The sequence below is a fragment of the Diabrotica virgifera genome, chromosome 1, assembly GCF_917563875.1.
Source record: "Diabrotica virgifera virgifera chromosome 1, PGI_DIABVI_V3a".
In the NCBI taxonomy this organism is placed as follows: Eukaryota; Metazoa; Arthropoda; class Insecta; order Coleoptera; family Chrysomelidae; genus Diabrotica; species Diabrotica virgifera.
This window is the reverse complement of record NC_065443.1, coordinates 318,024,901-318,153,585: the sequence shown is the minus strand read 5'-3', so window position 1 is coordinate 318,153,585 and position 128,685 is coordinate 318,024,901. Positions and strand designations below refer to the sequence as shown.

The 128,685-nt window shown below is 32.6% G+C and overlaps 4 protein-coding genes across 14 annotated transcripts; 1 reads left to right on the top strand and 3 right to left on the bottom strand.

Moving 5' to 3' along the window:
* Window positions 1–11,195: 11,195 nt before the first annotated feature.
* On the bottom strand, window positions 11,196–22,564 carry LOC126886485 (cytochrome P450 9e2-like). 7 transcript variants are annotated; one of them, XM_050653458.1, is made up of 7 exons: window positions 22,417–22,564; window positions 20,081–20,302; window positions 19,472–19,635; window positions 19,055–19,386; window positions 15,375–15,579; window positions 14,194–14,442; window positions 11,196–11,748 (listed from the first exon to the last, which is right to left on the bottom strand). In XM_050653458.1, exons 2-7 carry the CDS (start codon window positions 20,275–20,277, stop codon window positions 11,309–11,311), a joined length of 1,587 nt encoding a protein of 528 aa, XP_050509415.1. In that variant the 5' UTR covers window positions 20,278–20,302; window positions 22,417–22,564; the 3' UTR covers window positions 11,196–11,308. The 7 variants fall into 7 exon arrangements, with proteins under 7 accessions (XP_050509415.1, XP_050509405.1, XP_050509403.1 ...); XM_050653448.1 differs by lacking the exon at window positions 22,417–22,564 and adding an exon at window positions 21,926–22,191; XM_050653446.1 differs by lacking the exon at window positions 22,417–22,564 and adding an exon at window positions 21,930–22,151.
* A 10,987-nt stretch (window positions 22,565–33,551) lies between these two features.
* LOC126886564 (gem-associated protein 2-like) lies at window positions 33,552–50,563 on the bottom strand. Its single transcript, XM_050653515.1, has 2 exons — window positions 49,681–50,563; window positions 33,552–33,798 (listed from the first exon to the last, which is right to left on the bottom strand). Exon 1 carries the CDS (start codon window positions 50,455–50,457, stop codon window positions 49,690–49,692), a length of 768 nt encoding a protein of 255 aa, XP_050509472.1. The 5' UTR covers window positions 50,458–50,563; the 3' UTR covers window positions 33,552–33,798; window positions 49,681–49,689.
* A 1,828-nt stretch (window positions 50,564–52,391) lies between these two features.
* Window positions 52,392–106,132, top strand: LOC126886443 (uncharacterized). Of its 4 annotated transcripts, XM_050653385.1 has the most exons (16): window positions 52,392–52,785; window positions 52,867–53,019; window positions 57,471–57,720; window positions 60,539–60,665; window positions 62,067–62,192; window positions 64,657–64,788; window positions 69,812–69,946; window positions 70,085–70,149; window positions 82,951–83,085; window positions 83,905–84,186; window positions 84,252–84,365; window positions 95,481–95,604; window positions 96,132–96,234; window positions 96,368–96,507; window positions 104,739–104,916; window positions 105,912–106,132. In XM_050653385.1, exons 1-16 carry the CDS (start codon window positions 52,609–52,611, stop codon window positions 106,035–106,037), a joined length of 2,367 nt encoding a protein of 788 aa, XP_050509342.1. In that variant the 5' UTR covers window positions 52,392–52,608; the 3' UTR covers window positions 106,038–106,132. The 4 variants fall into 4 exon arrangements, with proteins under 4 accessions (XP_050509342.1, XP_050509346.1, XP_050509352.1 ...); XM_050653389.1 differs by lacking the exon at window positions 62,067–62,192; XM_050653395.1 differs by lacking the exons at window positions 104,739–104,916; window positions 105,912–106,132 and having other exon boundaries at window positions 96,362–96,507.
* LOC126886568 (uncharacterized) lies at window positions 105,823–122,462 on the bottom strand. 2 transcript variants are annotated; one of them, XM_050653519.1, is made up of 5 exons: window positions 122,329–122,462; window positions 116,952–117,201; window positions 113,750–113,864; window positions 113,252–113,364; window positions 105,823–106,051 (listed from the first exon to the last, which is right to left on the bottom strand). In XM_050653519.1, the coding sequence occupies exons 1-4, from the start codon at window positions 122,423–122,425 to the stop codon at window positions 113,254–113,256; spliced, it is 573 nt and encodes a 190-aa protein (XP_050509476.1). In that variant the 5' UTR covers window positions 122,426–122,462; the 3' UTR covers window positions 105,823–106,051; window positions 113,252–113,253. The 2 variants fall into 2 exon arrangements, with proteins under 2 accessions (XP_050509476.1, XP_050509475.1); XM_050653518.1 differs by lacking the exon at window positions 105,823–106,051 and having other exon boundaries at window positions 113,151–113,364.
* Window positions 122,463–128,685: the final 6,223 nt, after the last annotated feature.

Genomic DNA, 128,685 nt, shown 5'->3' with positions numbered 1-128,685 from the left:
ATAAATAATTATGTAATAAATAGAGAATTGAATAATGTTTCAAATAAGCTAGCATACGACCCACATTTTCGTTTAAAAAAATCATAGATTACGTCATCACACCCAGATGGATGACGTTAGTAGTATGATAGATATCCCAAAAATTATAATTTAAATATAAAAATCGACCTGTTTAGGGATTTATCTCCAGAGTTGCCCATTCTCGAGAAAATGAATTTATTCCAACTCAAACGTCTTCACTATATTTGTTTATAAGCAAAAAAATTGTTTATATACTTAATAACAGTGCTGAGGCCGCTTAAATAATCCGATTTTAATTTTGTAAAGTGTATTGGATTGGTAAAGTACCTCTCGATATGTAAAAAAATTTGCAAACTTCTAACAGGTCTACTTTTTGTTCAGAAAGGTTTTAAAAAATTTGAACTTTTCTAAAAAAATTTAGATTGCAAAATTATTATGCAAAATCTATTATGTCGATTTTAATAAAATTTGGTGGACGGATTGAGTATGTTGTAAGAACTTTCTAAGTAAAATACGAAGGTTCTAAGTGCAACCAAAGTGGTTGAAAAACATTGAATAAGAAGAGGCTTATTTTGCCCTCTTATTTTGTATTTATTGCTATTTTGCAGAAAGGATAATCATTTAAGATATTTTATAGCAGTCGTGTCGTATATCATACAAAATTCAATTATCTTTATTTTATTTCCCTATGACTTTGTTCCAAAATGAATCGTTTTTAAGTTACAAGCAATGAAAGTTGAAAAAAATCGATGTTTTTCGAAATTTTTAAATATTTAAATTTTTTTAATAATGTTCCAAACATATTTGAGAAGGAGCGTGAGTCAATTATAATTACTGAAGTTGTCACCTAATTTTATCTGCAAAAATCGGAATGCCACCTCTCACATCCACCTCAAAACAGATCCGCCCTGGTCTATACAGCGATAATTCCATAGTAGAAATCGAAAATTGCAATGTCATTGTTTATTTAATAGGTCAGTTTGGCATTTAATATACTTGCAAATATTTTTCTATAAAAATGTCTCGTTTTGGCACTGAATCTGTAGAGTCAATTAACACGTTGACGGACAGTGCGTCAAATGTATAAGCAAGTTTTTGACACTATATTTATTTTACAAATAATGAAATACCTACGGAAATTCTGAATCTTATTGCAGTCATAAATGAACAATACAAACCTTTCTAGAAAACAAATTGCCAGAACATAGCAGCTGCAATTATTGTTATCTGGTCTCTGACATTAGATGGTAAGAAAGATATTGATTGTGGGAACTTTTCATTTAATGTTCCAAATACATATTTTTAATAATTTTCGATTCCAATGAATTCTGCCGTATGTATGTTTCAGTTAATCAGTTATCCAGAGAGGTTGAAATTGTACAACGAAGAGTGCATTTCGGAATACGCCGCATAAGATCTTTGATAATCATATCGATAGCGTCTGAAACTGTAAAATTTATTGAGGGGATGGATAAATTTCTTCCTAGTAGGAAAAGACAAGGTCGCTGCTCTGATTTCTGATTGAAAATGATGTTCAAAATATCTCCAACAAATACATGTACCATTTTTCAAATTTCCATTCCCCGTGGAGAGTGGCTTGTAAGCCTGTTTTTCAGTTTCAAAATTTAATTCGTTTCATTTTTGACGAATTTACCAAATTTTACACCCACGGTGTTACTATGTGCAATGTTTGGCTGATTTTGTGTCCTTACTCCTAGCACTAATCCTTCTCTGTTTTAAATGTAGAAGGGTAGGGGTAGTACAAACAAAATAAGGGCGGTACAATCCAGTACTAACGCAGTACAAACGAAATAGCCTATTTTTGACATTCAGATGGCAAAGAATGCATAGTAGAGGGGTAGCATGTCACTGGCCCCTCAGGCCAATCTAGACGGGTGGGGGCGGTACAAACAAAATAAGGGCGATACAATCCGGTACTAACGTAGTACAAACGAACATACCCATCCCGGACCCCCACATCGAAAAAGGGGGGGATGGCATGTCACCAGCCCCTCCAGGCAGATTTAAAAGGGTGGAGGCAGTACAAACGAATGAAGGGTGATACAATCCAGTACTAACGCAGTACAAACGAAATAGCCTATTTTCGACATTTAGAAGGCAAAAAGTGCAGAGTACAGGGTAGCATGTCACTGGCCCCCCCAGGCCAATCTAGACGGGTGGGGGCAGTACAAACAAAATAAGGGCGATACAATCCGATACTAACGCAGTACAAACGAACATACCCATCCCGGACCCCCAGATCGAAAAAGGGGGGGATGGCATGTCACCAGCCCCTCCAGGCAGATTTAAAAGGGTGGGGGCAGTACAAACGAATGAAGGGTGATACAATCCAGTACTAACGCAATACAAACCAATGAGCTTTTTTTTGACCCTTAAATCGAAAGGGGGGATGGCATGTCACCAGCCCCTCCAGGCAGATTTAAAAGGGTGGGGGCAGTACAAACGAATGAAGGGTGATACAATCCAGTACTAACGCAATACAAACGAATGAGCTTTTTTTTAACCCTCAAATCGAAAAAGGGGGGGGCTGGTGACATGGACCTCAAAAGATCTGATATGGATATTACGTGGCGCGAAAATGTATTTTCATTTTAATGCAAAACAAAATTCTAGTTTTATTTTAAAAGATTTTTTCATAATATTTGCTAAATTTGAAGTAAACGCGCCACAAGAGTTTCAAAATTCAAACTGTATCAAAGTTACTCTTTTGTGACGCGTTTTACTTCAAATTGGGCAAATATCATGAAAAAAATCTTTTAAAATAAAACTAGAATTTTGTTTTTGTATCAAAATGAAAATACATTTTCGCGCCACATAATATCCATATCAGTTTTTTTGTAGCGGGGGATATTGTATGCGCCACTCATTTTTACGGCGTTTAGCGGTTTTTTATTCTTGTCCAAAATACGATAGAAAACTATGTAGCTAGAAGAAGAGATGTTAAGAGAATTTGCAGAAAGAAGAAAAAAACAGCTAGAAAAAAGTAATTGAAGAACATAGAGGAAGCCTACGTAAGCAAATATGTAAAAAATAATTACCAAGAAGTTAAGAAACTCAGAGAAACTAAAATGAATAATACAAAATATTGCAAAAACAGCAAAGGTTTGCTTCTAGGAGAAACAACAGAAAAAATTAAAGAGATGGGCGGAATACTTCGATCTGTTAAATACAGACCAACAAAAGGAAATAGAGGGAAATGAGAATTGGCAAGAAGATAAAGAGACGTGCGAGCAACCAACTTTGAATGAAACCGAAGAAATAAAAAATACCTAAGTATACAGGGTGAGTCATAAGGAACTGTACATACTCCTACCTCGTATAGAGGCCTCTATGGGGAATAACAAATGACCATTAAAAAGTGTCTGCTCCCATTGTTTAATAATATACAGGGCGAGTTTCGCATTTTGACATAAATTTATATTAGTTATAATTTTTAAACGGTCAGATCGATGTGTCTCTTATTTGGGCCAATCGTTACAATATTACCACCTAATCAACTGATTTATTCAAATTAAAAAAAAATCAGGTCCGGCTTTAAAAAATTAGTTCGTTTGGGTCTTAGAAAAAATTTCACCCTGTATACGCTTTTTGAAAACTCTAATATTAATTTTACAAATTAGACAAACAAGCAATTAAAATGACATATTTATTTTTTTCCCCACACGATTACTTATTTTTTTTTTAAATAAAATTTGACTATGAATTAAATATTTGGTAAAGTGAACCATAGATTAAAAAAAATTAACTTTTATTACAAAAATTAATTTTTTTAAATAAATATTTGATTTATGTTACCACCCAATCAACTGATTTATTCAAAATAGAAAAAAATCTGGCCGGCTTTAAAAAATTAGTTCGTTTGGGTCTTAGAAAAAACTTCACCCTGTATACGCTTTTTGAAAACTCTAATATACAAATTAGACAAATAGGCAATTAAAATGGCATATTTATTTTTCCCCCACACGATTACTTAATTTTTTATTAAAAAATCAAATTTGTCAAAATCGCAATTTTACCATAAAAATAAAAAAAATTAAGCAACGTTTTTCTTAAAATTAAAAGTTTCACCATTTTTTTTTCTATAACACGTCTAGATCTAAAACCCCCCATAACACTTCTCTTTGGACTCTATAGTTTAACATAGACGTGATTAAATAGATAAATTTTAAATTTTTGCGATTTAACTTTGCAATTCACGAATCTGCACCTTTTATTTTTAAAAATTCATAACTTTTACGAGAAGAAGACTGAAAGTCTACAACAATTGTCATAGTCTTCACAATGGTAAGAGATATGTGCTGTAAAAATTTCAGAAAAAAAAAATTAAATGGAACGTTGTTGCGAGTTAAACCGTGATCTCATCTTTTTTTTTTTTTCATTTTTAGGTTTAAATTCCGATTTTGACAAAGATTTTTAATAAAAATTTGTAGCAACACTATAGTGTCGATTCATAGAATGGTGAGATTTCACTCAAATAAAATGATAAAAAAAATGAGAAACACACTGGAGGAAGCTAACACATATAAATACCACGGTAGCTCTAGTCTCTAGAGATTATAGGGATGGATTCTTATGGATGTTATTAGAGATGTGATGCTGTTTATCAGATCAAATTATGAAAATCAAATAAAAAAAAATATTTTAGTACAACGATCGGTGTCAGGTCTTATTTTCCAATCTTCAGCGGGCGCCACCATATCTTTCAGCTAACCTAGAAGAAACATGGAAACCACACAAAACAAACATGGTATACATAGTCAGATTACACAAAAAAAAAATATATGAAATATTTATTAGGAGGTTAACTACCTTTACTATATCATCTAGATACACCTCATCATCTGGAATAGAATTAAGTATAAAAAAACTAGGAATAGTGAACAACGGTAATAACGTTAGAGTATGGTATATTTATCGTTCAATTAAATAACAAAAAAATTATAATTTTATCAAAACGAAAAAGAAGATATTATTATTATTTACTATGTAATTAACTTATTTTTGGACGCCGGAAAGCTTTCTTAGTCTTCACAAATAAGAAATAATATAATATTATGTAGCAGAGTATTCTAACAAAATTCTTTAGAAACTAAATATTCAATTTTCAAAAAAAAAAACAGGAAATAAGCTGGATTCTGTCGTCACATTCCGAATCGATGAGAAATATTAATAAAATTTATTACTTTAGTTTTTCAAATGGGTATATAGTGGAAATTCAGCAACAGGATAAACAATTGTAAAACAATCAAAATATGGTTGACTTTATTCGTACAGGCCTCAAACTAGACGGTCTTAAATTGAATTGGTCTCAAATTAACGGCATATCAAAACGAGAGCGTCCTAACAATATACGCTACCTCGCAAAATCTGGCCAAAAAGTCAGGACTTTTTGTGACTTTTTCACATTCCAAAACCTGTAACAATTTATACCGTAAGACAAACGTTTTCTTTTATCGATGGACAGCCATTATTAAACCGAAAGGAAAGGAAATATTTAATGAACACTTACCAAAATTATTGTGTGAAACCAGATTGTATGCACAAGTAAATTTTAAAATGATTTATTAGACAGTGACAGTTAGTCGGTGGATTATCAGAAAAATGACTTTCGTTATGGAATTTGTTGCGTTTGAAAATTGAATTTAAAAAGTTTTCTCGCGGTGACCACTTATTATTATGATTACGTCATGCAAGTAATCGGTGTGAATTAAAAGAGAAATAAATATTATTAAATTAAAGGTATACTTATTTCGGATCGTTACAAATTTAAGTAATCGTGTGGGGAAAAATAAATATGCCATTTTAATTGCCTATATGTCTAATTTGTAAAATTCATATTAGAGTTTTCAAAAAGCGTATACAGGGTGAAATTTTTTCTAAGACCAAACCGAAATAATTTTTTAAATCCGGGCCTGATTTTTTTCTAGTTTGAATAAATCAGTTGATTGGGTGGTAAAATAAATTAAATATTTGTTCAAAAAAATTAATTTTTGTAATAAAAGTAAATTTTTTAAAATCTATGGTTTACTTTACCAAACTTTTAATTATTATTCATAGTCAAGTTTGATTTTTTTATAAATAATTAAGTTATCATGTGGGAAAAAAATATGTCATTTTTATTGCCTATTTGTCTAATTTGTAAAATTCATATTAGAGTTTTCAAAAGCGTATACAGGGTGACATTTTTGCGAAGACACAAACGAACTAATTTTTTATAGCCGGACCTGATTTTTTTCTAGTTTGAATAAATCAGTTGATTGGATGGTAACATAAATCAAATATTTGTTAAGAAAAATTAATTTTTGTAATAAAAGGTAATTTCTTTAAATCAATGGTTTACTTTACCACACTTTTAATTCATAGTCAAATTTGATTTTTTTATAAATAATTAAGTTATCATGTGGGAAAAAAATATGTCATTTTTATTGCCTATTTGTCTAATTTGTAAATTTCATATTAGAGTTTTCAAAAGCGTATACAGGGTGACATTTTTGCGAAGACACAAACGAACTAATTTTTTATAGCCGGACCTGATTTTGTTCTAGTTTGAATAAATCAGTTGATTGGATGGTAACATAAATCAAATATTTGTTAAGAAAAATTAATTTTTGTAATAAAAGGTAATTTCTTTAAATCAATGGTTTACTTTACCACACTTTTAATTCATAGTCAAATTTGATTTTTTTATAAAAATTAAGTAATCGCGTGGGGAAAAAAATAAATATGCCATTTTAATTGCCTATTTGTCTAATTTGTAAAATTCATATTAGAGTTTTCAAAAAGCGTATACAGGGTGAAGTTTTTTCTAAGACCCAAACGAACAAATTTTTTAAAGCCGGACCTGATTTTTTCTAGTTTGAATAAATCAGTTGATTAAGTGGTAATAATGCAACGATTGACAAAAATAAGACACATCGATCTGACCAACAAAAATTATGACGAATATAAATTTCTGTCAAAATGCGAAACTCGCCCTGTATATTATTAAACAAGGGGAGCAGACACTTTTTAATGGTCATTTGTAATTCCCCATAGGAGCCTCTATACGAGGTAGGAGTATGTACAGTTCCTCATGACTCACCCTGTATAATAGTAAAAGTACCCCAGTGGTACCCCAGCTGAAATTTTTAAGGAAGACCGTGAAAGACTAAAAGAAAGAATATTTCACTTGACAAAGGCAACCTGACATTAGCAGTTTGGCAAAAGAAAGAGATGCCAAAACAATTGCCCTATCTATAAAAATGGCGACATATAGCACTATTCGAAGTAGTTTCCATTACTTTATATTATATTTCCAACTAATTTGCCATGATTTTTATATAAAACTCTTCTTTTATTCATTGTACATTATCGAGACACTCCTAAGCCTTTTTCCTCGTGTTATCTATTTGTCTACCATTTCTTGTCGATTGGTTTGTAAACTTCTGGCATTTACTCTCCATGTATTTTTATCTATTACTTCTTCAGTATTAAGTGCCGTCTGTCAATCGGAGGTTGGATATCATCATCACTATCTTTACTCTATCTACCGCTGCTCTGAAGAGTTCTATAGAACTGTATTTAAACCAGTCCCTTAAATTCTTCAACCATGATACTCTCCTTGTTCCTGTACTCCTTCCGCCTCTTATCTTTCCCTGTATTATCAGTCTTAGCATTTCATATCGCAGTCCTCTCATTAGTCGAGGAACTGCAGCATTTTGGCTCGCAATTTTTTCGTCCAGCATGGATTTACTTGAAATTTTCACACAAGGTAGGGAATACTCCAAGGATCATTTTCTATATCATGCCGCTGTACGCTAAAACCTTTGGGGTAGTTGCCACCCCATCTCGGGGGTGGGAATTTTTTATTACATTTTAACCATGTAAACTGATGTAAAAAGTAATTCTAAGAAAAAAATGTTTTTTACATTTTCTTTGTAAAACTAATATTTTTCGAGTTATTCGCGCTTGAAAGTAACAGTTTTTCGATGAAGAAATCGACTTTTTTAGAGGGTTTTTTGAGAATACCTCGAAAAATATGCGTTTAATAAAAAAACTGCAGATACCAAACTTGTATCTGTTAGTAACACAAACCAAATTCTTTTTCTGTAATATCTTTAAGACCAATACAAACCGAGATACGGCATGTTAAAAGTTAGCTTTTTTCGTCAAATGCATAATTTGAAATATTAAAAGTAAAATAACGGAAAAACTTTGCATTTTTCGAGGAAAACTTAAATAATCTTTTTTCAAGTACAGTTAGATCTTTCAAAAAAAAAAATAATAAAAATTTTTAGTCTGAAAATTAAGCGACTTATGATCAAAAAAGGTCGGTACCTGCTTTTCTCTATGAAAAAATCAGTGAAAACAACCCCCTAACTACCCTACTAATTAAAAATTGGTGTTCACCTTTCTGTAGTTCATTTTATATTTGTATTATCAATACATCCAAGAAGTTGGACCTATTTAAAAGACCTAATTTTAGAAAAATTGCAGTTTAAAGAAAAATTAATTTTTTGGAATTTTCCATTTTTTACCTTTTACTTCAAAATATCTCCGAAAATACTGGAGAGACGATTACTAAATTGTAGCTTCTTTAATTATTAAAATTCCCTTGTCCATAGATTTTCATTGCAGGGAAAAGTTAGCGAGATATAGCTGTTTAAAACCTCTATTTACGAGCAAACACCCTCTTATTCGAGCCCTTTAAACGCACCCTAATTAAAAACTAAGGGATCTCATGGAATCTTATAAGTCTTCAAAAATCCTACCAAGTTATTTTTGAAAAAGCTTTTTATTGCCAAAAATGAAGGAGCTATGTTTATAAAACGAATTTTTTTTTTCTAAAAATTCGGATAGTCCTCTTATGGATAATTTTCAATGTATGTATAATATCACAGAACTGGTTCGTATACTGGAAGATGACTAAAAAACTATTTGTATTTGTACATATTTGTAAATTCGTATTTTTGTGTAAATAAATGTTTTTGTAATTCTTTAATTCCACTTTTTTTCTGTATAGATCTATTAAAATATCTACCTATAAAAACTGTAAATTAAGGGTGGTCTTTAAGGGTTGAAATATTATGATATTATATTCTAAAGTATAAAAGAATCATTATTTAACCAATCAAAACCAAATTTTACCCATATTAAAATTTAAAATATTTTTATATAATTTTTGACAATAAGGGGTAGTTTACACCCCCTAAAAATAATCAACGCCCTTAAGCATGATATAGAATATGAAGTACAGGGTGAGATGATCCTAATCCCAAATTTTTATGTAAATCGATGCAAGCCGAAATTATTGTTTTAGGATAAGTAAATTTTTTATATATAGCTCCAACAAGGGTGGTTTTAAGGGTTGAAATATTATGATAGTATATCTTAAAGCATAGAACAATCATTATGTAACTAATAAGAATCATATGTTGAAAATATTACAGTTTAAAATGTTATTTTATAATTTTTTACAATTAGGGGTATTTTCACCCTTAAAAGACCAAAAGCGTACAACGACTCAATATAGAAAATTAACTAGAGGGTGTATTGAGCCTAATCCCAAATTTTTGTACAAATCGATGCTGGACGAAAAAATTGCGAGGTTTTGCTATTTTTTCAGCTTCATTTCCTCGACTACATTAGGTGTCCCAGATATTGTAACTTTCTTATTTTTACTATGTTTATTATTTCATATTCTTTGCCCATTTCTCGCAATACTTCTGTGTTCGTTTTCTTCTGTGTCCATGCTTTTCTAAGGATCTTTCTTTAACACTACATTTAAATTGACTGTAGCTTACTTGTATTCATATTGTTTATATTGCTTCAATGTCCAGCTTTAAAATCCATATTGCGGTATCGAGAACTCGTAGCATCTCAAAGCTTACTCTCAGCTCTAATCTAAGGTCTTTGTTGCAGATAATTGTTTTCATTTTTACAAACACATTTCTTGTTATTTCCATCTTGGGCCTTATTTCTGTTGTTTGATCATTATTGTCTGAAATCCAGTTTCCTAGGTATTTGTATTTATCAACCCTTTATTTCGGTACATTTCCCAACTATATACTTGTTTGTATGTTTGTTTTCATAGTTATTATTATGTATTTGATCTTTTTATATTCATCTTTAGTCCATATTTTTCACAGGAATTGTTGTTGTTTAGTAATAATTCTGGTTGTTCAGCAGAGCTTGCCATAATCACGGTATCATCTCATGTTGTTAATAGATCTTCCGTTAATTATAATTCCTTCACTTTGCGATAGTAATGCTTCTTCAAAAATGGCTTCACTCTATACATACATTAAATAGTAATGGAGACATAATACCTCCCTGCCTATACATCTCCTAATTTCAATTTCTGGACGGAGTTCGTTATCTATTAGAATTTGTGCTCTTTGATTCCAGTAAAGGTTTTTAATTATTCGTAAGTTACTTTTGTCTACGACTTTTCTCTTTAGAATTTGGACTATAGGTATAATTTTTCAAGTCTTATTTTGTCAAAGGCTTTTTAAAAATCAACGTAACAAACATGCACATGCATATCCACATTCATGTATCTTTGAGCTATCACATTTAAGGCAAATAACGCCTCCCTGGTTCCAAATCCGTTTTTGAACCCAAACTGGCTATCATCTATCCCTTCTTCTAGTTTTTTTATTTATACGGTCATGTATTATTTTCAAGATAATTTGAGGACACGACTTATTAGTGATGTTGTTCTGTATTCATTATTCATAAATATCTATTACTGGTCATCAACAAACTGGAGTATATACAGATTTTCTTCGGCTTATTCTTCTTCTGCTTCTTCCTTAAACAAGCAATTTTGCTTATTCATTAGCGGGTTGTTTCCTCTATGAAAAATCGTCACTCTATCTCTAGTGCAGTCGCCCGATATTTCTTCTACTATTTAATTTAACTGTCTCCGCTCAATTCTTCTGTCGTTATTATTGGTCTTATACTGGCCTTATAGATTGTTTTCACTCCTGTTTTGACCCAAATAACTCATGTTTCCACAAAAGATGAGGTTGTAATGTACGAAATTCATAAATTGTGTTTTGATTTATAGATTTATGTATAGATATCGTTTTCTTTATTACGCCATATTACCACGTAATTATCAAAAACTTATGGTATACAAATTTGTAGTAAATAAACAAAAACACAAAAAATAATGTGAAAATTTTAAAAAAAAATGTATTTTTTTGTTAACAATACAAAATAAGTATAACTATCCCCTAAAAGAAGTTTGTCATTAACTATTAATAAATCAAAATGCAATAATCTAGCGATTCTTGATTTTCTTAAGTCCTAATATCATACCGTCTTCAGCAGCAAGGTTGAAGTTTTTCTTGGACAACACCACCGGTATAGTTGAATTTTTCGTCGGAACGATTTCAAAGCTGTGTAGTAAATACGCGAACAATGCTTTAGTTTCGAGCATAGCAAACCTGGACCCTATACAATTCCTGGGCCCTAAGCCGAAGGGCAGAAACGTGTAGGGATCGATGGTATCCTTGTTCTCGTCACTGAACCTTTCAGGGTCAAATTTGTCTGGGTTCGGGTAGTATTTGGGGTCACGTTGGATCGACATTATGGGAAATACTAATATTGTACCTTTTTCTATTACTAGGCGAGGTTCGTTTGGTTGTTCGGGTTCTATGACGTATTCCTTGTTGCAAACTCTGTCCACTCCTGCGAAATTGGGCCATTTTCTTAAAGATTCTGTAACAGTAAAATTCATTATTAAAAAGTCCAACATGGAACAAAACAATTAAATTGAAAAACATATTTAGCTATGCTCTGCGAAACATGTACATGGACTATTCGAACAGCAGATAGGACCACAACCGATTCGTTTGAGATATGGTGTTGGACAAGAATGCTTTGAATTTCGTAGACAACTAGAAGTAGTTACGCAGTTCCAAATATTCAAAAATATTTCTAATTTTTTGGACTTAGAATATGCAATAAGTAAAATATCGTCTGAGCTGACTGGTGGATTTGCGAACCCAATCCAATCCACCCACCACTCATACTGAATTGGTAACTCGAGGATAAAAACTCTTGTTGGCCTTTGCTGATGATCTAGATGCAGTCTCTCATTCTACAAGAGACATGAGACATGGGCGCCTATGCTGATGGGCAGGTGTGAGCCGTGCCCCCTAGCTTTTCGAGTGCTTTAAACTATATATGGGTATCCAAGGTATACAAAATATAATGTGCAACATCTTCACGTCTGCGCCCCCCTAAAAATTTTTATATGGGCGCCCGTGACATGAGAGCGGTGTTTTCATAACTCGAGGAGAAAACAGGTTGTCTGGGTCTTCGAATAAATGAAGAGAAGACGAAATACATGTTAGTAACCAAAAATCCAAGACCAAGTGTTAGGCAGAATATAATTATTAATGAATAGGTACAACTTCGAAGTAGTAAAATAGTTTAAATATCTGGGGGCGGTAATCATAGATGACAACCACATAGAAATAGAGGTCTCAACAACGATAGCTGCGGCGAATAGAGCATTATACTCCCTATCATAATTATTAAGATCTAAGTTGTTAAAAAAACAATCTAAATTAAGACTGCACGTGTCAATTATTCGCTCAGTTGTTACATATGGAAGTGAAACATGGACTCTACATCAGCGGGAAATAAATAGGCTGCTGTTATTTGAAAGGAACATTTAAGGAATGATATTTGGCCCCCAAAGAGATGAATTGACAGGAGAGTGGAGAAGGTGCCTCAATGCTGAAATTGGTGACTGTATGTTACTGAAAACATCGTCAGATATATAAAAGCTAACCGGATAAGATGAGCAAGTCATATGGGAAGATCAGAGGAACACAGTGTTTTTAGTAAGGCAGTGTAGGAGATCACTAGGCTGTCCCAGATAAAGATGGAAGGAAGATGTTGATATCGATTTATCTAGGATTGAGGTACAACAATGGGAAATGGAAGAGCAAGATCATAGAAGATGGGGGGCCATAGTGGATGCGTCGAAGACATACTACGGGTTGTAACGCCAGTCAAGAAGAAGAAAAAGAAATAGTCCAAGGAAAACCGGAGGGAAGAATAAATCGAGGATGATTTCCAACCCGATGGACAGGGATAAGCATAGATATACAGATATCGTAAAAAGAGCTTGATGTCTGGAAGAAATGTACCATGAATATGATTACGCATCTATTAAGATGTACAGATTGGAAAGCAGGATATATAGTGCATCTTACGAAGAAAACCCAGTAGTTATATGGAATCAGGAAAAAATGGGGAAATAAAATAAGTGTAATTAAGAAAAAGAATACAAATATTGGATTGAATACAAAAATTGATTTATAAGTAAAAGATGGAAGAAAAAGAACACATGAAAAATATGCCGACTCAAGAACAGACTAAATGTATTTTGGTTATACCAGCTGTCCACTTATATTTCCCCCTATTTATACTGCCCATAACTTCTAAACGGCTCAAGATAGAAATATGTGGTTTTCGCTGAAATACTTTATTTTAGTAAAATTTTTGTTTGAATGGATCAAATTTTTTATATCGCTTTAAATTACGAAAAAAAAATGGCAGATTTTTGAAAAAAAGTGTTGTTGACTTTTTTTTTATGGAACATCCAGTATATTTTTTTGTAAATTAAAAGAACGGTCATTCACCTATACAGCGATATAAAGTTTTGTAAAATCGGTTGTCAAATGACTTAGTTATTAATTTTTAAAATGAGAGATGCAACGTGGAAATTAAATAACTAAATAACATTTTTGGTTAAAATAACTAAGCAAATTGATATTCTGTTAATGTGATTTCCACATTGCTTCTCTCATTTTAAAAATGAATTACTCAGTCATTTGACAACCAATTTGAAAACACTTTATATCGCTGGATAGGTGAATGACCGTTCTTTCAATTTACAAAAAAATATACTGGGTGTTTCATTAAACAACAGTTTTTTCCAAAAATCCGCCATTTTTTTTAAAAGCGATATAAAAAATTCAATTCATTCAAACAAAACTTTTACTAAAATAAAACATTTTAGCGAAAACCACATATTCCTATCTTGAGCCGTTTAGCAGTTCTAGGCAGTTAAAATGGGGAAAATATAAGTGGACACCCGGTATTTTCATATAGACAATAATATTAATAGATAGAATATAAAAAAATTACCAGAGGTAACCATATCCAAATACTTCATCTTCATAATTGTCTCGTAGTTCAATTTTCCATTACACTCTTGGAAACCTTCATCAATTTCTTCTCTTAGTCTGGTCTGAACATCTGGATTTACAGCCAGTTCGTATGACATAAACGACATCAAACTGGATACTGAATCGAAACCAGCGAAGAAGAAGATAAGTGCTTGGGCGGTGATGTCTTCGTTAGTTATTTCGTTTGCAACTGTAGTAGGCGCTTTTCCTAAAACAAAGAAAGGCTATGTTCGAAATTCTCACAAAATTAGACACCAAATATTTATTCCTCAAATGATTTTATAAGCTTACTTTCACACGGGACAAACCCAGCCGGCTAATTTAGGGAACTATGCTGACCATTCTATTGTTTATTTAAATTAAAGTATTACTCTATTGTAAATAGCTTACGTAGGTATAATATAGCTTAAATAGGTACGGACTTTACAATCGTCAATTCCATTATCTGCTGACGTCAGGAGCGAACTTTTTTTCGTACCTCAAGTTACGTAAAATCAAAACATAAAGCCAATCGCAAAATAGTCCTCGTAGTAGATACATCTCATCCCTCGTAGTACAAGTACTTACTTAATAATTGTATCTCGACGTAGAAAGTTGAAAGCTATCTCAATCCTCTAGTACCAATAACACTCTTGAATCTTAAATTGTACGTTTAATTTGTCTGTAGTTCTTAGCAACATTAGCGGAAGCTGTAATTGGAGTCATAAGTTTTCGGCATATCTAGGCAAGAGATACCCAAAAAACAGCAGATAAGGTAAGGGCATATGTAATTTATTATGAGCTCATAAGACATATGCTGTATATAAAATTTTAACCATAGCTATGAAGATGGCTTTGTAAGGCGTTCAGCTAGGAATTAAATGTTTTACACACTTTTAAAACATTAGGTTTGTTCTAGCAAATAGTCAAACTAGTCAGAAACCGTCAGCAAACAGTTGGTCAGTGAGAAAACATAATACAGTCACCAGTGCTATCCCATCTACTCGCGCTGGTCCACTATTCGCTGATGGTTTCAAACCGTTTGAAACTGATGCTAGAACAAACCTAATATTCTTTCTCTATTCATTAATTTGGAAATTGCATAAAAATAGTTTGTATTTTTTAAGCATTACTTTATATTAAACTCTTTGTCATGCATACCCAAATGTTCATCTTTAACAATGGCAAATCCTGTATCCGTAACATTATGATCATCTTTGTGATGGTTTCCTTTTTTAGCTTCCAGTAACAAGTGGATCATGTCTGGTCGTACAATGTGTTGTTCTTCTCTTGCTTTTATAGTTTTATCTATGAGATTAATGAAAAAGTTTCGTGATGCACCACTGAACAGCTTAACATCGAATAACTAAAAAAGAATTCTCTATTAAAACAGAGGGGTAGGAAATAGGTATTAAAGCGCGCTATAGCTACTGCTAAGAAAAAATCCTCTGCACAGCTGCATGAAGAGATGGAAATAACCGAAGAGATGAAAAGGTTAGACAGCATTGCTAGAGTAAAGGACGGGTGATCAAAGGACTTGATTGCTGTGCGGCACATTAAGAGTGCAGATGAAATAGTGTTAAGATCCGATGTTCAAATAAAGCAAAGATGGTATGAGTACTTTAGAAAGTTGCTAAATGAAGAACATCAAAGGAGAGACCGAGAATGCGAGACTTCAAATGAGATAATCGAGGATAACAAGAGATACGTTTGTCGAGGCTTTAAATAGGATAAAGAATAGTAAAGTAGTAGCACCTGATGGAATACCTGTAGAGATTTGGAAGGCTCTAGGAGAGAAAAGACTGTAGAAGCGATCATCAACTGTTATTGAACGTTCGACTTCGTTTTAAAGTCCCCAAAAGAAGACCCCACAGAAAAGTCATGTCTCTAAATCCATCAAAAATCAGTGACTTCTAACAAAACCTAGAAGAAGCTCTTTCTTTAGACCAAGTAGTTAGTGACCCTGAGAGCACTTGGATCTATCTCAAAGATAAGGTAATCGAGGCTGCAAAAGACTGTGAGGCAGCGGTGTCCACTGGCTGTAAGCCAAGGATATCCGATAATACGTGGACTGTGATTCAACGCGGAAAAGAACATAAAACTAGATACGGAACAAACGATGAATATAGAGCGTCATCGAAAGAAATTAGAAAACAGTGCCGCAAAGACAAAGCTGATTATATCTCTCAAATATGCAGAAAGATAGAGGACCATGGCTGTCGAAATGAACCGAGGGATTTATTCCAGAAAATCAAACTCTTTACCAGAGAATTTAAACCTCAAACGTGGTCTGTAATAGATAAGGAAGGTAATCTAAAGACCGATACTGACGAAATATTGGAAACATGGCGAAACTACTGTAGCGAACTATATAGAAATAACGAGGTATCAGCAGAAAATCAGTAACCTCTGACTACCCTAGAGAACCTACGGTCTTACTCTAAATCACTAAAGAGAAATAGATCCCCAGAAATTGATTCAATACCATGTGAAATACTACAGTTACTAGGTGACAAAGGATTACACATCATCCATTCTATCTGTGTCGCTGTTTGGAATTCAGGGAAATGGCCATCTGATTGGTATACCTCAATTTATATCCCACTACACAAAAAAGGAACTACTACCAGATGTGAAAACTACCGCACACTGTCACTAATAACGCATGCTAGTAAAATCTTGTTACACATCATCAAAAACAGATTAAAAACCTATCTACATTACCAAATACCTCAGGAACAAGCGGGGTTTGTAAAGGCTAAAGGTACAAGGAAACAAATCCTGAACCTGAGACAACTCATTGAAAAGTCTAGAGAATTTTAAGTACCTATGATTATATGCTTCGTTGACTACCAAAAGGCATTTGATTGTGTAAGATGGATAAATCTGTGGTCAATTTTAATAGAAATGGGCGCACCAATGCACCTGGTGACACTTATTAAAAATCTGTACCAGTCCAATATAGCGACAGTACGACTAGATCATAAGTTCTCAAACCAATTCAAGACCGAGAGAGGTGTTAGGCAAGGATGCGTGTTGTCACCTGACTTATTTAACATTTATGGTGAACATGTCATGAGGATGGTTTTAGAAGGATGGGCCGGTGGAGTAACAGTAGCTGGTAGGAAAATCTCCAATTTAAGATTTGCTGATGACACTACACTTATAGCAGCAAATGAGCAAGAAATGTTTGATCTCCTGCGAAGAGTTGAGTACGAAAGCTATAAAGTTGGTCTAAAAATCAATAAAGCTAAGACAACAATAATGGTGGTCGACAGATTCGACACTATTCAACTGACTAACAGGTTACAAGAATACCAGATAGTAAACACCTTTGTCTATCTCGGGTCTAGTATAATTACAGTTGAGTCCGCGAATCTTTACCCGTGCGTCATCATTTAAAGCATACGAAATAAGTCGATGAGAAGTTGGAAATTGAAATTTACTAAACGCAACAGCAAGTCACTTATTGGCACTTGCGTTTAGTAAATTTAAATTTCCGACTTATTATCGACTTATTTCGTATGCTTTAAATGATGACGCACGGGTAAAGATTCGCGGACTCAACTGTAAAGATGGTAACTGTGAAGTAAAAGTTCGGGGACGTATTGGTATGGCAAAAAATGCGATGAGTCGCCTAACTAAAGTTTGGAAAGACAGATCTATCTCTCAAAATATCAAGATGAGACTGGTGAATGCCCTTGTATTCTCAATATTCTCTACGGAGCAGAGACTTGGACTCTTCGCGCATGCGAGCGCCAAAAAATTGATGCCTTTGAGATGTGGTGCTGGAGAAGAATGCTACGCATACCTTGGACAGCTCATAGGACAAACGTTTCCATTCTAAACCAACTCAAGATTAAAAAAAGACTGTCCACAATATGTCTGCAACGAATACTGCAATTCTTTGGTCACGGGATTCGCAGAGGTGACGACAGTTTGGAGAGATTAATTGTTTCTGGAAACGTTCCGGGGAGAAGATCAAGAGGACGATCACCAACTAGATGGTCCGACCAAATAAAGAATTCAGCTGGAAACTCATTCTGCGAAGCTCTTAGAGCAGCTGAAGATAGAGACCAATGGAGAAACATTGTTAGGAATATTGGAAGAAATCACGATCCTCAGTAATGGGGAAACGACAAGAGATAGAGGAGAGAAAAGGGTTGATATGTTGTGGCAAATGATGAGTACGATATATGAGGAAGAAAGAATGCCCAATGTATGGAGGCACAACGTGATTGTATCACTGTATAAAGATCTGAGCCATTCAGGACTGCAAGAACTATGGATAAACAAAGTTAATGTAACAAACGATAAAAAGTTGGAAGAGAACTGTAGTTCGAAGGTTAAGGAGGGAGACATTGATATGAGAACAGTTGGAGTTTACACCAAAGAGAACAACGATGTCTTGTAAGCTCTGAGACAGTTGATACAGTAAGAAGAAAAGAGAGCTACGTTTTGGTATTTATAGTTTTTGAGAAGGCGTACACAGTTCCTAGACAAGAACTGTGGAGATGTATGAGAGAGACACGGGTTCCTGTGAGAAGTACGTAAGAGGTCAAACAGAGACCGAGAAAATAGAGAAGGACAGGAAAGACCGGTAGAAAGAATACAATAGAAGAGGATGCGCTGATCTAACCAATCAGCCATCTTTCAATTTTAGCTAAGAAACGCAACAGCGCCCCCAATACTTCATAAGGAGGAAAGAAAGTAAAGGAACTGTTCATCGACACAGAGAGAGAGAGAGAGATTATTCCTATAGTAAAACAAACAAAGTTGCTCATTGATTCGATCAGATTGTAATATGCTTATATTATTGATGTTTATTAAAAAATTCTAACCTTAAGTATCCTAGGAATAAACAAAAACCCTAAAATTCGTGAAACCGAACTAACAGAAGTAAAATCCGTAATTTCTTTGCCCATCAAATAGAATTCATTGTCTTTATTCTTCAAAGAATCTGTATGTAATCCAAAAGCAGTCGTAGCGATAATATCGTTGGCGAAACGAGTAGATACGTCCTTGAATGAAACTTCTGCAACTTCTTCGTTTATTTTGGAGAAGTGGTCTACTAAATTTTGGGCACAATCGGCCATGAGCTGGTACATCATCTTCATTTTACTGCTGGTGAAAGATGGACTTAGGACGGGTCTCATATCTCTCCATTTTTGATCTGAAACACATTTACATTGTCTAATTTTGATACTAGAGCCCTTATAAATGGGATTTAAATTTCAAGAATCTACATCCGGACCTACCTGTGAGAGCAAAGAGATTTTTAGACCATAAAGGATCACCTCCTTCTGGAATTAAGGGTCTGTGATTTACAAAATGATCAAAATCTTTTACGGCAATTTGCTTCAGAAGTCCTGGGTCCTTAATTATTAAAGTTGGTATATTAAATTGGTACATTCCTGCATATCTACAACATTGGTTATATTCAAAAGATAGTTAAATATATGTCAATAATGACATCTCTCCAAGAAATTAACGCACCACCTTATAAAAACGGGTGATTTTTGATATCTCGAATTTACTAAACCTGTTGTCCGATTTAAGTGATTTTTTTATATGTTATAGCCTTACTCTTTAAAAATATCACTGTAGTATTCCACAGGGTGTGATGAACTTGAGAAAATAAAACACAGTTTGATTGATACACCCGGTCTACAGTGACAATGTACCTATCTAGCAACAATATTATTACAGCCATATTGTTAAAGAATAAGATTAAAAAATATCACTTAAAACGGACAACAGGCTTAGGAAATTCGAGACATCAAAAGACCACGTTTTAAGGTGGTGCGTTAATTTCTTGGAGAAGTGTATATGTCAATAATTATTAATAATTTTACTTATTGTATTACCTTCCATCTGTCAACTTGTAGCCTCTTTCGAAAAACTCGTATATATTTTCTAGTCTGAATATTTGTTTCCATTGATCTCCAAAAAACCATACTGGTTTTGACTGTACTACTCCTCTGTCTTTCCAGTAGCTCATAGGCTTGATAGCAAAATAGTAGAAGAGGACTACTGCTGTGAATATTAAGACGAGTTGCAACATTTCGCCTCTGAGAATTGACAACTAACTGCAAAATAGGAATACATACACACATTAAGTATCATCACAACAAAATTACACAATATACCTAGTTATGAAACTATCTTATGACATTTTTATGTTATTTACTCGTAATGTATTTAATGGGAATTAACAATATTCTTCTTCTTAAGGTGATTTTGACTCAGCCAGGCATCTGAAATTTTTTTTGAGTTTATGGACCTCGATAACCAAATCTGTATGTTTTTCTGCATTGAGTTCGGTGAACTGTTTCAATTATTAACAATATAAGGCCAAATATTCGTGTTTGCCATTTTAAAGCTACAGTTAATTTAACTCTATTCCTATGTCTTGTCAACAAAAATCGTCCTAAAAATATCGTAAATATGTTTTTTCCCATAAATTGTTTAAACAGTTTACACGGTCAATTTAACATTCAATTTATTAACAAACGGCGTATTCGTAATGTACGCAAAACGTAGGCACATACAAATTATATAAAAAAAACGTTAAAATATATCAGCAAGAACCTGAGATATTTTATAATTCGAATTTGAAGTTCATATTTCACTTGTTGATGCTTCCGATTTAAAAAAGGAAGTAACTTCGTCCAGAATAATCGTAGGACAACTTTTTTTATACTTGCAAGCTTTTCGAATAAAAAAAATTCCCAGGAGAGTGCGAGTAGCAAAAAAGTTACACAAATTATTTATTAGCAAAAAAATGCAATATCAAGTTTTGCAATGTTAAAAATGGTTTTTTATAACTTTTTTTGTATTGCTGGATATAATAACTCCGTCTTTTGCTTATCCTACCCGTACAGTCATTGTTTTTTTCTTATTTGTTTAAAATTTATTTAAGTTTATTTTTTTAGTTATGTTATTGTGAAAAAGTTGTTTGAGATAAAATAATTAAATAGCTTTTAAATTAATTGATGACTCACTCTAAGCTGTGATTTTAACCACATTTTTAACAGTATAAGGCAGGTCGCACATCAAAGAAACATGAAACGTAAATTACGTTTCATGGAAATAAACCACTGCTAAACAAATATATGTCCGGCCATTTATGAAACTCTCCGAAAATAAAAATGTGTCATGAGCATGAATCACACTCGTTTCATTAGTAGGCGGACTTTGAGATTTGTTTAGCAGTGTTTTCTTTTCATGAAACATGTTTTTCGTTTCATGTTTCTTTGGTGTGCGGCTTGGCTAAGACTTAACTTTTCACCGAATACAAGGTTGTAGGTTCATTTTTTACAATGATTATTAACATTTATTGAAAATTGAGAATTCTTAGGTTCTTAAAGTTTTCTAAGAAACACAAGTAAATCAACAAAACAAAGTAAATCAACATTCAAAAATCGCCAATTTGAAGCTTTTAAACTTTTTGTATCAAATAATTAATTTCAAATTCGTTAAAAATACTTTACTTTTTATTAGAAGACGAAAGCTGTGCACTTTAGCTCAAATAAGAGGTCCATAAAACTCGGTCAAAATCAAAATCCACAACAGGGTATCTACCTACTTTTTTTATATTATTGCTCTGAACTATAAATGCTACCTATGTATTTACTTCTTAATTTGTAACATCCTCGTTAATATCAACATCACTAACCTATAAATCGATTTTAATGATAGCAAAGACTTACCTACCTTTTGATGTTGCTTATCACTTTTGATTTCAAAATATCTTACAATGATCAATAAACACTATTAACATCAGATAATTTATATTATTAGAAATAGATAAAAACAATCAAATTCAAAATAAACGAGTTTACATGACCTTCAAGGAGATCGCGGTCCCCCAGGTGTGTGTGTTCTAAAAGATTAGACACTGATGATGATGATCGTTGAAGATACTAACTTAATAAAAAACGTGAGTCAAAGCGAATACAGGTTGATGATTACTACTAGACTAATTAGTCTACTTTTGACAAAATTTCAACGTTAAAATTTCTGATTATATTTCTCTGAATTGCAATGAAAAATGTTCATCATTGGAAAAAAAATCCAAAACCACAAAAACCAAAACAGTTGATTTACCAATAGTGTGCACTCTCTTCTTTTACATGACTATGTGCGGCGGAAATTTACAAGATTCGTTTAACGAGATATTAATTTAATAGAAAAAACTTACATTAAGGACAAAACAATTGAAATCGGGGTTGGTGATGTAATTATTGATAAAATTCAAAAGCAAACACTGTGTGTTTGCCACTTTTTAAACCATATAGGTATTCATTTAGAAATACAATATTGCGCAACTTCACATAACAAGTAAAACTTTGATCGGAAATTAATAGTAGTCATGGAACAAAATTGTTATAATTTAAATCAATCAAATTCCAAGCAAACAGGTTTACAGGATCTTCAACCAGTTTGCAGTCACCAAGGTCTATTATAAACGATTAAATTAAAAAAAAAATAAAAAAAAGTCTAGCATACCTATACCTAAAAGCTTTCCAAACTAACGAAAAACCCAAGAGTTGCATTATTAAGAATTTGCAGTCATTTCTTTGATTTTTCCCAATAAGTAAATAAAAACATATAATCAACCATTCTTTTACTGATTTTCCTGTACTGAAAGTGTTTTTTATAAGTTATTTAGTTTTTATAAGTATAAAAACAGACAAACCACTTTGCAGCGCTACTCTGTGAATCCACGAAGTGGCTTAAACAGGTGATTTTGTAGCCAATGATTTTGTAATGGACGCCATACAGTCTTTACTTTACTTTATCGTGTCCGGACATGTCATTTATAAAATTTCGGCCCAGTATCGGACTAACGTCGGTTCCATGATCGTTGGCGAGCCACAAATCTTCGAGGGTACATCGATAAGGACAGTTTCTGCATGTAAATATATAGCTATTTCCACCTACCTCTACCGAAAGTATACTTTTCCGGACCTGATTGTAGGGAGCAAAGTTGTACTTTTCCTCCCTAGGGAGGAAAATATTTTTCCTCCCTAAGGAGGAAAAGTAAAAGTGACCTCATGGTATTTCATTCATGAAATATAACTTATTGATGCCCTGTACAATATCTATTTTCTATTACGTAAGTATCTATACATTTTAACGTTTATTTAAAAACACTCTGTATTTTGCAGAATGGTCAAAAACAGTAAATTGTTACTCTGATTTAACAATGTTTACATTAATAATTTGACTTATAGTTGACAGTTATATTGTACACTTCGCGGCATATAAAACTGGTACACTTTTTTTTTCCCAACGTAAACCTGTGTTCAGACTGACAATTATTGTTCATGAATCACTTCGTTGTTGCCATCACAGATAACGGAATTGCACTAAATCTAAATACAAAAAAATAACGTTTAAAATGTAGATTTCGAATTGTAATACATATATTTAAATTCCACACTTGTTCACTGTAAAAGTTATTCATTTTGTTTAATTTCAAATTAAATTTTTAATTTTTCCAGTGTGTTTTATTTAGTCTACACAACTTAATGCAGTTTTGTCCTACAATTTACGAGAAATCAATCACACCTCTCGATTTGACATTAAACATAATAATTTAAAGTCATGTCAAGATGTATTATCTATCATTATTTTTGAATTGAAATATTTTCATAAATTATAATAAAACACGATTCAATGTATGGATACTTAATTGAGATGACGGAAAATTACAATTGTTTTAGTTTTTAGTATATTAAAAAATGCGGTCTGTCGCACAGCCCCGTTTTTACCTAGTTTGATATAATATTTTCGTTGAACTGGCAACGTTGCCCTAGAAATTAGAATGACACTTGTGACAACATCGACTTACACAACTTGAAAAACACGATTTTCGGTTATAAGAGTTGTACCAGTTTTTTTTGACGCGAAGTGTACCTACTTGTTAGTTTTGGTTCTAATAAATTTTGTTGGTTAGTTACATAAATAAATTAAGTAAAAGTGAAAAAATGACTTGTTATTTGAGGAAGGTGGAAAAACCATATGTATAACATGGGAGTAAAGTGCCTTTTCCTCCCTTGAATGATTACTGCCCTCCGCTACGCGTCGGTCAGTAAACTTCATTCTCGGGAGGAAAAGTAGCACTTTCCTCTCTTGTTATACAAATAGCATTTGTATAACAAGGGAGGAAAGTGCTACTTTTCCTCCCGAGAATGAAGTTTACTGTAATACAGTAATGATTACAGCATTAATGAATACAAAAAAAAAATGATTTTATTAACGTTTCGAAGCCCGAATCGGGGTTCGTTGTCAAAATACAAAATACTACTTACTAAAATAAACAAAAATGTTGTTGCTAAGTAAAAAAATTCTTCTAATAATTTATTTAATCTGACTCATTTATATTGGCAATGCAGACATAGGTATATTATACATTTTAAAGTAGAAGACTTTAAAATGATATTGGCAATATTTATGAGTTGCGTTCCTGGGACGACTTTACTGATAGATAGTTCATTCGATTACATGAAATCAACCTCAACTCAAGAATATCCGTCACATAAAAATCATAGCATGTGATCTGTCTTTAAAAAGACAACCAAATGCAACGATGACGGTAAAATCTCGCGTTAGAGATTCCATAGTAAATCACGAGGGAAAACCAGGAAAAAACCTCGTGATACTATCCCGACATCGTAAGTATTTGGTTTTACATTTAATTTATATACTATCAAAAAACTAATACCAAATTCTGGCTTTAATATGTTTAATAAATTATAAATAATATTAATAATGCATAGATATACAATAAGTAATACTAAAATATAAAATTTGTACTAACTCGATATGTTATTGACTTACTAATCGTGGTATTTTCTTTCTATTGACTTCCTCTTTCAGTATGGGTAACCAAATCCTACTGCATTCTACCGAGGAATTTGCGACACAATTGGTTTCATTTAGCATAATTAGAGCCGCTTCTTTGATTTTTCTCATTTTATTATCTGATTCTTTCAGGACTATACTTGAATCTCTCCACTGAACTCTATGTTCATTATCCCATGCGTGTTGACATATTTGAGATCTACCAAATTCTCTATTTTTAATATAAGACTGATGTTCACTTATTCTAACGTTTAATGGTCTTGATGTTTCACCTAAATAAAATTGTTCGCATTCACAAGGTATTTTATAAATGCAATTCTTTGTTCTTTCTTGTTCATTATTAGGTTTGGTTTTAGATAGAATAGATCTCAGTGTTTGTTGTTTTGAATGTTGTTGAAATGTTTAATTTATTTCCTATTGTTTTAAGTTTCTCGGATAGTCCTTTTATATATGGTATTGATATTTTCCTCGTATTATTTCTTGTGAATGTTGTAGGATCCCGTTTTAAGTTGTTCTGTTCCATTCGATCCAATCTTGAAAAGCATTGGTGCTAAAACACTTCCCTGTGGGAGGCCCTTCTTTTGGACTCTCCACCTACTTACTGTGCCCTCCAGCACAACGAAAAAACGTCTCTTTTGCAGTAATCAATATACGACCTTACCCAGATGGTGGTCATTGAGAGTGTCGTATAATTTGCGGAGCAATGTTTTGTGCCTTACTGTGTCATAGGCTGCTATCAAATCTACGAAAGCAGCCCTGTTATAAATTTTTCTTCAAAGCCCTCTTCAATGTGTTCTGTTAGTACGAGGACTTGACCGGTGCAAGATTTGTCGGGTCTGAATCCTCCTTGTTGTGGGATGAGGTGCTTGACATTTTTTTCTATTCTGGCGAGGATGAGCCTCTCATATAGTTTGAAAAAGTGACACAACAGCGAAATAGGTCTGTAGCTACTGGGATTTTCTGGGTACTTTCCTGGTTTTAACAAGGCTATTCTCCATGATTTTGAAATTTTGCAGTCTTTGCAGCACGTGTTGTAAAGTTGCAAGATCCAGTTTTTTGCTCCTTGGCCTAGATGCTTTATTTGTTCACTGCTTATATCATCCACACCTGCAGCTTTCCCGTTTTTTAACCTGTCCATACCGTCGTGGAGTTCTTTTAGTGTAAAAGGAGTTCCTAGGTGGTTTGTCTCCTGATTCAATCCTCTTCTATATGGGTCTTTATATGTGTTCTTAGTTCTTCCATTCATAAGGAGTTGAGTAGCAACTTGGTTTGCTTTAACCTTGCAAGGTGGTTTATGTTCTTTTGCACACAGTGGCGAGGATCGGCGACAGTGGCCCACCACTAAAAATGTTTGATTAAGTTTGACAATTTAATTATAACTTTATTATTTGTACTCCGATTTTCAAGATTCTTGCATCAGAGTGTAGGTTCAATCAGGAGTATCGAAGATGGCGGCGCGTGATACAACCACGTTAACGACTGAGTTAAATAAATTAAAGAAAAATTAACTAATCGACATAATTGTGACGTTAAAAGTACCAGTGAATGTTGCAAATCCACAAGTGATTACCTATATAAATAAAATTGGTGAATTTATAAACAGCAAGAGCGACAATAAATCTTATGATTTGGTAGATAACATAACCTGTTCTCACTGTGACACATTATCAGACAGGACCATTACCATTAAAAAGGAACTTGACGCTGTAAGTAAACTTACATATCATCTAGAAAAAAGATGCCAAGAACAAGAAGATCTAATTTTTCTCCTAAAACAATTAAAAGTGAATTCAGATTCACCAAAGATACATACAACGCCATCTACTAGTACTATTGCAAACTCCAAAACACATTATAAGACCAATTTAAATATTGCCGAAAAAAAGAAAGAAGAACATAAACAAAACTTTATGGGCAGAGCAGCAAAAAGTGAACTGGTAATTACTCAGAAAAAACCTGACGTAAATAAACAAGGGAATTCCCAAACAATAAGAAAAACAGATGTTTCTAAAGGACTGCTTTTTGAACAAAGCAGATTAAAAATGGATCAGTTCATTAATTTAGTAGAGGACGAAAAACCTACTAACGATGAAATACCTATAAATGAAGCAGAAAATGATCAAGAATGGAAAACTATTAGGCCTAGGCGACATCAGTTTAACGGACGAAGAAAAATTATAGTAGGTAGCAATAGAAATAGCGAAGAAGTTAAGGGTGTTCCAAAAATTTCAACTCTACATGTTACAAGAATTAATAAAGAAACTACAACTGACTCTCTAACCGAGTTAATTAAAGTGAATTTTCCTGAAGCAACATGTGAAATGATTCAATCGAAACATCCAACAATTTACTCATCGTTCAAAGTAAATATATGTTCAGGAACTTCAACAAGGCCATGAATCCCGAAGTTTGGCCTCACGGAGCTGTTGTAAGCCGTTTTTTTTTATCACAAGAAAAAACAGATAGAAGAAGCTTAGTTTTTGATCCAGATATTACAGTATTAAATATCCCAAGTGTTAGTCAGAAGACTGGTTTTAAATTGGATAAGTTAGAAGTATTCAATTCTCCTAATTTTGACACAGTTGGTAAAAATGCTTCAACTATCAGTCAAAAAAGTTTTGGCTTACTTCATCAAAATATACAATGTGTGTCAACAATCATTGAAAAACTAGAGTTCTTCCTGCAGTGTGAAGGTCTACATAATGTATGTGTCTGCTTAACTGAGCACTGGAAATCTAAAGAACAACTAGAACTACACCATATAAATGGATTTTCTCTGGCTTCATCTTTCTGCCGTGACCAAGGGGAACATGGAGGGTCTTCAATCTATGTGAAAGAGGGTGTGGTTTGGAAGGAACATTCTAATATATGTTCTCAATCTGAGAAATATAATTTTGAAGTGAGTGCTGTTGAAATAGACTATTGTGATTTTAATTGTGTTGTGTTGTGTATTTATCTGCCTGGACGTGGCTCTATTGATGTTTTTATGTCAAAACTGGATCTAATACTTGATGTACTAGTCTCCGAAGGTAAGGCTATAATATTAACAGGTGATTTTAATATAGATTTCAAATCAAATTCAGTAAGTAAGCAGAACTTGGTAAATGTTTTAGATTCTTATGGCTTAACCGTAACTGTGAATGATTATACAAGAGTAACTGCAACTAGTAAAACTCAAATTGATTATATTGCTACAAACATAAATCACCAACAAAAAACAATGGTTGTGGAAGGTTTTATCTCTGGTCATCGTGCGCAATTGTTCCAATGTAGCATTAACACAGACAATGATACCTATATATTCATCCGTTCATATAGTGAAAGGAACATAAATCGTTTTGTTCAAACCCTTGAGTCAACAAATTGGTCAGAGGTATTTAATACAATTTCTGCTGAGGATAAATCATTAGCTTTTTTAAATATTATCCAAAATTACTTTCGGTCCCATTTTCCACTACTTAAATGTAAATCTAAAAAATGTACACGTTCCAATTGGTTTACGCAGGAACTGTACAATTTAAGGGATCAGCTAAAACTTTTAGAAACGATCTGTCAGCAAAATAGTAATCTTAGGCCAGTCCTTCATTTGGCAAAGACAGAATATTCAATTAAATTAAAAGCAGCAAAAAGTAGTCACTTCATGAGACAGTTAAACGAATCATCAAATAAAACGAAATGTATTTGGCATTTAGTAAACTTAACAGTCGGGAAACAAAACAACTCAAAAGTACCTAGTGATAATAATAATAACTTAGCAGACAAATTTAACCACCATTTTGTTGAAATGGCTCCAAAGTTACTTGCCGCTTTGGATCCTACTAAAATAGGTGGGTTTACATCAGCATCAAAAAACCGTAATAGTTGTTCTATGTTTTTATATCCAACTAACCCACAGGAAATAACTAATATAGTCGGAAGTTTTAGATCCAAACACAGTTGTGGTTTTGATCAGATTTCCCCTAAGTTATTAAAACAATGCATTCACGCTCTAGCAGATCCACTGACGGATATTTGTAATGCCTCTTTTCAACAAGGAATATTTCCTAGTATGTTTAAACTATCTATTGTAATCCCTTTATTCAAAAGTGGTGATAAAGATGACCTTAACAACTACCGTCCCATAAGTCTCTTATCTGTGTTTTCAAAGATAATTGAAACTCTTGTTTATAGTAGAATAAACGCATTCCTAAAAAAGCATAGTATCTTGCATAATTTTCAACATGGTTTTACATCTTCTAAGTCTACAACTACAGCTCTTGCAAATTTCGTCAGCTTAGTGTTGGATGCTTTGGACAGACGAGAGAAGGCATGTGGTTTGTTTCTCGATTTGTCCAAGGCTTTTGATACTTTGGATCATAATTTGTTGCTAATAAAACTTGAGGGGATTGGTATTCGTGGTGTAGTTCTAAAATGGTTTACTTCGTACCTAGAAAATAGAAGACAAAAAGTAAAGATAACATCTAATGGACATGTAAACGAATCAAACACATTGGATACCCATCATGGTGTCCCTCAGGGTAGTGTATTGGGTCCTCTACTTTTTATAGTATATATTAATGATATAGCTTTGGTAAGTAATTCACTGAGTGGAGTTAACATCATCAGTTATGCGGATGATACCAACATTCTAGTCACAGCAACATCCGATCAAAATTTGCAAAATAAAACTACACAGATACTATCCTCCATCAACAGTTATTTCTTATCCAACAAACTAGTTTTGAATGAAGAGAAATCAAAGTATATGATTTTCACGTCATATAATTTATTAAACCATCAAGCCACTATACAAGCAGCAATAGATAAAACAGACTGCACGAAGTTGCTGGGGGTTCTGTTAGACAGTAATTTTAAATGGTCAAACCATATTTCTAATTTGAAATCCAGATTAAGTAGCGCATGTTATGCACTGAGAATTCTTTCACGTCTCTTTAATACATCAATATCAAAAACAGTATACTTTGCCCATTTTTACTCAGTAGCCAAATATGGCATTGAAGTCTGGGGTTGTACCTCTGAATTAGAGCAGATATTTGTACTTCAGAAAAGAGCTCTTAGGATAATGTATAAAATGAAATTTAGAGATTCTTGTAGAGGCATCTTTAGACAAAACAATATTCTTACAATTCCTGGTCTGTATATATTTTCGTGTATAATGTATTTACATTGCAAAATTAATGAATTCAATAAATTTCAATTTAACCATGTTTATTCAACAAGATTCAGAGACAATCACTTTATGCTTCCACAACATCGTTCTGTTTTGTTGGAAGGTAGCACACATTATGCAACCATAAGTTTCTTTAACAAATTGCCAATAGATATACGCATGAATTTACATCAGCCAAACTTTCGGAGGTGTGTACATCAATACATTTGTGAGCTAGAGCCATACTCTAAAAATATCTTTTAAGTATGTGTTGTCATATTTATTAATTTATATACTTTTTTATATACTTTTTGTATTTACAATTTATATACTTTTTGTATAAACTTTGACTTGTCTCATACATGTACTTTGTACAATGTCGCATGTGATGAATAAATTTGACTTGACTTGACATGTATTGATATCGTTTGTTATTATTCCGGTAACAAAAAAAATTTGCTCAGATGGCATTATACGGGGGCGAATGGAAGCGTTTGTATTTTCTCCTAACTTTTAAAAATTCTGTGGAAAAATTGAAGAGCTGATTTTGTTGCATAGTCCTTTCATATTATCCCGGAGACATCACTAAATTTTTGTTTTAGGAATTATCCGAATATCCCTTTTCTTGTAAGAGCTGCACGATTTGTTGTAAATAAAAACACTGATTGACTCATACACATAAATATCTTTAATATAGGTTGGATTGATAAGATTAGAATAGCCTGCATGCAGCCTATGTAGATGTCAATCCTATCGAGCATTTATGGAATAAATTGAAAATACCTATTCGCCGTCATCCTAGGCATCTAGAAAATTTGGCACAGTTAGCAGAAACGCATTAGAGAGTCGTGGACGCGACTCGTCGCGGACTAGATTATTTAGCTCAGATTCTTTACGTTGTTTTTAATCTTCATGAAAGCATTAGGAAGTTGCGGACTTGATTCAATGTTTAATGAGAATCTCAAGTCTTCTACTGTGTGCAGAACGCTTCACCAGTTGTTAAATGAATCTGGTGAATATTTCTTGTCCCTCACACAAGACAGAAAAAAAAACAAGTTTGAGATCTTAATCAATTATTTCAGTGAATTCAACAAATGTAGTACTCCTCCTTACCAAATTTTAAACCATTTCTCAAAACATCTAAGAGCAAAGACCGTTACAATGTTACAAGTGCATACACAGAGTCAATCAGCCCTTTAGCTGCATTTATACGAACTTTCCATCCAATCGTTGTCTTTCTCATAGCTAATACATCTATCTCTGTTTCACATAACACATCTGCCTTCAGGATCCATTTCAATTCACTGTGTTTTGACCTACGAAGCATGCCCGCCTACCCAGTCCTTCACCTAGCTACCCTACTAGCATAATCTGGACGTTTAAATATGTTATTGATGAACTTACAACTCATCCCTTGTAACGGCATCATTTAATCACTTGTAACGCCGACCTGAAGATGATCTGTATATTGTAGAGATCGAAATGATCTGTATATTGTAGAGATCGAAACAGGTCGTCGAAGTAAATTAAATGATTGAGTATGTCTGTTTCTTTACTTCATTTAAAATGAACTCACATATGCAACCCATTCAACATTTTTTTGGAATAACAAGTTTTATCACAACCACAACAATCACTTCATAGAAATAACTTACTGATATATTAATATTTAAGTATATCAAAAATAGTCAGTATACCAGTCAACTGAAGAAAAATTGAAAATGGTTATTCATTTTTGATTTACATTTACTCTGTGTGGAGTATGAAGGGAACCAGTCTCGTTGGAACTTTACCGCGCTGAGCAGATGGGACGTGAATTGTAAATTGTAGAATTCCCTCATCTTCCTTAGTCTCAGCATCCGTATGGCTTGCAAATTGTAGAAGCCTCGGAGGTGTAACCAGAGAAGGTTCCCATTGTTTTCATTCTGGTGGGATATGCTGTATGCCATTAGAGTGAAAACTTAGTCTTTTGCTAGCAGTTGCCGCTAGGGCATCTATGCCATTTCGTTCGTTGCAATTCGGGACTGCACGCTGGGGTTTGTTTTGGTTGGATCAGGGAGAGCAGCATATGTGCCTCCTGATGAGAGACTAATAAGTTTCGAAACCGGTAGAGGTGCTTGCAGCACTCTCTGATTGGACTGGAATATGGTTCGGCTGTATTTTCGTTTTGCAACGAAATTGAAAATGGTTATTCATTTTTAAAAATAGCTGTTATTACCATTACAACTAAGGTCACAAGTAATTGCCACGTGATGCAAGTTATTGGGTATATGGAGAATAAGGTTCAACCACGAGTTATACCAATATTACAGAGAACCCTCTATAGCAAATTATGCAAAGATTGTAATGGGCAGGTCACCTTATAAGAATGGATAACTACAGAACACCTAGTAGAACGCTTAGTGAAACGATAACGTGAGCGCCCGTGGAGTAACGGCAATACCGCTGGCCTCGTACGCCAGTGCACGTGGGTTCGAGCCCTGCCAAAGACAAACCATTTTAATCTCCAATAATGACACAAGCCGTCTCACCGTGCCTCGGAGAGCACGTTAAGCCGTCGGTCCCCCTGGGCTAGTGTACATCGGCACTAGGTACTTGAAACAGGGTTAAAGATGTAAATGGCTCTGGAACTGTCCGAAAGGATCTCCCCGGCAAAAATGCCATACGATATTATTATTATTAGTGAAACGATGGTGGGACGTCGGCCAGTAGGAAGGCCAAGGAAGAGGTGGATACACGAAGTGAGAACCGATGCTAAAGAGATATTGAGGGAGAACAAAAAGGAGGAGAGCAGCCAGAGATACTGGAGGCGGATGCTGGGGGAGGTCAGGGCCCGACTTGAACTGTAGCGCCATAGGAGAGAGAGAAAGTTATTGGCAAGTAAATTATCAAATTCCTTTTAAGCCAACAGTTTCTGATAATCTTCAATACCGTGGAACATAATATCCAAAAATACTCCATGTTGATTTGGTATGTTATTTGATTGGCTCAGGTTTAGGTAAGAGAAGCAGTAGCATAGTACCTTTGTTGATAGTTATGTAGGCAGTCAATGAGCAAGCCTTTTATTTGAGTAAACCCAAGAAGCCAGTGGTAAATTGTAGTCACCAAATAATAATACAGGCCATATCTGGCCTATTACTTTTAATAGTTTGGTATTTTAATAGTATAGTATGGATAACTATTTATCAGGAAATATATCTGACATGACAGATTAGCATGTAATCTGTTAGATAAACTTCCTGACAACTAGTTATCCGGAGGTGAAAAGACCGGCCCTAATTCTAATATAAGTTCATACAAATAATAAGTGGTAAACGTTTTTACAAAATTATTTTATTTTTCATAACAAGTCTTCTTCTGAATACAATATGATCCCCTTAGTATCAATGATTTGTATACATATATTTTTGTATATACATTTGTATCAAATATACAAAATGTCTGAGATTACAAATAAAAATTACAAAAATTAATTATTTTAAATATGAATTATTTATATTCATGGGCTCTTGTGATGGGTCTCCTGCTCTAGTTTTTGAGGTCTAACAGTCTTGTAGATTCATTCTAAAAAAAAACAAATAATAAGATAAATACACGATACATTCAAAATGTTTATAATTTGAGACCATGCTCCCATTTACTAGCTTTTCATGCTTGAAACCCAAACTTGTTTTATAAGTTTTTCCTGGTTTTATGATATGTTGCTTCTGGGTAAAATTTTTAAGTATTCTTTACAGGAAAAACCGCTCCATAGTCTAGTATCTAAAAGAAGATAAGAGTGGGAGCAAACATTACAGGGGCATAGCATTGCTAAATGTGATCAACCGACCGTGATATAATTTATAGTCTTAAACAAGAATTTGACAAAATTAAAAAGGAAGTATCTGTATAAATATCTTGATGACTTAGAAAGAAGCGGAAACATTCTTAGAATGATATAACTAACACTAAGAAGAACAGAAAACCAAGTACTTAAAAGGAAATAATGAAATAACAGACAGGTTCCTAGTAAATGAAGGAGGAAGACAAGGTGACCAATTTTTAACTATTATCTTTAGCATTCTCCTGACGAAACAAAACATGCTGCAGAAAACCAATATAAATAGAAAAGGAATTACATATATCATAAAAAGCAATCAATGCCTGGCACTTGCTGATGATATAGCAATAATAGCAAGAAGCAAACAGGAAGTGAGTGATACAGGTAACTAAACAATTAGAAGAAAAAGCCATAAATGACATGCAAACACAAAATACATACATCGAACACACAGACTAAGAATACCTATGTAAGAGTAAAGTATTTAACAGTACACATAAATAATTATACGGACGGGGTCGAGTTCGCTCCCAATGGTAAGAATTTTACCTGAACTAAAAAAGGTAGAGTCCGAATTGGCTCCCATAGACAAAATTTATTTTACCTAAACATGTCGAAAATATCACCCAGCGTTGTCACTTCTTTCAAATTTTCTCTTTTTGTTAGAAACAGGTACTAGAAATATCTATGGGAAAGGAGGAAGACCTAACCCTTCGGTCCTAACTTAACTTTCGGGTATTAGAGTGTAGAGCGCAAACCGACCGATTTCAGGTAAGAGCGCAAAACGGTCGAGCGCATACCGGCCGACACCGATAATTTGTGTTAAAATTGCCACATATTAGTCCTGTCGCCAGGGGAGGTACAACGGCCTCCTTAATTCAGATGGACTTACCCAAGTTTTTTTTATGTATTTTGACCCGTAGAACACGATTTTTTTGGGTAACAGTTGATCCGGATGTCGATAAGATTGTTATAAACAAAGAACTTGAGGAATTACATAGCAACGATTTTTCGCAAAACAAAACATTTTTTTGTATTTTTTGGGTGATTCTCAGCAAAAAATGGTCTTACAAGTTTTTTCGTAGCACGCGTAGTTTTCGAGATAAACGCGGTTAAACTTTCAAAAAATCGAAAAAGTGCAATTTTTGAACCGGAATAACTTTTGATTAAAAAATAAAATAGCAATACTGATTACTGCATTTGAAAGTTCAAGTCAAATTCTATAGGTTTTGATTGCTTACATTGCTAAAAAATAAGTTTTTATTTGTTAAATAAAGGTATAAACACATAGTGTTTCCCGGGCCCAATGCATGCGTTTTAATGGACGTAATGTACGTAGAAATTCTGTATGCGCGCCTACTCGTTCGATTTCAAATTAGAAATGCATTGAAAACATCATTCAATCACTATGTGTTGATAGCTTTGTTTAACAATAAAAAATTAATTTCCAGCAATGAAAATAATCAAAACCAATAGAATTTTACTTGAACTTTCAAATGCGGTAAGCAGAATTGCTATTTTATTTTTCAATCAAAAGTTATTCGGGTTCAAAAATTGCAATTTTTCGATTTTTTGAAAGTTCAATCCCGTTTATGCCGAAAACTATGCATCCTACCAAAAAACTTGTAAAATAATTTTTTGCTTAGAATGACCCAAAGAATACAAAAACATGTTTTGTTTTGCGAAAAATCGCTGTTATGTGATTCCTCAAGTTCTTTGTTTATAACAATCTTATCGACATCCGGATCGACTGTTACCCAAAAAATTCGTGTTCTACGGGTCAAAATACATAAAGAAAACTTGGGTAAGTCCATCTGAATTAAGGAGGCCGTTGTACCCCTACTGGCGACAGGACTATATGCCAATGTTGAACTAAAACAAACTCTAAAAGTATTTGTCTAAAAGTATAATTTTCCTATAAAAAGTCTCTATCACTATGTAAATTTCCTAAGCAGTATAAATATTACACGATTTGGCAACAATGTCTAATGTTTCAGCGATTATATGAGAGCCTACCCGCATTCATGCGGGAGCCAATTCGTACCCTTCTAAAATATACCTGAACGAAGCGGAGCGAACTCGACTTCACCCAATTATACATATAGATTTGAGGAAGTTGAGAGATTTGAATAGGGCTTTTCATTCAGTCATCATTTAATTTCATTTATTCATTATGTAGTATAATCCGTGACATGACAGAAGCTCGAAACAAATGGCAATCGATGAAAAGCCCTATATCTAGGAACAATTGATAACACGAAAACAAAATATAGAAGAAAAAAATCCAAAATAGTTTAATGAAAGCGAACAAGTGTGTTTATGCATTAAATAGGTTCTTCTTCTTCAGCCTTCAGTAATCCAACTTTGGACATAGGCCTCCCCCAATTCAATCCAGTGTTGCCTATTTTGCGCCACCTGTTTCCAGTTGTGTTCTCCAAACTTCTTTATGTCATCGGCCCATCTCATTTGTGGCCTTCATCTACTTCTTTTTCCTAACCACGGTCTCCATTGTTGTATTTCGTGATTCCATCTTTTATCCTTCAGTCGGGCATTGTGTCCTGCGAAGCTCCATTTTAATTTGGTAGCATGTTCTCCTGCGTCTTTTACTTTGGTTTTGCTTCTAATCCATGTATTTGTTTTTTTGTCTATGAGCCTCACCCAGAACATTGATCTTTTCATCGCTCTCTGTGCCTTTACTATTTTATCCATATTGGCCTTGGTGAGTGTCCACGTCTGTGAACCATACGTAAGTATAGGGAGGATATACTGATCATAAACTCTGGTTCTCAAATATTGTTCTATTTTAGTGTTTTTCAAGATCCAACTCAGTTTTCCAAATCCTGCCCACGCTAACCTTATTCTTCTAGTAATTTCGGCAGTTTGATTTTCTTTGTTAACTTTCATTATTCGTCCCAGGTAGATGTATTCGCTTACTGTTTCTAAATCTATGTCATTCAACGTTATTTTTGTAATGTTCGGTGTATTCGTCATTACTTTTTTTTTTCCAAGTTCATCTTTTGGCCTACTTTTTCCGAAGCTTGAAATAGTTGCGTCATCATGGTCTGTAATTCTTCGAAACTTGTAGCGAATATTACAATGTCTTCAGCATATCTTAAATGACTCAGTTTTCTTCCATTAACATTTATTCCTTTACCTACCCAGTTAATGTCTTTGAACACGTCTTCAAGTCCCAGTGTGAACAGCTTTGGTGAAATAACGTCTCCCTGGCGAATTCCTCTGTTGATTGGTATAGCTTTGGTTTCCTCATCTATTTGTATTTTCATTGTAGCTTTCTTATAAATATTATGTATGAGTATTCTGTATCGAGAATCTATCCTGCAGTTGTTCATAGCTCTCTCTATTGCCCAAAGTTCTATGGAGTCGAGTGCCTTTTCATAATCAACAATGCCAATGTATAAGTTCAAGTGATATTCATTGGCTTTCTCTATTAGCGTTCTTACTGTAAGAAGATGATCCGATGTATTGTAACCCTTTCAGAATCCTGCCTGCTCTACCGGTTGATAGCTATCAAGCTTCGACGATAGCCTATTAGTTATTACTCTCCTAAACAGTTTGTACATTTGGGACAACAGGGAAATTGGCCTATAGTTCTTCAGATCTCCCCTGTCTCCTTTTTTGAAGAGAATTATTTATTGTCAAGCTTTCTTTCCAATCATCTGAGACTTCTCCTTCGTGAAGGCATTCGTTGAAAAGATTTTTCAATTCTTCGATTCACTCCCCTCCTTTAACATTTCGGCAAGTATTCCATCTTGGCCCGGAGCCTTATTGTTCTTTAGTTGTGCCATAGCTTGTTTTATTTCGAAGGATTCTATATTATGGAGTACTTCTGAGTTCACATTTATTATCTTTTTCTTAAGATTTTCCTTTGCTGTGTTATCTGGGTCTTTGTTTGAGGAATATAAATCACGGTAAAATCTTTGTGTAACTTTTAGGATTTTGTTCTTTTCTCTTATTTCTTTTCCATCTTTATCTTTTAATGAGATTATTAGAGGCTTTCCTATGTTTGGTCTTAAGCATTTTAGGCCTCGATTCTTTTCTATAATTTTTTCTACCTTGTTTTCATTGTAGATCCTTAAGTCTTCCTTTACTCCGTTCTTTATTTGTTTATTTAATTCTTTGAAACCGTCGGTGTTTCGCTTTCCTTCGCTTAGAACTAGGCATCTCTTCTCCATCAACCGTTTTGTTCCAACACTTATTTTGTCTTCTTTACTTTTCGTTTTCTTGGCCACGTTGCATTTCTCTATTAATTGTGTTCATGTCGGTATTTTCTTGTTGATAATATCCTACAAATTCTTCTCTTAAGACTTCTCTGTATTCATCTCCCTTCTGACGGATTTTAGTTTGATCTATCTGATTTTAATTATGTGGCCTGTTTCTACAGGTTTTGGTCTGTTTAAAAAATTAAATAGGTTACTAAGAAATAAATACATATCAAGAGGAGCAAAATTAAAAATATACAGAACAGTTATTAGCTCTATAATATTATGTTGTTTGTACTGTAGGTACCATGTTGTGTTTTATAAATATAATTCATTCTAGAAACAATAATATTCTCTCTCTCTCTCTCTCTCTCTGTCTCTCTCTCTCTCTCTCTCTCTCTGCATCAGAGAGATAGACATTAAAATATTTGTAGGAACAATGGAGAAAGACGTTTAGATTAGAAGGACACATGAAAATATGAGACAGTTATTACGGGGAGCCCAGTACACTAGGAGTAATAAGAACTCAACAACTAAGATGGCTAGGACTAGTGTTGCCAGGTCCGATTTGTTTTTAATCAGTACATAAGTAAAAATGTTGTAGATCGGGACAAATAAACAACAATAGCCCAGTAAATGACCATTTTGGGGTGTAATTTTCAGAATCAACTCCGAATTGCATGAAAATCTGGTTTTAGGTTCTACTTACTGCCTACTTCAAAGTTGAACTAGTACCGTTGGTTGCTTTTACTTGGGGGGTGACAGTTACAGTTCTGGACCTCGGAGGTAAACTACACTATGTCATTTTAAGCAACTTTTCAGTAGAGCAGTTTGAATATTTTAAAAATCTCATATATCCCATAATTATGTATCTTTCGCTCTGAAAGACAATGTAATCATATTTTAATCATAACATATAACTAAAGACAATGTAATCATATTTTAATCATAACATATAACTTGTTTATACAATACAACTAATAAAACGCTAAAATTTGCCCTAACTACTGTGATTAATGGTAATTTACAGTGACATAGTGCAGTTTACCTCTGAATGTTTTAAAAATCTTATACACTGTGTCCGTAAAGTATGGAACAAATTCTTTTTTAGCTAAACAGAGCATTTTAAGAAATAATCCTGAAACACGTCGATTTTTGATTTTAATTTACCGTATTTTAAAATAATATTCTAATATACAGGGTGAATTACTTTCGAGTAATGACGTCACCGTAATTTTTTTTAAATGGAACACCCCCATTTTGTTTCAATTTTCGGATTACTCTAGCTGAGCTGATTCCAAAAATGTATCACATGTTGATTCAAATTGGTACAGGGTAGACAAAAATACAATAGCTTTGTGTGTGTTCATAAAGTAACGCGTTAGTTAAATTAACAATATTATCAAAAATACTTATTGTATTTTTGATATTTTAATTAATTTCTGATTTTAATTAATTTTTGATATTGTTTAATTTAATATTTTAATTTAATATCAAAAATTAATTAAAATTTAATATTATGAGTACACACAAAACTATTGTATTTTTGTCCACCCTGTACCAATTTGTATCAACATGTGATACATTTTTGGAATCAGCTCAGCTAGAGTAATCCGAAAATTGAGACAAAATGGAGGTGTTCCATTTAAAAAAAAAATGACGGTGACGTCATTACTCGAAAGTAATTCACCCTGTATATTACAATATTATTTTAAAATACGGTAAATTAAAATCAAAAATTGACGTGTTTCAGGATTATTTCTTAAAATGCTCTGTTTAGCTAAAAAAGAATTTGTTCCATACTTTACGGACACAGTGTATATCCCATAATTAGGTATCTTTCGCTCTGAAAGACAATGCGATCGTATTTTAATCATAACATGTAACTAGTTTGTACAATCCAACTAATGAAACGTTAAAATTTGCCCTAATTACTGTAATTAATGGCAATTTACAGTGACATAGTGCAGTTTACGTCTGATAGGTTTGATCTATACTTATAAAATATTTATTGAATTTAAAGGTATTTAAGTGCAAAAAAAAATTAGCTAGGTACTTCATACTTCTCATAAAACAAATTTTTATTTTAGTTAAATGTTATTACATTAAAACCTGTGTTAACGGCCACCGGTCAAAATCGGCAACCTGTACTAACGGCCATTTATACAATACGGACGCGGCCAAATAATCTCATTATTTTTAAAACCCATTTCATAGAAATTTACCAGTTACTATCGGCCAAAATATTTTTGTATGGGTACTTCTTAATAATACCCAGTATTGCGAAATACCCAATACTATTTTAATACTTATCGTATTTATCTAAAATGAGATTAAAAATAACCTGCATAATAATTTATTAGGGTCGGTGTCGGCGAACACGAAGAAAGGATGTCGTAAAATAAGAAACCTTTGTCGCTAAGAAACATAATAAAAATATAATAGCTGAGAAAGTAAAAAGTCTGGTTTAAATTTACAAAAGTTTGCCGAAAAATATAGTGTTGTAAAATTATGAAGCTGTATTATAAAAAAAATAAAAGTAAGTTGAAGAATTCTTTAAAACGCTTCACTAAACGCTAACATCAATAGCTGATAACAATCTGAACATATTCGGTTTTTTGGCCAGTCTCTGGCCAAATTATTAGACGCACTATAAAAGATTTAAAAAAATGTGTTATTATGAGGTAATACCATTGTTATACTAAATAGGTTTTATGTATGTACCAGACACAAGCTATGTTGTTTGGTTGTCCATTTAATTTTCTCTATTTTATCACAAATAGAACATTATTATTAATGAACCAATATGTATTTATCTCGGTATTTATTGACTCTTGAATGAAAACAGAAATAACAACAATGTTGGCAATTTGTTACTGACATATTGTGGCTCAACAAAATAATAATATTTAATAATACTTGTTATTATTTCTGTTTCTTTTATATATTTTTTTAAATTTAGCATAATTTTAAGTGATGCATAACTTTTGAAACTATGTGTATAATTAGCATAATACCATTCGAAATAGAAACACCAATTTTTAAGAGAAGGTGCACACTATTTGTTGCTTGTTTATTACAATGTATTAATAATCACGATTTTTATAAAAACAACTAGGTAACTATAAAAAAAGAATAGATAAAAACAAAGAGATTTATTTCTGTTAACAAGAACAGTTACCTATGACCCGTTTGCAGCTAGGTACTCAGTGCACTAAGTCAACATAGTGTTGTTTGCGATCAGCACGCAGATAGTAAATGTGAGGTAAAAACACCCAAGTTTACATGGCGCTTTTTACCTCTCAAATTATTTGAACATAGTGTTCTATTTTTTTGGTAATTTCGTTTTCGTGGTCATTAGTACCAAGTGTAGTATACCTCTAGAAAGCTCTTGGAGAGCTGAGTGAGTTAAAAGAATAAAAACAAAACAACGCCATGTCGACATAGTGTAGTTTACCTCCGAGGTCCAGAGTTAACCATTCTTGGGGGTAAAAAACAACCGGTGTTACCTTAGCCATAAATTTCATCCATAAATTTTTTTTTCATATTTTCACAAAAATTTGGTATAAATTTATCAAAAATGAATAAAACAGATAATATTGACAAGAAAAATGTTATATATGTTATATATTTTTGGAAAAAAAAATTTAAACGGGCGATGTATTGACGGTGAGTAGATAATGCCACTCAAATTCAAAAATCCTTTATGGATGGAACGTTAGTCAACTTTTTTTCTCAGTTTTTTGTTAAATTCTCAAAGTAAATATAATAAAGCATAACATATAAAAAAATCTTGATGGAAGTATTTTCCAAAACAAGCGAAAAAAATTCTGAAACTTAGATGTATTGCGCGCTATTCGTTAATACGTCTCAAATTCAAAAATTCTTTATGGATGGTACGTTAGTCAACTTTTTTTCTCAGTTTTTTATTAAATTCTCAAAGTAAATATAATAAAGCATAACATATAAAAAAAACGTGATGGAGGTATTTTCCAAAACAAGAGAAAAAAATTCTGAAACTTAGATGTATTGCGGGCTATTCGGTAATACGTCTCAAATTCAAAAATCCTTTATGGATGGATCGTTAGTCAACTTTTTTTCTCAGTTTTTTTTAAATTCTCAAAGTAAATATAATTAAGCATAACATATAAAAGAATCGTGATGGAGGTATTTTCCAAAACAAGCGAAAAAAATTCTGAAACTTAGATGTATTGCGCGGTATTCGTTAATACGTCTCAAATTCAAAAATCCTTTATGGATGGTACGTTAGTCAACTTTTTTTCTCAGTTTTTTGTTAAATTCTCAAAGTAAATATAATAAAGCATAACATATAAAAAAAACGTGATGGAGGTATTTTCCAAAACAAGAGAAAAAAATTCTGACACTTAGATGTATTGCGGGCTATTCGGTAATACGTCTCAAATTCAAAAATCCTTTATGGATGGTACGTTAGTCAACTTTTTTTCTCAGTTTTTTGTTAAATTCTCAAAGTAAATATAATAAAGCATAACATATAAAAAAAACGTGATGGAGGTATTTTCCAAAACAAGAGAAAAAAATTCTGACACTTAGATGTATTGCGGGCTATTCGGTAATACGTCTCAAATTCAAAAATCCTTTATGGATGGTACGTTAGTCAACTTTTTTTCTCAGTTTTTTGTTAAATTCTCAAAGTAAATATAATAAAGCATAACATATAAAAAAATCGTAATGGAGGTATTTTTCAAAACAAGCGAAAAAAATTCTGAAACTTAGATGTATTGCGCGCTATTCGTTAATACGTCTAAAATTCAAAAATCCTTTATGGATGGTACGTTAGTCAACTTTTTTTCTCAGTTTTTTATAAATTCTCAAAGTAAATATAATAACGCATAACATATAAAAAAATCGTGATGGAGGTATTTTCCAAAACAAGAGAAAACAATTCTGAAACTTAGATGTATTGCGCGCTATTCGTTAATACGTCTCAAATTCAAAAATCCTTTATGGATGATACGTTAGTCAACTTTTTTTCTCAGTTTTTTGTTAAATTCTCAAAGTAAACATAATAAAGCATAACATATAACAAAAACGTGAGGGAGGTATTTTCCAAAACAAGAGAAAAAAATTCTGAAACTTAGATGTATTGCGGGTTATTCGGTAATACGTCTCAAATTCAAAAATCCTTTATGGATGGATCGTTAGTCAACTTTTTTTCTCAGTTTCTTGTTAAATTCTCAAAGTAAATATAATAAAGCATAACATATAAAAAAATCGTGATGGAGGTATTTTCCAAAACAAGCGAAAAAAATTCTGAAACTTAGATGTATTGCGCGCTATTCGTTAATATGTCTCAAATTCAAAAATCCTTTATGGATGGTACGTTATTCAACTTTTTTCTCAGTTTTTTGTTAAATTCTCAAAGTTAATATAATAAAGCATAACATATAAAAAAATCGTGATGGAGGTATTTTCCAAAACAAGCGAAAAAAATTCTGAAACTTAGATGTATTGCGCGCTATTCGTTAATACGTCTCAAATTCAAAAATCCTTTATGGATGGTATGTTAGTCAACTTTTTTTCTCAGTTTTTTGTTAAATTCTCAAAGTAAATATAATAAAGCATAACATATAAAAAAATCGTGATGGAGGTATAAAAAAATTCTGAAACTTAGATGTATTGCGGGCTATTCGGTAATACGTCTCAAATTCAAAAATCCTTTATGGATGGTACGTTAGTCAACTTTTCTTCTCAGTTTTTTGTTAAATTCTCAAAGTTAATATAATAAAGCATAACATATAAAAAAATCGTGATGGAGGTATTTTCCAAAACAAGCGAAAAAAATTCTCAAACTTAGATGTATTGCGCGCTATTCGTTAATACGTCTGAAATTCAAAAATCCTTTATGGATGGTACGTTAGTCAACTTTTTTTCTCAGTTTTTTGTTAAATTCTCAAAGTAAATATAATAAAGCATAACATATAAAAAAATCGTGTTACGTATTAATCGATTATTCGTATCGAAAAATCGTATTAACGAATACCACGCAATACATCTAAGTTTCAGAATTTTTTTCGCTTGTTGTGGAAAATACCTCCATCACGATTTTTTTATATGTTATGCTTAATTATATTCACTTTGAGAATTTAACAAAAAACTGAGAAAAAAAGTTGACTAACGATCCATCCATAAAGGATTTTTGAATTTGAGACGTATTACCGAATAGCCCGCAATACATCTAAGTTTCAGAATTTTTTTCTCTTGTTTTGGAAAATACCTCCATCACGTTTTTTTTATATGTTATGCTTTATTATATTTACTTTGAGAATTTAACAAAAGACTGAGAAAAAAAGTTGACTAACGTACCATCCATAAAGGGTTTTTGAATTTGAGACGTATTAACGAATACTGCGCAATACATCTAAGTTTCAGATTTTTTTTCGCTTGTTTTGGAAAATACCTCCATCACGATTTTTTTATATGTTATGCTTAATTATATTTACTTTGAGAATTTAACAAAAAACTGAGAAAAAAAGTTGACTAACGTACCATCCATAAAGGATTTTTGAATTTGAGACGTATTAACGAATAGCGCGCAATACATCTAAGTTTCAGAATTTTTTTCGCTTGTTTTGGAAAATACCTCCATCACGATTTTTTTACATGTTATGCTTTATTATATTTACTTTGAGAATTTAACAAGAAACTGAGAAAAAAAGTTGACTAACGATCCATCCATAAAGGATTTTTGAATTTGAGACGTATTACCGAATAGCCCGCAATACATCTAAGTTTCAGAATTTTTTTCTCTTGTTTTGGAAAATACCTCCATCACGTTTTTTTTATATGTTATGCTTTATTATATTTACTTTGAGAATTTAACAAAAAACTGAGAAAAAAAGTTGACTAACGTATGTATCATCCATAAAGGATTTTTGAATTTGAGACGTATTAACGAATAGCGCGCAATACATCTAAGTTTCAGAATTTTTTTCGCTTGTTTTGGAAAATACCTCCATCACGATTTTTTTATATGTTATGCTTAATTATATTTACTTTGAGAATTTAACAAAAAACTGAGAAAAAAAGTTGACTAACGATCCATCCATAAAGGATTTTTGAATTTGAGACGTATTACCGAATAGCCCGCAATACATCTAAGTTTCAAAATTTTTTTCTCTTGTTTTGGAAAATACCTCCATCACGTTTTTTTTATATGTTATGCTTTAGTATATTTACTTTGAGAATTTAACAAAAAACTGAGAAAAAAAGTTGACTAACGTACCATCCATAAAGGATTTTTGAATTTGAGACGTATTAACGAATACCGCGCAATACATCTAAGTTTCAGAATTTTTTTCGCTTGTTTTGGAAAATACCTCCATCACGATTTTTTTATATGTTATGCTTAATTATATTTACTTTGAGAATTTAACAAAAAACTGAGAAAAAAAGTTGACTAACGATCCATCCATAAAGGATTTTTGAATTTGAGACGTATTACCGAATAGCCCGCAATACATCTAAGTTTCAGAATTTTTTTCTCTTGTTTTGGAAAATACCTCCATCACGTTTTTTTTATATGTTATGCTTTATTATATTTACTTTGAGAATTTAACAAAAAACTGAGAAAAAAAGTTGACTAACGTACCATCCATAAAGGATTTTTGAATTTGAGACGTATTAACGAATAGCCCGCAATACATCTAAGTTTCAGAATTTTTTTCTCTTGTTTTGGAAAATACCTCCATCACGTTTTTTTTATATGTTATGCTTTATTATATTTACTTTGAGAATTTAACAAAAAACTGAGAAAAAAAGTTGACTAACGTATGTATCATCCATAAAGGATTTTTGAATTTGAGACGTATTAACGAATAGCGCGCAATACATCTAAGTTTCAGAATTTTTTTCGCTTGTTTTGGAAAATACCTCCATCACGATTTTTTTATATGTTATGCTTAATTATATTTACTTTGAGAATTTAACAAAAAACTGAGAAAAAAAGTTGACTAACGTTCCATCCATAAAGGATTTTTGAATTTGAGACGTATTAACGAATACCGCGTAATAAATCTAGGTTTCAGAATTTTTTTCGCTTGTTTTGGAAAATACCTCCATCACGATTTTTTTATATGTTATGCTTAATTATATTTACTTTGAGAATTTAACAAAAAACTGAGAAAAAAAGTTGACTAACGTACCATCCATAAAGGATTTTTGAGTTTGAGACGTATTAACGAATAGCGCGCAATACATCTAAGTTACAGAATTTTTTTCGCTTGTTTTGGAAAATACCTCCATCACGATTTTTTTATATGTTATGCTTTATTATATTTATTTTGAGAATTTAACAAAAAACTGAGAAAAAAAGTTGACTAACGTACCATCCATAAAGGATTTTTGAATTTGAGACGTATTACCGAATAGCCCGCAATACATCTAAGTTTCAGAATTTTTTTCTCTTGTTTTGGAAAATACCTCCATCACGTTTTTTTATATGTTATGCTTTATTATATTTACTTTGAGAATTTAACAAAAAACTGAGAAAAAAAGTTGGCTAACGTACCATCCATAAAGGATTTTTGAATTTGAGACGTATTAACGAATAGCGCGCAATACATCTAAGTTTCAGAATTTTTTTCGCATGTTTTGGAAAATACCTCCATCACGATTTTTTTATATGTTATGCTTTATTATATTTACTTTGAGAATTTAACAAAAAACTGAGAAAAAAAGTTGACTAACGTACCATCCATAAAGGATTTTTGAATTTGAGTGGCATTATCTACTCACCGTCAATACATCGCCCGTTTAAATTTTTTTTTCCAAACATATATAACATATATAACATTTTTCTTGTCAATATTATCTGTTTTATTCATTTTTGATAAATTTATACCAAATTTTTGTGAAAATATGAAAAAAAAATTTATGGATGAAATTTATGGCTAAGGTAACACCGGTTAAAAAACACGCGTTGAAAGTAAGTACCAAAATGGATCAACTGACTAACTCTAAAAAACTTTTGTTCTATATAACTTTTAAACTAAGTCAATACTTTAATATACATAATAATAATAATCAGACGAAATTAAAAAAAAACATCTTGTATTAAGTAAATTATTTATTTTTTATTAAAATTATATTTTTCATTAGATTTTGCCACTTTTAAGGAGTGCCTTGTTTTTATAACATACACTGGGTGCAAAATTAACCGGACACCTTAAAAATGGGTCATTTTTAATGTCTCGAATTTTCTAAACCTGTTGTCTGGTTTAAGTGATTTTTTATTAGCCTTATTCTTTAACAATATCGCTGTAATAATATTGATGCTAAACAGGTAAATTTTCATTACATACCGGGTGTACCAATGAAACTGTGTTTTTTCTCAAACTTCGCATCACCCTGTGGAATATTCTAGCATTTATAAAATACTCAAATTAAAACTCAACTCTAGCTTCATGTTTTCTCAACATTCTGTTTTGTGATTCATTCGCTTATATTGGACTGTAAAAAAGTTAGGTACTTTAACAATTAGCCATGTTTTTCATCAATACAGGGTGTTTTTCAATAAGTATGGCAAACTTCAAGGGGTGATTCTACATGAAAAAATAATGACAGTTTGCTTTATAAACCTATGTCCGCAAATGCTTCGTTTCTGAGATAGAGGGTGTTGAAATTTCTCTTACAAACTGTTTATTTACTGCTTTAAAACCGGTTGAGATATGCAAATGAAAATTGGTGGGTTTTAAGACGTAGTTTGTACATTTTTTGACATACAAGTAGGAATTAAATATTCACCATTGGCGCGCATACGGGTAATATGACGGCTCATATTACCCGTATGGGCGCCAATGGTGAATATTAATTTCTTACTTGTATGTCAAAAAATGTACAATAACTACGTCTTAAAACCCACCGAATTTCATTTGCATATCTCAACCGGTTTTTAAGCAATAAATAAATCTTCAGTTTGTAAGAAAAATTTCAACACCCTCTCAGAAACGAAGCATTTGCACACATACCGTTTATAATGCAAACTATCATTATTTTTTCATGCAGAATTACCCCTTAAAATGTGTCATACTTATTTAAAAATACACTGTATTGATAAAAAACGTGGCTAGTTGTTAAAGTACCTAACTTTTTTATGGTCTAATGTAACCGAATGAATCAAAAAACAAAATGTTGAGAAAACATGAGGCTATAGTTGGATTTTAATTTCAGTATTTTATAAATACTAGAATATTCCACAGGGTGATGCGAACTTTGAGAAGGTAACACAGTTTGATTGGTACACCCGGTATACAATGAAAATTTAACTGTTTAGCAATAATACTCTTACAGCGATATTGCTAAAGAATAAGGCTATAATATATTAAAAAAATCACTTAAATCGGACAACCGGTTCAAGAAATTCGATACATCAAAGATGACCAATTTTTAAGGTGTCCGGGTAATTTTGCACCCCAGTGTAGTTATAAAATTCACTGCAAGTCCTCCTGAAATTGGTTTTCGTGGGTGAAAATCGGGACATTTAGTGTCCCGATCAGGTACAAATCTGTACGTGTCCCCAGACCCCTGAAAAACGGGACGTCCCGCGCAAATCGGGACACCTGGTAACACTAACTAGGACACAGGAATAGAGCATGCTAGAGACTACCGAAAATGTTACTGTCAAGTACAATTGGAGGATGTCAGAGAAGAGGTCGGCCCACAACAAGGTGGAAAATGAATATAGAAGATGATCTACAAACAGTCCATGTCACAAATTGGAGGATGAAAGCAATAGACAAGAACACATGGAGGAGAATAGTCCATCCAGCCATGGATCTACTATGCTTGATGCTCTAAATATTTTTATTAGCAGGAAGACTTATTAATCTTATTAGCAATCAACGATACTAAGTATATACTAGGATTTATTTTACTGTTTCAAGGTATTGTACCCCTTCAGCTGTATCTGGAAACGTTTTATATCAACAAAAAAGGTTGTTATTTTTGTTGTTGATTGCAGCACAGTTGACATACCTACTTGCAAATTATTTTACTGTACATATAATTAATAGCAGGTGAACAGCTGTAGCGCAGCGGCATGATACTGGCCTCATAAGCAAAAGCGCCCGGGTTCGAACCCTGACACAGACAATCCATTTTTATATCTAAAAATGATAAGAGCTGAGGGTATGTTAAGCCGTTGGTCTAGCTGGGCTAGTGTACATTGGCACTACTTACTTAGTTACTTGAAACAGGGTTAAAGATGTAAATGGTGCCCAAAAAAAAACCTGTCCAAAAGGATCTCCCCGGCAAAAATGCCATACAATATTATTGTTATTAGTCAGCATGTCTATTTTTTTAGAAAAAGCTATTCAAAGCAATACAAACAGGAATTACGTTATAAAAAATCACTTAGCCCTTACTTACCTTTACCTATCACAAATGCCCATCAGCCAAGTCCAACTGACCATAATATCTGCTACTAATGCAGATATAAAAATTCAATGCTTTGAGACTAGATTCCGGCATGGTATTGGAATATTTCGACCTCATCCTACGACAAACTCTAAGAAACTCTCTAATTGTGTGGCAACACCCAGGACTTGGTGGATATCCTAACGTTGAAAAAATATACAGCAACCAAGGCCCAACGAAATCTTCCAACAGTTTTTGCTTCGACAAATACGTTGTGAGTATTTCGAGCATTGACAATTTACTTTCGTGTGCATAGTTAAATAATACTGAGTATTTGGGACTATGTGACTTGATGTCAGATATGAACTGTTGTTCATTCTTCGACCTCAGCCACCTTTCTTTACCTTCTGGTTTATGGTGTTGTTCAACGAATTGTATAAACTGCTTGAATTCTTCTAGTTTTTTTAACTGCCAGTCTAGAGTTGGCAGTTGAAGACTGCCGGTCTCGTCAGTGGGGGGATTCGGAATAGTAACAACTTTTAGATGTTCACACTCATCTCTAAGTCTACTAATTGTTTCTTCGTCCAGACCAACCACTCGTTTCATATTCTTTCTCTGAAACATTACATTCTGAAGAAATTCAGTCCCGTTTCCAGGGTGTAATATAGGTACAAAATCGTCGGGGAGGCTCACGTCTAGGGCCTTCCTTAAAAGTCCTTCACTCTCACCGTCGGAGTCTTCGGAATAATCAGTATAATCACTGTCGTTGTCATATAATAGATTTTCCATTGTAAACTATTATCAATGTAAAAAATGTTGCAAAATTTCGTTTTCAAGCGTTTGTAAAAATATTTTTCTGTTATCTATAAACTATAAACAAATGGTCTTGTCACTTGTCATTAATGACATTCTCTCAGCGTTGCCAGATTTAGAGTTCCTCCTACTGGATTATTTCAAATAGATGGGCCAACACTGCCGAGCTGTCAAATAGAGGGCCGATTTATAGAGATGAGAGTGGGTTATAACGGAAAGAACACAATTTTAAAGAATTAAATTTGATTAACATAAAATATTATTTATTTTACTTCAATAATGGACACAGTCGTTAGTACACAAACTAAACTAATATTTTAAAAGAAAGGCAGGCAATTTTACTTTATGTTTATCACTCTCGAGGAAAGAAAATATTAAAGATGCACTTTATTAACGAATATTTTTTACTGTGCAAATCATATACTATTGTGTTATCATTGCTATTCTAACTTTTGACAGTACAACCCAAAATAGTTCAGTTGAGCTTTGAACTGCATCCAAACCATTCTCTGAGGTTTCTCAGCCAGGACATTTTTCTTCTACCTATGCTGCGCCTTCCTTGAAATCCTTCCCTGCATTATTAATTTTAGGAGTTTATATCTGTCACCACGTATTATATGACCCAAATATTGTAGTTTTCTTATTTTGATGGAATCCAGTATTTCCGAAGCTAGGACAAATAATCCACACAAATTATATCCCTGGACAAAAAATCCCTGGACAAAAAATCCCTGGACAAAAAATCCCCACAAATAATCCCCGGACAAATAATTTTCGGACAAAAAATCCCCACAAAAAATCCCGGACAAATAATCCCCACAAATTTTTTTGGGCAAAATATCCCCACAAAAAATCCCGGACAAAAAATCCCCAAGAAATAATTGCTGCCGAATAGTTCTCTAAATGATTTCCCGTGAATGTAATCGACGTAAATGATTTTAAGCCTCAATCTTTTGCTCATGCTGCTTTGAATAACTCTGTTCAAAACATTGCCTATTCGTGATGATAACTGCTGGCCCTGAAAACGATAATCTTAATTGTAATAAAAAAAAAAAGAAACTGTTCCTTTTTGGTCAAAAACTATTTAGGTCAAAACGGCAAACAGGTGTATGTTTTCAAAAAACTTTTGATAGTGTGTAAAAAATGTTTTATTATCAGCTAAGTACTTTCAACACATAACGTGCCATCATCAGAGCTTCGTCCTCTTATAAAACCTTCATAGAAGAGCAATTGCTTAACGACACAATAAAAAACATGGATACTGGGCAAAAGCCACAGATATAGGGTATAATAACCCTTTAAAGTGAATAAAATCACATCTTAATTCTTTTATTAATTAATAAGACAACATGGCTGAGTCAAACCATTTTGAGCCCACGTGAACAGCAGATCAGCGGACAGTCTTTAGTCTTCTCTTTCTCCTATCTGGCCTCTCCCCAAGCAGCTACGTCTGGTTTGAATTTTGGATAAATTTTCTGAAAAACATTTGTGTCGATTGCATTCACGAAAAACTTTTTAGAGAACTTATTTAAACTATTCGGAAGCTAATATTTCTTAGGGATTTTTTGTGGGGATATTTTGTCCAAAAAAATTTGTGGGGTTTTTATGGGTTTTTTTTGTCCGGGGATTTTTTGTCCGAGGACTATTTGTGGGGATTATTTGTGGGGATTTTTTGTCTGGGGTTTTTTGTCCAGGTATAATTTGTGGGTATTTTTTGTCCGGGATTATTAGTTCGGGGATTATTTGTCCGGACCTCAAGTATAAATACCTACTTAATTCAGAATTTTGAGGTTGGACATAAATGGTAGGATACTGAAATTTCATTAAGTAGTAGTATCTTGGTAGCTAATCACAACTTCTATTGGTTGGCTTTCAGATTTATATTTATTAAAAGAGAAATGTCATTTGAATCGTAACATGACAGATCTACTTGAAAGAAAATCTAACAGTACAAAATCCTTTTATTTTGAGTAATAATTTAGAAGCCACCTCCATGTGTTAAATGGAAAAATTATTTTTGGTCAAATGTAAAGAATATGTTCCAGATTTCAGTGTACTATACCTAATGGTAATATTCGAAGAAGGTATAAACAAAGACCTGCACTAGTTTCTTTATCTTTATAAAGTATGGCACTGTATTTTAAAACACCAAGTGAACTATGTGACGTAGTCTCTGTAGTTGCCTTTTGCTCATTTGACTCCACTATGCTGCTCATAGTTGACAACATCGAGCATTGGATACCTGGGGCTAGGGTCCTACAGGGAATGTCTTGGGAGAAAACTATCAGAAAAGAAATCAACGAGGTACCTACATAAACATTAAGTTTTTGTATTGAAAATACATAATATAAAAAAAATGTTATACAATATATATATTTTTTTAAGATTTTTGGTCCAATAACCAGTGCCGATTTGAAAATTTTAAGGACTTCTAAGCTGTACATAACTAGGCACACTGCACCTTATTTGCTGCATATAGTTTTTCAATTGTTTGTGGATACACCAACGAAAAACAAGGCCAAAAATACTATCGGAAAGGTAATAGATAATGTATATGTTACGGTTAATGTGATAAATCCGGTCTGTATTAGTAATTACCGGTAAATATTAATAGTAACCGCAGCAGCTGGTCAATGTGATTAATAATGCCTTTATAATTATATTTACCGGCTAATATTAATACTTTCGTAACAATTCTGGCTAATGTAATAAAAACGCATTTTGGGCTTCACTATTATTGTTTATTTTTGAAATTTGATAATAAAGTTTAACACTTAAACAGAATTTATCAATAAAAACCTTAAGTAGACAACTAACCTTAAAGTAAAACAAACTCATACACACGCATTAAGCTTTAAGTTAATAGACTATAGTCTATTAACTTAAAGCTTAATGCGTGTGTATGAGTTTGTTTTACTTTAAGGTTAGTTGTCTACTTAAGGTTTTTATTGATAAATTCTGTTTAAGTGTTAAACTTTATTATCAAATTTCAAAAATAAACAATAATATAACAATAATATAATAATAAACAATTATTTTTGAAATTTGATAATAAAGTTTAACACTTAAACAGAATTTATCAATAAAAACCTTAAGTAGACAACTAACCTTAAAGTAAAACAAACTCATACACACGCATTAAGCTTTAAGTTAATAGACTATAGTCTATTAACTTAAAGCTTAATGCGTGTGTATGAGTTTGTTTTACTTTAGTCTTTAGACTATAGTCTATTAACTTAAAGCTTAATGCGTGTGTATGAGTTTGTTTTACTTTAAGGTTAGAATAAAAACCTTAAGTAGACAACTAACCTTAAAGTAAAACAAACTCATACACACGCATTAAGCTTTAAGTTAATAGACTATAGTCTATTAACTTAAAGCTTAATGCGTGTGTATGAGTTTGTTTTACTTTAAGGTTAGTTGTCTACTTAAGGTTTTTATTGATAAATTCTGTTTAAGTGTTAAACTTTATTATCAAATTTCAAAAATAAACAATAATAGTGAAGCCCAAAATTATATATAATCACTTGTTTTTATAGGAAATGTTCTTGTGGCACTTAGAACAAAAGAACGCTTAATTTTTTACGTTTGTAGCATTTTTAATTGCATTGGCCACTACAATTATTGTAGTGGCGGAATCCTCGACTAGCTAAACTCGAATCTTTACGAACGCATTATTGAGACTTATCTCAGTATCAGGCGCTTCATTGACTGAAATAAGTGTTTCCCTGCAGGTGGTAAATTCGTTTCTTACATGAAGTTGGTTCAAAATGCCATACTTATTGCCTAGCTTGTATAGCTTTTCATCTATAACAGAAATAATAATAGCAATAATGTTTCGGCTATCGGTCTTAGCTCTATTAACTTCTGGAATTCGCACTCTAACACTTTGACCTACTTTTTCAACAGCGAATCTATCATTAGAATGCTTTAACATTCTGTCAGATTCTTTTACAAGTAGCAAGATCCCGAGTCTCTTGAATTTTATTTTGAAGTTTTGTCTATTACACTGCCATCTTCTTCGTCTCCCTCATTTTCTTTCACGCTAATACCTAATACTGGCAGTGCCTTCCTCATTGACAGCAATTATCGCACACGCATTATATTCGTTTTTGCTATTAGTGTTACCTGTATCTTCAATATTCGCTAACTACTGTGAATCCTCGTTTGTACTGTTAAGTTCCATATCACCACGGTGCTTTGCACCATTATCACCGTCATCAGAATGATCTGCTATTATCGATTCTAAATCTTCTTCTGTTTTCGGATAAAGTACCAGGAAGTAAGCCTGTTTTTAATCCTACTTTAGCCTTATGTATTTAATACATTAAAATAGTGTATTATACACAGTGGCCGTTTCCGACTACATATTGACTAACCCTGTGGTATGCGCTATGCGCCGTATTTAGTTCTGGTATGTTGCAGTGACTAATAAATCTCCCTACACTTCGCAAGCTTCTACGCACTTAACGGTATTGAAATTTATCACATTTACCGTTCTTATACGCGATTTATTAATAATTACCGGTCGATGTGATTAATTGTGCTATATTTATTACTTTTACGTAGCTGTTCGGTTTATGTTCATCGTAACCGGTAATTATTAATAATTTCCAATTAATCATACTTACCGTAACATATAATATATGTTATGAGCTCATCCGTTATTTTTTAATAAAATAATTACGATGTTAATTACATCATCTTCTATCTATTCTACCTATTTTCATCTATCTTGTAGCACATGCTTATTAACATAGGCGCTCCATCTCATCTTACTCTTTATTCTTAAATTTATTAATATTTGCGATCAATTTTGTTTACTTAAATTGTTTGACATAAAATTTAATACCCTGGGGGCCGGTTGTTCGAACGCTAATCAAAAATGATCATTATCAAATATTTAATTACTGTAACAACTGTCAATGTCAACTTTGATTGGGTTGCTGAAAACATAATTATTGATTACAGTTATGAAATTAGTTAATCAATTATGTTAATAATTGTTATGTTAATTGATTAACTAATCTCATAGTTATAATCAATTATGTTTTCAGCAACCTAACCAAAGTTGACAGTGACAGTTGTGACAGTAATTAAATATTTGATAGTGATCATTGTTGATTAGCGTTCAAACAACCGGCCCTGGAAGTAACAGCAGGCTCAAAAGATTTAAGAAGAAAGATACGAGACTAACTTACATAAATGTATCGAATATACGGCAGTCTCCCATGTGTGTTGCATGTATCTTTTTCTACAAAAACTAAAAACTAAGAATAAATTATTATACATTTATTTTATGTGTGCTTTCTCTCAGTGTAGTTTCTAAATACATCTCTCCTCCAACGACTGATTCTACAGTTTCAAAGATATTCTCTCTCTCCTCCATTATATCTGGTGTCATGCCTATTCAAACTTTAATTCTAGTTAAATCAAGTTAAATATATTTTCTGTTATCTATAGTTAATTTGACAACTTTGTAATACGTGTTAAAGTCTATGCTTCATAAGTTTCTACAGGCAAAACACATTGGCAATAAACCTCTCACTTGAGAAAGATTATCTTATTAGACAAATCTCATTAGGAGATTTGTCAAAAGTTTATTTTTATTCCTGTTCTCTCAGGAGTAGTTTTAAGCGAGTATGATATAGAAATAATTGTGTCTTTTATGTTGGCTGCAATTAATATAATGTCATCCGCAAACTTCGTATTATGTTTCGTTTAATGTTTCTCCATCTATATTGATATTGATATGCATATCTGGTCATTGAAATGTTCTTAAATATTGACTATCTATTGGATAGAGCTGCAATAAATTTTGGTGAACTACCTATTATCTTCTTGTCTTACTGTATTCTTCATAGCCTTCTCATAATAAATTGTTTTTGAGTAGTGACGTATATCTGCAATGTATTCAGCTCAGCTTTAGTGCTTCCAGTACAGTTTTAAACTGTGTAGAGTCAAAAGCTTTCTGGTTATCGATAAATGCAAAGACTAGTCGCATCTTTTACTAAATGCATCTTTCAGTTAATATTCTTGTGGTATCTCTTTCTTCAAATGCCATCTCCACGACGGAGATAGGCAATCATTAGGTATACCTATTCGGATTTTAGAGGCGGCTTTAATGAAAAGTTTATTTGATGTAGGTACCTACTATACATCCGTACTATTCTCTCAGGTTGCGCAGCATACTATTCTACTTTCTCCTTTACTTCTTTTTCCTTGGGTCTTTCCCTACATAATCAGTTTGAACAAGTTAATTGTATCTCTCCTCACGTGTAATAATTCTATGTCCGAGATAATCAAATTTTCGGATTTTGATGTATTTAAGATTTCCATTTCTTTATTCATCCTCCTGATAACCTCTTTGTTTGTTACGTGTCCTGAACACAATATTTTTAGAGTCCTTCTATACACCCACAACTCGAATGATTTCAGTTTTTTCAGCCTGAAGCCTATCTGTTCTTTGGGCTGATAGAAATCAAGTTCAGGTGTTAGTCTCTTTTTTTCAGGTTTTCATAAAGAGTTTGTTTATATGTGTCAAGAGGTTAATGCTTCTATAATTTTTTAGAGCTGGGATGATAAAATAAACAGGACCGTGTCCTGCACTCCTACAAGAAGCAGAATAAGAAATATTTATTATCATCAATGGCATTGCAACTAGTCGTGAGTCTTTGCCGTGTTTACTATTGCCTGTGTTTGTCGGTCCTGTGCCACTATTTCCCATTATCTCACTCCCATTTTCTCCAGATCCTCTCTGGCTTCATTCTTCCATCTTTTTATATGCATGCAGTCTTTTTCCCATCCGCTGTTTCCCAAAACATATTATTTGTAACGTGTTTATCATCACTGCGTATCACATGTTCTGCCCATCTTATTAGTCTATTATTTGAAAAATTTATGTATCAAAGAGATTTTATTTACCTTTTAGAATTTTTATAATATGTAGAACAAATAGGCAATTATTTTGCAAAATTGTTATATTGCAGTATAGGGGAAAATGTCGCTGGGTATCTCAGTCCGACATACTTAAATTATTACAAATGCACAACTTACGAAGTCCCGAATTGGTAGAACTATTTTACTTAATTAAAAAAGAACAATTGCCGAACTCCTACAATTCTCCCGAAGATATAATCATTATGGATACTTTATTGGAAACTGGAGAGGACATGTTGGTCATTGGAAAAGGGACTAATTTTGCTCAGTTGGTCGATGCTGCCAATATTGATCGATTAGGTAATAATTTGATATCCAAAAAACGCCCTTTCTTGATTAATTGTATTTTTATATAAAACACGTCATTCCCTCAAAGTTTAAATATCGTTATTAGGTTTTCTATCTTTCACGCCTTTTGCATTGGTGAACATGTTTAGTTCAAAGACTCGCTATACACTAATTACGTTCTTCTTTCTTTTCTCCTTTTTCATCCTAATGTGCTTCTACATCTTATAGCCCGATTAGGGAGCACACAATTTTACGAATACCTCCAAAAAAATAAAGGAAGGATGAAAATTTGGGAATAGGTAGTTGAAATTGTCTATTATTATATAAGAAAAAGTTTACAATTCTACATCCCCTCCATTTTACAAAAATTGGGAAATACGGGGTGAAAAATATTTTCTCGGGAATGAAAACATATACGTTCAAAATAGGTCCGAAATTGGATAAATTGACTAATTTTAAATAACCTTTGTTCTATAGAGTTTTTTCACTAAGTCAATAATTTTCGAGTTATTTGCGAGTGAATATGTTCATTTTTAACAAAAAAAAAAACATGTTTCTGGGCGGTTTTTCGCAGATAACTCAAAAAGTAAGTATTCTAGCGAAAAAATATTCTAAGTAAAAATATAGCTTAAAAAAAATTGAAAAAAATGGTGTACGCGCAAGGTCTGCAGACCCAGTAGAAGCAGACTTGTAACTAATGAAAAGTAGGTTCTTCTTCGCCAAATTCCAAATCGAATATTTCAATGTGAAATAACCAAAAAACGGAGCACTTTTCATGGAAAATTCATTACAACTTTTTAAAGTGTTTTAAAAAAGGTTTATTTTATTTTTTAAAAGAACTTCTAACATTACAAATAAGTGAGTTACGCTCAAAATATTGTAGGTCCCTTTTATTTTTGGTACAAAAATCGCGAAAATCAGCCCCTAATTAGCTTCCCACATAAAATTAAACGTTACCGCTTCACAAGTTAGTTTACTTATGTATTGTTTATATTATTTTGCTTTTCTGAATATTTTTGCTTTTTTGTTTTCTTGTTAGACAAAAATTGGTTATGCTATGGCTATTCAAAATTTGCCTAAACTCGTGATTAGTTTCTCGTTCAAGTCATTTTAACTACAGCTTTTTCAAAAATAAGCACGTTGAACCGATGAAACTTACAGATCATATAAATAATACATAAGCAAATTAACCTGTGAACTGGTAATGATAAAATTTATTTGTGATGCTAATTAGGAGGTGACTTTCGCGATTTTTTTACCAAAAAATAAAAGGGACCAACAATATTTTGAGCGTAACTCACTTACTTTTAATGTTAAAAGTTTTTTTTTAATACAAAAACAAACCTTTTTTAAACACTTTAAAAAAGTTAAAATGAATTTTCCCCGAAAAGTGCTCCGTTTTTGGGTTATTTCATAGTGAAATATTCTATTTGGAATTTGATGAAGAAGAACCTACTTTTCATTAGCTACAACTCTGCTTTTACTGGGTCTACAGACCTCAAGTGTACACCATTTTTTTCAGTTTTTTATAAGCTCTATTTTTGCTAAGAATATTTTTTCGCTGAAATACTTACTTTTTGAATTATCTCCGAAAAACCGTCCAAAATATGTTTTTTCCTGTTAAAAATGAACATATTTACTTGCAAATAACTCGAAAAGTATTGACTTAGGGAACAAACTCTATAAAACAAAAGTTGCTTAGAATTAGTCATTTTATCCAATTCCTGACTTATTTTGAATGTATATTTTTCATCTTTGAGAGGGGGGTATTCCCCTCTATTTTTGTAAAATGGAGGAGATGTAGAATTGTAAAATTTTTCTTATATAAGAATAGACAATTTCAACTACCTATTCCCAAATTTTCATCCTTCCTTTATTTTTTTTTTGGGGTCAGATTGTTATTTGATCGGGCTATTAATAAATGGAGAATACCTAAACAACTTACGTTTCGCCGATTATAAATATAGTCATAATAGCTGAGAATATAGTGTGGCAAGAGAGATGGTACATAAACTCGTTGTGGCTACATAAACTCGTTGTGGCTACAGAAAATGTAGGTTTAAATATAACAATCTCGAATAAAAAAAAATAATGACAAATTTGGTACCCAACCAGAACATCAATATTGATGGGAAAGAAATAGAACTCGTAAGTAGATAGATATAAATACCTGGAACATGAAATTACGATTGGCAGGGATAACCAGACTCATTAATTTAAGAGAAGAATCGGTCTTGGGTGGGCAGCATATGGAAAACGGAGAGAACCTTTTAAAAGTGAGTTGCCCACATGCCTAAAGAGAAATGTATTTGATCAGTGCTTACCTTAACATACGGAGCAGAAACACTTACCCTACCACACAGAGAAGAAGAGATCAGAAGAAGAACAAAGGTGATTGACGTCATCGAAAGGATAACCAGATGGGCAGGACACATAGCCAGAATGACAGATAGGCGATGGACAAAGATGTTATTGGAATGGAGACCAAGAGAAGACAAGAGAAGCGTCGGTTGAGGACCGGTCGAGACCGTCGCATACAAGATGGACTGACGATTTAAGAACGCTAAATACAAGAAATAAAAGACTGAATATCCATTCCGGATGTTGGCGATCAGCTTGGCTATCATAACTTTGCTTGAAGCTACTCAGAATTAAAGTCCGGTTTGCGACGTATTAAACCACTTTCTCAGGTTTTTAAACCAAGACTTTTTTTCTCTCTGGTCCTCCCCTTCCAAATACCTTGCGCTGAAAAATGAATTGGAACAAGCCTTATCTCTGTTTATTTCTCATTTCCTCAGTTTAGTTTTATAATAATATTGTCCTCTTTTAGGCCAAGAAATGATTTTAAAAGAATTTGTATTAATGACTTTCCCTGCTGCGTATTTGAATATCCGCTCCTTTACAAGAGCTGTAATAGACCTAGGTTGGGAGAAACCTAATGCTAACAGTTTATTTCGGTAAGATTATGCCATATTTTAACCAGAAGTCACACTACATAGCGCATCTTGTAACAGGTCTGTGTAAGACACCAAACTTAGTAAAACACACATCATCATCAACCCGTACACGTCCACTGCTGGACAGAGATCTCTCTCAGCTCTTTCCATCTGTCTCTGTTTTGTACGGCTTGCATCCAGTTACCGATAACATACTTCAGATCGTCAGCCCATCTGGTTGGTGGGCGTCCTCTGCTCCTCAGTGCTTCTTCTCGGGGCCTCCACTCGACTATACATTTTGTCCATCGGTTGGCTGACCATCTGGCGAACTGTTCTGCCCAATTCCACTTAAGCGACGCGATTTTTTCAACAGCGTCTGTTGTTTCTGTTCTACGACGTATTTCTTCGTTTAGAAATCGATCTCTCATAGAGACACCCAACATCTGGCGCTCCATAGTCCTCTGAGTTACCCGAATCTTGTTCACTACTTTTTTTTGTGAGTGTTAATGTTTCAGCTTCATAAGTGAGTACAGGCAACACACACTGGTCAAAGATTTCCCTTTGGAGGCATATGGGTAAATCCGATTTAAATACATAGTTTAATTTATCAAACGCTGCCCAGGATAATTCTATGCGAAGTGGAAGCTCGCACGTCTGGTTATCTCTTTCCAACCGAATTTCATGTTCCAAGTACTTATAAGATACAGTCTACTCAATATCCATTCCATCAACTACAATATTACGATTTAGTACCAGATTAGTCATTATTTGCGTCTTTTTGATGTTAATCGTTAGTCCGACCTCTAAGGAAGCATGGTATAATTTGTTTAACATTATTATTGCATCATCCATATGATCGGCTATAGGGACGTTGTCATCTGCGAATCTCAAATGACTGAGCTTCTCTCAATTTATGTTGATACCATATTCGTTTAGATCTGCCTTCTTAAAAGTGTTTTCTAAAAGGGTTTTGAATAGCTTTGGTCAGATGGTGTCTCCTTGCCGTTACAGAATTTATTTGTTTTGTGTTCAGATAGTCTTACGTTAGCCGTTGCCTTTTGCTAAATATATTTGGTCATGTTAGTGTAGCGATGGTCTATCGTTACTAGTATGACAAACTAGTAAAACACTAGGTTTTTTAAAATAAAAATATATTCTTAATAAATAAGCAACAAAAATACAATTATCTTCTCTAATTGTTTTGGATTAGAGGTGGAAGAGTTCATCAATACTCGATCTGGTAAGGAACGAAAAAGCGACCAATCAATACTTGGTTACCGCGATAGGTCGGTTTGGACTTAAATCAATACTTTAAGAGCCCGGTTTGGGAACCCCCACTAATTCAATACTTTGGTAAAGGCAATTGGCTTTCAGTCAGTTCCCTTTGACCAATTGAGTTTTCCAATAAATGTTTTTATTTAGGGCTGCTGATTTCTGCGTGCGATACGGAATCACTTTTAGAGAATGGATTTATTTGTTGGCGACTGTAGACCCCGCCACACCCCATGGTGGAGTTGCAGTCGAAATGAGAAGCAAATGCATGTTTAGGTATATTATTAATATTTTTCTTGCTTCGTCGATTTTTTCATTCTTTTGTTTCATTCTTTCAATTATCAATTTATATTTACATATACAATGCGATCAACTTTTACAGATCAATTTATATTTACATATACAATGCGATCAACTTTTACCTTACATATGTAGGGGTAATATTTTTATCTAATCTTCCTCATCATCAATGTCGTTACAACTCTTTGTGAGTCTTTGTCGCGTTTACTATTGCCCACCATATTTGTCGGTTTTGTGTCACCAATTCCCATTGTCTCACTCCCATTTTCTCCAGATCTTCTTTGACTGCATCTTTCTACCTTTTTCTAATCCTTCCTATAGACCTTCTTCCAACTGGCCTTTTCCAGAACACATTATTTATAAGGCGATTGTGGTTACTGCGTATCACATGCCCTGCCCATCTGAGTCTATTGGCCTTTATACAGGGTGTCCAGAAACTCTACCGACAAACGAAGACAGGAGATTCTTCAGATAATTTTAAGATAATTTAACCCAATTCACTTAGTCCGAAAATGCTTCCTAAGGGAGCTAGAGCTCTTTGAAGATGGCGTCATGAAATTAGTTTTTCTTAAATACCTCCAGAACGCTTCTATTTAGAAAAACGAAAATTGGTACGCATATTTACTTTTCAGAGATAAATCGATTCCATACATTGCAAATTTCTAGTACCGGTCATAGGCGTCCGTTTTGGGTAGGGCAACGGTTATTTTATCGCATAACTTTTTTATCTTTAACTTTTATGCATTTCTGACACTGGGTTATTAAATTCTGAAGTATTCTAGTACTAAAAGGTACTCTTATTTAAATCTGTAGGACACACCGTTTTCTAGAAAAATGGATTTGAAAATTTTTCGCTTTCTGAATTAAAAAAAAAATTCACAAAAAAAAAAACTGTTTAGAAAGACGAAAACTGGTACATTTATTTATGTTCCAGAGATAAATCGATTTCATTAATTGCGAATTTCTAGTACTGGTCATAGGCGTCCGTTTTGGGTAGGTCAACAATTATTTTATAGCATAACTTTTTGTCTTGAATTTTTGAGCATTTTTGACACTAGATTATTAAATTATGAGGTATTCGAGTACTAAAAGTTACTCTTACTTTATGTTGGTAAAATACTTCGTTTTTTGTTGAAAAGCTCTGTCAATTTTTTTTTCAAATTCCAAAAACGAAAAACTTTCAAATCGATTTTTCTAGAAAACGGTGTGTCCTACCGACTTAAAGTAAGAGTACCTTTTAGTACTAAAATACCTCACAATTTAATAATCCGGTGTCAAAAATGCATTAAAGTTAAGAACAAAAAAGTTATGCGATAAAATACCCGTTGCTCTACCCAAAACGGACGCCTGTGACCGGTACTAGGAATTTGCAATGTATGGAATCGATTCATCTCTGAAAAGTAAATACGTATACCAATTTTCGTTTTTCTAAATAGAAGCGTTCTGGAGGTATTTAAGAAAAACTAATTTCATGACGCCATCTTTAAAGAGCTCTAGGTTCCTTAAGAAGCATTTTCGGACTAGGTGAATTGGGTTAAATTGTCTTAAAATTATCTGAGGAATATTCTGTCTCCGTTTGTCGGTAGAGTTTCTGGACACCCAGTATATCTGACTAGATTTTCTTTTCCGAATAGAGACTCTAGCTCGTTATTGTATCTGCGTCTCATATTTTACTTATCTTGTTGTTCCAAGTTACTCTTTTTCCAAGTTACTCTTGGCCTCCCTCTCGTTCTTTCTTTAATTTTTTTTGTTTCCATACTTTTTTGGTTCGCCTATTGTTGTCCATCCTCACCACTTGCTAGTTTGTCTCTTTTCGATGAATTTTAAAATATAGTAATGTACTTTAAAAATATTTTTTCTAATTTAGGAACCTCGGTTCTTTTTATCAAATGGCGGGGAGAAGATCACCGATAAAAACACGGAGAAAAGAAAAGAACCACTAATAAAAACCTGGTGGAGGATCGGATCAGCGATAAAACATTGAAAGAAGAATGAACCATGGATAAGAACATTGAGAGTGTAAATAATGATTATTAGGACTTCAAACGGTAAAAGATGTGGCAGTCTATTATCTCAGTATTTTGCAAGATATGGTGGGATCTTGTATACCAAGATAAAGAGAGACTAAAAAAGATTACCAGACTGAGGCGAATTAAACCAATAAGAGTGTTAGATGAACTTCAACCTCAAGGAAAAACATTGAAGCTGTAAAAGAACAAAACACCAAGTTGGATATAGAAAATGTTATTTCCCTGTTAATGCAACATAGGGATTCTATTTCATGGTTTATGATCTTTCACACGTTCTTTTTCACTAAATACAGGATCAGACACTTCCTTATATTCTATCGCTTTTAATATTTATCCATTTTTACAATTTTATGAAAGGGAACAGGTCACATACTTTGAAAATGGGTATAAAATTGTTGCATTTGCTCTAGGTACTACGATAGAGACAATGATAAATTATTGAAAATAGATGATTTTAAAGGACTTATTGCTGATCTTAGAAAAGCAAGAAAGAACCCGATAGATGCCGCAAGTGTTGCGAAAGAAGCTTCCGAAACCTATAAGTAAGTTTCCAAGATGACCCTAATTATCAAAAACGCATTAACCAAATTTTTAGCCATGTTGAATTGTCATAGCCATGTAGAATAATATCAGGTTTACACAAATCACTGGTTTTTTTTTTGAAAATTTTGACATATTCATCTACTTTAATAGCTAACTACTACCGGGCGTTATTGTAACGTTTTTTATACAGTGATGAGCGCACTAATAACCGGCAAAATAACGCAAAAGATGGGCAACATGATGCGTTGTGAACTAAAAAGAGATATAACTAGTAGAGGTGGGAAATTATCGGTATAAACCTATAAAACATGACCACTTACAATAGTTTCCCACCTTTAGTCGTTAGCTTTTTTTCGTTTCGACTGACACAAATAAACGTCTAAATATGACAAGGTAGTAGCTGAAAATTTTTGCCTGAGGGAACGGAAAACTATGTCTGGTTAATTTTGAAATTGGTTTTTAAATTAAAATATTTTAAAAAATTAAGTAAAATTATTGACTCATTCATCATAATATTTGTTTTTGATTTATTTATGGACATCCTTGCTTCCAAACTCACTCATTCTATTCGTTCTAACAGCTTCGTCAAAATTACAGCTTCGTTATTGTCACGTTAACGTCATTCGTATGACTAAAGTCAACTAGCTCGTAGTTAACATAACATAACAATATCGATCAATTCCCACCTCCAATGTTTTCATCTCTTTTTATTTCAAAACACATTGTTGTTCATTTTTTGTGTTATTTTACCAGTAATTAGCGTGCTTACCACTGTATAAAACTAGTAACTATTTATTTAGAAGTTTACAGTTTGACGTTATCTTATTAACTGCTCTAAACTAACAATATTGCTCCTTATTTACATAAATGCGTTATTTCTAAAAAAATCGGGAATGATACGCCCATCTCTTCTGGTTTCTGGCCACTTCTCGAGAGTGGAAGAATTCTTTAGAGCAGTGGTGGGCAAACTTTTTTAATCAGGAGCCACAAACTTCAAGAAATTCTATAGGAGGGCCAGAATTACAGAAAAATGGATTTTGTGTTGAAGCTTTATGTATACTATCCATATGTTGATGGACCCTCGGCGGGCCGGATTAAATACTTTTGTGGGTCGTACTTTGGCACTCCTGCTCTTGAGTGTCCAGCTAGAGTCTAGGCTCCGCGTATAGTCTGTGCTCTAAACTCAGACACAACTGGCTAGTGATTTTAGTAAATAATTTTGCCAATTTTGCTAAAATTGGCAGAAAATAATTACTAAATAGTTAATAATTACTAAATTCGAATTTTATAAACAAGTGGTCCGATTTGAGTGATTCTTTTAGTATGTTATAGCCTTATTATTTGAGAATATTTTTGTAATAATATTGTTGCTATTGTGAAATTATTTATGATGCTGCTCACAACCCGGCCTATTTATTTCCGAAGCTTCTCGGCGTTACGAGAAAAGGCCAGACCTTACCAGGGCGTTCGAGGCGAGCGCTGCCGAAGTATATATAAAGAACCGAAATTCGTCCGCAGGCCAGTCAGTTACTAATTTCGACGCGATATTATATTGTTACGTTTTTGTGAACGGGTTTGAAATGTATTTTTAAAGTAAATAAATAAATGTTTGCAAATGAATTAAATAAGTTAGTATGTAAGTGTAAAATAAATTAGATATTTTGTTGTAAAATTAAGTGTTAAATTGTAAGTGTTATAAATTAAACAATTTCACAACAAGTCTTTTATTTATTTAATAATACACTTGCCATCATAAAAAGCGGGTCACTCGATGAATTATTCAAGTTAATTGTCTCGAATTTTCTAAACCTGTTGTCCGATTTGAGTGATTTTTTTATTATGTTATAGTCTTATTCTTTAACAATATCGCCATAATAATATTGTTACTAGACAGGTAAATTGTCATTGTATACCGGGTGTAACAATCATACTGTGTTTATTCCTCAAAGTTCGAAACACCCCGTGGAATGTTTTAGCATAGATAAAATATTGAAATTAAAACTCGATTGTAGCCTTAGGCTTTCTTAACATTTTCTTTTTTGATTTATTTGTTTATGTTGGATAATAAAAAAAGTTAGGCACCTTAACAACTAACCATGTTCTTCATCAATACAGGGTGTTTTTAACTAAGTGCAACAAACTTTAAGGGGCAATTCTGCATGAAAAAATAATGACCGTTTGCTTTATAAACGTATGACCGCAAATTCTTCGGTTTCGAGATACGGGATGTTGAATTTATTCTTACAAACTGTCGATTTATTTATTACTCTAAAACCGGTTAAGATATGCAAATGAAATTTGGTAGATGTTAAGACGTAGTTATGGCGCATTTTTTGACATACAATTAAGAATCTTACATTCACCATTGGCGTGCATACGGGATGTATCTATAATGTTTATACCCGTATGCACGCCAATGGTAAATATAGAATTATTAGTTGTATGTCAAAAATCCACAATAACTGCCTCTTAAAACATACCAAATTTCATTTGCATATCTCTATTGGTTTTAGAGCAATAAATAAATGGTCAGTTTGTAAGAAAAATTTCAACATCCCGTATCTCAGAAACGAAGCATTTGCGGACATATGTTTATAAAGCAAACTGTCATTATTTTTTCATAAAAAATTACCCCTTAAAGTTTGTCGCACTTATTTAGAAACACCCTGTATTGATGCAGAACATGGCTAGTTATTAACGTGCTTAACTTTTTTATTATCCAACATAAACAAATAAATCAAAAAAGAAAATGTTAAGAGAGCCTAAGGCTACAATTGAGTTTTAATTTCAATATTTTATCTATGCTAAAACATTCCACAGGGTGTTCCGAACTTTTAGGAATAAACACAGTATGATTGTTACACCCGGTATACAATGACAATTTACCGGTGTAGCAACAATATTATTATAGCCATATTGCTAAAGAATAAGGCTATAACATACTAAAAAAATCACTCAAATCGGACAACAGGTTTAGAAAATTCGAGACATCTAACTTGAATAACTCATCGAGTGACCCGCTTTTTATGATCGCGAGTGTAATTAAAAGTCAATTCGCGTAATAGTTCACAAATAAATAAATCAGTACAGTAATAACCCAACACTATTCAGTTAAATATCATTTTATACCGGATGTACCAATCATAATGTGTTTTTTTCTTAAAGTTTGGAACACCCTGTGGAATATTCTAGCATATGTAAAATATTAAAATTAAAACTCGATTCTAGAGTTAGGCTTTCTTAATATTTTTCTTTTCGATTTATTTAATTATGTGGGATAATAAAAAAGTTATATGCGTTAACAGCTATCCATGTTTTTCATCAATAAATACTCATACTAAGGGAGGAAAGTATGCTAAATTTGCAGTTACTCGAGCGTTATGGGGACCTATTGGATTGTGAAGAGTATGTGCTAAAACCAGAAAAAGGTTAAGTTAAGTTTTCCGTATGGACTTTTCATTTTTTAATTTAATTTTCCATTTGAAACAATCGTTTTTTTTCGATTATAGCGCGATCTATCCATAATTTGAAAAAATGTGTCGAATAAAAGTTGTTTATTTTTAAGTAAAGAATCCAAATCTGCAATAAAAATTGGGGGATCCTATTTAAGATTTTAAATTAAATTTCCCACCCCACCTCCGTGGGGGCTCGTGTTTGGTGCCATTCGATAGATTTTTCAAAAATATTGAATATGTTCGTGTATTTTGCAGTTTTTCGATCTAATGTTCATTTTTCGCCGATGTTGTATATAAAATTTGTAAAAAAACATGCAAAAATAAATTTAGAAAAACTCGAAATCGTCATGTTTAGATAAGGTAAGTTAAATACATGCAAAATAGTGTATATTACAAAAATCTGACGATTTGAGCGGGGCGTAAGAAAATGGGCGAGTCACAAAGTGTCACAAAAAAGCGAATATTTCGCGAAATAAACGTCAGATCGAAAAACTAAAATATACGTTTTCAATATTTTTCAAGAATCAATCGAATAATACTAAATACGTCACCCTACAGAGAGGGGTGAGGGGTAAATTAAAAATTTTAAATACGATATTTCGCGAAATGAACATCAGATTGTAAAACTGCAAAATACACGTATTCAATATATTTCAAAAATCTATCGAATGGCACCAAACACGACCCCCCACGGAGGTGGGGTGGGGGTTACTTTAAAATCTTAAGTAGGAGCCCCCAATTTTTATTGCAGATTTGGATTCTTGACGTAAAAATAAGCAACTTTTATTTGCAATATTTTTTCCAATTATGGATAGATGGCGCTATAATCGGAAAAAACCATTGGTGGAAATGGGAAATTATATTAAAATATGGAGAGTCCCACAGTTTATGGAAAACTTAACTTAACTTTTTTTGGTTTTAGCACCCACTCTTCACAATCCAATAGGTCCCCATAACGCTCGAGTAACTGCAAATTTAGCATACTTTCCTCCCCTACTATGAGGTTTTATTGATGAAAAACATGGCTAGCTGTTAAAGCCCATAATTTTTTTTATTTTTTAACGTAAGCAAATAAATCAAAAAAGAAAATGTTAAGAAAGCCTAAGGCTATAATTGTGTTTTAATTTCAATATGTTATGTAGGCTAGAATATTCCACAGGGTGTTCCGAACTTTAAGAAAAAACACAGTATGATTTTTACACCCGGTATAAAATGAGATTTACCTCTCTAGTAACAATATTATTACACCGATATTCTTAAATAATAAGGCTATAACATACTAAAAAAATTAGTAAAATCGGATAACAGGTTTCGGAAATTCGAGACATCAAACATGTCCCATTTTTAAGGTGTTCGGCTAATTTTGCCGATGTGTGTAGTTAGTAATTTTGCCAATTTTGGCAAAATTGGCAAAAAACAAAAAAATTACCTACTAAATACGCTAGCCAGTTGTGTCTGAGTTTAGCGAACCGACTTTATCAGTCTGTCCAGTTGCGACGGTTATACTCGTATTATGAGGTCGGTCGAAAGTAGCTTTTTAGTTACATTTTATTATACAATGTTTTAGAGCAATGGGTATATCAGAAGGAAGTGCAATTAATGAAGCTGACTTCATGAAAGCGATATTAGAGCTGAAAATTCGTGGAATGCCTACCGTATTTAGATCTTCAATAGGAATTCTAAAATACATACAACAAAAAGCGTAGGTTAAAATTTATACTTAATTTTTTCTGTAATAAATTACTTCCAGGCAAGATTTTCAATTCAAATTTTGCGCCAATGTTGTGATTTTACCTAAGAATTTTAAAAACGTCATATATGTCACATTTTTTTTTTATAGAAACGGTGGAACTTTTATGCCTGCAGTTTCCGCAGCTTTACCAAGTAATGGGGGAAACCTAGAAGGTATGATTGTTTACTTCTAACATGATGTATACTGTATACTCCTACCACTTCTAAATCCACTTTGTGCTTCGTCTAATGTGTGTTCTGTCATTATTTTTCATACGCATATACATATCAACGTAAACCCGCGGTAGTAATTATATTTTCTCCTATCTCCTCTTTTGTATATGGGTACTATTAGTGACACCTAATAATCTTACGGGATATTTTCATTTTTCTAGATTTCATATATTATTTTTTAGTAATATTTGTTCTCCCCCTTTTCTCATGTTTTTATAATTTCTGCTGTTATTCTATCTACTCCAAGGGCTTTTCCGTAATTCAAAACGTTTTTAGTGCTTCTCTAGTTCTTCCTCGTTTATTGAGTTTTCTGTGTTAGGTGTCTTTATAGTTATTTATGATAAAGTGTTAAAAGTACAATTTTAAGGCACGCATGTGAAAGTTTGCAGAATGAGCGAAGCGAATTCTTCAATTCACATGATTGCCTTAAAAATTTACTTTTAACACCTATATCATACAATATTTTTTGTACAAACGTGTTATATATCAACAATTATAATGTATTCATTATCAATTACAGGACAATATCTACAAAAACTTTTACTTGAACTTGACTGATATTCTATTTTTATATTTTTCTTGATATTACGTCAAAACTGCCTATACTGTCAATACGTAAATCATAACAACTATAGAATAACATCTTACTTTTATTGTTGTATATTCTATCAAATTTTAATAGTTTTTTTCTACAAACCTGTTAAAAATGCAATAACACAGTTTAAATTAAATCTTAAAAAACCTTTTAAGGCTATGGGTACATAATTCGCAAAAATTTTACGGCTATCCCTACCTTTTCTGTCTTTACATGGCAAATTACGTGTAGTAAAATTCACACTGGTATGGATATGTACATATTACTAGAATGTCCCCATTGCTGGAATTGCTCCACCACCTATCAGGAGGAAGGTCACGCCAGAGGTAGAACGGAAAAAGCAGGAGACGGACCGAAGACACCCCTTATATGACCACCAAACTCAGCCAAGCAGACTAAGATCTCGGAAAAGCTTCCTGAAAACATCAAGATCCATCCCCGAAGCGCCAGAGACGCGCCGAATACACCTATGGCAAGCGTCAGCTACCGCGACACATTTTCCTCCCTCGGAGGAAATGGCTGCTGGACACAATTTACCGTATCCGACTTGGAAAGCGCTAAACAGACTAAGAACCGGCGTTTCACGTTGTGCTAGTAACCTGAAAAAATGGGGATACCAGGAGGACGATACCTGCGACTGTGGCGCGGTTCAGACCAGCCGGCATCTACTATCATGCACAGAGATGAGAGTGTACAAGAATTCATCTGTACTCAGTAGATATATCTTAAAAACACCCTGTAATTATCTACGATAATTACTTTCAGTTATTTATGTCATCATAACAATATTACAACCTTCATTCGATTATATAAATATTGTTAGCCCAGATCACGATTCAACTAATAATTGCAGAGTCAATTATAAACACTTTTATTCATGGTCGATGCTGAATAGGCATTTCTAAATATATAAACAGTAAAACTATAACAAGGGAATTCATAATATTATATTAGACATTCGTCATTCTATTTTGGTGATCAGACGTAATATTTCCACATTAAAGATAGTGTCTCTTTCTACACGAGATGTTCTTTGGGTGCGGTGCTACCAGCTTATACTAATGCGAGTGTAAATAAACCAACTCAACAAGTAAGCGTATCAATTATTCCACCCCTCGGATAAGGGATAACCACCCTCACCGGGAGAAGATAGCCTTAGTGCCCAGGGCTGTCATATGGCGATCCAGAACCAGGGAAGAACTCAGGACTGGTGAACATTACAGGTATGAAGAAACACGTCAATGTTCAGGCACCTAGACCACCTTAGACAACAGTGTGGTATATGTAAAATGGATGAAGACATCAGGCCGACGCGGAGCTGAAAAGGGAATAGTATGGAGATGGAACATCGTGGGACAATGGAAAATGGACAATGCTATGGAACGTGCAGCGAGGACTTGTGATACGAACAAAGACGCGTAAAAGTGGTAAGTCCATATTAGCTATTTTTATGGTATTTCCTGATTAATATAAAGTATAAAGTATAAACATTATGTGCTACCTTAATTACATTAATATATGTTTCAAGTTTACCTATTTTTACTTAATTATTCTATTCTATTACCAATATTTATCAATATACAAAGATTTTTTTTTACCCTCATATTAAGTTATTATAGGACGCAATGATACAATTTTATATGATTTTTTACATATTTATCAACGTATACCTTATCTTTGCTGACTTTTATTCATTTATTATTTGACTACTGATTTTTAGTACATTTTTGCAATTTTTTATGATCTTAATATTTGCTATCGTAAATATACCTATCAAAATAAATATACGATATATAACAAATATACGCTATATGCATAATACATTTAAATTATTATTCTAACTACTTATTTACAAGGGTTAATATAACGTTATTTATTTTTGAATTTTTTATTACTACTGCAATTTTTACATATTTTTACCATATATTGACGTATTATTTTATCTCTATATTTTTTTACTATATACCTATATACTACATATCTATATACACCGTAAGACTATCGAATTTATATTTTCGCTAAGAAGTGCAGAAGCTGAAAAAAAAAAAGAAAGAAAAAAATTATGTATAAATGAGTAGCAACAAAGTTACTTGGGAAGATTTTGTCAAAATAGTTGAGGAAATTGCACAAGAAATAGACAGGCAAAGCAGAAGAGTCTTAAAGAAAAAAGTTCCGAAATCTAAGGACATAAAGGAAGAAGTAACGACACAGCTAATTAAAGCTTATAACAAGTTCACACAATTGACTAGGAAAAACTGGGAAGCACTTTCGGACAAAGGGAATCGTGCAACAAATATTTTGGAAAAATCAGAGACAAAGTTATACGATCATTTCAAGCAGTAAATGTGAGAACAGTGGTTCCAAGTTCAATACATCAACCAATCGACAAGGAAGTTGAAGAGGAACAAAGCGATGAGGAAATAGAAGAAAGAAAAAGCGACGAGGAAGGAGAAGAAGAAATAACTAACGACGGAATAAAAGAGGAAAAAGGTGACATAAAACAAGATATAACAATATTAAACATGGCTTTGACAATCACTGAATTTTTGAATATCGCAAGCAAGATATTGCCCAACGAGTTCGATGGAAGCGCAGGGAAATTACAACCATTTTTAGACGCATTAGAACTACTTGGAAAATTGGCAGAAGGTCATGAAGACACAGCTGTAACGCTAATAAAAACGCGACTCACCAATAAGGCTAGGAACCTAATAACCACAGAAGATACGATACCACGGATAGCTGAAGCACTAAAGAAAGAATTAAAAGGTGATAATCCGAAGAATTTAATAGCCAAATTAGCAAAAAAAAGGCAAGGGCATAGAGATGCAGCAGTGTACGCATCTGAAGTGGAAGAGTTAGCAGAACAATTAAAAGTAGCATACATAGCGGAAGGAATGCCACTTGACTTAGCAAAGAAATATACGACGGAAGCCGTAGTAACAACAATGAAACGAAACGCTAATGCAGAGAAAGCTAAGCTAATACTGGAAGCAGGTAACTTTACATCACCGCAGGAAGTAGTATCTAAATTTTTGTCGATCGATACGACTGAAGAAAATGCACAAGGAAGAGTCTTAAATTATAGGACAAACTACGAGAATAGGAGAGGACAGCAGCAATACAGAAGAGGATACCATAACAAATATGACAGAGGAAGAAGAAATAACTTCGGACAACGGAACGAAGGAGAAGCAACGGACAATCAACGAAATTATTCGAACAGAGGATACAGACAATTTAACAATCAAACATACAGAGGAAACCAGAGAGGCGGACGTAACAGGAACGTAAGGTTACTAGAAATAGAGGACAGTCAAGAAGAGCAAGAAAACCAGCAGTTGGGGTTTTGAATGAACAAGAAGTTGGAAGCACACAGGCAGAAATAAAATATAACATTTACAACTTCGACCTAAACCTAACGAACTTTGTACGAATGAAAACAGGAATTCTTGAAAACACAAGCACTTTTATCATAGACACAGGAGCTGACATTTCAATACTAAAATGTTCACAAGATTTTATGAAGGAACAGGTGAAACCAAACACAAAGGCGAAAATAAAAGGAGTCACTAAAGGAGAGTTGCAAACAATGGGAGAAGTTGAGACAACACTCGAAGTAAAAGGAACTCGATTCGAACACATCTTTCAATTGGTAGAACCTAACTTTCCAATTCCAACAGACGGAATCATTGGGAGAGACTTTATTTCTAACTTTCAATGTATACTAGATTACGCAAACCTTAAAATGCACATTAAAGAGGACAACGATTGTTACATTAGTACGAAAATTCTGGATAATATAGACAATGACACCATAATAATACCGCCTAGATGTGAAATTTACAGAATCGTAAAAATTTTTCAAACGTTAAAGAAAGACAGGATAGTGGAACAGCAAGAAATACAACCAGGAATATTCATAGCAAGAGCAATTATTTCAAGTAATAATCCATACATCAAAATTTTGAACACAACGTACGAAACAGTAAATGTAGACGCAAGCACAATCAGGACGTTGGATATTAAACTATTCAATATATATAGGCTAGTCAACGACAGCAAGGACAGAAAAAAAGAATTACGAGAATCACTGAAATTAGACATACCAGAATACATACGAGACAACTTAGTATCGTTATGCGAGGAATATTCGGACATATTCGCCCTAAGGCATGATATGTTAACCTGTAACAATTTCTACGAACAAAAACTAAGAGTTAAAGACCAAACTCCGGTATATATCAAGAATTATAGGACACCTCATGCGCAAACAGAGGAATTAAATCGACAAGTACAAAATCTAAGAGACCAAGGAATCATAGAACCATCTACATCCGAGTACAACAGTCCAGTAGTACTGGTACCGAAAAAAGCTATAGATGGAGGAAAAGCATGGAGATTATGCATAGATTTTAGACAACTGAACAAGAAGATAGTTACAGACAAATTCGATATTAGATCAACTAGGAAGAGCAAAATGGTTTTCAGTTATAGACTTAATGTCAGGCTTTCACCAGATACTATTAGAAAAATCATCGAGAAAATACACATCGTTCAGCACAGAAAATGGAGCATTTCAATTTACCAGATTACCTTTTGGATTAAATGTAAGCCCAAATAGCTTTTCAAGAATGATGTCAATAGCATTTTCAGGATTAACACCAGACAAAGCATTTTTTTACATGGACGATATCGTAGTAATTGGAATATCCGAAAAACATCACTTAGACAACCTGAAAAAGACATTCGAGACATGTCGAAAATTCAATTTGAAACTTAACCCAGGAAAATGTCAATTCTTTAGAAGAGAAGTAACATATTTAGGACATGATCTTTCTCAAGAGGGAGTATCACCAGACAAAGCGAAGTATGCAGTAATTGAACAATATCCGACACCTCAGACAGCGGAAGAAACAAAGAGATTTGTAGCATTTTGCAACTATTACAGACGTTTTATTAAAAATTTTGCGGAAATATGCAGACCACTCAACAAATTATCGAGGAAAGGAGTAGAATTTTCGTGGACCGAGGAGTGTGAAAAAGCATTCAAAAAGCTTAAAGCATCTCTGACGAAATCACCAATTTTAAAATATCCTGATTTCAACAAACAGTTTATCTTAACAACAGACGCATCCAATGAGAGTTGTTCAGCAATCCTAAGTCAAGATTACAACGGAATTGACCTACCTATAGCATATGCATCAAGAAGTTTTAGTAAAGGAGAATGTAATAAACCTATAATCGTTAAGGAATTACTAGCGATTCATTGGGGAATTAATTATTTTAAATGTTATCTATATGGAGCACCAACATTCAAAGTAAAAACAGACCATAAACCTTTGACACACCTATTTGCAATGAAAGAACCAACCTCAAAACTCACGAGGATCAGATTAGACCTAGAAGAATATGACTTCGAAATAGAGTATATAACAGGGAAAAGTAACTACGCAGACAGCCTTTCAAGAATAACATTGCATCAACTAAAAAACCTATACATAGACAACGCCCATATACTAGCCATAACAAGAGCTCAAGCAAAAGAAAAGGAGAAAGAAGCAAGACAAACAAAGGCTGAAAGTGAACTCGCACTACAGCCAGAAGCCACCAAACAGACAGTAAGGAAGGTACTAAATAATTTAGAGGCGCATAGACTACCAATTTTGTCCTTTGGAGCAGAACTAATCTCACCAAGACTGAGCATTAGGGCCAAAAACAAAATAAAATGCAGCAAAAGCATAGCCACAGGATTGAATCATTTCTCTTTAAACCAAGCGTTGGTACAGCTTCATAAGCTGGCGGTAGAGAATGCAGTACGTAAAGTAAAAATATACGTAAATGATATTATTTTTAAAATGTGCACAATTGATGAATTTATTAAAGAAGGAAATAAAAAATTGAAGAATATAGAAATATACATATGTGAAGTACCAGAAACAATAAAAGATGACAAAGAAAAACATAGATTAATAGAAGAATACCATAATCACCCGATGTTCGGAGGACACGTAGGGAATAACAGACTAATTAAGAAGCTAAAGGCAAGATTCCGATGGAAAAATTTGGAAAAAGACGTAAGAAAATACGTAAAACAATGCCACAAATGTCAAATTAACAAACCGAAAAGAACACATGTCGAAGAGTTCGTGATATCGGACACATCCTCCAAACCATGGGACATAGTATACATAGATACAATAGGTCCATTCACGAGAAGTAATGAAGGTAATAAATACTGTATCACAATGTTGTGCGAACTGACAAAATACGCGGTCAGCATACCAGTGTGCAATAAAGAAGCAGAGACAATAGCAAGAGGAATCTTTGATCATTTCATACCAACATACGGACTCATGAAGCAAATAAGAACAGACCAAGGCACAGAGTATAAGAACGAAGTAATGCAGGAATTAACAAAGCTATTAAAAATAGAACACAACTTTTCAACGGCATACCACCCACAGTCCATTGGAAGTTGTGAAAAACTACACAGAACGTTGAACGAGTACGTAAGAGCATTCATAGACGAAGACAGAGAAAATTGGGATGTGTGTTGCAGAATGTTCACATACTGCTACAATACAACCCCTAACGCGTATCATGGATACACACCGTTCGAACTGTTATATGGCAGGAAGGTTAATCTACCGGAAGACCTTACACAGGAGATTCAACCATGTTACAATATAGATGCCTACTACAATGAGTTACGATACAAACTACAAAGCGCACACGAGAGAGCCAGAACCTTCTTATTAAAACACAAAAAAGAGCGACAAGAAAAGAATAAGCTCACAGCAACACCACAACACTTTAAAATAGGAGACCTAGTCCTTGTAAAAAGGGAAGAGAATGGTAAGTTTGATAGTCTTTATGTAGGTCCTTTCACGATAACAGAAGTAAATAACGTTAATTGTAAAATCAGAATAGAAAACAATAAAATCAAGGAAATACATAAGAATAGATTATATGCTTACAATCCGAAAACACAGTGAGTGACAAGTGTTACGAAACAATGTTGTTAAACGAACATTTTATATTATTTATGTATTTGCGTAGGCTTAGGAAGTTTGTATATAAAATAAATTTTTTGTATTGATTACAACACAGTATGGGTTGGTAGCACGACTAGCAAATTTCCCTCCCCGTAGTCGGAAAATTCCTAAAAATGAAAGGTGTACAAGAATTCATCTGTACTCAGTAGATATATCTTAAAAACACCCTATAATTATCTACGATAATTACTTTCAGTTATTTATGTCATCATAACAATATTACAACCTTCATTCGATTATATAAATATTGTTAGCCCAGATCACGATTCAACTAATAATTGCAGAGTCAATTATAAACACTTTTCATGGTCGTTGCTGAATAGGCATTTCTAAATATATAAACAGTAAAACTATAACAAGGGAATTCATAATATTATATTAGACATTCGTCATTCTATTTTGGTGATCAGACGTAATATTTCCACATTAAAGATAGTGTCTCTTTCTACACGAGATGTTCTTTGGGTGCGGTGCTACCAGCTTATACTAATGCGAGTGTAAATAAACCAACTCAACAAGTAAGCGTATCAATTATTCCACCCCTCGGATAAGGGATAACCACCCTCACCGGGAGAAGATAGCCTTAGTGCCCAGGGCTGTCATAAGAGAGACCTGCACAGAACAAGACTTAATTATAGCAAATGACAGGGCCATCTATGTGGCCAACCATTGGAAATACAGAATTTAAAGTTGTTGGTGTTCCGGACACGGAAAGTAAGTAAGTACTAGAATGTTATTCTACTCGACAATGTCATAACTAGCTTAAAGAGATGGCTTTTGAATGTTCTTGGATAACTGTTATTTTTTGTATAATTGCAAATTATTAATTCAGTTAATAAATGTGATAATTTTTTCACTAGCTATGTATTCAGTGATTGTAATAATTTATATGTACCTACAACAAAAACTAATACTCAATCGAGAAAAGAGGAAAAGTGTTAAAGTGATTTTTTAAAAATATATTGTTACTATGGAAAGCTTACAATTTTGAACAGCTTTAACAACAAAATACGTGGATCACAGAATATATCTTGATGTATTCTCTGCTTCTATCTTCCATAAATAATACACAATAAATAACTTTTTATAAAGTTCACCTCTTAAATCAATTATTTATCAAATACACTATATATTCTCTTCATGAACATTTTTCAGTGCGTCACAAATTATAGAAAAAAAGGTAAGTCCGTGATAATACACATTTATGACATTTATTCTAACGTGACATTTTAGTTAAATCTGACAGTTGTCAAATTTTATTTTCAATTTGGAATAAAACCAAATCAATTGTGTCTATTGCATTTATAAAATGGTATTTTCTTTCATTTGTATAGTCTTATAAATTGTACAGATTATATTGATAATATTATTATTTTATTTAATAAATAATTATTTTTTGATTATGGCGACATCTATCGACAACTAGAATAATCATCGAACTAGAATAATTACCAAAGTATTCACAGACGTGCCTTTTTTTCTATCACATACAATTTAAAGCGTTAGAGAGAAATCGAAAAATTGTGACGCACTGAAAGATGATCATGAGAAAAAGAATATCAATATTATTTGATCAACAACTAAAAATATTCCCGATTCATGTCAAATAATTATTTAAAATTGTCACTGATTGTCAGTGTCTGACTGACAATATTCTATTCGACTAAGTGCGTTGTGTGACAAAGATAGATTTGGATAATATTGCAATGGACATTGTGTTCATTTTTTTCGAATCCTGAAAAAACCAATAAATATTTTTGAAAAATCTAAACGCAGAATGAAAGACTATATTATTACCGAGGGCCTAAAGTCCCTTAGAATAAATAAAAAGTTTATTTTGAATGAGATATTTGAAATTAAAAATAACACTAAATTTTTTCTTAGTTTTTCACCCTTATAACTTATTAAAATAAACATTATAGAAGTTCTCAGGGACTTTCGGCCCTCGCTAATAACGTAATCTTTCATTCTGCGTTTAAATTTTTAAAAAATACTTATTAGTTTTCTCAGGATTCGAAAAAAATGAATCCCCATTGGAATAGCATTGCAGCAGAAAAAACGTACCGATCCTCTTAAACCACCTTTTTCAAATTGCGCAAGTTGTACTATTAATATTAATGTTAATAAATGATATATAAATATTTTGACGTTTCACAATTTGACAATTCACTTTTAACTGCAGTGCCTTAAAAAATTTAAAGCACTAGTAGACCAGTAAGGATCTGCGAAAAAACGTCTATTTTTGGATGTGAGAGGTGGCATTCGGATTTTTGCAGATAAAGTTAGGTGACACCTTCAGTAATAATAATTGACTTATGCGCCTTCTCAAATATGCCTGGAACATTAATAAAAAAATTAAAATATTTAAAAATTTCGAAAAACATCAATGTTTTTCTGCTTTCTTTGCTTATAACTTTAAAACGATTTGTTTTGGAACAAAGTCGTACAGAAATAAAATAAAGATAATTGAATTTTGTATGATATACGACTGGTAAAAAATGTCTTAAGGTATTACCTTTTCTGCAATATAGCAATAAATACAAAATAAGGGGGCAAAATAAGTCTGTTGCTATTCAATATTTTTTAACCACTTTGGTGGCACTTAGAACCTTAGTAATTGGCTTAAGAAATTATTTGTAACATACTTAAATCGTGTACCAAATTTCATTAAAATCGACCTAACAAATTTTGCATAATAAATTTGCAATCTAATTGTTTTTAAAAAAGTTAAAATTATTTAAAATCTTTCTGAACAAAAAATAGACCATTTAGAAGTTGGCTAATTTTTTTTATATATAAAGAGGTGCTCTACCTATCTAATACACTTTACATAATTAAAATCGGATTATTTAAGGGGCCCCAGCAATGTTTTAAATTTATAAACTTTTATAAGCTTTTGGCTAAAAACAAATAGCTTTGTTTAATAATAAAAAAATTAATTTTTAGCAATGCAAATAATTAAAACCGGTATAATTTGACTTAAACTTTCAAAATTCTGTCAGCAGAATTGCTATTTTATTTTTTAATCAAACGTTATTCGCGTTCAAAAATTGCAATTTCTCGATTTTTTGAAAGTTCCACCGCGTTTATTTCGAAAACTATGCATCCTACGAAAAAACTTGTAAGAACATTTTTTGCTTAGAATTACCCAAGAAATACAAAAACATGTTTTATTTTGCGAAAAATCGATTTTATGTAATTCCTCAAGTTCTTTGTTTATAACAACCTTATCGACATACGGATAAATTGATACCCAAAAAATTCGTGTTCTACGTGTCAAAATACATAAAAAAACTTGGGTAAGTCCATCTAAATAAAGGAGCCCGTAGCACCCCCTCCTGGTCACAGCACTAATTTGTTTATAAGCCCAAAAATTGTTTATAACTTTAAAACATTGCTGAGGCTGCTTAAATAATCCGATTTCAATTCTGTAAAGTGCATTAGATAGGTGGAGTGCTTTTTTATATGCAAAAAAATTGACAAATCTTTGTATGTTCTAGTTTTTGTTGTGCAAGATTTTAAAAAAAATTAATATTTTCGAAATTTGGTGTACGGTTTTAGCAAATTACAAAAATTTTCTAAGCGAATTAGGAAGGTTCCAAGTGTAACCTAAGTGATGGAAAATCATTGAATAAGGACAGGCTTGTTTTGCCCCCTTATTTTATATCTATTGCTATTTTGAAGCAAGGGCGATAAATTAAGACATTTTTAACCAATCGTATCTGATAGAAAATTTAATTATCTTTGTTTTATTCCTATAGGACTTTGTTCTAAAATGAATCGTTTTTAAGTTATAAGCAAAAAAATTATAAGAAAAACGAAATTTTTTGAAATTTTTAAATATTTTATTTTTTTTATTAATGTTCCGGGCATATTTGAGAAGGAGCATAAATCAATTATTATTAACGAAGTTATCACCTAACTTTATCCGCAAAAATCTGAATGCCACCTTTCATATCCACCTAAAAACAGATCCTTACTGGTCTATATATAGTGCTTTAAAGTAGCATTTTTAACGCTCCTATGGAGTGCTAAAAATTGAATTTTAACACGGTTGTAGAAAATAGCTATTTGTATAACAAGGGAGGAAAGTGCTACTTTTCCTCCCGAGAATGAAGTTTACTGCCCGACGCGTAGCGGAGGGCAGTAATCATTCAAGGGAGGAAAAGGCACTTTACTCCCATGTTATACATATGGTTTTTCCACATTCCTCAAATAACAAGTAATTTTTTCATTTTTACTTAATTTATTTTATGTAACTAACCAACAAAATTTATTAGAACTAAATCTAACAAGTAGGTACAATATAACTGTCAACTGTCAAATATAAGTCAAATTATTAATGTAAACATTGTTAAATCAAAATAACAATTTACTGTTTTTTACCATTCTGCAAAATACAGGGTGTTTTATAAATAAATGTTAAAATGTGTAGATACTTACGTAATAGAAAATAGATATTATACAGGGCGTAATAAGTTATATTTCATGAATGAAATACCATGACGTCACTTTTACTTTTCCTCCCTAGGGAGGAAAAGTACAACTTTGCTCCCTACAATCAGGTCCGGAAAAGTATACTTTCGGTAGAGGTAGGTGGAAAAATATATTATTGTGTTCTCCATTAGTGCCGTCTTGGCTTATATCTGTTAATAGTTCCTCAAAGTGTTGTTTCCATCTTTTAACTATTTCTTTTGTTTCTGTTATTATTCTCCATTTTATCTCCAATGCTGTATATTTCATGTTTTTTTTGTGTATTTATCGTCTTCAGGATGCTAAGCCACAATTTTACCTAAAAATGATTTTATTAACGTTTCGACGCCCAAGTCGGGTAAAATTGTGGCTTATTTCCCATTTGAATATACTTGATTATAAAAATGCCACAAGAAAATAGCTTCAGAACAACATTCAGGATGATGTAGAATAGCTTCTGTCTACTTTTGCTATCTTCTTCCATTTCATCTTTGAATTTTTCCCAATTGTCTCTCTTTTGCTACTATCACTAATATTTTACCTTTTTTTTTCATTTTTATAGTTAATGTCTTTTATCCTTTTATTCAAAATTATTTAGCGCTGTTTAATATACAGGCATAAGAAGCAAAATGGAACAACTATCATCACCTATGATTAGAAATAGCAAGGATTATGAAATAGCTGTTCACGCAGTAAAAATTCAGAGAAGTGGGCAAGCTCTTAATATCGATGAAATGAGAGCTATACAAGGTAACTCTAATTAACTTCTACCACACTCTAACAATCCCATTTCTTCAACTTTTTTTGCTTTTGTTCTGTTTGCATGTATCAGATCTAGTATTATCATAGGTGCTTAGTTATAATATCATACTTATTAAAAAACCGTAACGGATTTAGTGAGCCTGCCGTAGTTTTACCTTAATTTGGCTTATATTCACTAATGGCAGGATCAACCAAGAAGTTATTATGTAACTTATTTGTAAAATAATAACGAAATATACAGGGTGTAATAAACAGGTAGGTCATAAATTAAATCACATATTTTGGGATCAAAAGTAGCTCTATTGAACCTGACTTACCTTAATACAAATGTGCACATAAAGAAAGTTACAGCCCTTTGAAGTTATAAAATGAAAATTGATTTTTTCCAATATATCGAAAACTATTAGAGATTTTTCATTGAAAATGAACATATGGCATTCTTATGGCAGAAACATCTTAAAAACATAACAATGAAATTTTTACACTCCATAAACATTTTTTGGGGGTTTTGTTCCTTACCTCTTAGTACTTTTTCGATAAGCCAGCTTTTATCGAGATATTTTGTATATTTGTAAAATCTACCACATAAAGTAATTATTTTTGAAAATATCGCCAAAAATTGATATCTGGGGTTCAATTGGACTATGCTCGGGTTTAAAAAGGTTAAGGATTTTACCATCTTTACAAATAGATCTCTAGATTCTTCACAAATAACCCACTTCTCTTTTTCCTCCTGCTATAATGTCATGTAAAACGAATTATTGTTTAATAAGGGAGTAAGTACTATTTTTCTATTCATTCGTTCAGATGCTGTTTCGACTACTACCCTGAAACAACCACTTAACGAACAAACGCGAAGAATATCCATGGATATATTCAGCCAAAGATCAGTCTCTAACGAACTGTTAAAATCACTCAGATATCTCACTAGTATTAACAAAATTAAAGATACTACGTCCAGTTTCACTTGGGGTCAGCTAGATTCAGCAATGGTTGCCAGGAACTTGATAAGTATTTGTAACCAGGTTAGGGAGGTGTTTAGAACAGAGCCGAGGTTGTTGAATTTGAGATCGCCAGTTTATATAATGGGTAAGTTTTCTTATGTGAGAATAAGATCATGGACCAAATAGAGTGACTACTCTTTCTCTCTTTAGGGGATTTTCACGGAAACATTAATGATTTATTGTATTTCGAAAAAGTGTTGTGGCACATAGGACCAGGTCTTACACCTTCGTCTTTGCTGTTTTTAGGAGATTATGTCGATAGAGGTAAGGATATCAGTAGCTTATTAAAATTTATTATACTTCGTTTTAAAATGACTAATTTCGAGATATAACCGTATGGAGAATATTGTAATATGTTAAGTTCATTAGTTCTAGTTAACGAATAGTTAAATCCACATAAATCCAAAAGAAAAAAATATTGCATGTGTTATGTCCAGTTGCACCAACAAATAAATGATTGATTTGGATTGCCCGTTTTTTTTAAAATGTAATTGTCAAAAAACTGTCAAATTAAAAACAGAAATTTTAACGATTCTCCCAAAAAAATATTAAATTTCAACCTTTTTTTGAAAAAAAAAGAAAAGTGTTCTCTTATTATATTTGATGGTAAAAAATTAAAATTCTTAGGGAGAATCGTTAAAAGTTCTGTTTTTAATTGACAGTTTTTTGACAATTATTATATTTTTAAATAAACGGGTAATCCAAAAAAAAATCAATCGTTTACTTGTTGGTACAACTGGTCATTAGAATCATTGGAACAATCAAGATTTATGAAGACTACTTTTCCGGGATATTCATATTTTTCTGGCATGTGAAAGCAGCTCTTTGTTATTTTATAGAGCTACCCTTATTTAAACAAATGAATGTTCTGCATGTTATAGATGGTGAGATATTTCAAATTTTTCCAGCGCGTTCCAGCGAACTTAAAGTTCCATTCCTACAAATACAGAGCTCTGAAGCTCCCATCCAATTTAACGTTTAACTATCCCTCATACATCTTTCAGAACGTAGTAACGATGTCGTTGCGTTGTTGCTCTAGGTAACTAAATCAGTCGAAGAAAAGAGTTCGCTTTTTAAGACATTTTTATTTGGAATCAAAACACACAAAAGATAAGATAATTAGCCTTAATTACTCGTTATTCCGTTAATAAAATATATTTATAATCTACGCATCGAGCTTTCTGTTCGAGCCGATGTGAAGATATTTTGTATATGAATGAATGATTTTGACGATCTCGTGAAATAGGAATTGCTTTTATTAACACGACATGAATGCATAAGGAAAGGGAAGAAATAGTCGAGGAAATGAAGCATTTTGGCTCGCAATTTTTTCGTCCAGCATGGATTTACTTGAAATTTTCACAGAAGGTAGGGAATAGTCCAAGGATCATTTTCTATATCATGCCGCTGTACGCTAAAACCTTGGGGGTGGTTGCCACCCCATCTCGGGGGCGAGAATTTTTTATTACATTTTAACTATGTAAATCGATGTAAAAAGTGATTATAAGAAAGAAATGTTTTTTACATTTTCTTCGTAAAACTAATATTTTTCGAGTTATTCGCGCTTGAAAGTAACAGTTTTTCGATGAAAGAATCGACTTTTTTAGAAGCTTTTTTGAGAATACCTCGGAAAATATGCATTTAATCAAAAAAACTGTAGATATCAAAATTGTATCTTCTAGGGCCGGTTGTTCGAACGCTAATCAACATTGATCACTATCAAATACTTAATTACTGTCACAACTGTCAATGTCAACTTTGGTTGGGTTGCCGAAAACCTAATTATTGATGACAATTATGAAACTAGTTAATCAATTATGTTAATAATTGTTATGTTAATTGACTAACTAATCTTATAATTATAATTAACTATGTTTTCAGCAACCCAACCAAAGTTGACATTGACAGTTGTGACAGTAATTAAATATTTGATAGTGATCAATGTTGATTAGCTTTCGAACAACCGGCCCTTAGTAACACAAACCAAATTATTTTTCTGTGATATCGCTAAGACCAATACAAACCGAGATACGGAATGTTAAAAGTTAGCTTTTTTCGTCAAATGCATAATTTGAAATATTCAAAGTAAAATAACGGAAAAACTTTGCATTTTTCGGGGAAAACTTAAATAATCTTTTTTCAAGTATATAGTTAGGTCTTTCAAAAAAAATTAATAAAAAGTTTCGAGTCTAAAAAGTAAGCGACATATGATCAAAAAAAGGTCGGTACCTGCTTTTCTCTATGAAAAAATCAGTGAAAACAACCCCCTAACTACCCTCCCGATTAAAAATTGGTCTTCACCTTTCTGTAGTTCCTTTTATATTTGTATTATCAATACACCCAAAAAGTTTGACCTATTTAAAGGGCCTAATTTTAGAAAAATTGGAGTTTAAAGAAAAATTAATTTTTTGGAATTTCCCATTTTTCACCTTTTACTTCAAAATATCTCCGAAAATACTGGAGATAAGAAAAAATGATAGATTACCAAATTGTAGCTTCTTTAATAACTAAAATTCCCTTGTGCATATATTTTCATTACAGTTAACAGTTAGCGAGATATAGCTGTTTAAAACCTCTATTTACGAGCCAACACCCCCTTATTCGAGCCCTTTAAACCCACCCTAATTAAAAACTAAGGGATCTTACGGAATTTAGTTTACACAGTCTTATAAATCTTCAAAAATCCTACAAAGTCGTTTTTGAAAAATCTTTTCACCGCCAAAAATGAAGGAGCTATGTTTATAAAACGAATTTTTTTTTTCGAAAAATTCGGATAGTCCGCTTATGGATAATTTTCAATGTATGTATAATACCACAGAACTGCTTCGTATACTGGAAGATGACTAAAAAACTATTTGTGTTTGTATTTGTACATATTTGTAAATTCGTATTTTTGTGTAAATAAATGTTTTTGTAATTCGTTAATTCTACTTTTTTTAAGTTATACTTCTTTACGGGCGTAATGACGGTGAAATTTTATATGGGAAAACCTAGCGACCGGGCGCATACGCATTATAACTTTGTTCTGATTGGATGTTCAAATGACATGACAAAAATTATTAAATATGGCAGCTGTGGCACAGCTGTGGGACTGTGCGGTTTGGTTATAATGTATGCTTGTTGCGTTTTAAAATTTGTAGGAAGAGAAACAACAAACAAAAAGTTAGTTAATGGTTATACTGCCTTTTTAAATAGTTTTCATATTATATTTTTGGACTTATTTACATAGAAGAGATGATTGTTGCATACCAATGTGAAAGCTCATCAAACTGTGCCTAGTATGAGTGCCGCAGATCTCGCTTATTCAAAGCTAAAGAATTTTTCACTGGTAAGTGTTTTATAAATAGTTGATCAAATTTTGTTATGATATTTGAACATAGCCACTTTGCACGACGCAAGTGATTGCGAAATTTATTAGTCGTTATACGGGCTCCGATACCTACCTTGAACCTACCAAAATACATAAGTAGTATGTAATACTTTTATTTACATAATTTGATTACCATCAAAATTTCTATCAATATTCACCTAATATATTGTCTTCTTACTCTATGTTTTGTTGTATTTTTTCAATTCTAAATCATTTCAATTCAAAATCAAAATAATTTGATTTACATAAGTTAAAAATGTCAAAAGGTTAATCTGTTTAGTTAGACGATCTTCGCACATAATGACAAGCTGTCTCTGTGGCGAAGTTTTAATGCGAGTGAATCCCAATACAACGCAAATACCAGCCGCGTGGTAAGTTGGTTCAAATCCCAATAGAAACTTTTATTTTTTTATTTTTTTTTTATACATTTTATGATTGTAAGTATATTTATTATATAATTTTATTTTCAGAAAATACGTATTTAGTTAAAAATTTTTCCGACAATTAATGTTCATAAATCATTTGTGGCATTTTTAATGTGTTTGTGTGTGTTTTATTTTTTTATTATTTTAATTTTTGGCACTGTTTTAATAAAAATGTTTGAGAAGTAGTAAGTATAAATTAATTTAATATTTAAATAAAATATAAATAAAAAGTATATTAATTTCGTTTACAATCATATAATCATATAATAGAAGTATAACTTCTTACGTGCGTACAAAGTACACACACATTCTTTTTTTATGTATAGACCTATTAAAATATCTACTTATAAAAACTGTAATGTTACTAAGGGTTGTTTTTAAGGGTTTAAATATTATGATATTATATCCTAAAGTATAAAACAATCATTATTTAACCAATCAAAACCAAATTTTACTCATATTAAAGTATACAATATTTTTATATAATTTTTGAAAATAAGGGGTTGTTGACACCCCTAAAAATAATCAACGCTCTTAAGCATGATATAGAATATAAAGTAGAGGGTGAGATGATCCTAATCCCAAATTTTTATCTAAATCGATGAAAGCCGAAATTATTCTTTTAGGATAAGTAAATTTTTTATATATAGCTCCAACAAGGGTGGTTTTAAGGGTTGAAATATTATGATAGTATATCTTAAAGCATAAAACATTCATTATGTAACTAATAAGAACAAAATTTTGACAATATTAAAGTTTAAAATGTTATTTTATAATTTTTTAAAACTAGGGGTAGTTTTCACCCTTACAAAACCAAAAGCGTACAACGGCTCAATATAGAAAATGAACTAGAGGGTGTAATGAGCCTAATCCCAAATTTTTGTACAAATCGATGCTGGACGAAAAAATTGCGAGGTTTTGCCATTTTTTCAGCTTCATTTCCTCGACTAAAAGGGAATCTCGCTCAGCTCGCCAGATGAAAAGACATATTAGGGACATACGATCACCGCTCGTTTAAGGATAGGTAAAAGGATAGGTAAGAGGAAAACTGTCGGATTCGCTCAGCTCGCCAAAACGACAGCGGAAAATGGTCGGGAAATAGTACCTACATAAACTCACCTCTTATACCTCGCTGTTCTTTATTATTCTTCGATCAACGCTCCAAGAATAAAAATCAACTAGGCTGTTTGATCCGACTTTTATATCGTCCAAGACGGTACAAAACACGTTTAACTTAATTCATTGGCGTACTCTAGACGTAAAATTATATTATCGTCACAACGTTCAAATCTTGTTTAAAATGTTTAGCTGAAATCGATAATTTTTTCACAGATCATCATCATCATCATCTGTCTGTGATCACTGACAGTCCATCGAGGTCAATGGTCACCCGTTGGGGTTTCTAGGCCCCATAGTTTTATATGGTGTAGAGGCCAGCCACACGCAATATTTTTTTAAAAATTTCAATGTTTTATATCTGAAATAGTTACTACCTAGTTTGTCTTCTTGAGATCATTTTAATGTCATGTATATTTTGCTTCCTTGACTATAGTTGACCATGTTTTTTTTCCGTTGCTTTTTTCCCATTCTCGTATTCCTAGTCCTTTTAAATCCTGGTTAATATCTAACTCAGTCGTGTAGTTCTTTTGTGGTAGTCTATTAAATATTCTATTTATTTCGTTGTTTTTATACGCCATTGTCTATTTTTCTGTATAGGCCCATATATTTTCCTTAAAATTTTTCTTTACTCCCTAAAAAGTTATTCCTGTTGTTCATAGTCAAAAGTCAATGTCTCTGATGCATACCTTACTAGGTAATACGTGTCTCATTACTGCTGTGTATATTTTTATTTTTGAGTTAATAGATAAGTACTAAGTTTGATTTTATAAAATTCTGTAGAGTAGCATTTTGTTTCGAACTGAAATTCTCGCTGTTACCTCATCACCTTTTTTTATTTTTTTTCTGTAACTATTGATTTTGATTTGAAATAGTATTTTTTTACGGATAGCCTGGGTAATATTATAAGATCGATATTCTTTGCCAAAAGAGATGGGCTAGATAGTGTAATCAGACAAGAATTAGGGCTACAAACTAGGAAAAAAGGAAAACACGCGATATAAACATTGGTAACAAATCAAATCCATTGGAAGAACTAAATCAAAAGCGCAGTGGCTTACATGAGTTTTTAATAAATTCCTGTAAAAGCTTTTATCTCGTTTGGAACTAAAAGAAAAATCTCCGTGAGTTTCAACTTATTTTACGGCGTATTTCAACTAAATGAATATACAAACTTTATACCTATGTATGGGATTATTTATGTATAACATCAAGCAGAGTGCACACGTAATATATGTAACTCAGTGGGCACATTAATACAATTAGGATCATATATTTTTACTCGTGCCTCGCGGTCTAAAAATTCACCGAGCGGTATCTACGTGAACAGTCGCGAGCAAAAGTTCAGCGTCATTTTCGTACATAGAGATATATCCACACAAAAGGTATGGTTTGAAAAACATAAAAACATGTGAAGGGTCAGGGGAAAGAACGATGAATGTCTATCTAGAAGCATTTTCGGTAAAATGAGTAACAAAGTTATGTACATATTCATTATTCATTATTTATATAGGAAATAAGCCACAATTAAAATGAAAAAAATAATTTTATTAACGTTTTGTTATTATATTAAATTATATTATAATTCAAAGAAGGATATTGGATATGAGACTCAAGTGTATAGAAAACCAACACATACCGACATATATCTCAATTACAAATCAAATCACAACATCAACATTAAAAAGGGAATCATTAAACCCTGTTATGATAGAGCCAAAATTACTTGTTCTAACGAGAAAATTCCTTTTTAGCAAAAAAACAATTGTTATCATCTGTTTTATTAAAAAATGATTATCCTTTATCGTTTATAAATAAGGAATTGTCAAGATTGGATCGAATGGAACAGAACAAATTAGAACGGGATCCTACAACATTCACAAGAAATAATACGAGGAAAATATCAATACCATATATAAAACGACTATCCGAGAAACTTAAAACAATAGGAAATAAATTCAACATTTCAACAACATTCAAAACAACAAACACATTGAGATCTATTCTATCTAAAACTAAACCTAACAATGATCAGGAAAGAACAAAGGATTGCATTTATAAAATACCTTGTGAATGCGAACAATTTTATTTAGGTGAAACATAAAGACCATTAGACGTTAGAATAAGTGAACATCAGTCTTATATTAAAAATATAGAATTTGATAGATCTCAAATATATCAACACGCATGGGATAATGAACATAGAGTTCAGTGGAGAGATTCAAGTATAGTCCTGAAAGAATCAGATAGTAAAAAGATAAACATCAAAGAAGCGGCTCTAATTATGCTAAATGAAACCAATTGTGTCGCAAATTCCTCGGTAGAATGCAGTAGAATGTGGTTACCCATACTGAAAGAGGAAGTCAATAGAAAGAAAATACCAAGATTAGTAAGTCAATAATATCGAGCTAGTACATATTTTATATTTTAGTATTACTTATATATCTAGTATTATTAATATTATTTATAACTTAAACATGTTACAAGTCAGAATTTGTTATTATTTTTTGAGAGTAAATTAAATGTAAAACCAAATACTTACGATGTCGGGATAGTATCACAGGGTTTTTCCTGGTATTCCCTTGTGATTTACTATGAAGTCTCTAACGCGAGAATTTTACTGTCGTTTCATTTGGTTGTCTTTTTAAAGACAGATCACATACTATAATTTTTTTTGTGACGGATATTCTTGAGTTGGGGTTGATTTCATGTAATTGAATGAACTGTCTTTCAGTAAGTCGTCCCAGGAACGAAACTCATAAATATTGGCAATATCATTTTAAAGTCTTTTACTTTAAAATGTATAATATATGTCTGAATTGCCAATATAAATGAGTCAGATTAAATAAACTATTAGAAGAATTTTTTACTTAGCAACAACATTTTTGTTTATTTTAGTAATATTTTGTATTTTGACAACGGCACCCGATTTGGGCTTTGAAACGTTAATAAAATTATTTTTTTCATTTTAATTGTGGCTTATTTCCCATTGAAAATGGTTGATTATAAAAATGCCACAAGGAAATAGCTACAGAACTACATATTCATTGTTTATCCCCTTGCGTCCAATCTTGTGACGTGTTTTTAAGATGACTCTCATCGTTATTTCCCCTTGACCATTCACAGGTTGAGAGTAATCTTTCTACGCTAAGGCCCAAACCAGACGGGCCACTCTTCAGCGCTACTCTGTGGATCCACAAAGCAGCGTCCGATGATTTACCGTGGGTTCTTATGTAGAGCGGCCACAGTCGCTGAGCTTCACTGCTAGTGACGTCCACTAGTGGCAAACGCCATTCAGACGGACCACTTTTGTAGCTGTAAATGAATTTCGATTCGGAACGGTTTTTGATTGAAGTACAAAACAGACCGGATATAATATGTGATACAAGAACCCGAGGGCATATTTATAGGGCATTAAAAGGAAAACCGTGGGACGTTATCTTTGAATTATTTGTTTCTGATTTTAAAGAAGGTAGCCCTATCGAAAAGAATAAATCCCATAAGCAATGATTTCTCTATTTAGGTATATTTACATTTTATTATATATTATAGCATTTGAACTTAACAAAACAAATAGGTTTATTACAATCTTGTTCGTTTATTTATGTTAAATAGTGGGGTCCTATTCTAGGTCAAAAAATGTTTTATTGTTTGTTGTTAAAAACAAAACGATAAAATATCAGTCAAAAGGGGGTTGCAAGCTAACATGTTTTTCACTTTCACGCGGTTGTCAGATTGTATCAAACTATTTTACGCCTGTAGGATACCAGATGTACTGGTTGATTTTTTATGTGCTTCTTTCTGTGATATAGCTGTTTTTGTCTGGTTCTTTTTAATTCCATTTATGGGGTTTATTGGTATTTTTTCAAAAGCGTTGAAATTATATAAATTATTTAAAACTATGGACATTACAAACACTGATTTTGACGAACACACTTTTTTAAAAAAATATTAGCCAGCAAGTTTTTAATCATTTGATTAAACTTACTGTTTTTTTTCACTCATTACATTAAACGCCACACCCTTCCAAACGATCCACTTCGCAGCGTAGTCGCCGGCGCTAGAAAATCGTCTGTTTCAGCCACTCTGTGGATGCACAGAGTAGCGCTGCAGAGTGGCCCGTCTGGTTTGGGCCTAACAGATTGCACAAAAATCGCAAAATGACCAAAAATTGACATTCATCTTTTTTCCCCTCTGACTCCCCTCATGTGTAATATGAATACAGAGAAAAAAATAAGACGACTGCAAAACTCTTAGGACACGAAATAATATTCTGCAGAAGTCATGCGGTACCACATCGGGTTTCTCCGCGACTACACTTAGATCGACGGCACTGGGACCCGTTGCCGTAAACTCTTAACCACCCTTAATAAATATACAGGGTGTAACGAAAATACAAGTCATAAATTAAATCACATATTCTCGGACCAAAAATAGTTCGATTGAACCTAACTTACCTTAGTACAAACATGCACACAAAAAAAATACAGCCCTTTGAAGTTACAAAATGAAAATCGATTTTTCCAATATATCGAAAACTATTAGAGATTTTTTAATGAAAATGGACGTGTGGCATTCTTATGGCAGAATCATCGTAAAAAAATTATAGTGAAATTTGTACACCCCATAAAAATTTTATGGGGGTTTTGTTCCCTTATGTACGTTCCAATTAAATTATTATTGTGGTACCATTAGTTAGACACAATGTTTTTAAAACGTATTTTATAGTATTTTTCCGATAAGGCACCTTTTATCGAGATGTGGCTTCTTTTCTAACATGGTTCAAAATATACCTCAAACTGTAATTATTATTTATAAATAAATTTTCATATTACCAGATCTGTATAATCGTACGTAACAGTATACAAATATGTCGTAGATTTGATAAAATAATATTCAAAATATCTCGATAAAAACTAGCTTTTCGAAAAAGTACTAAGAGGCAAAAGAGTTTTGGAAATATTGTTGTTAATCAATGGTGCCACAATGATAATCTAATTGGAACGTACACAAAAGTTTGGGGGGGTTTAAGGGAACAAAACCCCCATAAAATTTTTAAGGGGTGTATAAATTTCACTATAATTTTATTTGAAGATACTTCTCTCATAAGAATGCCACATGTCCGTTTTCAATAAGAAACCACAAATAGTTTTCGATATATTGGAAAAAATCGATTTTTATTTTGTAACTTCAAAGGGATGTAAGTTTTTTTATGTGAACATTTGTACTAAGGTAAGTTAGTCAATCGAACTGTTTTTGGTCCCAGAATATGTGATTTAATTTATGACCTGTATTTTTGTTATACCCTGCACATATAATGTTCTTGAACTCCTTGATGCTAAGTACAGCATAGAGCTTCAGTGAAAACGCGCCATCGGGTTCTATTTTGCTAGACTTTTGAAGACTTTCCTTGACCTCTTATTTCGTCCATGATAGATTTTCTCCAAGTTCGTACGGTTTGTGCTGTCCTTGGGGATTTCACTCTAGGGCAGTCTTTGTAATACTGGAACTATTTTTACAGAGTGTGTGACCGCTCCAATTCCACTTTCTGGACTTTATTTCGTTTTCTACCCTCCTTTGTTCGGTCAGCTGTAGTAGATAATGGTTTCTGCTGATGTTAGACCAGAAAATATGAACAATTCTTCGTAGAAATTTGTTAACAAAGACCTGTAGCTTGTCAACTACAGGAAAAAAATTTTTCTTTTCCTTGTGGATTTTTAAACATAAAATATTACTTGATGTTACAGATTGGCATATTTGTGTACTCGTAAAATCTGTAAAATCGTGTAATCTATGAGAAGTGTGTTCTGCACAAGTGATTTGAAGTTGGAGCTAAGAATTAGGTTGGCTTGGTGCTACGTTTTCTCGACTAGCTTTATGAAATCGAAGCTTGGACCTTGAATGTGGCATCAATGAAAAAACTGGAATCATTCGAGTTGTGGATGTATAGAAGAATTCTGTAAATATCCTGGACAGCACATGTTACAAACAAAGAGGTTGTGAGAAAGATGAATAAAGAAATGGAAGTCTTAAATACAATTAAGACAAGAAAATTGGAACGTATCAGACATATTATACGTAGGGAGAGATACAACTTGCTCCAACTCATTATGAAGGAAAAGATCCAAGGAAATAGAAGAATAGGGGGACGTAGAATATCATGGCTGCACAACCTGAGAGAATGGTACGGATGTACACCAAATGAACTTTTCAGAACAGCCGTCTATAAATTCCGAATAGCTATGATGATTGCCGACCTCCGTCGCGGAGATGGCACTTAAAAAAGGAGAAGATTTTCAAATAAGATTTCTCCGAATTCATTGCTTTAGCCAACGTGATTATCGAACATGTCTGGTATTTGTGACCATTTTCAACAGTCATTTATAAGCAATATTTTTGTCTGCTACTGTATACGTCATGTACACGTCTCTCTGACATCAACCAAATTAAAATTCCACGATGTTTCAGGTGCTTTCAGCTTTGAAGTTATTGCATATTTATTTTCATACAAGCTGCAGAGTCCCAATAAAGTGAATCTCCTAAGAGGAAATCATGAGATTCGCGAGGTTCAAAAGATGTTTACTTTTTACAAGTACGTTACTACACTTTAACTAAATTCATTTTAAAAATTATTCACTTAGTAATAATGAAATTATTATATTTAACAATAATATTGTTACAGCTAGTAACGACACCTTATGACCAATTCTTTTTGTGTTTTATATAATTTTTTCTTCAGTTTCATTGGAATTTTTCTGTCAAACAACACATCAGTCGCTGTCTTCAACTACATCCATCCAAACCTGGGAGAACAAGAGGACAAAAATGTTATTTTTCTTTTTTTTTCGGATCATCTATTTTCTTCCATTTCCCTCAACTTGACCGTAGTTTTTTTTTATGGCGCTTTATCTCCCTTTTCGTACTTTGCTTTTAGTTGTTGGTGTTTTCTTTTTTATTAGCCTCTGCATCGGATAACTTTCTAAACTCTCCATCTACTTCATGTACAGCTCTAGGGGTACATATAGCCAAAATTATTTCGATTTTGTAAATTTTTCTTTAATCCGCTTCCTAAGAATTACCAAGCAATATTTTCTATAAAGCTAACGATTCAATTTTTAGAGAATGCTGTCTTAAATTTGGCGAAAAATTAGGGAATGAAGTTTGGATAGCTTCAAATAATGCGTTCGATACAATGCCTATAGCTGCAACCATAGACGGAAAGGTACGTTATGTTATATTGAATAGGTGTTACCACAAACGGAATGCCACGTTATGTTAACTTGAATCAGTGTTAACACATACGGAAATAGACGTTGTGTAAAATTGAGTTATTCTTACACAGCAGTAAGTTTTAGGTCTTCTGTTGCCATGGAGGAGTACCGCCACCTTGGCTTTGCCCTGTCATAACAGCTATCAATGATATCCCCGTACCTCTTAACCAACCTGATGTGCAGAGCTCGTTGGCATGGGAGCTTATGTGGAATGATCCTGTAAGGTAGGCATCGATATTAAGGTATATTTTCTTAGCTAAATCAGTTTAGGATTTGCGCTGATTGGTTCCAACTCTTTTTAAGTTTTTTATGAAGTTGAAGACCAGAATAAATATTTTTCTCTGCTTTTTTTCGCGTTTCAATATTAAAAGAGTCTTGGATTGTTCTTTCATTTTGGGATATAAGGTTATTCTCATATCTTCCACTGGTATCAAATCGGTGCTGTTATAATATCTTACATTTTCCCTTATATTTTTAAGTTGGTAATCTGTTTATTACATTTCTCATCATTTTGTTGAATAGGATGACTCTAAATTTTCATGAAAGCTTTAGTTGCTCTAAGGAAGTAGATAAAACTTCTAGAAGACTGGAACGTAGCTATAATTAATTGTACCTATCAAAAGAAAGGAGATCAAACAATTTTTGTAACTACAGAAAAATTATCCTCCTAAACGTGACCTACAAAATATTGGCCTACATTCTTTACGATCAACTATCGGGCTATTGTGAAAACATAATAGACAAATACCAGTGTGAGTTTTGCAAGAAAAAACAACTATCCATAAAATATTCCTTCTAAGACAAGCTTTGGAAAAACACATCAGTATGGAATTCATACTCACCATCTGTTTGTGGATTTTAGATTTGCCTATGACAGTGTAGAGAGAAACCCACTTTACAAAGCCATGGTAAACTTCAATATCCCAATACACTTAGTGAAATTAATAAAAGCAACCATCTCAACAATCGAATGTAAGGTTAGAGTACAGAACAAAGTATCATAATTCCTTTGTTGATGTTAAGTTGTAGTTGGAGTGGGAATTTACATATCTGTTGGTGTGGGTTGGTTTTATTAGACGATGGTTGCATATCTTGTCCCCTTTTGTAATTACTTAGCACATCTATAAACAAAGTGAATTATTGTTTTCTTGTTGCATGGTGAATTTGTGGATTCTTCTTTACTGTTGACATCCATCAAAAATTATTCAATGCCTCTGGATCGTGAGACCGAATGGAGAAAACATGTCTCCATCATACTGTGGGTTGTTTGTTTTGTTTTTATACTGTTTTGTGTTCGAAATCCTCCATGAATATATCAGCTAATAATGGAGATAAAGAGGAGCGCATAGCTATTCCGAAATTTTGTTTATAATATAATATAATTCCGAAATTTTATTATCTAGTTGAAAATAAGTGTTAGTTTTGCAAAGTGTTAGTAGCTCCATGATAGCTGATACATTCAGTTTGGTTTTGGTTGTCAATGTATCATCTCTTTCTAGTTTGCCTCTTTTTATTTAAAGTTTTTTCCAGTGGTTCATTGGTCAAAAGAGTGCTAATGTTACTTGGTTTTTAAATTTTTTGGGTATCGATTAAGAAAACAATTTTTCTACAACCGTGTTAAAAATGCAATTTTTAGCACTCCATACGTGCGTTAAAAATGCTACTTTAAGGCACTAGTGCTTTAAAATATTTTTAAGGCACTGCAGTTCGTATTGACCGTATAGACAATTTTGATGTAATGTCAAAAAAATTTAAAAATGGAATGTCAGTCACGTTCAAGTAAAAGTTTTTGTAGATATTGTTCTAATTGTCCTGTAATTACGTTTGTAGAAAAAATATTGTATGATATGCGTGTTAAAAAGTACATTTTTAAGGCACTCATGTGAATTGCAGAACTCGCTATCGCTCATTCTGCAAACTTTCACATGCGTGCCTTAAACGTGTACTTTTAACACTTATATCATAAATAATTATTATGAATTGTAAACATCATAAGAAATTACAAAAAAAATAACTAAGACTATCTTATAAATCACTACTAGTGACAAATTGGAAAATAACTTTATTTTGTCACTACATATATCGAATAAAAACGAATTTACTGGGCAAACATGACGTATCACATATATTTTTCCGTATAAGACGCCTAACAAAACTCTTATAACCAAGTTTTCGCCCTTTTTATTCAGAAAAAAACTTTTTATCCTCATCCCATCGAAGTTGTCCTCTCATCGTTATTACATTGTATTCGTTAGCTTTCGAGATCGTTTTCCGTATTTGAGTTTGAAATTAAATCAATTGTAATGAGGTCGGGGAAAAGTTTTGCACCTGCTTAGAAATAGGTCACTAAGTTAGGGAGGGTTATTGGTTGGCTTCTAGTTTCTAGTTTCTCTTAAAATGTGGACATAGTCCCCAGTACACCGTCTTTTTGAAAATGATTACAAAAGTCTTAAAAACGGTTTTAACTGATTCGTCTGAGCGAGTCCATTTTCTGAAAATTTTCACAGTGCAGGTTGGACGCGTTTCCCACGCACAACACCTAAATTTGTAGGTCTAGCGTGGTTATGTTTTGTTATTGCAAAACTATTAATTTTTACTTTTAATCAAAACATTATACGTTAAAATAAAATAAATGATTTTTGTCGGACAAAAAAGAGGGAGTAATCGTCGAGTCCGACACCCACAAGGGTTACAAAACTCTTAATTTTCAATTGAAAGTACTTATAATTAATTACACAAGATTGTCGATCTCTTGTCTGACAAATTTACAGCCTCGTTTATTTAGTCCGACAACGTAAATAATATTTACGTAAATAATATTGATGTTTTGCGATTACAAAATTTCGGACACGAATCACAAGTGATAGATTGGAGGGTCCTTTATCCAAATTTAGTACCTACTGACAAAAGTAACTTAAACCCAAACAAAATTAGTATTAAGTGAATAGACGATTTGCCATAAGATTTCATTTAAAATTATCGCTCTAAGTGGCCCTGTAATGTCATATGTGGCTATTACGTCACCTATTATGACTATTTGAGAAGCCTATGCTTTTTCTCATGAGGATCTTTCAGTGCGTCACAGTTTTTCGATTTCTTTCTAACGCATTAAATTGCATGTGACAGAAAAAAACGCACGTCGGTGATTACATTTCGTCGGTGACATTTATAACATTTATTCTAGTTGTCGATAGATGGCGCTATAATCGAAAAAAAAATTTTTTACGATTTATATAATATATCTACGACTATAATCTGTACAATTTATAAGACTATACAAATCAAAGAAAATACCATTTTATAAATGCAATAAACACAATTGATTTGTTTTTATAAAAAATTGCAAATAAAATGTGACAACTGTCAGATTTAACTAAAATGTCATGTCACTAAAATATACAGCGTGTCCAATTAAGTCGGCATCATATGGGAAACTTTTTTATTCTTTGTTTTATGAAAAAAATTATTTTTTATAAAAAGTTGTGCATGGTCTAAAACTTAAAATACAACCATCAGTTATCAATTTTTTTAAGTCGTATACGAGATATGTCAAAAAATATGAATTTTACTCAAGAGTAAAGTAGCTTTATTTTTTACAATATTGAAAATTGTTATAATGAAAAGTTGTTTGGAATTAAGAACTATATTTTAATATGCAATTTTATCCTTCTCATTAAAAAAAAATAGAATTTTTTTTATGGATAACCAACATTCTTTTCATTTATTTAAATTATCATAACTCTTTTATTATTAATTTTACGAAAAAAAGGTATACTTTGTAAAAAGTTCTGCATGGTCAAAAGCCTTGAATACAACTATCGAACTATCTAATATCAAATTTGATCAATTTTATACGAGGTATGTCAAATAAGATGAATTTTGATCAATACTAAAGTATCTTTATAATTCAGAATATTTCAATAAGAAGGATGTAATTACATATTAGAACATGATTTTTAGTTCTATACAACTTTACATAATCACAATTTTCAATATTGTGAAAAATAACGGTATTTTATTTAAGTACTCTTAAGCGAATTCATATTTTTTATATACCTTGTATAAAATTGACAAAATTTGATATAAGATTGTTGTATTTTAGGTTTTAGACCATGCAGAATATTTTATACAAAATAACTGTTTTTCGTAAAATTAATAATAAAGAGTTATCATAATTGAAATAACTGAAAATAATATAATGTTGGTTATCCATAATTAAAAAACCAATTCAATTTTTTTTTAATTACAAGGATGGAATTGCATATTCAAATATAGTTCTTAATTCCAAACAACTTTTCATTATAACAATTTTCAATATTGTGAAAAATAAAGCTAATGTTGTTCTGAAGCTATTTTCTTGTGGCATTTTTACAATTTTAACTATTTAGAATGGGAAATAAGCCACAATATTATTAAAAAATGATTTTTATTAACGTTTCGACGCCCAAATCGGGTGCCGTTGTCAAAATACAAAATGTTCATTTTGTATTTTGACAACGGCACCCGATTTGGGCGTCGAAACGTTAATAAAAATCATTTTTTAATAATATTGTGGCTTATTTCCCATTCTAAATAGTTAAAAAATAAAGCTACTTTACTCTTGAGTAAAATTCATATTTTTTGACATACCTCGTATACGGCTTGAAAAAATTGTTAACTGATGGTTGTATTTTAAGTTTTAGACCATGCAAAACTTTTTATAGAGAATAAGTTTTTTTCATAAAACTAAGAATAAAAAAGTTTCCCATAGCCGACTTAATTGGACACGCTGTATATTATCACGGACTTACCTTTTTTTCTATCATTTGTGACGCACTGAAAAATGCTCATGAAAAGAAGCATAAGTCCGTTTATTTCGTCCCTCCAAATCTCACTAGTATACGAATAATGGCTCAAAATATATGTGCAATATTTTATGCATAAATAATTACTAATAAATTGAATATTCATTCAATTAAAAATAAGTCGCTTTTAAGTTATCTATCATCTTTCTTTCCTTGTCTAAGCACTTCTTCGGTTCAAAAATAAAAAATTTCGTTTTTATAGTTTTGCGTCATTTTTTTGTCGGACTCTTACCTTTTTAAGAGGAAAGAGTAGCGATCAACAGGTAGCGAAAACGCGTTCCAAGATTGTGGCCGTAATTTTGAATATTTTTTCGAGATATTTGGCACACGAATTCGTAATATAATAAAAAATGGCGGTACAAAGGCCAATTTGAAAAATATATTAATATGTGGAAATTACTCTGTAATTAAATACAATATTAAAAAACGAGCCTGTACCGCCATTAAGAAGAACAAAAAAATACACTTTCTTCAAATAAACTTTTTTATCCGATGCCTAGATTTTTTGTCATTTTGGAACTACTAATGAAATAAAAAATTTTAGTAGTTCCAAAATGACACAAAATCTACGCGTCGGATAAAAAAGTTTATTTAAAGAAAGTGTATTTTTTTGTTTTTCTTAATGGCGGTACAGGCTCGTTTTTTAAATATTGTATTTAATTACAAAGTAATTTCCACATATTAATATATTTTTGAAATTGGGCTCTGTACCGCCATTCTTTATTATATTACGAATAAGTGTGCCAAATATCTCGGAAAAATATTCAAAATTAAAGCCACAATCTTCCCTAATAACACAAAACATTCCAGGAATGTTCCTAGAAGGTACACACAGGACATTGAAAACATTCCTGGAATGTCCCCAAAAGCACACGAACGTCCCTGGAAAGTCCCAGGAAAGTGCTGTGTCAGCATTTTAAACATTCCTTGAATGTCTTGTTGGAACATTCCATGAATGTCTACGAATGTTCTTTGAACATCCACAGTATATTGTTTAGAGTGAATGTCTTGTTGAAACATTCCATGAATGTTCTTAGGACATTCAAAGTATATTTTTTAGACATTCTCTGAAATATATCGTCAGTGATGTGACAATACCTCCTATATGTTTTTTCATGAGTTTTGCAGGAGACGAAAACCATTTTTTACGGTCACCTCCTGTTTTCATACGTAAGTTTTGACTTGTTTTGTAGTAATAGATAGTTGAATTTACTACAAAACAAATCAAAAAATATATGAAAACACGAGGTGACCCAAACAAGTTTTTCATCTCGACGATATACCAGAAGTACAGTAGGAAAAATGAAAGAATACCCATGAACGAACATATAAAACACGCTGTATTTTCCTGTCACCGTGTCACACAAAAAACTGGTCAGCACAAGTACATGTAATAATTATTGTTACTTGCACTGGACAATTTTCTTTGTGACACAGTGACAGGAAAATACAGCGTGTTTTATATGTTCATTCATGGGTATTCTTTTATTTTTCCGTCTGTATATGTACCCATACCAAATAATACATCCTTGATAAATATAAACATTTTTATTGCACAAAATCTTGTCATATATTTTTTTCCATAATCATCACTACGATGACGATTCATTGTATTGAATTGTTCATTAGAATTACAATCTGGTCATAATTCTGACCAATGAGCAATTTTAATTTAACCTAAATTACTACTGTTCCTTAAAATGAAGAGCTTACCCATAGCGTCTCTTATCTAATCTAACAGGCACACAAGCACTATGCTCTGCTTTTCTAACCGCACTATTCTAACATACACATGCACACAAGCATTATGCTCTGCTTTTCACTATCACTCAAACTAGTTCAAAAGGCTTTGTCCTCTTCAATCTTCTAGTTTGCCCAGTAGTATCCAGGAGCTGGATTTCCTCAATATTCTTGTAGGTACTTACGAAGTTGTTGCTTGTGACTTCCAACTTTACTCCAACTTTAAAAACAAATCCAGCTGTAAAATATTTATGTGCCTGAAGGCTTTTGTATGCTTTCATCTATAATATCTATAATAGTAATTTGGTGGAATGCACTTTATGGTAAAATCCAATTCTGACTGAATTGTATATGGATCTAAATCCCCAATTATTTTCAGCTTCAATAAATATCTAAAACAATAAAAGAAATAATGTTATTGCTTGCAAAATTCATCAATATTGATAAATATCAGAGCAAAATGAACATTGATAAAAATTGTTTGCCCTACCTTTTTCCAAACATTTGGTGTCTCCAATAATAATTTCCTTAAATAATCACTTTGCAGTGTGGTAAAGTTTATAAAGTTCACAAAATACAGCAAACGAAATCCAAATGAATCCAAAATATGACGATAAACAGTGAAATGATGAAATAAAATGATATTACAAATACAAACATAACCTCTGTAACCTGTATGCCATGCCAACCAGAACCAGAAGTCACGTGGTTTGGATTGCCTAAATACATATACACGCGCAGCAAATTTGAAAATGAATGCAAAATGTAAATGGCCTCTCTTAAAATATAGGACATTGGTAGTATGTTCATAGAATGTCCTGTGGTAACATTCCACGAATAACTTAATCAGATATTCACCGAATGTTCCTTGAATGTCCAGTACATTCAAACATTAATAGAACTTTGATAGTACATTCCTAGAATGTTTTGTGTTGTTAGGGTTGGAACGCGTTTTCGCTACCTGTTGATCGCTACTGTTTCCTCTTAATAAACATGTGTTATTTGAAAGTTAAAAAAATTAAAATTTTAACTTTTGTAATCGCGAAACATAACCTGCCATCATTAACATATTATGACAGGTTATTAGGGAAAGATTCAAGGAAAGCGCAGCATAGGTAGGAGAAAAATGTCCTGGCTGAGAAATCTCAGAGAATGGTTTGGATGCAGCTCTACTGAACTCTTTCGGGCTGTAGTGTCGAAAGTGAGAATAGCAATGATGATTGCCAACCTTCGTCGCGGAGATGGCACGTAAAGAAGAAGACAGGTTATAATGTTAATTATGGCAGGTTATGTTTCGCGATTACAAAAGTCAAAATTTTAATTTTTTTAAAAATTCAAATAACACATGTTTATTAGAAAAGTAAGTGTCCGACAAAAAATGGCGCCAAACTGTAAAAAACAAAATTTTCTACTTTTTCTTATTTTTGAATTTTGATACCATAGCGCGCGCAACAAAAGGAACCAAAGAAGTGCTTAGACAAGGAAAGAAAGATAATAGATCCCTCTATTTTGTCCGATAAAAATAATTTATTTTATTTTTTTTGTAACATATAATCTTTTTATTAAAATTAAACATTATAGTTTTGTAATAACAAAACATAACCACGCTAAGGCTACATACAGGTTTAGGCGTTGTGTCAACCTGCACTCTGAAAATTTGCAGAAAGTGTCAGAATCGCTCAAACTAAGCAGTTAAATCCATTTTTAAGACTGTAATTATTTTCAAAAAAGGTCGGTGTACTTGGGACTAACATCTTCATGTAATGTCAACAAAACTTTTAAATTTTATAACTGCGTAGTAAACACATTATTCTAATATCTTAGAACCGCATGTTTTACTATTTACTAAGAGTGCCATTATCGGATTTTAGACCAAAAGCTCTTAATGACAAATTAGCTATGGAATTGCTTGCCAACGAAGGTTTTGCTGTAAATACGAGAAGAGGAACGGCTCATGTCTTTAGCGTGGAAGCGTTGGAGAGATTCCTGAAAGCAAATCAACTGACTCATTTTGTACGAGCTCATGAAGTTGCACAGGCTGGCTTCCAGGTAACTTCTTGCTTGATGGACCTTTAACTGTCTAGAGACTTTCCAAATAATATTTACTGTTACCTATAGGAAGAAAATATATTTTATTTTTTCGCTGTGTTTCGTAAGATTTCATCTCATCTTCTATATCCATGGTAACTACACCAGCTTCAGCTCCTATTATCATGTTGAGTAATGTCTTTTATTTTGGACACTCATCTAATTTATTATTTTTTTTGTATATTTACAGTATTACTTTAAAAATATTTATTGAAAATGTGGAACAATGGGCATACCAGTACAAGAGAGTATATTACATTCACTACTTTTCTTAGATGACCAAGTCATTTTTGCACAAGGAACGGAGGATATGAAATATATCATAAGGAAATTATAGAAAGAATATGAGCTAGGGGGACTCTTGTAAGAAAGATATAGAAATTAAGTGATATGGAAGAACACTAAGAAATAATAAGAAAACAAAAAAGGACCTTTCAGAGCATATTGATGAATGTTGAGAAAAGGAAATATCCTGAAATAACCGAAAAAATATGGATCAGAGAAGGTGACTGTGAGAATAGAATGCAGTGGAGGATAAAAACGGCGAAACCATAATAAAAAAAAAACCGAAGAAGAAGAGAAGTATTACTTTTTCTGATGGGACCTATCCGTTTCTGAGGCTGAATATTAACATGGCCATTTTTTACTTTATTGATAGCTGCCGTAAAAATTCCGCTAGTGCTCAAATAAAAACAATTAAAACAAGTTTTCATTTAACTTTCTCTTTCGAGGAAATCCTCATAATACGTCTATAGCCATACATTTATGATGATGTCTATTATGATATTTTTTCTATATGTTTATTCCACTTCAGTTAAGCAAAAAGCTTAAAACTGTCTTCAGTTAGACTTTTATAATAAATAACTATTATTTATTAAGACTGTTTTATTAAACAATAAAAATATGTAACTAAAAAATAGTAATATGTGTTAAAACAATATCACTTCCACTTTTAGGTTAATCAAAAAGGAAAATTGCTGACAGTATTTTCATCTTCTAAATATTGCGGTGGAAAAAACGATGCAGCTTGCATAATGGCCGATGCGGGTAAACTCAGAGTTCTCAGACTAGACACAACATGAAAAATAAGGTCATACTAAAAAGCAAAAGACAGAAACAAAATAAGTTGGTACAGCACATTTTCTGTATGGAGCTAAATAAAAAACATCTTTGAAAATTTTGTGTTTAAATTTTCGCCATGTAGAGGAGAAAGACTGGACTTCGATGTAATATTGTATTCTAAAATTATTATTTCCAGTCTATTGATTTATATATACAGTGCTAGTCAAAAGTCCGTACCCCCCCTCGTATCTTTTGAACGGTTATACCTATAATAGTGAAATTTGGAGGGAGGAAATAAACGGACGTAAGCTTCTTAACTAGTCTTCTTCTTCTTTTTTGTTTTTGGTTTCTCTGCAAGGCGATTACCAGCACGATTTATAAGCGATCTTGACGTAGTCTGGTTCTAAGCCATACCAAAATCGCTGACTATGTTCTTGTAAGGAAGCTTTTGATGAGGTGTGATGATTATAATTAAATGAGATTAATTGGGTCAGGTTAAGTATGATTAAAAATTAAAACATAAATTAAATGACAAATAGCAACATAATATAACACGGATACATATAAACAGTTGAGCCTTGCAATTTGTAAGCTTATTTTGTTAATTGCTAGAAAACGCATTGCAGTTTATAAGCTTATTTGGTTAATTGCAAGAAAACGCATAATTACATTGACTGATTCTTCCGTTAAGGAACTTAGAATATTGTATATAGAGAGCGGTGTTTTGAAGTTCATGGAAATAAATTTTGTGTATATATCAAAATTAGGAATCACATTAATCGGGCATTCAAAAAAGATGTGGTTTAGATCCTCGAGACGACCACATTCACAAAAAGGATTATCTTTTATATTCATTTTATACAGATGTTGTTTTGTTAAACAATGGCCTGTGCGCATTCTAATGATGGTGGTAGTGTGTCTTCTATTTCTATATGGAAAATTTGAATACCAAGGTTTTGTAGGAAAGAAGTCTTGAATTGTTTTGTATTGCGAAGTCTTCTTCTGGACTAAAGATTTCCATTTTTCTTGATACTCTTTTGTAATTTTTCCTCTGATGACTGATAGGGCATCCTGGGAATTCAGTTGTACTTCCATGGGTACATTCAGGTCTCTTCCTATTTTTGCCAGTATGTCAGCCTGGGTGTTACCAAATATATTAGAGTGTCCAGGTATCCAGGAAAGGAGAATTTTGGTACCATTCTCATTGGCTGAAGATATAAGTTTCTTTGTTTTTAGGGCCCTTATATCTGCTGAAGCAGATATGTTACATGTTTTAATATTGGTTATTGCATTGAGCGAATCAGAAAATATTATAGCTTTCTTTAGATGTTTTGTAGTTGCGACTTCCACCGCTTGATGTATTGCTATACTCTCTGCTTTGCTTATGCTTAGAGCTCCAGGAAGTCTTGAGGAGAAATTATATTCAATACTCGGGATGCATATCCCAAAACCTACCCTTTCTTTGTTTTTTGAGGCATCAGTATATATAAAGGTATGGTCTTTTCCATATTGTTCAGTAGTCATAAGGAATTTTTCTTTAATCATCGGGTCATATTTTTTGATATTACAATTTAGAATTGGAAGTGGATTCATTAGTGTATCATAGTCTAATTCATAGCATGGAAAATTTGGGCTTTTGTATATTTTTTTAAAATATGGAAAAAAATATTCTAATGCCGAAACCAAGTATGGTACATTATGCCTTGTATAAAAATTAGGTTTGTTTATAAGTCTTTTACGTATTTCAATTAGGAGTAATATTATGGGATGATTCTCAATAATGATGATTTTACTTAAAAATTTAGAGGCTAACAATAATCTTCTATGTTCTAGGTCCATTTGGGCAGACTCTGCCAAGATTGCCAAATTTGGTGTAGACTTCATGCACCCCAAACATATCTTAAGTCCCTCAAAAAATACTGCATTGAGTTTGTTGTTGCATTTTTGTGATATTGGGTTGAATAGGAAGGAACCATAATCGAGATGAGATCTGATCAAGGCATTAAAAACCATTAGGAGTGTTCGTGGGTCAGCTCCCCACCAGACTCTACATATTGCACGTAGGATGTTAATATTTTTCTTTGCCTTGAGTATAATATTGTCAACATGTAAGTCCCATGATAGATGCTTATGAAAAATTATGCCTAGAAATTTCACTTCATTTTTTAGAGGAATGGCTGTGTTGTTGATTTTGATTTCTGTTAGATTATCTCTTCGCCTACCCTTTGTGAACCATACAGCTTCACATTTGTCTTTGGATAAGGACAAGTCATGTTCTGCAAGCCAGTGTAATGTGTTTTCCAATTCTTTGTTTATTTTACTTACCATGCTTTGGATATCATATCCCTTAATATACAAAACCAAGTCGTCTGCATATCCACATATTTTAACTTCATTATTGCTAATACAAAACAATTCTGCTATATAAATATTAAACAAAATGGTACTTAAGGGAGAACCTTGAGGTAGCCCCTTGGTTGCCATGAAAGGTCCCAAAAAGTCACCATCATTAGATCTTGAATATAAAAGTCTGTTCTGTAAAATTTTGAACACAATATTATTTATTGCAGATGGAAAATTTCGAAGTTTTAGTTTACTATAAAGTTTGTATATATTGACATTATCATATGCTGCTTTGATATCAAGAAAGATGGCCAAAACCGCTTGGGAGGATTCAAAGGCTTCCACAATTGTGGAATGAAGGAGGGTCAAGTTGTCAGCAGTGCCTCTTCCTTTTCTAAAACCTGTCTGATGGTTGGTGAATGAACAGTTATGTTCTAAGGACCAATCTAGGCGATTCTTGATTAATATTTCTAATGTTTTAAGCACACATGAGGATAAAACTATTGGTCTGAAACTACTGGCCAAGAGTGGATTTTTGTGTGGCTTTAAGATATTTATAACATTATGGTTTTTCCAATCTTCAGGAAGGTTGTCACCATTTAGACAATTATTGTAGATATTCAACAGAAAATGTTTAGCTTGTAGTGGTAGATGTTTTATCATAAGGTAAGGAATGTCGTCCATACCTGGTGCCGAATTTTTTTTATTATTTACAGCATTGTTAAGTTCCCAGATTGTAAAAGGGGAAACTTGCTCGTTTATATCGTCAAGCTCAAAATTTGGATCAATAAAAACTGCAGACATGTTCTGTAGAATTTCTGTTTTAATGTTATCTGCTGGGTTATGAAATGTCTGGCCGTAATTTTTGTTATTTGAGAATTTTTTAACTTTATTCCAGACATAGGTAGTGTTAGATTCCTTATTTAATGATTCACAGAAGTTTATGAATTTATTTCTTTTTTTAATTCTGAGGTTTCGTTTAGTTTGGGCGATTATACGTTTAGCGTTTATATAGTTCTCTAAGGAAACAGATTGTTTAAAGTTTTGAATTGCCTGTTTGCGGCTTTTAATCCAAAGTGAACATTCTTCATCCCACCACGGATTTGAAGGTTTACCCTGTGTTCTACAGTTTTTATAGGGAATTGAGTTATCTGCTACTTGATTAACTACCTCCAAAAACTCATTGTAATTAGAGTTTACCGGTAAATCAAGCATTCCTGTTATCATCCCAGTGTGGAATGTATACCAGTCTGCTCTTTTAATATTTCTCATTTTGTATGTTTGTGTATAGATGCTATCATTTTTGTTAAACTCACAGTTGTTTATTATGACAAAGGTGGGGAAATGGTTGCTATTTCCACAATCTTGTATGACACCCCAAGTAGAACATAGAGCCATATTATTACTTGCTATGGCTAGATCTACAGCGCTAAGATTATTATTAGGAGGTTGAAACAATGTTGCTGACCCATCATTTAGGATAATTAATTCTTTATCAAAAATAAAATCATAAATATTTTTTCCTCCCTTATTGGTAGGACATTTATCCCATAGGGGATGGTGAGAGTTTAGATCACCTAGTATAATTAAGTTTTCTGTAGGTATGTTTTCTATTGTTGAGCTCAAGAAAGGAAGAGTTATGGCATTATTTGTATTGGAGTAAATGTTTATTATGTATAAGTTACCAATTTTTGTTGTTATGTATTGGATTTGGTCTGAGTTGTATTTCTGAATTGTAGAAAAAATAATAGATTTCTTGATACAAGTAGCTACTCCACCATATCCGTCATCTCTGTCCTGTCTGACAACATTATAATACTTCAAAGAAAAATTAAAATCTTGTTTAAGCCAAGTTTCATTAATAGCAATTATGTCAGGGTCTTCTTTGAAAATTAAGTTCGTTATGTTTTCCCTGTTTGATTTAATACTTCTAATATTCCACTGAATAATTTTTAATTTCTTTTTTGAATTCATGATTATGTGATTTGATATATGTTTAATTAATTAAAATCAGAATCAGATTTATCCTCTTGGTCCATATAGGACTCTACGTTTAATCGGGAAAATAAATGGTTTTTAAGTAAATTTAAGTTTTCTGATGATGTATTACTAATAAAATTTAAGCATGAGTTTAAAAAGTCATTTGAAGAAAAGGTATCAATATTTTGAAAGTTTTGCGATGCACTGGATTGCCAGGCTTGATTGGAGTTTTGTGATAAATTAGCTGAGGTTCTTGATTTGAAAGGTTCTGAACGAGAAAATGAGCTAGTGGGGGAAGAGGTTGGCTTTTCTGGTCTTAATTGCTGTGTATATATACTTTTTTCATTTGGTTGCTTATCTTGACGTTTTTGCACGACTCTCCGTTTGTTGTCGGAATTCAGAACCACCTGTTGAAAGGAACGTTTTACTGTAGATGATCTAAAATTGTTTGTTCTTCGTTGCGATGGTTCTATGGTGTTAGAATTATTTGTACTGGTACTTGGAGTATTTTCTAATGGCCTGCTGTTATTTTTAAAATTTGGAAAATCTCTCGGGTTATAAATAAATTTATTATTTGAGATGTATGATTTTGGAATAGCTTCACTTGCCTCAAAAAATGTCAAATTTTCATACGCCATCAGTTCTTTAATATTCTTTTGTCTTGTATATTCTGGGCAGCTCTTGTCAATAGATTTGTGAGAGTCCTTGCAGTAAAAACATTTTGTCATGCATACGTCTTCATGTTTGTTTTCCCCGCAATTAAAACATCTTTCTTTCCCTTTACAGTTTGTTTTTGTGTGGCCAAATCTAAGACAGTTATAGCACTGTGTCACTGGGGCAATATATGTGTCCACTAGTCTTGGTATGCCATAAAAAAACACAGTTTTGGGCATAAGAACGCCTCGAAATGTAAATAGTGTCGTACCTGTGGGTTCATAAGAAGTTACTCCATCTTTAATTACTCTTCTATTTAATCTTTTTATATGTAAAATTTCAATGTCATTTCCTGTATCGCAACACCGAAGAAGTTCTTTTTCATCAATATCTGTATCAATCTGTCTGACGATACCTTTGCAGGTTACGAAGTTAAAAGGTATATATATCTTGTATCCCTGATTTAGAAGTTGAGTGTTCTTAAGTAGCATGTTAGCCGAGTGAAAATTGGCAAATTCAACTGAAACTCTATTGAGCCCTTTACTATCTATTTTTTTAACGTCATTAAGTTTGAGGTTGAATATATCTCGAGCTATTTTAATTGTATTGAATGTGCCAATTTTTATATTCGGTATATTTGTAGATTCAAGATATACTACAAAAGGTCCATGATCTTTTTCGGAGTATGTATTAACCTTTTTTTCTTCCTGAGAATTATTGTCGGAAGTCTGATTTTGATTTTTTTCGGAATTATTAGTCATTGCAATTTTAGCCGGAGAAGAAGTATCAGGATAAGGGGGGACTGAGCCCCCCTTTTCCTCACTCATTGTAAGAAAAAACCAGTCAATGAAGTATTAATAACTAGAAAGCAAAAAGAAATAAAAAGAGCAAGCAAAACAGCATAAAAGAAAGCCGCTTGAAAAAAAAAATATAAGCAAAAATGCTCAACTTACCTATATGCAAACACTTAAGCAACAACACCGGTGGTTGTTAGCTAGGTTAAGACCCTAAACTAGTGGCAAACTTTAACTGCTGCAAAACAGAAACTGTTCACACCTCGAAAGCGTAATGTCTAGTTTAGAAATATTAAATTTTTGGAAAATATTTCTTAAATTTAAAATACGCGGTCTGACGTTTCGTATTTTTTGTTCTTAACTAGTCATAACAGATGACGTAATAGTGACAGATGACTTTACAGCGGCATTGTGACAGATAATTTTAAATGGGACCTTATGGCAAGTGATACCTCGTTTGAAAGGTATTGAAAATACCTATTCATTTATACTAATTTTGTGTGAGTTTAAGCTAATTTTGATGAAAAAATGAAATAAATATAAAATTGTAGTTGATTACTTGTCAAAAGGGTTGAAGTTTACGTAAAAACTACTAGAAAATTGGAAAACGTCAAATTTTTTGACAAAGAAACCATAGGCGGACATTTGAATTTTTGTTAATTAAATGAGAAACTACAATATTATATTTATTTAATTTATTCACCAAAATAAAAATCCACCTACACCCAAAAAAATTAGTATGGCTGAATAGGTATCTTAAATACCTTTCAAACGAGGTATCACTTGCCATAAGGTCCCATTTAAAATTATCGGTCACAGTGGCTCTGTAACGTCATCTGTCACTATTACGTCACCTGTCATGACTAGTTAAGGAGCTTATGTCCGTTTATTTCCTCCCTCCAAATTTCACTTTTGTACGTATAACCGTTCAAAAGATAAGAGGGGGGGTACGGACTTTTGACTAGCACTGTAGAATAATTTACTATATACTAAGATTATTAAACATACTCACAATTATTATGTTACTTGTTGATGATTTAACTGACAAAAACTTGCACTGGAAGTTTAAGAATGTTGTGGCCATCTTACACCGCAGTGAAAGAAAACAAAGTCGTGGGAAACTTTAGATTGTCGTATATAAGAAATATCTAGGAAAACAAAGATGAGAATATCCATGCATCCAGCCAGCACACTGGAAAGTATTAAAAAAAGGAAAAATTGCTGGTTGGGACAAGTTTAACGAATGAACTTTCAGAGAAATGCTAAGAAAACATTAATGAAAGGAGACGCTGCAAAAGAAAAAGAAAGAAATTAAAAAATTAATAATGATTACAAGTTGAGCTGGAAAAAAGAATCAGAAAATAGGGAATACTGTTAATATATTGTCAGATTTCTTTCTATGGGATTCTGTGCCAGTTATATTCTTTTTTGCATTCTTCGTGGTAAACTGTTAATGAATTTACCTTTAAAATAGACCGTACTCCAACTGTTCTCCAATTGATAACTTATTTATAAGCTGTGTTTGTTCTGCAATTTTTCTGGAAGAATCAGCCATATTGTCGTAATAATAAACAAGCTAAAAATCCAAAATAACAAAAATTATATTTTACCACATTTAACACTATCATTTGTTGGAAGTGTAGATGAAGAAAGAAATGTAGGAAAGCAAGTATTCGGAATTGTTGTATGTGAGGGAAAAAAACAACAACAATACTGATAATTATTGTGGTAATATGAAAAGTTGGTGTTCCATTTCTTGGAAACTAAAGAAAACGACTAAAAAAGTGATAGCAGATAATAAAATATTAATTGAAATTAATGTATTGCAAGATAAAAATCGAACAAATATATTTGGACAATAAAAATCACAACAAAGGAAAAATAGGTAAAGAATATCTTAGTACATCTTTGTAATTAAGTTTTTTGTCTTTTTAACAACTTTTCAAGAAATATCTACTTACCTCTAAAAAATCTAGGTAGTCTATGAAACCATCTTGGTTTGTGTCTATTACATTGAATCGTTTCCGTCTTTTTTCTACATCAGAATCACACCAGAGGCAAAGTAGAATGCAGGAACTAAAATAATAGAGTAGTTAACTAGATACAGAATCCGTTTGTTTTAATATACTACGGAAATAATAATACATATTATGTTATACGTTAACCAACTTCTCTGTAGAAGTTACAGAGGGGCAGATGCTGAGCTTGATCTTATATTGAAAATAACCAAATTTAAGCAAGAAATTACCAAATAACTAAGACAAGAAAAACAACCGACAAAATACCAATTGGAGTAACTCCAAGGTAAAGAGGTATTAAAAAGAATAGAGGAAAAATAAATAAGAGATTGGGAAGAATTACGATGTGGAAACTACAGGGAGAATAGCGACTAATACAAACAGCCGTGACATAATTGGCAGACCTTAACATTGGGAAAGCAGAAAAAGAAAAGCTAATACTGACTTGACGAGGATTGCAACAGTATCCTAACCCAAAGCAACAGTCCAGAAATCGAGCATATTAGAAATAATAGAAAATAGGTAAAGAGGAATATAAAATCAAAAGAAGAGAAACTAAACGATTACGCAGACAAAAGAAGAGAAAATGACTGGAAAAACGACTAAAAATAATAGAAGACAACTGATGATGTCCAAAAAAAAGTTAGAAAGTTATTTTATTAAGGAGTGAAGGAGATGTGAGTGACACAAAATAAAAGCACAATGTTTTGCCCAAATAATGGTGGTATGTTACTAGGAGACCATACAAAATTAAACAGATAGGCAAAATTTTTCGACGATTTATTAAACGATATAGACCAACCAAAAACAAAAATACAACAAGCACAGGAAACAGAACACAAACAAACACAAGAATCAACACAAAAGAGATAATAGCAGTAATAAGAGACATGAAAATAAAAGTAAGGGAGAAAGTGGAGTGGCAGCAGAAATATCAAAAGAATTTGGCAGAAATTGGTAACACTTGTTTGATAGTTGCGGCACGTTGCGGTGTTGACACTTGAGGTTTTTGAAGATATTCTTCTTTAGGCGCGATTCGATTGAGGGTAAAATTGTACATAAATCTGCGCGCCTGCGCACACAGACAGCATGTAGTTCGTTGCTAATCTTTCAAGATAGATATGTATGTATCTGTAACCGTGCGTGCAAATAAGTAATTAAAAGAATATATTAGTGTTTTTAGTAAATGTATTATTTATTATAATTCTTGTGTTTTTGGATTTGTGTTTCTCTGTAGTAAAATAATAAAATATTACGTAGGCATAACATTTTTGTCTTCCTCAGCTGATCTGCTGTCCACGTGGGCTCAAAATGGTTTGACTCAGCCATGTTGTCTTATTAATTAATAAAAGGATTTAGATGTGATTTTATTCAATTTAAAGGGTTATTTTACCCTATATCTGTGGCTTTTGCCCAGTATACATGTTTTTTATTGTGTCGTTTAGCAATTGTTCTTCTATGAAGGTTTTATAAGAGGACGAAGCTCTGATGATGACATGTTATGTGTCGAAAGTACTTAGTTGATAATAAAATACTTTTTACACACTATCAAAAGTTTTTTGAAAACATACACCTGTTTGCCGTTTTGACCTATTTAGAAGTGTGTACAAGTCTTGCAGTCTTTTCCAATTTCCAATTTATAACATTTTTACACTCTCTATTTGTCGCCGTGCTGTGTAATTATATCCGAAACTTACATTTCAATTACAAGGATCTCGCTGGAGTAGTTGGTAGGGCGTTAGCTCCGAGATTGGAAGGACGCGGGTTCGAATCCTGGACGATTAATATTTTTTTTATTTTTGGTTGTTTTAATAAAAATTTTTTGAAAGTGGTAGATAAGAAAGTTAGTTTAATTTTTAAATAAAATACAAATAACCTGTTAAGCATATTTACTTCGTTTAAATTACCTATATAATAGAAGAATATCTTCTTACGTGCGTACAAAGTACACACACATTCTTTTTTTTTAATACCTACTAATATGGAATATTTTATACAGTGATGAGCGCGCTAATAATCGGCAAAATAATGTAAATGATGGAAAACATAAAACATTACAAAGCAAAAAGAGAAGAAACTAGTGAAGGTGGAAATTATCGTTATAAACGTAATAATAATTATCATTACATTACATAGTTTCACACATTTAGACGTCTGTGACATGAGTAATATATAACATTCTACTGTCACAGTGACAGTTCTCATACTCCATTGATACGTTTAAAGGTGGGAATAGTATATTACATACCTAGCGGGAAAGTACTCTATTTCAGCCGAGCGGCAAGGTAGCGGCAACTACAGACGCGAGGCTAGAATGAGTTCCCGCGAGGTTTGTATACTATTTTACTCACAATCGGTTAGTAGTTTGTGGATTTCTAATACTCACAATCTACCAATAATAAATAATAATAATATATTGTCTCATGTAGAAAATCCAGAAACGTCGGCGTCATCATCTACTTCTGAAACTCATAATTTTGAGCAAGACGGTCTTACTTTAACCGTTAATAGTAATCATAATTCCAATGTAACTATTAAAATTTATAATTCCAAATAGTTTTCTTTTTGTTATTGTTGTTGTTGTTTCTTAATTAAATAAATGTTGAGTGGATTCTATTCTTTCTAAACCATCTTTTAATCAAAAATGACATTGACATTTGCAGGTAGAAAAGTGACAGATGCTAGCCGGGAGAGTACTTTCCCGGCTAGCTGGGAAAGTAAAGTAAGTAATAAGTCGCTTCCTGATTACTTCAAAGGTTAGAAATCCATAAATTACTAACCGATTGTGAGTAAACTATGTAATGTCATCTTAATTTATAAGTTTATAACGATAATTTCCACCTGCACTAGTTTCATATTTTCTATTCATATGCGTTATTTTGCCGGTTATTAGCGCGCTCATCACTGTATAACAATTGTTGATGCTAATTCAAAAATTAAAATTGATAAGATTTTTTTAAATCATCAATTTCTGAAATGTTGAAGTTATTCCATACTTGTGTATCATACTGTATGAAAGAGTTTAATTGGAAATCATATTAAATTTATAATTGCGGCGGCGAATGTTATAAAAACCGCCCTTTCCTAATTAAATCCTACCAAATTTATCCCGTAAAGTTTTTCTCGAATTGGGCTAACGACTTACAATGCTTCGAAATCGATCATCTTATTACTCTCATTAAGAAAAGTTAGGAACAAGCTATGTAAATAGGAGATTGTTGATTCGTTCCAATCGGGAAAGTTTATCGCTAAGTTCTTTTCTTCCCAACTTTTCCCATCAATCCTTTGCCGCTTCTGTTCAGTTCTGTTCTCTAGGAGTTTCTTGTTGAAATCGTTAACGAGTTTGTCGTACTTTGATTCCGTTTCCTCTTCTCCGGTTTCACTATAAACTTTTTCTGAAAATATACGAAAATAATTAGTGATTTTTAAGATTCGGTTCAATTGATTGAAAGATTCGGTTATTGATTCAAAGATTCGGCTCTTGATTCAAAGATTCGGTTATTGGTTCAAAGAATTCGTTTATTGATTCAAAGATTTTACTCAAAATTCAAAGATTCGGATCCCAAAATTCAAGAGTGAATGCAGGAGTTAGAGCACAAAAGGAATAAATAAAAATCATCTTATTGCTCTTATTGAGAAAAGTTAGGAAGGCGCTATGTAAATAGGAGATTGTTGATTCGTTCCAATCGGGAAAGTTTATCGCTAAGTTCTTTTCTTCCCAACTTTTCGCATCAATCCTTTGCCGCTTCTGTTCGGTTCTGTTCTCTAGGAGTTTCTTGTTGAAATCCTTAACGAGTTTGTCGTACTTTGATTCCGTTTCCTCTTCTCCGGTTTCACTATCAACTTTTTCTGAAAACATACAGATATATTATAATTAGTGATTTTTAAGATACGGTTCTATTGATTGAAAGATTCGGATCGATGGATTCAAAGATTCGGATCCCAAAATTCAAGAATGATTGCAAGAGTTAGAGCAATAGACGAAACAAATAAGGATCATAATATTAATCTCATTACAGAAAAGGCGAGAATACAGTGATGAACGTGCTAATAACCGGCAGAATAACGCAAAAGATGGAAAACATAATACATTCCGAAGTAAAAAGGGATGAAACTAGCGGAGGTGGAAATTATCGGTATAAACGTATAATTTAACATTACCTTACAGAGTTTCCCACCTTTTGATGTCTGTGACGGGAGCATTTTATAAAATTCTACTGCCAAAGTGACAATTGTCATATTCCTTCGATACGTTTAAAGTTGGGAAAATATGTAATGCTAATTTATACGTTTATACCGATAATTTCCATCTCTGCTAGTTTCATCCGTCTTTACTTCGGGATGTATTATGTTTTTTTAGTGGTTAAAGGTTCTAAACCAAGGCTACAAAACAAAAAAAAAGCATTATGTTTTCTATCTTTTGCGTTATTCTGCCGGTTATTATCGCGCTCATCACTTCTTCTTCTTCAGGTGCCATCCCCGCTACGGAGGTTGGCAATCATCATAGCTATTTTAATTTTTGAGGCAGTAGCTCTAAATAGTTGTTTTGAGCTGCACCAAACCATTCTCTCAGGTTCTTCAACCATGAAATTCGTCTTCTTCCGATACTTCGTTTGTCATCTATCTTTCCCTGTATTATGAGTCGTAGGATGCCATACTTCTCGCCCCGCATCACATATCCGAGATACTATAGCTTCTTTTCTTTAATTGTAAGTTCAAATTCCTTCTCTTTACCTATTCTTCTCAGTACTTCATTGTTTGTAACTCTATCTACCCAGGAAACCCTCATAATTCTTCTATAGGTCCACATTTCAAAGGCGTTAAGTCGTCTCATTGTCTCTACATTTAACGTCCATGATTCCACTCCATAGTATAGAACACTTTAGACGTAACATTTTGTTAGGCGTACTTTAAGAGCTAATGTTAAATCTTTTCTACATAGGACTTTTTTCATTTTTATAAAATTAGAATTTTTCGATTCTGACTTTTATTTCTGCAGTGTAGTCATTATTTTCTGTTATAAGTGTTCCTAAGTAAGTGTACTTTTTTACTCTTTCGATCTGCTGACCCTCTACTATCAAAAAGGCTCATCACTGTATACCAAAAATTAAAGGAACAATAATAAAGGCGAAAAGTCTCAGATAGAGCATTCACCATTATAATAAAAATTAACATGTTAACTAATGATTTAAATCTGAAAACTTTTCTTGTTGGAACTCCTTTCTGGTACATCATTAATTTGTGACTTTTACAATTTATAAGACAACAGACGACGAATAAAGAAAGCGAAATGGACTATACGATATGCAGTCACATTCTGCTTTTGTTGAAATATTAACATACTTCTGTTTTCCCTTGTATACTTAAATTCTACCAAATGTATAAAATCTCGGTTACACACAACCAACGGAAACTATTATAATAAAACATAATTAGTTAAAGCCTCTTATTGGTTCATATAATGATGTTTTCTCACTTGTATTTATTTAAAAAAAAGCTTTATTTCTGAATTTTACACTGAACTTATACAATAACTATAATTAAATGATTCAAACTAAAAGTTGACTGTTACAAGTTGAACTCTAACGTAAGAATGTTTGCATTTTTTCCTAGTTCCCTATTTTATAACATTCTAACTAATAAATTAAAAACTAATGGGTTCATTGCGTCTTTGCTGCGTCTTCCGTCCAGGTGGTCCAGGCGGGAGTCGTATCGCGTTGGTATCCATGAAGGGTGATATGGTTACATTTCTATATAAATATAAAATCCATTTTAAGTACCATATTCGTCAAAACCATGAACAATAATTTCCTTTTCTTTGGTAGTAAAAAATGAGTTAACATCTACACATGTCCCATTCAGTAAATTGAAATTAGGTCATGTTTGCTTTTTCCGTAAATCGACATAAAATAAGGGGAATTTAACACTCTCATATCAATCGCACAAACAGAACACACACACATTTCCCAATCTTTCACTCTTACGCATTTTTATATTAAAAAGACAGTCTCTATTTTCTAATGCGATTTAATTAAGTTAAATAAGTTGTACGGTAAATTAGTGTAATATTAAACATTCTCGCTTTATAAATAAAATTTAGTTTGCATCTGGTGCTTTAATTTGGTATTGGTAGTAGTTTCCCAGTAGCAGAATAATCGAACCATTCTTATGTGTGGAGATTAATTACAAGAACCGCACATAATTTGGTACCCCTAGTGGGACACACACAGACACACGAGAGCTGAATCCCGAGTTTTCTTTCAAGAATTCATGGTAGCCCTGGCATAGGCAGTAAGAAGCTGTCATCACCTACAACAACTGTATAGCTGCTACCACCCCCAGGAGGCAGACAACCAGAGGCATCTTTCATCTCATCGGAAGTGCTCATATTCAAAAGTTTTACTCAAGGTAACTTACGAACTATTATTAACAGTTTTGCATACGCTCGAATTTTTATTTGCTTAATTTTTATTAATATTGTATCGTTTTTATTGTTTGCTTATACTTGCATTTTATTCGCTTCATTTTTATTAATATTTTTTCTCTTTTACACTCATAATTATTTTTTTAACACTTGCTTTATTTATCTTTATTTACTGTTATTTCAATTATATATCATATTTTCGCAAATATCGCACTAATAAATCTCTCTTTAGTTACCTATTACACAACAATTTTTGTGTAATTTCACATTAGTGCAGTGCAATAAACTTTTTGAGTGAACCTCTCCCCTCATTATCGTTATATTTTGTCTAAATTAAAACGAATCAATTAAAGAGAGAAAAATCAACAACCAAATCAGCCATAACTCGCGTATTAACTTGGATCACGAAGTATCTTGATGTTCAAACAAACTTCTTTAAAATAGACTTCAGAAAATAAATGCTAATTAGCTCTTTTAACAATTATAATCAAATTTGCGATAATATTGAATCACTATTAGAAGGTGGCGATTTGGTTGCTGAAAACATAGACGAAGTCGAAAATAATTATTTCCACCTACCTCTACCGAAAGTATACTTTTCCGGACCTGATTGTAGGGAGCAAAGTTGTACTTTTCCTCCCTAGGGAGGAAAAGTAAAAGTGAGGTCATGGTATTTCATTCATGAAATGTAACTTATTGACGCCCTGTACAATATCAATTTTCTATTACGTAAGTTTCTATACATTTTAACGTTTATTTATAAAACACTCTGTATTTTGCAGAATGGCAAAAAACTGTAAATTGTTATTTTGATTTAACAATGTTTACATTTTTATTTTGACTTATATTTGACAGTTGACAGTTATATTGTACGTACTTATTAGTTTTAGTTCTAATAAATTTTGTTGGTTAGTTACATAAATAAATTAAGTAAAAATGAAAAAATAACTTGTTATTTGAGGAAGGTGGAAAAATCATATGTATAACATGGGAGTAAAGTGCCTTTTCCTCCCTTGAATGATTACTGCCCTCCGCTACGCGTCGGGCAGTAAACTTCATTCTCGGGAGGAAAAGTAGCACTTTCCTCCCTTGTTATACAAATAGCTATTGTTCTGCCATGGCAAGTTTAGAAAACAAATTACACAGTGTTGCTCACTCTGAGTTCAACTTATCTCTGGCTTCTGAACGTAACCCTGTTATTCCCTCAAACGTAAAGTTGCCCCACATATCAACCGCACTTTCCACGGGGAGTACTCCAAATGAGTTTCCTTTTATCAATTATTATTTACCTCCCTCATCACGGATAACCAGTCCATCTCAAATGCTCAAAAACTAATCTATTTAAAATCTGCTCTTCTTAGTGAACCCCTGACTCTTATTGAATCTCTCGAAATCACAAACGATAATTTTGACTTAGCACTAGACATTTTAAAGAAAAAATAAGTAACGATTTGGCAATTATCAATTCTCACATTACATAACTCTATAATTGATTACCCTTCTTTCTCTAAAAGTAATCGCCAAACAGAACACACACACACCTCACATTCTTTCACTTTCACGCATTTTTATATTAAAAAGACAGTCTCTATTTTCTAGTGCGATTTGATTAAGTTATACGGTAAATTAGTGTAGTACAACATTCTCAATATATAAATAAAAACTAAGATTTAGTTTGCATCTGGTGCTTTAATTTGGTATTGGTAGCAGTTTCCCAGTAGCAGAATAATCGACTCATTCTTATGTGTGGAGATTAATTACAAGATCCGCACAGCTTTCATTCGTCTAGGGAAAACGGTCCGAAATAAAGTTCCTAGTACCCAAATCTGAGTAAAGATATAAGTGAAAAAGACAGTTTATGTTTCTGTCTTACGACGTCATCGGTGGAGCTGCATGAATGCCTCTGAAGCATTTCACATAAATAAGGCAGTTTCGGTTTGTTTCAGAGGTGTGCATGCAGCTCCACCGATGACGTCGTAAGGCAGAAACAGCCGTCTGGAGATAGTGCATCGCCTCTTGCATAATCCTTAATTTAAACATGCCACAAGAAAACACTTGTTGGCGAGGATAAAAATTAGAAGTATTAAAAAGTTATTACCGTCAAGAGGCACTTCAGGAATAAAGGCACAGTATCTTGTTGGTTTTAATGGATAATCTAATATTCTTGATATAACTGAGCTAAAATATTGTCCCATTTTTATGGCAGGAAATAATTAAGTGACGGATGTGTCACAATTTTCGAAAAAAATAATCCATTTTGACATTCGTTGATATATCATGGATTGAATAATGAACGAAATAGAAATATAATAGCAAAAATTCTTCTTTTTTTAAACGAATAGAAATAAATATATAGTGATGATTGCGCTAATATCCGGCAAAATAAAGGAAGACACGGAAAAAATATTACGTTGTTAAATAAAAAGGTATGAAATTACTAGATGGGGGAAATTATCAATATTACCTATAAATAAAATTACCTATCTTCTTCTTTTTCTTTATACGCCTTGTCCGTTGCGGACGTTGGCTATCATCATAGCAATTTTAATTTTGTTTGCGGCGTTTCTGAATAACTCGATCGATGTTAGTCCAAACCGTTGGCGTAAGTTTTGAAGCCATGAGTGTCTTCTTCTTTAACTTCCGCAGTTTTCTCTCTCTTGACAGAGTCGTACGCCTTTTTAAAATCTATGAATAGTAGTATTGCCGGGATTTTGTATTCATAGCACCTGGAATATCTGATTGATTGTTCATCTGCCTTTCCTAAACCCTGCTTGATATTCCCCTATCTGTGGTTCAACTACTACCTCCAGCCTGATTTTAATGATTGTGGTTATTATTTTATAGGCCACATCTAGCAGTGATATTCACCAATAGTTTTTACACTCTACCTCATCGCCATGCTTTAAACTCTGTATTATTGTTGCTTTTTCCCAATCATTCGGCATCTGCTCCTCTCTCCATATGTCCACAGTTAGTTCATACAGTTTACGTCTCATCTCTCTGCCGGCATATTTATTTAATATTTTCAATTGCTATTCCATTCTCTCCGGAGCTCTTATTATTGTTTTTCATGTTGCTTAAGATTTTTACTGCTTCTTCTTCTGTTGGTTCCTGTACTTCAATATTCTCCTATTGTCTTCCATTATTCTTCGCCTGGGTTTAGCAATTCATAGAAATATTCTCCTCATCTCTCTTTCATCTTTTCTCAGTCGCATAAGAAGTTTCCTTCCTTATCCTTTATATATACATTGTTATTATACCTTTTTTTCCAATGATTAGGTAAAGAAAAGGGTCAAAGGGTCAATCCTCACAATCTTTTATCTTTTATTAATAAAGAATAAAAAAAATAAAGGATACACGATTGTAAGTATTGACCATTTTCTTTAAGTAACCGTTGCATTTATGGACTCACACTTGCAACCGTTTCATCATCTTTTTTCCTTTCTTAGTTTCTCTGTAAAAGTTTTTAATTTCTTTTATTTTATAGTAGTCTTCTATTTTATTTACTCTTTGTTCGTTACTTGGTCTTTTCTTTTGTCTGTTTATCTTTTTCATTTTTGCTCGCTGTTCCTTACATGCTACCTTTGCATTAGATTGCTGTGTTTATAATGCTAACAGTATTAGTTGATTTATTTTTTCGGTTTCTGTCCGGCATTTCTCATTCCACCAAATTTCGTTTTTCTGAGGTTTTTTTATATGGTAATGTTTCCTTGTTAGCTTTCTTTATTATATCCTCTAATTTTTTTTTATTGGTAGTTTTTATCTCTACCTTATCCTATTCATTTCTAGGCATAGGTATTCGTTGCAATTCTTTCTCATAACTTTGTTGCACTTTTGATTCCATCAACTTTCCTACATCAAATCTCTCAAGTCTAGTTTCTTTCTTTTTATTTTTTCCCTTTTTTCTTTCTTTAATCTTGACATCTATTCTGACTAGAAAGTGATCCGAGTGCATATCGGCCCCACTACATGATCTTACATTCTTGGAGTTGATTAAAACTAGAGATATATTGAAAATTTTATTTTGCTAAATGACAAAAACGATAAAAATTTCCAAAACTTAACATCAATAATATTTGTTTTGTCCTTAAATAGTGAAACCTAATCATAATCGTTTCGTAAATAATACTTTTTGTCTATCACATCAATACGATTATTATAATAATACCGTACAATGGAACTATAATACAACTAAAGTTTAGGCGCATGATTTTTTACAATGTCCGCTAGGCGCTATCGTACTCGTAGTAATAATCTTTTATAAATCTACATGTTTGCTTATAAGTATAACGATATAACTTTATAGGAAATTAAATTTATTCAGGAAATGGTCAAACTATAATATCTAAAAATTTAAAATGTTTAAATGATAGGCAAATAAACCTACACAGCATCAAAAATAAAATTTCCCTAGTTCTCCTAAAAAACTGGGCATTTTACAACATCTCACAACAGCGCCTTTTATAAGACCCTATATGTTAAAGCGAGATATAAAATCAATTTTCCCCAGATTTTGGTAAATTTCGAAAAAAATTTAATGTTCGTTACATATACATAGGTCCATACACAACACCTGTGTACAGCTGACAAACGAGGATAATAAAAAATGACTCTATGCTAATAGTGTCTAAATTGAAGTTCCCCAAGGAGCAGCTCGGAGGTCGTAAATAGCCCGAATTGACCTTATTTTTCTTTAATTTCTCTAGAAACTTGGGAAAATTGATTTTCTAACTCGTTATAACGCATAGACTCTTATAAAAGGCGGTGTTGCAAGAAGTTGTGAAATGTCCAGTTTTTCAGATCTAGGGAAATTTTATTTTTGTGGTCCCGTAACGGTATAGCCTAGGTTTATCTTCAGCTTCCTTAGAGACTCTATTATCTATCTCTATCTATATAACGAATTTTACAGCTATTGACGTCTTCCTTCTTTCAGCCAACCTCTCCAGTATTTTCTGTTCTGCCATTCTAGATCTCTAAGGTGTCGTCTTTCCATGGCCTCGTCCACTTCATCCCTCCATGACCCCGAAGATCATGGAGGGTTTATATAATATCTTCTTCTATTATTTTTTTACTTTTTTTATATTCTAACTTTTCATCCACTATTGCCACGATTCATGCTCTTTTTTTCTCTGCATTGGTCTCCACTCCTTAATTCTTAGTCATTTATATCCATTGATACGTCAAGTCCATACGGTATCTTCGCTTTACTGGGAATTTTAGCGTGCAGTAAAACCTCGATATAACGGACTAATTGGGGGGACGGGATGTCCGTTAAAGCAGAAAGTCCGTTATATAAAAATAGGTTTAAAATCAATCAAAAATTTATTTTTGAAAATATGTACTGTATTTAGACAGTGTATAAATCTGTAAGTTAAAAAAGGAATCAAGTTTTGTTTAATATTTTTTACTTTTTTACTTCATCTAAGAGCAGTTTCTGTAATATACTCGTTTGGTTGCCAAAATTATTCACTGACCCATGGGTTGAAAAAGCGATGTATATTTTGTCAAAAACATACAATTATTAAAGTTGCCGTCTGCTGAATGTCGAATAGTTTCAGGGGGATTAGCAGGTGCGTTGTCTAAATTCAATAAACATTTCACCACCTCTTTCGGCTGTATTTCCAGTTTCTCATCTTGAAATTTTCTAACAGCAGGTTCAAATTCTTTAAAAAAGTCAATTTCTGAAAATATCTGTGGTGAACCATGCCTTACTAGAGCTATAATATGAAACGGGCAGATGATGCATTATATCTTTGACAACTCCAGGTTTATGAGATTTGCCAATGCTCCTCTAATTGTTGGCATATATATGCGATCCATCGGCGTTAGTACAAAGCAGTGCTGATATCCTGTCCTTGCTGATTTTTCTTCCAGAACTCGATTTTTCATATTTTTTGCATTCAAATTTTTTTTTACGTTTGATCAGATTTTTTGTCCGTTATATCTGAAGTCCGTTAAATAGAGGTCCGTTCTATAGAGGTTTTACTGTATCATAATTTTTTTTGGAACACTACGATCAATCTCTAACTTGGAAAATCAGTTCGAAGATTTTGGTTTTTTTAATTAGATAAGTTTCTCTACTTTTTATATTGTGAATGTCTCATTTATTTTTGCATAATATCTGATCTTTTCTCCATCTTCGCCTACTTTCCGGATAAGTAGTACACAATATCGTGCTCTGTATTTTCTATGAGCAAATAAAACGAAACATTCAAGTTAATATTATTGTAATGATAATAACGTTTTCGATATCTTTAAGTTTTGGATTGAAGGAAAAACATTTCATTCAGTACAAGCATTTCTTTAGATAAATTAGACCACTTCCCAAAAATGTTTGTTAAAAATTATAAAAATAAACATCCATGCTGGAAATATTAAACAAATAAATAATTATTTTTTTCTATTGAACCAATATTTTACCTAATTTTTTTTTATTTTTATTCAATTTTTTATTATCCATTAAAATTACTTCAAAAATTTATCTGTTGTTTGTTTGTTTCAGTGACAGAGATCTTGTGCTTGTGACGACCTGGGGTAAGTCGTTTAATTTTTTTAATAATCAGAATTATTTCTGTTTTAAATTATTTCTTAACAACTATTTAAACTATTTGTTGTCTTCTCTTAAAGTATTTATTTATAAGATTTTCGGATCAGACTAGTACTAACAGATTTTTGTTTTGTCTATCTAGCTTAATTTTTGGAAAACTTCATATTGAAAAAATCATTCACCATTCCTATTAGTCTTTTTGTGTGGGCTGTATTTTCGCACTCTTCCAGTCGTACATTTTTAATTACCTATACCTCCGAACCTATTTTTTAATTTCCAATATTTCGTATACATCCGTTTATTGTTGCAATTTTTCTTATATTTTTCATCCATTCATCCAATAGCACTACAGACCAAGTCGGCACTTGGGCTTCTTCAGTCAGCTTCTCCAAAGATCTCAATCTACTACTGTTCTATTCCATGAACGTGTTTCCCCATCTCGTTCCCTTATTTCTTCTTTAGTCTATTTCCTTGCATTCTTGCATTTCCTGCATAACTTACTATATACCTTCTTATTCTTCTTCTTCTTCTTCTTCTTCTCCTTCTTCTTCTTCTTCTTCTTCTTCTTCTTCTTCTTCTTCTTCTTCTTCTTCTTCTTCTTCTTCTTCTTCTTTTTCTTCTTCTTCAGGTGCCGTCTCTAATCGAAATTGGCGATAATTTCTACATACTCATTATAGTTCTTAGGCCCCCATATAAAATTATTATTTATGACCACACCGTTGAAACTTTTTGTACTTGTTATTTGGGTGGAGTCGGACAAATTTCGAGCTTAGCGCATCATGGCAGTGGGGCGTTTGTCTGTCAAGCGGTTACGAAGTTGTCAATTTTATGCAAGAAAAAAATTTATAACCACATTGGTCATTTTATTTTAATCAATGGTTTTTATCATATAAACAGCGAAAATAATTTTGTCGGACAAAAATATTGGGGCATACCACGCGTCGGACACGCTAAATATGTCAAATTTATGAAAATAATAAATTTATTACCACATTGCTAATTTTATCAGAATATACCATAAAACATTTTTACAATAATGTGGTAACCTTGTCGGACAATTTTCACGGGGCATATGCGCAGTCGGACGCGCCGAAGATGTCAATTTCCTGAAAATTTTTTATTTATTACCATAGATGTCATTTTTATTTTGTGCTGTTCTTTTACATCTGTAATGCATATTGGATCACTTGTCGGACAAAAACAATGGGGCGTTTTGGAGATAGAGGGTGTCAAAGTTAAACTTTTTTTTTATTTATTATTGAATATTTCCTGACAGGTATGAGATAACAACATGAAATTTGGTATGTGGGGGTTTTTTGGGTCGAGGAAACTAAATTCCCTACCAAAAATTATGCATTGCCCAGAGGGCGCCACATACGCCTTTCAGCACTCATTTATTACGTTCAATTTTTTTATCCCTCACTCTGTATAATTTTGACATTAAAATTTTTATTTTCCTATTAGTTTTACTTAAAACAGATATACTTCTTTCATCTCCCTAAACTCAACCGTTTTCGAGATAAACGCATTTTAAATCTGCGATACACCATCATTTTTAGCATAATATCCATAATTTATAATAATAATAAATATGAGTTTGAAACGTATTGAGAAGTAGTGTCTGATGCATCCAAGGTCAAGTAGGATAACTGAAGGTACTATAGGACTATTGAGCTTGAAAAACCGGTTTTCCTATAGGAAATAGATTTGATCACACTTATGAAGGCTATAACTTAAAAAATTCGAATTTTCCCAAATAGAGGTATACACCGATAGACGCATCTGGAGTCCTCCTTAGTTGTTGGCGCAATTTGTAGGTTGAAATTTTGAGTAATTGTCTAAAAACCAAAATTTTCAAAGTTTAGTTTTTCGGTTTTTCAGCTGTACTGAGCCGTGTGTATCTCTGAT

What these genes read in the sequence shown, in the direction of transcription:
- LOC126886568 (XM_050653519.1), bottom strand. Translation starts at nt 122,425, where the DNA reads ATGGGACAATATTTTAGCTCAGTTATATCAAGAATATTAGATTATCCA. An exon ending in ATGATCGATTTCGAAGCATT is followed by an intron (nt 113,865 to 116,951) that starts GTAAGTCGTTAG and finishes CTATTATTTTAG; the next exon opens with TTCCTGCATTCTACTTTGCC. An exon ending in ACTACCTAGATTTTTTAGAG is followed by an intron (nt 113,365 to 113,749) that starts GTAAGTAGATAT and finishes TTGGATTTTTAG; the next exon opens with CTTGTTTATTATTACGACAA.
- LOC126886443 (XM_050653385.1), top strand. Translation starts at nt 52,609, where the DNA reads ATGGCACTGTATTTTAAAACACCAAGTGAACTATGTGACGTAGTCTCT. An exon ending in CCAAAAATACTATCGGAAAG is followed by an intron (nt 53,020 to 57,470) that starts GTAATAGATAAT and finishes GTTATATTGCAG; the next exon opens with TATAGGGGAAAATGTCGCTG. An exon ending in TGAAATGAGAGCTATACAAG is followed by an intron (nt 83,086 to 83,904) that starts GTAACTCTAATT and finishes TCATTCGTTCAG; the next exon opens with ATGCTGTTTCGACTACTACC.
- LOC126886564 (XM_050653515.1), bottom strand. Translation starts at nt 50,457, where the DNA reads ATGGAAAATCTATTATATGACAACGACAGTGATTATACTGATTATTCC.
- LOC126886485 (XM_050653458.1), bottom strand. Translation starts at nt 20,277, where the DNA reads ATGTTGCAACTCGTCTTAATATTCACAGCAGTAGTCCTCTTCTACTAT. An exon ending in TTATTCCTAGGATACTTAAG is followed by an intron (nt 15,580 to 19,054) that starts GTTAGAATTTTT and finishes ATTCTTTTTTAG; the next exon opens with TTATTCGATGTTAAGCTGTT. An exon ending in TGTTAAAGATGAACATTTGG is followed by an intron (nt 14,443 to 15,374) that starts GTATGCATGACA and finishes TCTTTGTTTTAG; the next exon opens with GAAAAGCGCCTACTACAGTT.